The sequence below is a fragment of the Muntiacus reevesi genome, chromosome 2 (assembly GCF_963930625.1).
Source record: "Muntiacus reevesi chromosome 2, mMunRee1.1, whole genome shotgun sequence".
NCBI classification, from domain to species: Eukaryota; Metazoa; Chordata; class Mammalia; order Artiodactyla; family Cervidae; genus Muntiacus; species Muntiacus reevesi.
In genome coordinates this window covers 263722192-263860311 of record NC_089250.1, presented here as the reverse complement: position 1 = coordinate 263860311, position 138120 = coordinate 263722192, and the positions used below count along the sequence as shown (strand labels likewise).

The 138120-nt window shown below is 50.7% G+C and overlaps 7 protein-coding genes, 1 non-coding gene and 1 pseudogene across 14 annotated transcripts in view; 5 read left to right on the top strand and 4 right to left on the bottom strand.

The window, feature by feature from the left end:
- Positions 1-4163: 4163 nt before the first annotated feature.
- On the bottom strand, positions 4164-9399 carry LOC136158808 (phospholipase A2 inhibitor and Ly6/PLAUR domain-containing protein-like). Its single transcript, XM_065920625.1, has 5 exons — positions 9330-9399; positions 7888-8004; positions 5036-5188; positions 4506-4649; positions 4164-4309 (listed from the first exon to the last, which is right to left on the bottom strand). Exons 1-5 carry the CDS (start codon positions 9397-9399, stop codon positions 4164-4166), a joined length of 630 nt encoding a protein of 209 aa, XP_065776697.1.
- Positions 9400-22291: 12892 nt separating this feature from the next.
- Positions 22292-26169, bottom strand: LOC136158807 (phospholipase A2 inhibitor and Ly6/PLAUR domain-containing protein-like). 2 transcript variants are annotated; one of them, XM_065920623.1, is made up of 5 exons: positions 26094-26169; positions 24697-24813; positions 23143-23295; positions 22593-22757; positions 22292-22419 (listed from the first exon to the last, which is right to left on the bottom strand). In XM_065920623.1, the coding sequence occupies exons 1-5, from the start codon at positions 26161-26163 to the stop codon at positions 22292-22294; spliced, it is 633 nt and encodes a 210-aa protein (XP_065776695.1). In that variant the 5' UTR covers positions 26164-26169. The 2 variants fall into 2 exon arrangements, with proteins under 2 accessions (XP_065776695.1, XP_065776696.1); XM_065920624.1 differs by having other exon boundaries at positions 22292-22416.
- Positions 26170-28414: 2245 nt separating this feature from the next.
- LOC136162047 (U6 spliceosomal RNA) lies at positions 28415-28521 on the top strand. Its single transcript, XR_010661898.1, has one exon. It is a non-coding gene; the product is annotated as a U6 spliceosomal RNA (small nuclear RNA).
- Positions 28522-46092: 17571 nt separating this feature from the next.
- Positions 46093-49980, bottom strand: LOC136158806 (phospholipase A2 inhibitor and Ly6/PLAUR domain-containing protein-like; annotated as a pseudogene).
- Positions 49981-51159: 1179 nt separating this feature from the next.
- Positions 51160-71232, top strand: XRCC1 (X-ray repair cross complementing 1). Of its 3 annotated transcripts, none has more exons than XM_065920622.1 (17): positions 51160-51341; positions 52296-52388; positions 57980-58090; positions 64467-64625; positions 65416-65490; positions 65586-65691; positions 65855-65964; positions 66046-66151; positions 66360-66618; positions 66858-66974; positions 68226-68319; positions 68462-68597; positions 68873-68927; positions 69022-69161; positions 70319-70409; positions 70830-70905; positions 71021-71232. In XM_065920622.1, exons 1-17 carry the CDS (start codon positions 51291-51293, stop codon positions 71132-71134), a joined length of 1893 nt encoding a protein of 630 aa, XP_065776694.1. In that variant the 5' UTR covers positions 51160-51290; the 3' UTR covers positions 71135-71232. The 3 variants fall into 3 exon arrangements, with proteins under 3 accessions (XP_065776694.1, XP_065776693.1, XP_065776692.1); XM_065920621.1 differs by having other exon boundaries at positions 66040-66151; XM_065920620.1 differs by having other exon boundaries at positions 65855-66151.
- A 4017-nt stretch (positions 71233-75249) lies between these two features.
- ZNF575 (zinc finger protein 575) lies at positions 75250-80237 on the bottom strand. Of its 2 annotated transcripts, none has more exons than XM_065926239.1 (4): positions 79941-80237; positions 79571-79659; positions 79033-79144; positions 75250-78570 (listed from the first exon to the last, which is right to left on the bottom strand). In XM_065926239.1, the coding sequence occupies exons 3-4, from the start codon at positions 79112-79114 to the stop codon at positions 77912-77914; spliced, it is 741 nt and encodes a 246-aa protein (XP_065782311.1). In that variant the 5' UTR covers positions 79115-79144; positions 79571-79659; positions 79941-80237; the 3' UTR covers positions 75250-77911. The 2 variants fall into 2 exon arrangements, with proteins under 2 accessions (XP_065782311.1, XP_065782312.1); XM_065926240.1 differs by lacking the exon at positions 79941-80237 and adding an exon at positions 79760-79895.
- A 6376-nt stretch (positions 80238-86613) lies between these two features.
- On the top strand, positions 86614-103953 carry ETHE1 (ETHE1 persulfide dioxygenase). The gene is made up of 7 exons (XM_065926238.1): positions 86614-86765; positions 87212-87356; positions 87529-87677; positions 101623-101752; positions 102932-103021; positions 103405-103521; positions 103734-103953. The coding sequence occupies exons 1-7, from the start codon at positions 86685-86687 to the stop codon at positions 103784-103786; spliced, it is 765 nt and encodes a 254-aa protein (XP_065782310.1). The 5' UTR covers positions 86614-86684; the 3' UTR covers positions 103787-103953.
- A 1146-nt stretch (positions 103954-105099) lies between these two features.
- PHLDB3 (pleckstrin homology like domain family B member 3) lies at positions 105100-129289 on the top strand. 3 transcript variants are annotated; one of them, XM_065920618.1, is made up of 16 exons: positions 105100-105208; positions 105678-106030; positions 106676-106858; positions 107072-107209; positions 111206-111334; positions 111554-111715; positions 113008-113118; positions 113239-113322; positions 113681-113791; positions 121797-121896; positions 122051-122141; positions 122230-122311; positions 122409-122465; positions 126489-126708; positions 127312-127397; positions 128877-129289. In XM_065920618.1, the coding sequence occupies exons 2-16, from the start codon at positions 105797-105799 to the stop codon at positions 129009-129011; spliced, it is 1923 nt and encodes a 640-aa protein (XP_065776690.1). In that variant the 5' UTR covers positions 105100-105208; positions 105678-105796; the 3' UTR covers positions 129012-129289. The 3 variants fall into 3 exon arrangements, with proteins under 3 accessions (XP_065776690.1, XP_065776689.1, XP_065776691.1); XM_065920617.1 differs by having other exon boundaries at positions 122224-122311; XM_065920619.1 differs by lacking the exon at positions 113681-113791 and having other exon boundaries at positions 122224-122311.
- A 5415-nt stretch (positions 129290-134704) lies between these two features.
- LYPD3 (LY6/PLAUR domain containing 3) overlaps positions 134705-138120 on the top strand; it is a 4408-nt gene continuing 992 nt past the window's right edge. The window contains exons 1-4 of the mRNA XM_065920613.1: positions 134705-134838; positions 135581-135712; positions 136491-136661; positions 136908-137069. Coding sequence (XP_065776685.1) covers positions 134754-134838; positions 135581-135712; positions 136491-136661; positions 136908-137069 — 550 coding nt within the window. The 5' untranslated portion in view covers positions 134705-134753. The remainder of the gene's footprint in view (positions 134839-135580; positions 135713-136490; positions 136662-136907; positions 137070-138120) is intronic.

The following is a 138120-nucleotide window of genomic DNA, read 5'->3' as shown; positions in this document are numbered from 1 at the left end:
CATCAGGCCCATCTCCCCTTCATTTACCCTCAAGAGGAGCGCTCAGCTCTGCACTCCTGGAGCTCAGGGCCATCTCCTGAGAGGCCTCTCTTCCTGAGCTGGGGCCCATGCTTTCTTTCCCTTTCCCTCCGCTCCCACCACATTGTCCTTCGGTCGCTAAGTCCTGTCCGACTCTCTGAGACCCCATGGACTGCAGCACGCCAGGCTTCCCTCTTCTTCACTAAATTCCAGAGTGTGCTCAGATTCATGTCTGTTGAGTCGGTGATGCCATCCAACCGTCTTAACCTCTGTCACCCCCTTCTCCTCCTGCCCTCAGCCTTTCCCAGCATCAGGCCTTTTCCAGTGAGTCAGCTCTTCACATCCGATGACCAAAGTATTCCCACCACTTAGAGCCCTTTGAAAATCAAGCTCCGTGCCCCCTGGAATCAGTGACAAGGCAGACACCAACATCAGTGCTACCCATTGTATCAGTCTGGGTCCCACCAGGAGGCCAAAATCACACCAGTTAGTTTACCAGAGAATTAATATCAGGAATTAGTAAGGAGGTGGCTCAGTCAGTAAAGAATCTGCCTTCAATGCAGGGGACACAAGTTGGATTCCTGGTGTGGGAAGATCTCCTGGAGAAGGAAAGGGCAGCCCAGTCCAGTATTCTTGCGGGGAGACTTCCATGGACTGGGGAGCCTGGCGGGTTACATCCCATGGGGTCGCAGAGTCAGACACGACGTCGGGACTAAACCACCACCGCTGAACTAAAGAGGACAGAAGACCCAGGTAGAACACAGAAGCGAGTGCTGGGAGCAGCCAGCAGCCTTAGGCTTGGAGGAACAAAAGGAAGAGGTTGGGATCAGTCAAATGTGGGTGTTTTGAAGCTTGGAGGTGACCCTTGGGGCTGAAATTCAGATCCTGAGCAGGGGGTGATCTCCAGCTGGTTCTGGTCTTACCCTGAGAACGTGCGGTGAGGCTAGCTCTGCAGGTCCTGGGGCGCTACAAACTGGACTCACCTGGGCGACCCTGCCCCGACCCCCGCTGCCAAAGCGGCCGCAAAGCACACCTGGGGTGTGCTCACGTGCCCTGCAAGATTCCGCCTCCCTCCACCAGCCTTGCGGTCGCTTGCTCTATCTCCCTCCCCCTGCTGGCGGAGCCTGACGAGCAGCAGCTGGAGATAAGAGTCGTGCCCAGCATCCCACAGCATCCAGGGGCGCGGCGCAGGGCGTCCTGCTGCAGCCGCTGGAGGAGTTGTGTGCGGACGCCCAGGCAGGGCTGGAGAGTGCGCGGGGTCCAGACTCTAGCATGGGATGTGTGGGCCTGAGAGATCACGGGGCGAGGGGTCAGCTAGTCAGAATCCTGGGTTCTTGAAGGGAATCAGGGCTCTGACTAGGGGTTAGAGTAGGTGACATCTGGTGACTAGGATTCCTGGGTCCTGAAGGGAAACAGACTTTGGGGGATGGGATTCCTGATTTCTCTGGGGACCATCAGACTACGGAACTCCTCAAGGGAGTTGAGGGTTTGGACTCCTGGAAGGGGCCTATCTTGGTCTCTCAAGAGTAGATGTAATAGGTGTCTAGTCCCCTTGTGGAGGAGGAGGTGGATATATTGATTGCTGATGAAGGCGGTCTCCGTCCCATTGGGGATTGTGACATGAAGGAGGGGAGTCTGGCTTCCCCAGGGAGCTGGAATCCTTGGGTTTCTGAGTCACAAAGGGTATAAGCTATAGGTTTCCGAGGTTGGGGGATACGCTTGCATCCAAAATAGGCTTTGAATCTTCATTGGGGAAAGGATGGTTCTCTGGCGTCTCAGAACTCCTGGCTCCCCAGAGGGCTGTGGCCCTTGCTTCTTCATTCTGGCTGGTGGAAAGTCTCAATGTGGAGCGGGGAATTGGGATCTTTGCGAGAGAACTGGAGACCCTTTCGTCCGTCTTGGGGAATAGGAATTCCATTTTCATTGCCCTAGGGCCAGACAGCCCCTTGACAATCGGGGTGGCCTTTTGCAAGTGGCTCAGCAAATGGCATCCACATGCGGAGCATCGTGAGCATCCCACGTAGGCACGCCTGTACCCGCATTCTCTCTCTTGCACAGTAATAGACTTGCAACCCATCCTGGAAGCCCGGAACACAGGGAGCTCAAACTTCAGTCTCACCCTTTGCCTTTGCTAGGGTGCCCTCCTCTCTGACGCCATCTCTGACTTGGCCCTGTCTGACCTCCACCCTGCGCTTCCCTGTTCCAAATTTCGTCAACCCTCCTGCCTGGATCAAATCTCGAAAGGAAGACCGGCTTTGTTTCTATGTGTCAGCATCCACTGTGCTGATCTTGTTAACACGGCTGTGTGTCAGCATTCTTGGTATCACAACTCTCTTTTGGAACGGTTGCCTTTTAAATCATGAGTTTTCACAGGGTTGAATTTTAGGCTCCAGAGGCAGCAAGTTGGTAGCAAGGCATCTGTCTCTGGGAGCATCCAAATAGAAAAGATAGAAGACTCTGTTTTGCAGGGAGCACTGGCTGCCCTCAGGGTGAGTCGACGCGGCACCTGCATGCTGGCAGGCCCTTGAAGGCAGGAATTCAAGGAAACATGATGAATCTTGGTGTTGCCACTGGCAGAAGCAGAGGAGGTCCAAAAGGCTCCTCAGCTTAGCTGAAGTTCCTACTTGTCTGGATAACGATAAATTTGTTTCCATTGAGGTGAGGAACCATGAAGCCCGGAGAATCAAGTTTGGCTTTCCCTGTGGTATTTCTTGGAGGAGCGAATAAAAAAGTAGAAATTCTGTTGTGCGTCTGTTCTTTGGGTTTCAGAGGGGTGGAAGATACTTGGGATTCTGTCGGCTGGAAGCCTAGACTTCTGGGTCTGAGGGAGGAGGCATGGAGGGTGAGGACCCCAGGGTCCCTGGAGAGGAGGGATGGTGGGGTTGTGTGCAGGATAGAATTCCTGGACACCCCCAAACCTCCGCAGGGACCTTTGGTGCACTTGGGTTTTGTGCCCCTGTCATCTGCCATGAGAAGGCCGTTAACCAGGGAGTCACAGATCCCAGAAGACTCTGGAACCCCACGGAGGTGAACTAGAGTCCCCTTCCCAGACTGGAACCAAACCGACCAGAGCACAGCCAGAAACAAAGCCGCCCCAGATACCTACAAACTCATAGAAAGAAGAGTGTTTCTTTCTACAAGTCTCAATTGGGGCACGGTTTGTTAAACAACATTACTCAGCATGAACAGACTTAACAACTTTGTTGTTTTAAACCACTGAGTTTAGGGACTTGTTTGTTACTGTAGCATAACCCAGACTATCCTGATAGATGCCAAAGTCTAGTAGCTGCCACACATGGCCACTGAGGAAGTGGCAGCTATTAGGATGGTAACTCTTTGGCCAGACACATTGTCCCAGAACCCAGGCTGCCTTCAAGGCGCTAGTGCAGGGTGCTCAGCGACGCAGTGGGGTCTGACTCTGTGTGACTCCGTGGACTGTAGCCTGTCAGCCTCCTCTGTCTGTGGATTCTCCAGGCAAAGATCATGGAGTGGGTTGCCATGCCCTTCTCCAGGGGATCTTCCTGACCCAGGGATCAAACCACGTCTCCCACATTGGCAGGCAGATTCTTTCCCATCTGAGCCACCAGGGAAGCCCCTTAAATGTGCTAGGCACTGCACTAAGTCCTTTTTTCATTTTCTTTCATTTGACTCTTAAGACAGCCCTTTGAGGTTATAGCTATTTTCTCCGCATTTTACAAACATGAAGTCTGGGGCAAGAACAGGTTAACTAGGAGAGGTGATCATGGACTCTGGAGTCTGACCCTCCCAGCTGTTTGACTGAAGGCAAGTGACACCACAATCCTTGCATCAGTGTGTTCCTCTGTAAAATGGGGGCAATACTTTCAGCTTCAAGAGTTGTGATTATGAAATGAGGTACTGCATGGAAAACAGTTAGCATGGGGACCAGGCAAGAAGTAATCCCTTAAGAAAAGGTAGCATCTTCCATTTCTTTCTTCCATAGATAGTGTTCCCAAGGGTTCAGACCCCTGCTTTTCGCATCCCATCTCCCCGAAATGCATCACATCACAAAGACTCAGGATTGTTCTGCTAACTTGTTTAATTTATAGACACATGGGAACTGTAGATATTTCTAGAACTGTAGCTGAGAACGAATGGAGACCAAACACCACATGGGGCTCAGTTTTTCACTCAGCCTTGCCAGATGCCTGGGAGCTTGGATGACAGCTGGTCTTCTTGATGGTCAACAAACGAGAGCCTGAGGGCACCAGGGTCCCAGGCTTGGTGTGGCAGGCGGTCTCCGTACCACAGCCCCGGGCCGCAAATTTGATACCTGCGGAGGGGATTGTAGGCTACAGTCAGGATCTCCAATGCCTCCCTCCTCCTAGTCCAGGGTCACATGCCCCAGCCACCTTCTCCCCCAGATCTTTGGAGCCACTCTCCCCCTTACAATCTGGAAGAGTGGGGCTCCAGTTCTGGGACCTTTTGGGAACACTGTGCCCTCCTCCCAAATTCCAGGTGCCCCTTACCAAGCTGTGCGAGGCCAGACACGGAGACACAGCGGGTCTCCTCACCGACGCAGACCGCGTCCTGAGTCGCAGTGCATGTTTCCTTAAAGGCAGCGAGGCAGGAAGGACACCGAAGGCCATTCTCTGTGTGGTTTCTCACGAACGCTGAAGAGGACGGTGGAGGGCAAGGTAATCGGAGACGTGAGTCCCTTTCCCAACATCACAACCACTCAGGGGACACCAGTTGCTAACGCACACTGCATTTTCAGGAAACAATATTTGACTGCATTGGATCTTAACTGCGGCCTGAGGAATCCAGTTCCCTGACCAGGGATCAAACCCCTGCAGAGAGCGCATGGAGCCTTAGTCAGTGGACCCGCAGGGAAGTCTCTGGATACTGCAGTTCACAGGAGAAGAAACCAAGGCTCAGCGCAAGGAGGACGCTCGTCCCTGGTTACAGGGCAGGTCAGGAGCAGGTGCTCACAGCCGGCTCTGGTGGGAGGAAGGTGGGCAGGGAGGGACTCCAGCTGTGGGGCTCAGCCGGGGCTTACCAGGCAGCGGGTCCTGGTTGCACCCATCGTTCTTGCAGCAGCGCCTCGTGGAGCCCATGTAGTTCTCAGTGTTCATGGTGACGGCGAAGGATCCTGAGTCACACTCGCTGGATTTCGCACACCCCTTGTAGCTGGTCACCGCCAAGGAGCCCTCTGCAGGATGGCCGTGGGCAGAGGGCTTAGTGGCCCCGGTCTGGACCCTTGCCTGGGTTATCTCCCCCACCTTATAGTTTCCCCAGCCCACTGGTGTCTAGAGAGGTCTCTTCCAGCTCCCCACATTCAAGCCCCCTTTCTGCCTGGGTCATCATCTGAATGGATTATCAGGTATGCACCCCATCCTCGCCCTGTCCTCAGGCTGAGCTGGACTCTCCAGAGTGGCCCCTTCCACCCCAGGGCCACCCCACTGCCATCCTGCAGGGGTCGCACCTGGAGTGGTCTTTTCCAGACCACCTGTGACTACCCCCATGCCTGTGTGAATGGTCTCTTCCAGTCTTCAGCCCTCCCCTGACCCCTGGAGTTCCTTCCACCAAATGCTGGGATGGGGCCTGCATCCATGCCCGCTGTCACACCCATTTCCTTCTCCATCTAAGGTAGACTCCCAGATTTCCCAGGGTCACTCCCCAGACTTCCTACCTATGGTCTCTCTGCCCTCCTTGGCTACTCAGGTCTTGCCTGGAGTGGTCTCTTCCAGTCTCCCTGGCCTTCCCCTTCCCCACCACAGATAGGGTGTCTCCTCCAGGCCTAGGCTTTCTGCTCTTTACACCACGTGCTTGGGTGTGTGGGGCTCTGTTGTGCCGGATTCTTTGCGACCTCATGGACTGCGCCCGGGGATCCTCTGTCCTTATATGTCTCTCTCTCTATGACAAATTTGGGAATCCCAGGGTGCCAGGGTCCAGCCTCGGCAGGATCCAGGGGGTACCCTCAGGATTAACGGCGTCGGCGAGAGAGAGAGAAGACACGTGAGACCAGCCTTGATAGAGCCAAGTCTGTGAGCGAGAGCGAGAGCGAGAGCGAGAGCGAGAGAGAGCGAGAGAGACACCAGACGGGGGGTGCAGCAGAGTCTGGCAATGCTGTATTTTTTTTACCGTGGCTTTTATACCCTAAATTAGTACATTTCTAAGGGGGAAGATAGTTTAACATTACATCAGCTTGTTCTTCACGAAACCAGGGTGTTTTCTGCATACTTCTTTGTTTATGAGGGTCTTGTACATTATCTTTTGGCCTTGGGGCCTATTAATATTTTATGCAGGTCAGGTGAATGTAAACCTATTTTCTGTTTCTATGGTGACCTTAACTTAAAGGTAGCAGTCTCATAGGGCAACAGTACAGAGTAGAAGTATAACCTTGTTAACACAAAAATTAATCCTTCTGCAGAAATTGTCAGTTGCGTTTACCTAAGAAGTTTATCCCAGACTGACTCTGCGACTTTGGTGAGGCAGCTTCTGCCTAGCACTCTTGGCTGACAATTAACAACCATCTCATTGTTACCACACTAGGGCTAAGTTCTTATTTTTCTAGATCTTTAACTATATTAACAATGGTTTCTATAACACAATCTTATCACAATAAAACAAAAAGGAAAACACAGCAAGCAAATGTTAACCCAATAGCTACTTTTGGAATAATTTTTCTTGTGTTTTCTAATAGGACTCCTTCACCCCTCAAAAATGCTCTATGTCTATTAGGGCTTTTATATAATCAGGTTCTTTATGCTATTTTATGATTAGGATATTATAAGCAATCATGCATATTAGTACCAAGGGCATAAATACATTTGGCTAAGAAACTACCAGGAAAGGAGTTTAAATTAAAACACTCCTTTCACCCTGGATAATCTCATAAAATACCACCACCTGGGAAACTTATTGATTAAAGTTCTAAATTTATTCTTATTTGGGAAGAGATCGGGAAGGCCTTCTGCCTGTGTCACAGAAATTAGGGAGTAGTCCATAGAGGCAGGCATCAGAAAGACAGATATCATCTTTAAGGTGAGCGCCGAGGGCAGCTTTTCGAAATCCCTGAAAACCTGATATGCCTTGCCTGTCAGGCTTTCTCCTCGTGACCTTGTCATGGATGGGATCTCGTGAGCTGGCCTTTTCGAAACCCCTGAAAACCTGATCCGTCTTGCGTGTCAGGTTTTCTCCCTCATGACCTTATCATGGGTAGGATCTCGTGTGCCGGCTCCCAGCACCAGGGGGTGGAGTGGTAAAGAACCCCCCTGCCAATTTAGGAGATGCAAGAGACGCAGGTTCCATCCCTGGGTGGGAAAGATCCCCTGGAGGAGGAAATGGCAAACCTCTCCAATACTCTTGCCTGGAAAATCCCATGGACAGAGGAGCCTGGTGGGTTACACTCCAAGGGGTCACAAAGAGTCAGACACAACTGAGCTTGCACCCAACTCAAACCAGCCCCCATATCTCCCTCTTTCTCATCAGGAACAATAGCTTAACGTCCCACATCTCTGGGAGACCCCTCGCAGCCCCAGAGAATCAACCTGATCACATTCTTTGCAATTCACCCAAGTCTGCTGTACGCCCACCCCTCACCTTTTACATATTAGATTTCCCCCTTCTCTGGATTTCTCTCTTCCCCCATGTCCTTTGCTTTCCTAATTCCTTCTTTGGTAACAAAGTCTGTATCTGCCCCTCCTCCTCCTCTCTTTGGAGTCTCATCTTCAGAAATGTTTGACCATAGTGGTTTCTGTCATTCCACAAGATTCTCTGTTCAACACCCACCTCGAGATTGCCTTTACCTCTTTCCTGACATACTCATCACTCAAAGGTTCCTCCCCACCCATGGTGGTATCTGCCGTCCACCTCCCCAGCATCTGATACCAGCCCCTGCCCACTTACTTGTGTTGCTCTCAGTCACAACAACCAGGCAGGAGTCTTCATCCCGGGCACAAGTCTTCAGTTTCCCACTGCAGTTGGGACCGTCACTGGTACACACCTCACAGCTTAGCGGGTACCCTGCAGTTAGAGAACAGGGCTCTAGTGAAAGGTGCTGTAGTCTGTGGGCCATGACTCCCAAATCCAGACGGGGATGGCGTTGCGGGCTCTGAAGGAAAAGTTCTGGTGTCTCCCTGGTTATTCAAGGGCAGGACAGTGGCCGCTGAATAGGGATCTGTCGGAAGCTCGGCAGGGATGCCATGGCCCTGAGAGCAAAGCTGCTTTCTGGGGCCGGGCAGAAACCAAGTCGATCAGGGAGCAAGTTTATGTAACTACAAGGCTGGGGACGTGGGATGCTAGACCACCTGATAAATCTAAGGGACCTTGAGGGGTCCTGCTGAAGTTTTCCATGGACTTAAAAAATTTTTTTTATATTTTTAATTTTCTTTTTTATCTTGTTGCCTGTGCTGGGTTCCTGCTTCCTGTTGGTTTTTCTCTAGTTGCAGTTCTGGGTTTCTCATTTGTGTTGGTTTCTCTGGTTGCAAAGCACTCCCTAGTTGCAGTTCTGGGTTTCTCATTTGTGTTGGTTTCTCTGGTTGCAAAGCACAGGCTTAGAGCATGAGCTCAGTAGTTGTGGTGAAGGGTCTTAGTCGTCCCAATGCATGGGGAAGCTTCCTGGACCAGGGATTGCACCCATGTCCCCCGCTTTGGCAGACAGATTCTGCACTGAAGCACTGGGGAGGTCCTTCATGGACTTGTGTGAACCTTCCCGTCCACCTGGTTCTCGGGAGTGGGATCACCTTCCATGTGGGTACCAGGCTGTCTAAGTCTGGGAGGCAGTGGGTGCTCAGGCAAGGATACCAGAGAGGGGATCTGCATCCCAGGTCAAGAAGAAAGATTGAGGACTAAGAGGATAAGGGCCTATACTCCTTGGTCTTGAGAGAGCAGGCAGCGAGGGTCCAGACACAAGGTAACTTGGTCCTGGGGAAAGTGGAGCTGCCTGAACTCCTATATCTGAGGGAGGAGGACACTGGGGACCTGAACTCCTTAGAGTCCTGGGAGAAAGGAAAGTTCTCACCCTCGCCTCATGTTTTTTCATACTAATGACAAATACTAATCATACTCTCTGATTTTCCAGAATTTAGGTGTCTTATTTGGAGACACTGCCTGTGATACAGGGAGCAGAGCCCATCCAAACCCATCCTTTCACAGAGATTTAAACCCACATTTTTTTAGCTCTTCCTCCCTTGGGGACCCAGGCTTTCTGCTTTTTACCCTCTGCCTTCTCCATGAATTTCAGTTCCCAGGACACCTCCTCTTTCCCTTCTCCCTTGAGGACATGGCAGAATGTTCTCTCATACTCCTTGTTTTGAGGGTCCCAGGAATCCAGAGCCCTAGTCACTTACCCAGACCCAGGAGGGTGCAGAGCAGGGTGGCGGCCAGCAGGAAGGTCTCAGGTTTCATGGAAGGCTTCATGATGGATGGATGCCTGACCCTGCATTCCCAGGTCCCCAGCTGTTCTTATAGGGAGCCTAGAAGGGGCGGGTCTGGACCTACCTTACCCCTAGGCTATGAAATGATGATGTAACCCCTGGGGGTAGGTCTCTGCAGCTCTGAGTGGGGGAGACTGAACCAGAATCCAAAAGGAGCAGTGGCATCTTGTCCCAGGCCCCATCTCTATGCAGCCCCAGGCATCTCAGGCTTCCGATCCTCTCTTGCATCAGGTCCCACTGCCCCGCCCTCACCCTCTTTTTTCTCCCCTGAAGCCCAAGATCAGAATCAGGTCATTTTGTTTCCTTTAGGGTAGAGCAGGTGCTAGGACTCACGTACCCATCCCCATCCCGTTCTCTCCTTTTCCAAGGAGATGCCCAGTGTGGGTGAGGCCCTACCTGGGAGCGCCAAGCAAGTCCAGGCTTGCTCTGCCAGGGCATGCTTGGCTCATACTTGCTTTTCTGTGTTTGGTTTGTCTCCATCTCCGACCCCAACCCAGGATGCACTTGGGTCTCTCGGAGACTGAACAGAGGGGTGCTTGTTCAGGGCATGGGGATGGTAGGAGACAGATGGCCAGAGTTCACATTGGAAAAGTGAGGCATGGTTGGAAGCAATCAAGACTGTGTGTGTGTCTGGCTCGGGCACATACTTTGTGTTTTATTGAGGTCCTTTAAACACTCTATCTACCTCAGGCCTGATCTTCAGAGATCAGAGATTTTCTCATGTGTGTGTGTGTGTGTGTGTGTGTGTGTGTGTGTGTGTGTGTGTCTGGCTCGGGCACACACTTTGTGTTTTATTGAGGTCCTTTAAACACTCTATCTACCTCAGGCCTGATCTTCAGAGATCAGAGATTTTCTCGTGTGTGTGTGTGTGTGTGTGTGTGTGTGTGTGTGTGTGTGTTTCTGTTTGTGTTGGGCGTGGGGAGGTTAGCCAGCCAGCCAGCCATGGAGGGGGATCTTGTTGCGGTAGGCTCCCGGCTTCCTGAAAGAATCCACTCAAGTTTGCTGGCCTCTTGCTTTCTAGGCTTCGCTGGGGCGTTGAGGATGGTGAATTTCTGCTGGGGAACAATCCTGCAGGCCAAGCAGGTTGCTAGAAATCCCGGTGTGAAAGTGACCGGGAGGAAGGGCTAGAGAGACGTTTGGCCCGAGCAAGGCCGGAAAAGCTCCTTGCTAGGAAACTCGGCCCCTCGGGCCGCTCTCCGGACAAACGCACTAGGCATGCGCGGTGGTGACGTAACCGCCGGCGCACCCCGGTTTGAAAGGCCCGAGCCTCGTGCGCTTGCGAGGCTCCCCTGTGAGCCCGGCAGATTCAGCCCTTTTGCATCCTTTGGGTCAGGCGAAGCCCATACGACGTTGACATGCCGGAGATTCGCCTCCGCCATGTGGCGTCCTGCAGTAGCCAGGACTCGGTGAGGGCCTGGCGTGGGGGAGGGTGGAAGAAGTAAAGAAATTCGTCAGGGGCTCTGGGAGAACTTTTGGAGTCTGAAAGTGTGGAAAAATAATCCGTCTGCGGGGTGCCAAGAAAGAGCTTGATTGGGGTTCTTAAGAACTGCAGTTTGGGAGACAGATTCCGATAAACGGAGTGTTGGCAGAGATTCAGGGGCTTTTGAGGACAGAGGTCAGCAGGTTGTTAAAGTCGTGTGGAGAGAATGATAATTGACTGTGATACACGTAAAAAAATATTTGACTTTAAAGAAGAAGCTATCCTGAGTTACTGGAGGGTAAGGGTCTGATAAGTACCTGGAGTTTCTGGCGCATATTTTGGATGCCTGTGTGAATACAATAAGTGGTCAAAAGGCCAGATTCCACTGTAGCTGCAACCGGCTTGGTCAGAATTCCAAAGTGGCGCCCCCCCCTCCCCCCCCCCACCCCCACCGTCTTAGAGAACACTTCCAGCAATGCGGACTTCGTTTTGGTTTTCCTCTCACAGAGGGGACTTTGTGGAATTCTAAGGAGTGTCATGGGAGAATTTCTGGGAGGCCATAGGGAATTTCGGAGAGATGTGGGATAGAGGAATTTGCTGAGAGAAAAGGAGGGGTTTTGGTTCCTGGGAAGGAGCAGAGGTGAATTTCCAGGGGAAAATGTTGGAGGGGACTCCAGGTAGAGTGTGGGGGGGTTTATTATTTTAACACTGAAAGGTTTTGTATTGAGGTATAGCCAGATATCAATGTTGTGAGAGTTTCAGGTGAAGCAAAGGGACTCAGACATATATATATATATATATATATATATATATTTATATGCATGTATCCACTCTTCCCCAAAGCCCAGAGTGTGCGGGGATTAATAAGGAAACGTAAAGGTTGGTGATGTCAGAGGGCTTGAGAGAACTCTCAGAGTCATCTGAGAGCTGGAGTCATAGCTCTTCATCGCTGAACCCTAACATTCCCTTTTCTACTCTTCTCTCGAGACCTACTGTGCAGAAAACTTTCTCAAGGCAGACACTTACTCGGGCAGCCAAGGCGGGTGAGAAGACCATCTCTGTGGTGCTCCAGGTGATTGTGCCAGCCCCCTCCTTCTCTTTTTTTTTTCTTTTTTTTCCCTCTGTGCTGGGTGGCATGAGGGATCTTAGGTCTGTGACCGGGAATGGAACTGGAGCCCCCTGCCCTGGAAGCTCAGAGTCTTAACCACTGGACCCCCAGAGAAGTCTCCTTCCCTCCATCTCCTTAATAGAAATCTGTAGGTCCAGGCTCCAGACCCTTCTTGTGGTTAACTGGCAATGAGCTGAGGCACTTTCTGTTCGGTCCTCACCACCTCACCTGGACAATGAGCCTTGTGGTCCCTGTGCCCTTAGCAGGAGAGATAGGTGACCCAAGGACTAGGCCAGGAATAAATCCGTGTGTGGTCCAGGTCGGTTGCTGCTCTTTTATCATCCTTATCATCCTCATTTGGAACAGAGTAAACCATTGCCACACATTCTGCCTTCTAAAGGGCTTTGGACTGGAGGATGTCTCATATCATCTAAGCCAATCAGCCTCATTTTAAAGATGGGGAAACTGAGGCCTGGGAAGGGCCAAAGCACAGTGGTCAGTCTTAGTGACCATTGTGAATGGCTCAGTGCTTTGGTACGTGCTTGGTGAGGTTGGAGGGAGCCAAGGGAGAGGGGAGTGTGACCCAGAATGGTGAAAGAATTCCCAACAGGTGATTCCCTGTGGGAGAGGTGCTGCCTGGGTGTTCCCCTGCGGGATCTGGCTCTCCAGGGAGTCGGATGACGTTGGAGCTGTTATCACCCCTCACACACGGCGGTGCTGAGACCTGACCCCAGTGTGGGTGCTCTCGCCACCTTTTTCTTGCTTCCTTGTGTCCATATGTTGACTTCCTTTCTTTTTTATATTTATTCCTATTTGGCTGCGTTGAGTCTTAGTTACAGCATGTGGGATCTGGTTAGCTGGCCAGAGTTGGGAACCTGGGCCGCCTGCATTGGGAGCATGAAGTCATAGCTATTGGACCTCCTGGGATGTCTCTGTGTTTAAAATAAAAAAATTTTTGTTTTTAAATTTTTGGCCACTCCACATGACATTTTGGGGCTTTAGTTCCTCAGTCAGGGATTGAACCTGCCGCCCAGCCCTCTGCTCCATTGGAGGCATGGATTCTTAACCACTGGACCACCACAGAAGTCCTCAACTGCTTGATTTTGGCCACATTCATCCCTCCGATGTAAGGCTGTTTGGGAAAGGATGGTCAGAACAAGGCCTACTGGATTGTGTTAAATATATTATTGTCTGTCTTACCCAGTGGCTCTGAAAATGCTTTGGTTCATAGACCTTTTTGCAACTTAGAGAAAAGCTGAGAATTCTCCTCCCAGGAATTGTACACAAACCACAGATTTTGTGAGTTATTTTTGGACTTTAAATATATCATATTTTCCTAACATAGTACATCATACTAATGAGAGCTAACAGTTTATTCACAATTAGAACTGTTTGGGAATACCTTGGTGGGCCAATGATTAGGATTCCACTCCATGCCACGAGGCCCAGGTTGAAGGCCCAACTTGGGATAATGCCCCCCACCCCCCAAAAAAAACAAAACTGTCCGTCACCATTCTAAATGCCTCATATGGGTTAGTTCACTGAATCCTCATAAACATCCCATGACCTCAAATCTATTATTATCCCCTTGTTTGATGAAGAAACTAGGCCCAGAGAGATTATGAAATTTGCCTAGAGCCAGTATTTTAAGCAGAGAGAGATGCGGGTGGCTGACAAGTTAATCTCAGGTGGAATTCAAGTCCCTATCTCTCCCTCTTACTCTCCCTGTGACCTCAGGCAAATGGTTTCATTTCTCAGAAGCTGTTTTCTCATCTGTCCATGGAAGATCATATGATCCGAGCCCTGGGTTATCGTGAAAATCCGATGACATAATGTTTGCAAAAGTGCACTATCACCACGCAGGTGTTTGTGTAAAGGTGGGATGCACGTGTGTATTAGTGCCTGATCCTGCTGGGCTCTTTTATGATCAGGAGCGTCCTCTTTCATTCCGCACCGCTGTCGGAGTGGGAGGAAGGAGAGACAGGAAGTGGGAGTGAGAGAGCCAGAGGAACCAGACAAGGCTGCGGCATCTCTGCCTGGGAGACCGAGGGGGCCGTGGCCTCTGTCACCACAGTGCGGGCCCTAGAGCAGGGGGACAGCCTGAGACGGTCATCTGCTGGTTGGGATGTCCAGGTTTGTGTGACTTTGGGACACACAAGGAAGTATCCAAGGGATAGCTCGGGATGGGCCTGGAGCTGGGGCAGAGCTGTAGGAGTTTCAGCACAGAGACGAGCCCTGAGACTTGAGAGCGGATGGATTCATCTGTTCTTCACTCATAGCAGCGCCTTCTGTAGGCCCCGCACTGTTGTAGGCACACAGTGCCGCAGACATCAGAAGACAAACAAATCAGACCTGTGGAGATTTTATATTGGCAACAAAAGACTGACAGATCAGTAAGTCAAATGTACGTCAGATGCCGCGTGCTGGGGAGGAAATTACGCTGTCAGGAGGAATGAGGAATGCCTCCAGTGGGAGAGGAGGCAGTGGAATGGGGTTTTTGACTTTAAAAAATTTTATTTATTTATTTGGCTGAGTTGGGTCTTAGTGGTGGCATGCAGTATCCTTTAGTTCTGGGATATAGGATCTAGATCCCTGACCAGGGATGGAACTTGGGACCCTGCATTGGGAGTGTGGAGTCTCAGACCCTGAACCACCAGGGAAGTCCCAAGATGTTGAAGTTTTACCACAGGAATTGAAATTGTGGAATTAGAAAGCAGTGTTGGCTTGTAGTCAGTGAGTTGGGTCTGAATTTCTCTGCCTGTCATTCACTGTGTGTGACCTGTGAGCCGTTGATTTCCCTGTCTGCATCTCAGTTTCCCCATCTGTAAAGCTGGGGGAGTTAACTGATCCTACCTCCCCGTGTGGTCGGGAGGCTTCAGTGATACCCAGCCCAGGAGGAGCTTTGCTCAGCGTGGTAGACAAAGTAACGGCCCCCTAAAGGTGTCACTGTCTTTGCTGGTGATTCTGTGGTAATGAATCTGCCTGCTGATGCAGGAAACGCAGGTTCAATCCCTGGGTTGGGAACATCCCCTGGAGAAGGAAAGGGCAACCCACTATGGTATTCTTGCCCGGGACATCCCATGGACAGAGGAGCCCAATGGGCTACAGTCTGTGGGGTCACAAAGAGTTGGACATGACTTGCCAACTGAGTGTACACACACACACACACACACACACACACACACACACACACACACACACACACGTTGTCTGCATCCTAATCCCAGAACCTGTACATGTGTCCTTTACATGGAGAAAGGGACTTTGTGAGGATTTTTTAAAAATATTTATTTATTTGGCCGCATTGAGTGTCAGTTGGGGCATGCGGGATCTTCTATATTTGTTGCGGTATGCGGAATCTTTTAGCTGTAGCATGTGAACTCTTAGCTGCAGCTTGTGGGATCTAGTTCCCTGACCAGGGTTCAAACCCAAACACTCTGTATTGGGAGGGCAGAGTTTTAGGCACTGGACCAGCAGGAAGTCCCTGTAAGGATCTCGAGGTGGGCAGATGGGCCTGGGTGATTTGGGGGGAGGCAGTGTCATCACAGGAGTCCTTATCAGCGGAGGAGGGCGACTGGAGAACCAGTCAGAGGAGCTGTGGGGATGGAAGCAGAGGCTGGAGTGATGCCACTGCTGGCTCTGGAGACGGAGGAAGGGGCCAGCGCCGAGGAGGGCAGGGACTCCAGAAGCTGGAGATAAGACAAGGAAACGATTCTCCCCCAGAACGTCCAGAAGGAACGCAGCCCAGCTGACGCTGGCTGTAGCCCGGCCTCGTGACCTCTGGGAATTTACACAGCAGCTTCCCGTCTCAGTGGCTCCCTGTGAAATGGAGATCAAAATAGCTCCTTGCTCCCAGAGGTGTTGACGCGTCTTACTGGGATCATGGGTCTGCCACACCGTTTACACCTAGGTGCCTCCACAGTGGCTGTGCGTTGCGATGGTTAGCATTCTGCGTCCAGTCAACTTTCAGAAGTGGGGAGATGCCCTTAACTCATGAGGAAATTGTGGTTCAGAGTGGCTTTATGTCACCTAGGGCTGCATAGCTGGAGAAGGCAATGGCACCCCACCCCAGTACTCTCCCCTGGAAAATCCCATGGACGGAGGAGCCTGGTAGGCTGCAGTCCATGTGGTCGCGAAGAATTGGACATGATTGAGTGGCTTCACTTTCACTTTTCACTCTTATGCATTGGAGAAGGAAATGGCAACCCACTCCAGTGTTCTTGCCTGGAGAATCCCAGGGATGGGGGAGCCTGGTGGGCTGCCGTCTATGGGGTCACACAGAGTCAGACACGACTGAAGTGACTTAGCAGCAGCTGTTCACATCCGATGGCCAAAGTATTCCCACCACCTAGAGCCCTTTGAAAATCAAGCTCCGTGCCACCTGGAATCAGTGACAAGGCAGACATCAACATCAATGCTACCCATTGTATCAGTCTGGGTCCCACCAGGAGACTGAAACCACACCAGTTAGTTTACCAAAGAATTAAATAAGGGATTAGTAAGGAGGTGGCTCAGTCGGTTTAGAATCTGCCTTCAATGCATGGGACACAAGTTGGATTCCTGGTGTGGGAAGATCTCCTGGAGGAGGAACGGGCAGCCCAGTCCAGTATCCTTGGGGGGAGAATTCCATACACTGAGGAGCCTGGCGGGTTACATCCCGTGGGGTCGCAGAGTCCGACACGGCTTCGGGACTAAACCACCACCATTAAACTAAAGAGGACAGAAGACCCAGGTAGAACACAGAAGGGAGTGCTGGGAGCAGCCAGCAGCCTTAGGGTTGGAGGAACAGAAGAAAGGGGTTGGAATTATTGAAATGTGGCTGTTTTGAAGCCTGGAGCTGAACCCTTGGGGCTGAAATTCAGATCCTGAGGAGGGGTTGATCCCCAGCTGGTTCTGGTCTTACCCTGAGAACGTGCGGTGAGGCTAGTTCTGCAGGTCCTGGGGCGCTACAAACTGGATTCACCTGGGCGACCCCACCCCGACCCCCGCTGCCAAAGCGGCCGCAAAGCACACCTGGGGTGCTGCTCACGTGCCCTGCAAGACCCCGCCTCCCTCCACCAGCCTTGGGGTCGCTCGCTCGCTCTCTTTCCCTCCCCCTGCTGGCGGAGCCTAACGAGCAGCAGCTGGAGATAGAGTCGTGCCCAGCATCCCACAGCATCCAGGGGCGCGGCGCAGGGCGTCCTGCTGCAGGCGCTGGAGGAGTTGTGCGCGGACGCCGAGGCAGGGCTGGAGAGGGCGCGGGGTCCAGACTCTAGCATGGGATGTGTGGGCCTGAGAGATCATGGGGCGAGGGGTCAGCTAGTCAGAATCCTGGGTTCTTGAAGGAAATGAGGGCTCTGACTAGGGGTTGGAGTGGGTGACGTCTGGTCACCAGGATTCCTGGGTCCTGAAGGGAAACAGACTTTGGGGGACGGGATTCCTGATTTCTCTGGGGACCATCAGACTACGGAACTCCTCAAGGGAGTTGAGGGTTTGGACTCCTCGAAGAGGCCTATCTTGCTCTCTCAAGAGTAGATGTAATAGGTGTCTAGTCCCCCTGCGGAGGAGGAGGTGGATGCCCTGTTTGCTGATGAAGGCGGTCTCCGTCCCATTGGGGATTGTGACATGAAGGAAGGGAGTCTGGTTTCCCCAGGGAGCTGGAATCCTTGGGCTTCTGAGCCACAAAGAGTATAAGCTGTAGGTTTCCGGGGTTGGGGGATAGACCTGAATCCCAAATGGACTTTGAATCTTCATTGGGGAAAGGATGGTTCTCTGGAGGCTCAGAACTCCTAGCTCCCCAAAGGGCTGTGGTCCTTGCTTCTAAATTCATGGCTGGTGGAAGGTCTCCATGTGGAGCAGGGATTTGGGGTCTGTGTGAGAGAACTGGAGATGCTTTGGTCCCCCTTGGAGCATCTGCCACCCTGAAGGCACTGCCGCCTACCTCCCCAGTATCAGATACCAGCCCCTGCGCAATTACTTCTGTTGCTCTCATTCACGGCAACCATGCAGGAGTTTTCATCCGGGGCACAAGTCTGCAGTTTTCCATTGCAATTGGGACCGTCACACCTCACAGCTTATGGGTACCCTGCAGTTAGAGAACGGGGCTCTAGTGAAAGGTGCCATGGTCTGTGGGCCATGACTCCCGAATCCAGATGGGGATGGCGTTGTGGGGTCTGAAGGAAGAAGGTCTGGTGTCTCCCTGGTTATTCATGGGCAGGACACTGGTCACTGAACAGGGATCTGTGGGAAGCTCAGCAGGGATACCATGGTGCTGAGAGCAAAGCTGCTTTCTGGGGCGGGGCAGAAAGCAAGTCTGATCAGGGAGCAAGTTTATGTAATTACAAGACTGGGGACTTGGGATGCTAGACCCGCTCATAAAGCTAGGGGACCTTGACGGGTCCTGCTGAAGGGTTCCATGGGCTTTAAAAATATTTTTACTTTTCTTTTTTCTCTTGTTGGCTGTGCTGGGTTCCTGCTTCCTGTTGGTTTCTCTCTAGTTGTGGTGAGTAGGGGCGACTCCCAAGTTGCAGTTTTGGGCTTCTCATTTGTGCTGGTTTCTCCGGTTGCAGAGCACAGGCTTAGAGCATGAGCTCAGTAGTTGTGGTGAAGGGTCTTAGTCGCCCCAATGCATGGGGAAGCTTCCTGGACCAGGGATTGCACCTGTGTCCCCGCTCTGGCAGGCAGATTCTGCACTGAAGCACTGGGGAAGTCCTTCATGGACTTGTGTGAACCTTCCCGTCCACCTGGTTCTCGGGAGTGGGATCACCTTCCGTGTGGGTACCAGGCTGTCTAAGTCTGGGAGGCAGTGGGTGCTCAGGCAGGGGTACCTGAGAGGGGATCTGCATCCCAGGTCAAGAAGAAAGATCGAGGACTAAGAGGAAAAGGGCCTGGACTCCTTGGTCCTGAGAGAGCAGGCAGGTGGGTTATCCAGACACAAGGTATCTCGGTCCTGGGGAAAGTGGAGCTGCCTGAACTCCTATATCTGAGGGAGGAGGACACTGGGAACTGAACTCCTTAGAGTCCTGGGAGAAAGGAAATCTCTCACCCTTGCCTCATTTTTTTCCATACTAATGACAAATACTAATCATACTCTCTGATTTTCCAGAATTCAGGTGTCTTATTTTGAGACACTGCCTGGGATAAGGGAGCAGAGCCCATCCAAACCCATCGTTTCTCTTAGATTTAAACCCACATGTTTTTTAGCTCTTCCTCTCTTGGTGACCCAGGCTTTCTCCCATTTACCCTCTGCCTTCTCCGTGAATTTCAGTTCCCAGGACAGCTCTTCCCTTCTCCCTTGAGCACCTGGCAGAATGTTCTCTCATACTTCTTGTTTTGATGGTCCCAGGAGTCCCGAGCCCTAATCACTTACCCAGACCCAGAGGGCTGCAGAGCAGCAAGGAGGCCAGCAGGAAGGTCTCAGCAGGAAGGACTCCAGACCCGGTGAGAGGGCCGGGCGCAGGGTCCAGACTCTAGCTTGGGATGTCTGGGTCTGAGAGATCACGGGGTGAGGGCTCCGCCAGTCAGAATCCGGTGTGCTTGAAGGGAATGAGGGCTCTGACTAGGGGTTGGAGTGGGTGGCGTCTGGTCACCAGGATTCCTGGGTCCTGAGGAAAACAGACTTTTTGGGGATGGGATTCCTGATTTGTCTGGGGATCATCAGACTACGGAACTCCTCAAGGGTGTTGAGGGTTTGGCCTCCTCGAAGGGGGCTATTTTGGTCTCTCAAGAGTAGAACTAGATCTAATAGGTGTCTAGGTCCCCTGTGGAGGAGGTGGTGGATGCGCTGATTGCTGATAAAGGCGGTCTCCTTCACACTGGGGATTCTGACATGAAGGAGGAGAGTTTGAGTTCCTCAGGGAACTGGAATCCTTGGGCTTCTGAGCCACAAAGGGTATAAGAGGTAGGAGTCCAGGGTTGGGGGATAGGCCTACATCCAAAATGGGCTTTGGGGGAAGGACTGTTCTCTGGAGTCTCAGAACTCCTGGGCTCCCCAGAGGACTGTGGTCCTTGCTTCTTCATTCATGGCTGGTGGAAGGTCTCCATGGAGAGGAGAGAATTGGGGTCTGTGTAAGAGAACTGGAGTCCCTTTGGTCCCTCTTGGGGAATAGGAATTCCATCTGCGTTGCCCTCAGGCCAGACAGTCCTTTGACAATTGGGGAGACCTTTTACAAGTGACTCAGCAAATGGCACCTACATGCAGAGTTATCGTGAGCATCTCATGTAGGCACGCCTGTACCTGCATTCTCTCTCTTGCACAATAAGAGACTTGCAACCCCTCCTGGAAGCCCGGAACACGGGGAGCTCAAACTTCAGTCTCACCCTTTGTCTTTGCTCAGGGTGCCCTCCTCTCTGACGCCATCTCTGACTTGACCTTGTCTGACTTCTCCCCCCTGCGCTTCCCTCTTCCAAATTCCGTCTACCCTCCTGCCAAGGGGCCTCCTGCCTGGATCAAATCTCAGAAAGCAAGACCCGCTTTGTTTTCATGTGTCAGCGCCCACTGTGCTGATCTCGTTCACACGGCTGTGTGTCAGCACCCTTGGGTGTCATGGCTCTCTTTTGGAACCGTTGCCTTTTAAATCATGACTTTTCAAAGGGTTGAATTTTAGGCTCTGGAGGCTGCAAGTAGGTAGCAAGGCATCTGTCTCTGGGAGCATCCAAATAGAAAAGATGGAAGACTCCTTTGTGGAGAAGTCACTGGCTGCCCTCAGGGTGAGTCGACGCGGCACCTGCATGCTGGCAGGCCCTTGAAGGCAGGAATTCAAGGAAACATGATGAATCTTGGCGTTGCCACTGGCAGAAGCAGAGGAGGTCCAAAAGCCTCCTCAGCTTAGCTGAAGTTCCTACTTGTCTGGATAACGATAAATTTGTTTCCATTGAGGTGAGGAACCATGAAGCCCGGAGAATCAACAGTGGCTTTCCCTGTGGTGTTTTTTGGAGGTGCAAATACAAAAGTAGAAATTCTGTTGTGCGTCTGTTCTTTGGGGTTTCATGGAGGTGGGAGATGCTTGGGATTCTGTCGGCTGGAAGCCTAGACTTCTGGGTCTGAGGGAGGAGGCATGGAGGGTGAGGACCCCAGGGTCCCTGGAGAGGAGGGATGGTGGGGTTGTGTGCAGGATAGAATTCCTGGACACCCCCAAACCTCCGCAGGGACCTTTGGTGCACTTGGGTTTTGTGCCCCTGTCATCTGCCATGAGAAGGCCGTTAACCAGGGAGTCACAGATCCCAGAAGACTCTGGAACCCCACGGAGGTGAACTAGAGTCCCCTTCCCAGACTGGAACCAAACCGACCAGAGCACAGCCAGAAACAAAGCCGCCCCAGATACCTACAAACTCATAGAAAGAAGAGTGTTTCTTTCTACAATTCTCAATTGGGGCATGGTTTGTTAAACAACATTACTCAGCATGAACAGACTTAACAACTTTGTTGTTTTAAACCACTGAGTTTAGGGACTTGTTTGTTACTGTAGCATAACCCAGACTATCCTGATAGATGCCAAAGTCTAGTAGCTGCCACACATGGCCACTGAGGAAGTGGCAGCTATTAGGATGGTAACTCTTTGGCCAGACACGTCCCAGAACCCAGGCTGCCTTCAAGATGCTAGTGCAGCGTGCTCAGCCACGCAGTGGGGTCTGACTCTGTGTGACTCTGTGGACTGTAGCCTGTCAGCCTCCTCTGTCTGTGGATTCTCCAGGCAAAGATCATGGAGTGGGTTGCCATGCCCTTCTCCAGGGGATCTTCCTGACCCAGGGATCAAACTGCATCTCCCACATTGGCAGGCAGATTCTTTCCCATCTGAGCCACCAGGGAAGCCCCTTAAATGTGCTAGGCACTGCACTAAGTCCTTTTTTCATTTTCTTTCATTGGACTCGTAAGACAGCCCTTTGAGGTTATAGCTATTATCTCCGCATTTTACAAACATGAAGTCTGGGGCAAGAACAGGTTAACTAGGAGAGGTGATCATAGACTCTGGAGTCTGACCCTCCCAGCTGTTTGACTGAAGGCAAGTGATACCACAATCCTTGCCTAAGTGTGTTCCTCTGTAAAATGGGGGCAATACTTTCAGCTTCACAGAGTTGTGATTATGAAATGAGGTACTGCATAGAAAACAGTTAGCATGGGGACCAGGCAAGAAGTAATCCCTTAAGAAAAGGTAGCATCTTCTCTTTGTTTCTTCCAAAGATAGGGTTCCAAAGGGTTCAGACCCCTGGTTTTTGCATCCCATCTCCCCAAAATGCATCACATCACAAATCCTCAGGATTGTTCTGTTAACTTGTTTATTTTATAGACACATGGGAAGTTGTAGCTGAGGACAAATTGAGACCAAACACCACATGGGCCTCAGTTCTTCACTCAAACTTGCCAGAAGCCTAGGAGCTTGGATGACAGCTGGTCTTCTTGATGGTCAACAAATGAGAGCCTGAGGGCACCAGGGTCCCAGGCTTGCTGTGGCAGGTGTTCTCCGTACCACAGCCCCGGGCCGCAAATTTGACATCTGCTGGAGGGGATTTTAGACTACAGTCAGGATCTCCAATGCCTCCCCTCTCCTAGTCCAGGGTCACGTGCCCCAGCCACCTTCTGCCCCAGATCTTTGGAGCCACTCTCCCCCTTAGAATCTGGAAGAGTGAGGCTCCAGTTCTGGGAGTGTCTGGAAACCCTGTGCCCTCCTACCGAATTTCAGGAGCCCCTCCCGACTCCGTGCAAGGCCAGTCACGGTGACACAGTGGGTTTCCTCGCCAACACAGAGCGCGTCCTGAGTCGAAGTGCATGTTTCCGTAAAGGTATCGAAGCAGGAAGGACACCGAAGGCCATTCTCTGTGTGGTTTTTCACGAACGCTGAAGAGGAGGGTGGAGGGTAAGGTAAGCGGAGACATTAGCCCATTTCCCAACATCACAACCACTCAGGGGACACCAGTTGCTAACGCACACTGCATTTTCAGAAAACAGTATTTGACTGCATTGGATCTTAACTGTGGCCTGAGGAATCCAGTTCCCTGACCAGGGATCAAATCCCTGCAGAGACCGCATGAAGCCTTAGTCAGTGGACCAGCAGGGAAGTCTCTGGACACTGCAGTTTACAGGCGAAGAAACCAAGGCTCAGTGCAAGGAGGACGCTCGTCCCCGGTTACAGGGCAGGTCAGGAACAGGTGCTCACAGCTGGCTGGGGCAGGGGAAGGTGGGCAGGGAGGGACTCCAGCTGTGGGGCTCAGCCGGGGCTTACCGGGCAGCGGGTCTTGGTTGCACCCATCATCCTGGCAGCAGCGCCTTGTGGAGCCCATGTAGTTCTCAGGGTTCATGGTCATGGCCAGGAATCCTGAGTCACACTCGCTGGATTTCGCACACCCCTTGTAGCTGGTCACCACCAAGGAGCCCTCTGCAGATGGCCGTGGGCAGAGGGCTCAGTGGCCCCCGGTCTGGCCCCTTGCCCTGGGTTGTCCTCCCCACCTATAGTTTCCCCAGCCCACTGCTGTCTAGAGAGGTCTCTTCCAGCTCCCCACGTTCAAGCCCCCTTCTCCCTGGGGCATCATCTGAATGGATTATCAGGTATGCACCCCATCCTCCCCCTGTCCTCAGGCTGAGCTGGACTCTCCAGAGTGGCCCCTTCCACCCCAGGGCCACCCCACTGCCATCCTGCAGGGGTCGCACCTGGAGTGGTCTTTTCCAGACCACCTGTGACTACCCCCATGCCTGTGTGAATGGTCTCTTCCAGTCTTCAGCCCTCCCCTGACCCCTGGAGTTCCTTCCACCAAATGCTGGGATGGGGCCTGCATCCATGCCTGCTGTCACACCCATTTCCTTCTCCATCTAAGGTAGACTCCCAGATTTCCCAGGGTCACTCCCCAGACTTCCTACCTATGGTCTCTCTGCCCTCCTTGGCTACTCAGGTCTTGCCTGGAGTGGTCTCTTCCAGTCTCCCTGGCCTTCCCCTTCCCCACCACAGATAGGGTGTCTCCTCCAGGCCTAGGCTTTCTGCTCTTTACACCACGTGCTTGGGTGTGTGGGGCTCAGTTCTGCCTGATGCTTTGCAACCTCATGGACTGGGCCCAGGGATCCTCTGTCCTTATACGTCTCTCTCTCTATGACAATATTGGGAATCCCAGATGGTGCAGGGGTAAAGAATCCCCCTGCCAATGTAGGAGATGTAAGAGACGCGGGTAGCATCCCTGGGTGGGGAAGATTCCTGGAGGAGGAAATGGCAAGCCTCTCCAGTATTCTTGCCTGGAAAATCCCATGGACAGAGGAGCCTGGCGGGTTACACTCCATGGGGTCGCAAAGAGTCAGACACAACTGAGCTTGCACCCAACTCAAACAGCCCCAGTATCTCCCTCTTTCTCTAGTCAGGAACAGTCTCTTGCAGCCCGCATCTCTGGGAGACCCCTTGCAGCCCCAGAGAATCAACCTGATCACATTCTTTGCAACTCACCCAAGTCTGCTGTATACCCACCCCTTCACCTTTTACATATTAGATTTCCCCCTTCTCTGGATTTCTCTCTTCCCCATGTCCTTTGCGTTCCTAATTCCTTCTTTCATAAGAAAGTCTGTGTCTGCCCCTCTTTATCCTCTCTTTGGAGTCTCATCTTCAGAAATCCTTGGCAATAGTGGTATCTGTCATTCCACCGGATTCTCCCTTCACCACCCACCTCGAGATTGCCTTTCCCTCTTTCTTGACACAATCATCACTCAACGGTTCCTCCCACTGCATGGTGGTATCTGCCACCCTGAAGGCACTGCCGCCCACCTCCCCAGCATCTGATACCAGCCCCTGACCACTTACCTTTTTTGGCTTCAGTTAGGATAGTTATGCAGGTGTCTTCATCATGAGTACAAGTCTGCAGTTTTCCACTGCAATTGGAACCGTCACTGCTACACACCTCACAGCTTAGCGGATTCCCTGCAGTTAGAGAATGGGGCTCTAGTGAAAGGTGCCGTAGTCTTTGGGCCATGACTCCCGAATCCAGACAGGGATAGGGTGGGGGGGTCTGAACAAAAAGGTCTGGTGTCTCCCTGGTTATTCAAGGGTGGGGCAGTGGCCGCTGAACAGGAATCTTCTGAAGCTCGGCAGGGATGCCATGGTGCTGAGAGCAAAGCTGCTTTTTGGGGCGGGGCAGAAAGCAAGTCCGATCAGGGAGCAAGTTTATGTAATTACAAAGCTGGGACTTGGGATGCTACACCCCCTGAAAAAGCTTGGGGACCTTGAGGGGACCTGCTGAACATTTCCATGGGCTTTAAAACTTCTTAAAATAGTTTTAATTTTCTTTTTTCTTTTGTTGCCTGTGCTGGGTTCCTGTTTTCTGTTGGTTTCTCTCTAGTTGTGGTCAGTAGGGGAAACTCCCTAGTTGCGGTTTTGGGTTTCTCCTTTGTGCTGGTTTCTCCGGTTGCAGAGCACAGGTTCTAGGGCATGAGATCACTAGTTGTGAAGTCTTAGTCACCCCAATGCATGTGGAAGGTTCCTGGGCCAGGGACTGCACCCATGTCCCCCGCTTTGGCAGGCAGATTCTGCCCTGAACCGCTGGGGAAGTCCTTCATGGACTTGTCTGAACCTTCAGGTTCAGCTCGTTCTCAGAAGGGGGATCACCTTCCGTGTGGGTACCAGGCTGTCTAAGTCTGGTAGGCAGTGGGAGCTCAGGCAGGGGTACCTGAGAGGGGATCTGCATCTCTGGTCAAGAAGAAAGATCGAGGACTAAGAGGATAAGGGCCTGGACTCCTTGGTCCTGAAATAGGAGGCTACTGCAGGTCTCGGTCCTGGGGAAAGTGGAGCTGCCTGAACTCCTATATCTGAGGGAGGAGGACACCAGAGACCTGAACTCCTTAGAGTCCTGGGAGAAGGGAATCTCTCACCCTCGCCTCATTTTTTTTTCACACTAATGACAAACACTAATCGTACTCTCATCTGATATTCTAGAATTCAGGTGTCTTGTTTTGAGACACTGCCTGGGATACAGGGAGCAGAGCCCATCCAAACCCCTCCTTTCTCAGAGATTTAAACCCACATGTTTTTTAGCTCTTCCTCCCCTGGGGACCCAGGCTTTCTCCCCTTTACCCTCTGCCTTCTCCATGAAGTTCAGTTCCCAGGACACCACCTCTTTCCCTTCTCCCTTCAGGACCTGGCAGAATGTTCTCTCATATTCACTGTTTTCAGGGTTCCAGGAGTCCAGAGCCCTAGTCACTTACCCCGACCCAGGAGGGTGCAGAGCAGCCCGGAGGCCAGCAGGAAGGTCGCAGCTTTCATGGAAGGCTTCATGATGGTTGGGTGTGTGACCCTGCAGGCCCAGGTCCCCAGCTGTTCTTATAGTAAGCTGAGGGGGCGGGTCTGGACCTACCTCACCGCTAGGCTAAGAAATGATGATGTAAGCCCTGGGCTAGGTCTCTGCAGGTCTGAGTGGGGGAGTCAGGACAAGAATCCAAAAGGAGCAGTGGTATCTTGTGCCCAGCCCCCTCCGCCATGCAGCCCCAGGAGTCTGGTTTCCAACCCTCTCTTCCATCAGGTCCCACTGCCCCGCCCGAACCCCCATTTTTTCTAATGTGAATCCCAAGATCAGAAACAGGTCATTTTGTTTCCTGTAGGGTAGAGCAGCTGCTAGGACTCACGTACCCTCTCCTTCTCTCCTTCCCCAAGGAGGTGCCCAGTGTAGGTGAGGCCCTACCTGGGACCGCCAAGTAAATCCAGACTTGTTCTGCCAAGGGATGCTTGGCTCATACTTGCTTTTCTGTGTTTGGTTTGTCTCCATCTCCGACCCCAACCCAGGATGCACTTGGGTCTCTCGGAGACTGAACAGAGGGGTGCTTGTTCAGGTCATAGGGATGGTAGGAGACAGATACCCAGAGTTCACATTGGAAAAGTGAGGCGTGGTCGGAAGCAGTCAAGGCTGGGTGTGTTTCTGGTTCGGGCACATACTTTGTGTTTTATTGAGGTCCTTTAACACTCTGTCTACCTCAGGCCTGCTCTTCAGGGATCAGACATTTTCTCATGTGTGTGTGTGTCTGTCTGTGTGTCTGTTTGTGTTAGGCGTGGGGAGGTTAGCCTGTCAGCTAGCCATGGAGGGGGATCTTGCTCCGCTAGGCTCCCGACTTTCTGAAAGAATCCACTCAAGTTTGCTGGCCTCTTGCTTTCCAAGCTTCAGTTGGGGCGCTGAGGATCGCAAATTTCTGCTGGGGAACAATCCTGCAGGCCAAGCAGGTTGCTAGAAATCCCGGTGTGAAAGTGACCGGGAGGAGGGGCTAGAGAGACCCGTGGCCCGAGCGAGGCCGGAAAAGCTCGTTGCTAGGGAACTTGGCGCTTCGGGCCGCTCTCCGAACAGACGCACTAGGCATGCGCAATGGTGACGTAACGGCCGGCGCGCCGCCGTTTGAAAGGCCCGAGCCTCGTGCGCTTGCGCAGTGAAGGCCGCATGGGGCGCACTCACTGTGAGCCCCCCAAGCTGAGACCTTCGTGCATCTTTTGGGTCAGGCGAAGCCCACACGACGTTGACATGCCGGAGATCCGCCTCCGCCAGGACTCGGTAGCCAGGACTCGGTGAGGGACTGGCGTGGGGGAGGGTGGAAGAAGTAAAGGAATTCGTCAGGGGCCCTGGGAGAACTTTTGGAGTCTGAAAGGTGTGGAGAAATAATCCGTCTGCGGGGTGCCAAGAAAGAGCTTGATTGGGGTTCTTAAGAACTGCAGTTTGGGAGACCCAGATTCCGATAAACGGAGTGTTGCCAGAGATTCAGGGGCTTATGAGGACAGAGGTCAGCAGATTGTTAAAGTCGTGTGGAGAGAATTCCAATTGACTGTGATACACGTAAATATTGGCTTTAAAGAAGAAGCTGTCCTGAGTTACTGGAGGGTAAGGGTCTGATAAGTACCTGGAGTTTCTGGCGCATATTCTGGATGCTTGTGTGAATACAATAAGTGGCCAAAAGGTCAGATTCCATGGTAGCTGCGATCCGCTTGGTCAGAATTCCTCAGTGGCCCCCCGGTCAATCTTAGGGAACACTTTTAGCAATACTGACTTCATTTTGGTTTTCCTTTCACAGAGGGGACTTTGTGGAATTCTAAGGAGTGTCATGGGAGAATTTCTGGGAGGCCATAGGGAATTCTGGAGAGATGTGGGATAGAGGAATTTGCTGAGAGAAAAGGAGGGGTTTTGGTTCCTGGGAAGGAGCAGAGGTGAATTTCCAGGGGAAAATGTTGGAGGGGACTCCAGGTAGAGTGTGGGGGGGTTATTATTTTAACACTGGAAGGTTTTGTATTGGGGTATAGCCAGATATCAATGTTGTGAGAGTTTCAGGTGAACAGCAAAGGGACTCAGCCAGTCATACACATGTATCCACTCTTCCCCAGAGCCCAGAGTGTGGGGGGATTAATAAGGAAACCTCAAGCTGGGTGAGGTCAGAGGGCTTGAGAGAACTCTCAGAGTCATCTGAGAGCTGGGGTCATAGCTGTCATCTCTGAACTCTAACATTCCCTTTTCTACTCTTCTCCTCAGACTTACTGTGAAGAAAACCTTCTCAAGGTGCTCGCTTCGGCAGCACATATACTAAAATTGGAATGAAACAGAGAAGATTAGCATGGCCCCTGGGCAAAGATGACACACAAATTCGTGAAGTGTTCCATATTTTTTTTAGAACCATAAGGTTACAATTAGAACATGGCATCAATCTTTGGGAATTGACTCTTGAAATTGATTTGCCATGCTATCTTGAGCCTTATGTATAGGTGAGCTCATTTGGTTTCAGTAAAGAAATAAATATAATTAAAAAAAAAAAGAAAACCTTCTCAAGACAGACACTTACCACAAATGGTGGGCAGCCAAGGTGGGTGAGAAGACCATCTCTGTGGTGCTCCAGGTGATTCTGCCATCCGTCTCCCCCATCTTTTTTTTTTTTTTTTTTTTTTTGCCCTCTCTGCTGGGTGGCATGAGGTATCTTAGTTCTCTGACCAGGAATGGAACTGGAGCCCCCTGCCCTGGAACCTCAGAGTCTTAACCATTGGACCCCCAGAGAAGTCTCCCTCCCATCTCCTTAATAGAAACCTGTAGGTCCAGGCTCCAGACCCCAGTTGGGGTTAACTGGCAGTGAACTGCAGCAATTTCTCTTCAGTCTCACCGCCTCACCTGGACAATGAGCCTTGTCCCTGTGCCCTTAGCAGGGGAGATAGGTGATCCAAGGACTTGGCCAGGAATGAATCCGTGTGTGGTCCAGGTCGGTTGCTGCTCTTTTCAGAGCCTTATTATCCTCATTTGGAACAGAGTAAACCATTGCCATGCATTCTGCCTTCTAAAAGGCTTTGGACTGGAAGGTCTCATATCATCTAAGCCAATCAAGCTCATTTTAAAGATGGGGAAACAGGCATAGGAAGGGCCAAAGTGCAGTGGTCAGTCTTGGCGACCATTGTGGACTGCTCAGTGCTTTGGTACATGCTTGGTGAGGTTGGAGGGAGCCAAGGGAGAGGGGAGTGTGACCCAGGATGGTGACAGAATTCCCCACAGGCAGTTCTCATCATGCGGTTCCTGTTAGGCGTAAGGAACTGGTGGGAGAAGCGCGTTAGAGTGTTCCCAGGTGCTGCCTGGGTGTTGCCCTGCGTGATCTGGCTCTCCATGGAGTCAGATGACTTTGGAGCTCTTATCACCCCTCATATATGGCGATGCTGAGACCTGACCCCAGTGTGGGTGCTCTCCTGAAGGAGTCTTTGGGGCCTGGAAAAGAAAACAACAGTCTCAAAGGCCCTTGCTGAATCATCTAACTTCAGAGAAAACAAAAGAGTACTCTAGGTCCCGCCCTGATGCTCCAGGCCGGTTGTATCTATCTGGGACTTATCAGAAACCTGTCCAGAAACCTTCCACCCCCTACACCTGCCCAGAAGACTTGTTACCCCCTGCCCAACTACAAATGCCATCGCAACTAAAGAATACCCAAAACATCCCGCCTGATTAACGTTTCCCTTATCGCTTGCATAAACCTCCCTGTAAATATGGAGCCTCCCTGATCCCTTTGGGCGCTCAGCCTGGTCGTTAGGCTGACTGTCGCCCCTCCTTGCCTGAATAAAGGTAACCTACTTCTGTTGAGGTTGTCTTTCCTTTTCTGCCTCGGCTCAAATATACCTTACCTTCTTGGTGCAGAAACCCAGGAGGGGGCAAGGCACTCATCTCACTTTCTCTCACTCGCTCACTCTCCCTCCCTCTCATTGTTTTCCCTTTTGTGGGAGTCTGGAAGCAGGAATGTCCGCCAGAGCTCACTTTTCTGCCAGGGCTCTTAAGTTCCCCTCGGGACGCCTAGTTCCTTCGTGAGTGGTGCAAGCCTTGTGCTAAGGCTTTATTGGTGCTCTGCGTACCCCCAGGCCTCGGCTCTACCCCCTTTCCCTCTCTGTCTCTCTGACGACCTCCGGAATAGGGACCTCTTGCCATTCAACACTCCACTCAAGCCGCCCCGAGATTAAGGTGAGATCCGATCCCGACGGAGTTCTAGAGGCGCCCTAGGGCTCGGTCCTCTCCGGGTCCCGGGACCCCTGGCCCAGGGCCACTCTGTAGGCGACGGTGGGGGACGCTCCACCTCGACACAGAACTCTCTTCTCATAACTCTTATTGAGACTATGGGTGACGACTCGAGCTCCCAATGGGAGCCTCTGCTTGCCTTTCAATTATGGGATCTGGCCAATCTGTCCCAAAAGATTCCCCTCTGACCTGTGTTCTCAAAAATCTCAAACCACTCTCACTCACTGAACTCAAAGCTGATCGCTGAAAGCAACCTTGTACACAGATTTGTCCTCAATACCAATTAGACAATCAAGACGGCTGGCCTGAAGTCAGCACGTTTGACTTTAACATTCTTCAAAAATCTCACCGACTTCCTCAAACGGAATGGCAAGTGGTCGGAGGTCCCATATGCCCAAGCCTTTTGGGCCCTTCGGAGCAGGCCCTCCCTATGCCAGGCCTGCTCCACCCACGAGGTCCTTCTATGCACCTTGCCTCCCAAGCAAAAGGGCTCTTCTTCCTCAACTAACCGCAGACCATGACCTTCCACACCCCCGGAGTTCGACCCCACGGACGAGCCCCCTCCCTACCCGCCACCCTGACAACCTTCTCCTTCCCCTTCATCCAACTCACCTACTAGCCCCAAAACCTCTCCTGGTTCCCCCTCGACCCCGCTACCCCATCTCCCCTCCTCCCCCTCCTCCCCTTCCTTCCCCCCCACCACACGGTCACGTACCCAGCATATGTTCCCCTAAGAGAGTTGGCAGGACCAGAGGGCCCCACCCAAGTCCATGTGCCATTTTCATTGTAAGATATGAGCCAGATAGAAGAAAAGTTAGGGTCATTTTCTGAAAATCCTACCAGATACAGAGAAGAATTCCTGCGACTCTCCCAGGCCTATAACCTCATCCTAAATGCGACTGTCACTCCAGATGGAAAAGACCACATCGGGCACGCGGCGAAAGCCCATGCTGATCATCTACATAACCAAGACCGGGACAGCCCAGCTGGTGGTGAGGCGGTGCCTCAGTTAGATCCCCACTGGACTTACCAGCCCAGTGACCCAGGTATTAGGAGACTCAGTCATATGATCATCTTCATTCTAGAAGAAATGCAGAAAAATACTCATATCCATGTCAATTATGATAAAGTCAGAGAAATCACCCAAGGGGCAGACGAAAATCCAGCCTTATTCTTGGCACGCCTCACAGAGGTATACCAACCTAGATATCACCACCCCTGCTGGGTTACTTTACCTTCACATTCAATTCATCAGCTAGTCTGCCCCTGACATCAGATGCAAGCTTCGACAACTAAAAAAGAGCCCTGAGACTTCCCCCAAAGAGAACTTCTAGAAGTAGCCTTCAAGGTGTTCAGTAATAGAGAGGAGGAGGTTAAGAGAAAAAGAACGTGAGAGAAAAGCTAAATATGCCTTTCTGGCAGCACCATTTAAGGGAAGAGATCAGCCTGGCCCAAATTATCCCAGAACGCAACTTAAGACCCCCCTGGACCCTGCTTCCGATGCAACCAGTCAGGACACTGGGCAAAGGCATGCCCAAACCCGCTGCCTCCCACAATAGCATATCCAACCTGTGGCCAGTGAGGACACTGGAAGATGGACTGTCCCCAGGGACGCCCTGGAACCCCTGGGGAGGTCCCCACCTCCCAGACCTGGAGAGTGGAATGTCCACAGGGACTCCCTGGCGCATCTGAGGAGATCCCCACTTCTCCCCAGAACCCCAGCCCAACTCTATGAGAGTTGTTCCAATGATGGTTCCCAGTTTCCAGCCCCCCAGCCCATGTCCTGACACAAGCTCGGAACTTAGGGTAGACGGGGTAGTGACCGGAAAAGAGACCTGTTTTATAGTAGACACTGGAGCCACTTTCTCTCTCTTAACTTCCTACTCTGGCCCAACTCAGGACTCAGAAATCACGATCAAGGGGGTCTCTGGAGTTCCCCTAAGGCCAAAAATCAGCCCTCCATTACTCTGTCAATTTGGAAAATTGACTCTTATACACTCATTCCTCGTAATGCCTCAATGCCCAATGGCACTCCTAGGGAGAGATCTGTTATCCAAATTGGGGGTCTTTGTTACCATACCCCCCTCGATACAGTCTCTATATTCTGCATGCAGATGGCACCTGGATGGTCCCTATCCCTCACCCCTGACCGTCCCTTGGATCTACCCGCCTTAGACCCCCAAGTCTGGGACGCTGATCACCCATCAATAGCCAAGCATCATCCCCCAGTCCACATTACCCTAAAAGGCCCCTCGACTATAATCACCCAGCAACAGTACTCCTCACCCCGGAGGCCCACAAGGGACTTCAGCCTATCATAGACCGTCTTCTTCAAGCCTCTATCCTACTTCCTACCGATTCACCACACAACACCCCTATTCTGGCAGTAAGGAAGGGCCCAAACTCTTGGAGACTGGTCCAGGATCTGCAAAAAGTCAACAAGGCCATCACGCCAACATTTCCAGGAGTCTCTAACCCTTACACCCTGCTATCCACCATACCCCCGACTGCAACCCACTTCATGGTATTAGATCTCAAAGACGCCTTTTCAGCATCCCCCTCCACCCCCTCTCCCAACCCCTTTTCGCCTTCACCTGGCAAGACCCTGAGACTTACGTTTCCCAACAACTAACATGGACAGTTCTCCCCCACGGATTCAGAGACAGCCCTCGCTTTTTTGGACAGGCTTTACAAAAGGACCTACAGACATTCGACCTAGCCCCAAGACGTCTCCTCCAATATGTAGATGACCTCCTCCTTTGTAGCCCAACCCAAAAACTCTGCCTCCCACATACTGCCAAACTCCTTGGAGCCCTGGGATCCTAGGGTTATCAGGTATCCGAATCTAAGGCCGAAATAGCCCAGACAAATGTCACCTACCTGGGGCTCTCCATATCCCATCAACCAAGAACTACCCCCCCAGATAGAATCCAGGCCTTAATTAACTGTCCATTTCCAAAAACAAAAAGGGAACTCCTGTCTATCCTCGGCCTCCTAAATGTTTTCCGTATCTGGATCCCTAACTTCTCCCTCATTGCAAAGCCGCTCTATGAGGCAACTAAAGAGTGTCTGGGCGGCCCCTCTTAATCCCTCCTCGCTGGTCAGTCATCTTCGCCAGCTCACCCAGAGCCTCCTCCAAGTGCCAACTCTCCAACTGCCAGATCACACCAGACCATCCTTTCTCTTTGCACGTTCCAACCAAGGACAGGCCCTGGGGCTTCTATGTCAGCGGGCTGGAGACACCTGGGCTCCCATAGCCTATCTATCACCAGTTAGACATGGTGACCAAGGGGTGGCCTCCCTGCATACAGGCCACGGCTGCTATCGCAGCCCTCGTACCTGAAGCAAATAAACTCTCTAGACATGCCCCTTTAACAGTCTGTTCTCCACACACCTTCCCAGACTTGCTGTCACATCGGGCTTTCCTCTCCCTTCCCCCTTCCAGGGTACAAGTCCTACATGCCTTTCTCCTCGACCCTCAGCTCTCATTCTCCCCCTGCTCTCCCCTTAACCCCGCCAGCTTCTTACCCATGTCCTCTACAACAGACTCTGTCCTACATAGCGGCAGTCTAACAGTAAATCTTACTCAAAACCCCTTCCAACTTTTAAGAGATCAGCACTTCCTAGACTCAGACTCCCCACACTGGTTCGTTGATGGCAGCTCTCAAAAATCCCCACCCTTCGCAGCAGGATATGCTGTCATCCAGGGGGACCTTCGTCATGATCACGGGACGCAGACAATTGAAGCTTCACCTCTGCCACCTCACACCACCTCCCAACAGGCAGAACTGATAGCTCTCACCAGAGCTTTAACTCGGGCTGAAAATCGAAGGGTTAACATCCACACAGACTCCACATATGCCTATAACATACTTCACTCAAACATCCTAATATGGAGAGAAAGAGGCTTCCTAACCCCAAAGGGGCCCCCTCATTATTAATTCAGACCTGATCCACAAACGTCTAGAGGCAGCACTCTTCCCAAACAAAGCCGCCATCCTCCACTGTAAGGGACATCAAAAGGGAAGTCTCATATCAGCCTACACCAATGCTGCCGACCAGAAGGCAAAGGAGATAGCCCTGTCCCATCCTTCCCTCCAGTCCCATCATCTTCGCTCTGACTCCACCCGACCCTCCCATCGCCAAAGAAACCCTCTCTTATCTACACTCACTTTTTCTTTTTTTTTTACACTCACTTTTTCATCCCTCCTCTAAGACACTCCAACAGTTCTCCATAACCACTTCCCCATATCCATTGCTGACCAACAACATTTAGATAACCTTACCCACTCCTGTCAAACATGTCAACGTACTAACCCCAATTCCAACCTTAAACCGACATCCTTTCCAACCCATCAAGTGCGAGGCAGCCTCCCAGAACAGGATTGGCAGATAGATTTTACCCATATGCCCCGAGTCCGGAGAGTCAGATACCTCCTGGTCTTTGTGGACACCTTTTCAGAGTGGGTAGAAGCATTTCCCACTACAAACACAAGAGCCCACACCATGACCCAAATCCTCCTCACAGAAATTATCCCCAGGTTTGGCCTGCCTTCATCCCTACAGTCTGATAATGGCCCGGAATTTACGCCCAAGGTCACCCAACAACTTGTCCAATTCTTACAGATACCCTGGAAATTTCACATTCCATACCTTCCCCAGTCCTCAGGAAAGGTAGAAAGGATGAATAGAATAATCAAAGAAATGCTTACCAAACTCACCCTCGAGGTACATCTGGATTGGACTAAACTTTTGCCGATTGTTCTCCTCAGAATGCGGGCTTTGCCCAGAAAGCCCCTGGGACTGAGCCCCTTTGAGGTGATGTAGGGAAGGCCCATGCTCCCTCCTAGACTCCCCCCTGAACCTCCTCCCACACCAAGCTTCCTACACTCCCCTCTGCTGGCGGAACTCCGCAATGCCCTCTGGAAATACGTCAACCACAACCTGCCTGCCCAGGACCCCCAAGCCCAGGGATGGAACTTGGGTCCCTGCATTGGGAGTTCCAGTTCCCTGGAGTTCCCTGGAGTTCCTCCATTTCCCTGGAGTTCAGCCCCAGGACCACCAGGAAAATCCCAAGAGGTTGTTTTACCTAAACAGGGAGTCATGGGACGCCTCCTGAGAAGCTGACATTCAAGGAGAGCGAGCTTAGTGAATGTCTGGGATGGAAACAGACTCCCAGGCAGGCTGGTGCCTGGCGGGCTGGCGTCTTGCCTGGTGGGTGGGTGCCTGCTGGGCTGGAGGGACCGCACGGAGGCCGGTGTGGGCGCGCGGAGGTGACGGAGGAGGGGGCAGGAGCCGACGCAGTGGGGTAGAGGGCCCTGAAAGCCACCGTGAGGATTTAAGCTTTTGCTCTGCATGAGGTGGGAGCTGGGGCAGGCTTCGGAGCAGAGGAGCACAGACTCTGAGTAAGGTTCTGGCGTAATCCTCTGCAGGGTTCCCGGCTGAGAATAAACCGCAGGGGGAAGCGTGGAGAAGCAGCACTGCAACCTCGGTTGTCAGTTTATTTCACATTTGAGATCCTTCCGAGAAGCCGAGGGCATTTGGCAGCTGCCAGTATACTGGGTGGGGTTTCCCAGGTGGCGCCTGGCAAATAAGCCGCCTGCCACTGCAGGAGACAGAGGAGACACTGGTTCAATCCCCGGGTCAGGAAGATCCCCTGGAGGAGTCCATGGCAGTCCTCTCCAGTATACTTGCCTGGAAAATCCCGTGGATCGAGAATCCTGGTGGCTACACACTATAGGGTCGCAAAGAGTGGGACTTGACTGAAGGGTCTTAGCAGCATCAGCAGCTGTGGTATACAGGGGAGGCTTCAAACTCAGGGAATCTCATCTTGGTTCTTTTCAAGCAAGTGCTTAGTGGAAACTTCAGGACATGTAGACTGATGTGTAGGTTTTCCTTCTCCTCTGTACTTTTTCCCTCAAATAATATCTCCCAGCATCTGTCTAGTACCATCTGAGGTTCAGATCGTGACACCCCCACCCGCCTTTATTGGGTGCAGTGACCAAAGATGCTCTGTCGCCAACGCATCACCTGCTCCCAGGCTCCCAGTTCCAGCCTCTTGGCCAACTGCTCCTGGGCCACAGGCGCGGCTCCAATCTCCTGCTGGAGGGACATTCTTGGAAGAAATGTTCAGTAGCAAAGTGAACATGTTCCATTTCTGTACTTCAGTATTTTCTCATCACCCATTTTTGCCATCGTGGTGTTTTATATTTTTACCTTCTTTTGACATGACACGTGTGTACACCAAAACACACAGTCGGGTGAATCAGCATAAGCAGAGCCCACACCCTCTGCATCAGATGAAGGAAGAGAACACGCCTCCCCCACCCGCGTCTCCTTGTGCTCCTTCCTGTCACTGCCCCCCGCACAAGGGTAACCGTGCCCCCGGTTTCTGAGAGCTCTGACTACGTGCCTGTTTGAATTGTACGTGAATGGGATCCTGTGGTGTACACAGCACGTTTGGGACTCTCGCCTGTGGCTGGTCTGTTCTTTGCCAGTGTGGTGAGCTAGTTTCCTGTGTTAGTCATCCTTCTTGCTGGGTGTGGCTCTAGAGGGTTCCTTCTCCTTTCTGCACAGGCTTCCACTGCTGGAGATAAGCAGTGCGGCTTTATTAACTTTCCTTTTCAGATGGGTGTAATTTGCACGTGGTCCATAACTCTGCAAAGAACCAAAGGGAGGGTATACACTGAAAAGGAAGTCCTCATCACAGGCCACGTGCTTCAGTCCCTCCTACCCCACCCCCCCATCCCTGCTCCCCAGGTCTTCCTTCCTGTGGCAGTCACTCTGAGCAGCTTCTCATGTGGCTCCCCAGGTCACTCTGTCCACAGACAAGCATACATATTCACCCGAACCCCTCTTTTAAAGTACTTAATAGGTACATGGTCATCACCGTTGCTTTTTCCAAGAAACCATATCTTAGAGGTCCATTGTCATGGCATCAGGTTCTACCTTATTCTTTTGAATGGTGCATAACCTTGCGTTTCATGGATGTGGAACCTTTTAAAAAAATTTTAATTTAATTTTTTAATTTTTTGGCCATCATGGGCAGCATGCGGGATCTTAGTTCCCCAACCAGGGATCAAACCTGTGCCTCTGGCAGTGGAAGCGCAGAGTCTTATCCACTGGATCACCAAGGGAGTCCCTTTCATTTTTATTTTATGTTGAAGTGAGTTAGAGTTGATTAACAATGTTGTGTGAATTTCACATGTACAGCGAAGTCAGTCAGCTATAAATATTCATGTATCTGTGCTTTTTCACAATTCTTCCCCACTCAGGTTCTTAGAGTCCTGAGTAGATTTCCCCATGTTGTACAGTAGGTTCTTGTTGGTTATCTGTTTTAAATATAGCTGTGTGTACGTGTCAATCCTGACCGCCACTTCTACATTCGCCCTGATAACCGTAAATTCCTTAAGTCCGTGTGTCTGTGTCTGTTTTGTAGATAAGGTTTTTTGTATAATTTTTTGTTTTAGAGATCGCATAGAAGCAATATCATACGATATTTATCTTGGCACAGCTTTTTTAACAAGATGTCTCAGTGTTTGTAGACCTTCGTGTCTCATTTATCCCACTGTCCTGAATCCCACTTCCTGAGACAGGGGCACAGAACTGGGCCTCAGGTAAGTCACCCTGTGCTGAAGCCTTTCTCTGACAGCTGAGACTTACCAAACAGTCTCTTCTTTCTTCTTGAGATAAAATTCATGTAAGGTAAGTTCATTATTTTAACCATTGAAAGTGTGTGATTCAGGGGATTTGGTATATTCACAGTGTGCAGCACTCATTACAGCGTCTAATCCAGAGCATTTTCATCACTCCCCCCCCCCAAAAAAACCCCAGAACCATTAAGTGGACATTCCCTATTACCCTCTTCCCACAGTTGCCCTTAGCAACTGCTGATGTTCATTTTTAAAAAGGCAAAACTCATGAAATTCAGTTGTTGTTTTTTTAATTTTTCACTCAGGTGAATTTATTGAATTAATCTGCATTTAACATTGCTGCTGTATATTTAAATCAACACTTGATATTAACCTGTTTAATATTTAAGTCTTAATACTTACTTACATCTATATTTTAAAAACTATAGGATTATTTTAGTTTAAACTTCTTTTTCTGATTTTTTTAAAAACGTGAAGTAGAGTTGATTTACAGCGTCGTGGTGCTTTCAGGTGTATAGCACAGTGATGGGTTTGTTTATACATGTGTGTGTATATCTATTGTTTTTCAGATCTCTTCCCTTATACGTTACTACAAAATATTGAGTGTCATTCTCTGCGCTATGCAGTAGGTGCTATGGGTTATCTGCTTTATACTAGTGTGTATATGTACCACTGATGTGCTTTCTGTCTCTCCGAATGTGTCTGTCCTGCATGTTTCATATAAATAAGATCATGCATTGTGCCACCTTTTGTACCCAGCTCCTTTCACATGGGGTTTGGGTTTCCTCCGTGTTGTAACTTGCATCAGACCTTCATTCCTGTTTATAGCAGACTACTGTTCCATTAGCTCAGATGGTGAAGAATCTCCCTGCAATGCAGGAGACTAGGGTTCATTCCCTGGGTCGGGAAGATCCCCTGGGCAAGGGAATAGCAACCCATTCCAGTATTCTTGCCTGGAGAATCCCATGAATGGAGGAGCCTGGTGGGCTACAGTCCCTGGGGGTCACAAAGAGTGGGACCTGACTGAGTGACTAATACTTGCATTTTCACTGTTCCATTGTAGGGAATCATACAATATATATCCATTCCTATGGACATTTGGGTTGTTTCTATATTTTTTTAATCAGAAAATTTTTGTTTGTCATAAGAAAGACAGACCAAGGAGCATCTGTGTGTGTTTAAAGTAGAAGTAGTCATTTGTGAAATAAGAATTAGTCATTAAAACACAAAGGTATATGTCCTACCAGATGGAGGGCCCCATGCTTTTAATGTGGGCGAGGCAGAGGTGTTGAGTCTTATGTTTTTTATTTTTGTTTTTTTGGACATGCCATGTGTCAGTGGGATCTTAGTTCCCTGACCAGGGATTGAACCGAGGCCCTCTGCAGTGGAAGCTGGGAGTCCTAACCCCTAGACCGCCAGGGAAGTCCCAAGATGTTGAGGTTTTACGACAAGGGTTTAAATTGTGGAGTTGGAAAGCACCGTTGGCTTGTAGTTAGGCAGTTGGGTCTGAATTTCTCTGTCAGTCATTACCTGTGTGTGACATGTGAGCCATTGGTTTTCCTGTCTGCACCTCAGCTTCCTCATCTGTAAGCTGGGGAAGTTAACTGACCCTTCCTCCCAATGTGGTCATGAGGATTCAGTGATGCCCAGGAAGAGCTTTGCTCAGTGTGGAAGACAAAGTAACGGCCCCCTAAAGGTGTCACAGTCTTCGCTGGTGACTCAGTGGTAAAGAATCTGCCTGCTGATGCAGAAAACGCAGATTCAATCCCTGGGTTGGGAAGATCCCCTGGAGAAGGAAAGGGCAACCCACTACGGTATTCTTGCCCGGGACATCCCATGGACAGAAGAGCCCAGTGCGCTACAGTCCATGGGGTCGCAGAGAGTTGGACATGACTGGCCAACTGAGCATGCACGCGCGTGCGCACAGACACACACACACACACACACACACACACGTTCTCTGCATCCTAATCCCCAGAACCTGTACATGTGTCCTTTACATGGAGAAAGGGACTTTGTGAGGATTTTTAAAATTATTTATTTGGCAGCATTGAGTCTTAGTTTGGGCATGCGGGATCTTCTATATTTGTTGCGGTGTGTGGAATCTTTTAGCTGTAGCATGTGAACTCTTAGCTGCAGCTTCTGGGATCTAGTTCCCTGACCAGGGTTCAAACCCAAACCCTCTGCATTGAGAGAGCAGAGTCTTAGCCACTGGACCAGCAGGAAGTCCCTGTAAGGATCTCGAGGTGGGCAGATGGGCCTGGATGATTAGGGGGGAGTCAGTGTCATCACAGAATTCCAAAGAATAGCAAGGAGAGATAAGAAAGCCTTCCTCAGCAATCAGTTCAAAAAATAGAGGAAAACAATGGAATGGGACAGACTAGAGCTCTCTTCAAGAAAATCAGAGATACCAAGGGGACATTTTATGCAAGACAGGCTCAATAAAGGACAGAAATGGTAGGGATCTAACAGAAGCAGAAGATGTTAAGAAGAGGTGGCAAGCATACACAGAAGAACTGTACAAAAAAGATCTTCACGACCCAGATAATCACGATGGGGTGATCACTCACCTAGAGCCAGGCATCCTGGAATGTGAAGTCAAGTGGGCCTTAGGAAGCATCATTACGAACAAAGCTAGTGGAGGTGATGGAATTCCAGTTGAGCTATTTCAAATCCTGAAAGATGATTCCGTGAAAGTACTGCATTGAATATGCAGCAAATTTGGAAAACTCAGCAGTGGCCACAGGACTGGAAAAGGTCAGTTTTCATTCCAATCCCAAAGAAAGGCAATGCCAAAGAATGCTCAAACTACCACACAGTTGCACTCATCTCACACGCTAGTAAAGTGAAGATTAAAATTCTCCAAGCCAGGCTTCAACAACACGTGAACTTCCAGATGTTCAAGTTGGTTTTAGAAAAGGCAGAGGAACCAGAGATCAAATTGCCAATGATCCGCTGGATGATTGTAAAAGGAAGATAGTTCCAGAAAAACATCTATTTCTGCTTTATTGACTGTATGGATCACAAAGTCAAACCCTTTGACTATGTGGATCACAGTAAACTGGAAAATTCTGAAAGAGATAGGAATACCAGATGACCTGAGAAATCTGTCTCTTGAGAAATCTGTATGCAGATCTGTACATGACTGCTGGAAAAATCATAGCTTTCACTACATGGACATTCGTCAGCAAAGTGATATCTCTGCTTTTGAATATGATGTGTAGGTTTGTCATAGCTTTTCTTCCAAGGAGCAAGCGTCTTTTAATTTCATGGCTGCAGCCACCGTCTGCAGAGATTTTGGAGCCCAGGAAAATACAGTCTATCACTCTTTCCAGTTTTCACTCATCAATATACGCAATCTGTGTGTGTCTGAGTCTGCAGTTTGTGGTTTCTACCGACCCTTAATCATGGAAGTGTATTTCCTGATGCTTAATGGTGTGTGTGTGTGTGTGTGTGTGTGTGTGTGTGTGTGTGTGTGTGTGAATTCCACTCCTGGGTAATGTATCGGTGGAGATTATTTGAGGGGCTGGTTTGAAGTACATTCCTCCAAAGAGGATTTGCCCTCTCACCAGGTGATACTACATACATGGGACCACTTAGAGTTTTCAACTTGGGTCTTTCCACATTGATAACTAGTTAGGAATTTTGCTCCAAATCATTGGTAGTAGAGATCATAGATGAGAATACTGGAGTGGCTTGCCATTCCCTTCTCCAGGGGGTCTTCCCGACCTAGGGATCGAATCCAGGTCTCCTGCATTGCAGGCAGATTCTTTACCATCAGAGCCCTGAGGGAAGCCAGTATTGGCTAGGAGTCTGCTGAGAGAAGTTTCCCTGTTATCCCTCCTGTCCCCCCAGAGCTCAGGCCTCCCACTGACTTCCCCACCAGGCCCATCTCCCCTTCATTTACCCTCAGGAGGAGCATTCAGCTCTGCACTCCTGGAGCTCAGGGCCGTCTCCTGAGAGGCCTCTCTTCCTGAGCTGGGGCCCATGCTTTCTTTCCCTTTCCCTCCGCTCCCACCACATTGTCCTTCGGTCGCTAAGTCCTGTCCGACTCTCTGAGACCCCATGGACTGCAGCACGCCAGGCTTCCCTCTTCTTCACTAAATTCCAGAGTGTGCTCAGATTCGTCTGTTGAGTCAGTGATGCCATCCAAACATCTCAACCTCTGTCACCCCCTTCTCCTCCTGTCTTCAGCCTTTCCCAGCATCAGGGCCTTTTCCAGTGAGTCAGCTCTTCACATCTGATGACAAAGTATTCCCACCACCTACAGCCCTGTGAAAATCAAGCTCCGTGCCCCCTGGAATCAGTGACAAGGCAGACACCAATATCAGTGCTACCCATTGTATCAGTCTGGGTCCCACCAGGAGACTGAAATCACACCGGTTAGTTTACCAGAGAATTAATATCAGGAATTAGTAAGGAGGTGGCTCAGTCAGTAAAGAATCTGCCTTCAATGCAGGGGACACAAGTTGGATTCCTGGTGTGGGAAAATCTTCTGGAGAAGGAAAGGGCAGCCAAGTCCAGTATTCTTGCGGGGAGAATTCCATGGACTGAGGATCCTGGCGGGTTACATCCCACGGGGTCGCAGAGTCAGACACGACGTCGGGACTAAACCACCACCGCTGAACTAAAGAGGACAGAAGACCCAGGTAGAACACAGAAGCGAGTGCTGGGAGCAGCCAGCAGCCTTAGGCTTGGAGGAACAAAAGGAAGAGGTTGGGATCAGTCAAATGTGGGTGTTTTGAAGCTTGGAGGTGACCCTTGGGGCTGAAATTCAGATCCTGAGCAGGGGGTGATCCCCGGCTGGTTCTGGTCTTACCCTGAGAACGTGCGGTGAGGCTAGTTCTGCAGGTCCTGGGGCGCTACAAACTGGACTCACCTGGGCGACCCTGCCCCGACCCCCGCTGCCAAAGCGGCCGCAAAGCACACCTGGGGTGTGCTCACGTGCCCTGCAAGACCCCGCCTCCCTCCACCAGCCTTGCGGTCGCGCGCTCTATCTCCCTCCCCCTGCTGGCGGAGCCTGACGAGCAGCAGCTGGAGATAGAGTCGTGCCCAGCATCCCACAGCATCCAGGGGCGCGGCGCAGGGCGTCCTGCTGCAGGCGCTGGAGGAGTTGTGTGCGGACGCCCAGGCAGGGCTGGAGAGGGCGCGGGGTCCAGACTCTAGCATGGGATGTGTGGGCCTGAGAGATCATGGGGCGAGGGGTCGGCTAGTCAGAATCCTGGGTTCTTGAAGGAAATGAGGGCTCTGACTAGGGGTTGGAGTGGGTGACGTCTGGTCACCAGGATTCCTGGGTCCTGTAGGGAAACAGAGTTTGGGGGACGGGATTCCTGATTTCTCTGGGGACCATCAGACTACGGAACTCCTCAAGGGAGTTGAGGCTTTGGACTCCTGGAAGGGGCCTATCTTGCTCTCTCAAGAGTCGATGTAATAGGTTTCTAGTCCCCCTGCGGAGGAGGTGGATGCCGTGATTGCTGATGAAGGCGGTCTCCTTCCCATTGGGGATTGTGACATGAAGGGGGGGAGTCTGGGTTCCCCAGGGAGCTGGAATCCTTGGGCTTCTGAGCCACAAAGGGTATAAGCTGTAGGTTTCCGGGGTTGGGGGATAGGCCTGCATCCAAAATAGGCTTTGAAACTTCATTGGGGAAAGGATGGTTCTCTGGAGGCTCAGACCTCCTGGGCTCCCCAGACGGCTGTGATCCTTGTTTCTTAATTCATGGCTGGTGGAAGGTCTCAATGTGGAGCAGGGAATTGGGATCTTTGCGAGAGAACTGGAGACCCTTTGGTCCCTCTTGAGGAATAGGAATTCCATCTTCATTGCCCTACGGCCAGACAGCCCCTTGACAATCGGGGTGGCCTTTTGCAAGTGGCTCAGCAAAAGGCATCTACATGCAGAGTTATCATGAGCATCCAACGTAGGCAAGCCTGTACCCGCATTCTCTCTCTTGCACAGTAATAGACTTGCAACCCATCCTGGAAGCCCAGAACATGGGGAGCTCAAACTTCAGTCTCACCCTTTGCTCAGGATGCCCTCCTTTCTGACGCCATCTCTGACTTGACCTTGTCTGACTTCTCCCCCCTGCGCTTCCCTCTTCCAAATTCCGTCTACCCTCCTGCCAAGGGGCCTCCTGCCTGGATCAACTCTCAGAAAGCAAGACCCACTTTTGTTTTCATGTGTCAGCGCCCACTGTGCTGATCTCATTCACACAGCTGTGTGCCGGCACCCTTGGGTGTCACGGCTCTCTTTTGGAATGGTTGCCTTTTAAATCATGACTTCTCAAAGGGTTGAATTTTAGGCTCTGGAGGCAGCAAGTTGGTAGCGAGGCATCTGTCTCTGGGAGTATCTAAACAGAAAAGACAGAACTCCACTGTGCAGGGATCACTTGCTGCCCTCAGGGTGAGTCTACGGGGCCCCTGCATGCTGGCAGGCCTTGAAGGCAGAAATTTGGGGAAACGAGATGAATCTTGGTGTTGCCACTGGCAGAAGCAGAGGAGGTCCAAAAGCCTCCTCAGCGTAGCTGAATTTCCTACTTGTCTGGATAACGATATATTTGTTTCCATTAAGGTGAGGAACCATGAAGCCCGGAGAATCAAGGGTGGCTTTGCTTGTGGTGTTTTTTGGAGGAGCGACTAAAGAAGTAGGAATTCTATTGTGTGTCTGTTCTTTGGGGGTTCGGGGGGTGAAAGATGCTTGGGATTCTGTCAGCTGGAAGCCTAGACTTCTGGGTCTGAGGGAGGAGGGATGGAGGGTGAGGACCCCAGGGTCCCTGGAGAGGAGGGATGGGGGGTTGTGTGCAGGATAGAATTCCTGGACACCCCCAAACCTCCGCAGGGACCTTTGGTGCACTTGGGTTTTGTGCCCCTGTCATCTGCCATGAGAAGGACGTTAACCAGGGGGTCACATACCCAGAAGACTCTGGAACCCCACGGAGGAGAACTAGAGACCCCCTCCCAGACTGGAACCAAACCGACCAGAGCACAGCCAGAAACAAAGCCGCCCCAGATACCTACAAACTCATAGAAAGAAGAGTGTTTCATTTTACAATTCTCAATTGGGGCATGGTTTGTTATACAACATTACTACAGCATGAACAGACTAATACAACTTTGTTGTTTTAAACCACTGAGTTTAGGGACTTGTTTGTTACTGTAGCATAACCCAGACTATCCTGATAGATGCCAAAGTCTAGTATCTGCCACACATGGCCACTGAGGAAGTGGCAGCTATTAGGATGGTAACTCTTTGGCCAGATACATTGTTCCAGAACCCAGGCTGCCTTCAAGATGCTAGTGCAGGGTGCTCAGCCACGCAGTGGGGTCTGACTCTTTGTGACTCCGTGGACTGTAGCCTGTCAGCCTCCTCTGTCTGTGGATTCTCCAAGCAAAGATCATGGAGTGGGTTGCCATGCCCTTCTCCAGGGGATCTTCCTGACCCAGGGATCAAACCACGTCTCCCACATTGGCAGGCAGATTCTTTCCCATCTGAGCCATCAGGGAAGCCCCTTAAATGTGCTAGGCACTGCACTAAGTCCTTTTTTCATTTTCTTTCATTTGACTCTTAAGACAGCCCTTTGAGGTTATAGCTATTTTCTCCGCATTTTACAAACATGAAGTCTGGGGCAAGAACAGGTTAACTAGGAGAGGTGATCATGGACTCTGGAGTCTGACCCTCGCAGCTGTTTGACCGAAGGCAAGTGACACCACAATCCTTGCCTCAGTGTGTTCCTCTGTAAAATGGGGGCAATACTTTCAGCTTCACAGAGTTGTGATTATGAAATGAGGTACTGCATGGAAAACAGTTAGCATGGAGACCAGGCAAGAAATAATCCCTTAAGAAAAGGTAGCATCTTCCATTTCTTTCTTCCATAGAGAGTGTTCCCAAGGGTTCAGACCCTTTTTGCATCCCATCTCCCCAAAATGCATTACATCACAAAGACTCAGGATTGTTCTGTTAACTTGTTTAATTTATAGACACATGAGAACTGTAGAAATTTCTAGAACCGTAGCTGAGAACCAATGGAGACCAAACACCACGTGGGCCTCAGTTTTTCACTCAGCCTTGCCAGAAGCCTGGGAGCTTGGATGACAGCTGGTCTTCTTGATGGTCAACAAACAGGAGCCTGAGGGCACCAGGGTCCCAGGCTTGGTGTGGCAGGCGGTCTCCGTACCACAGCCCCGGGCCGCAAATTTGATACCTGCGGAGGGGATTGTAGGCTACAGTCAGGATCTCCAATGCCTCCCCTCTCCTAGTCCAGGGTCACGTGCCCCAGCCACCTTCTCCCCCAGACCTTTGGAGCCACTCTCCCCCTTAGAATCTGGAAGAGTGAGGCTCCAGTTCTGGGACCTTTTGGGAACACTGTGCCCTCCTCCCAAATTCCAGGTGCCCCTTACCAGGCTGTGCGAGGCCAGACACGGCGACACAGCGGGTCTCCTCACCGACGCAGACCGCGTCCTGAGTCGCAGTGCATGTTTCCTTAAAGGCAGCGAGGCAGGAAGGACACCGAAGGCCATTCTCTGTGTGGTTTCTCACGAACGCTGAAGAGGAGGGTGGAGGGCAAGGTAATCGGAGACGTGAGTCCCTTTCCCAACATCACAACCACTCAGGGGACACCAGTTGCTAACGCACACTGCATTTTCAGGAAACAATATTTGACTGCATTGGATCTTAACTGCGGCCTGAGGAATCCAGTTCCCTGACCAGGGATCAAACCCCTGCAGAGAGCGCATGGAGCCTTAGTCAGTGGACCCGCAGGGAAGTCTCTGGATACTGCAGTTCACAGGAGAAGAAACCAAGGCTCAGCGCAAGGAGGATGCTCGTCCCTGGTTACAGGGCAGGTCAGGAGCAGGTGCTCACAGGTGGCCGTGGCGGGGGAAGGTGGGCAGGGAGGGACTCCAGCTGTGGGGCTCAGCCGGGGCTTAGCGGGCAGCGGGTCCTGGTTGCACCCATCGTTCTTGCAGCAGCACCTCTTGTAGCCCAATTGGTTCTCATGTGTTCACGGTGAGGGCGAAGGATCCTGAGTCACACTCGCTGGATTTCGCACACCCCTTGTAGCTGGTCACCGCCAAGGAGCCCTCTGCAGGATGGCTGTGGGCAAAGGGCTCAGTGGCCCCCGGCCTGGACCCTTGCCCTGGGTTGTCTTCCCCACCTTATAGTTTCCCCAGCCCACTGGTGTCTAGAGAGGTCTCCTCCAGCTCCCCACGTTCAAGTCCCTTCTGCCTGGGTCATCATCTGAATGGATTATCAGGTATGCACCCCAACCTCCCCCTGTCCCCAGGCTGTGCTGGACTCTCCAGAGTGGCCCCTTCCACCCCAGGGCCACCCCACTGCCATCCTGCAGGGGTCGCACCTGGAGTGGTCTTTTCCAGACCACCTGTGACTACCCCCATGCCTGTGTGAACGGTCTCTTCCAGTCTTCAGCCCTCCCCTGACCCCTGGAGTTCCTTCCACCAAATGCTGGGATGGGGCCGCCATCCCTACCTGCTGTCACACCCATTTCCTTCTCCATCTAAGGTAGACTCTTCCAGATTTCCCAGCGTAACTCCCAAGATTTCCTACCTATGGTCTCTTGCTGCCCTCCTTGGCTACTCAGGTCTTGCCTGGAGTGGTCTCTTCCAGTCTCCCTGGCCTTCCTCTTCCCCACCACAGATAGGGTGTCTCCTCCAGGCCTAGGGTTTCTGGTCTTTACACCACGTGCTTGGGTGTGTAGGGCTCACTTCTGCCTGATTCTTGCAACCTCATGGACTGCGCCCAGGGATCATGTGTCCTTATGTCTCTCTCTTTATGACAATATTGGGAATCCCAGGTGGTGCAGGGATAAAGAATCCCCCTGCCAATGTAGGAGATGTAAGAGACGCGGGTTCCATCCCTGGGTGGGGAAGATCCGTGGAGGAGGAACTGGTAAGCCTCTCCAGTATTCTTGCCTGGAAAATCCCATGGACAGAGGAGCCTGGCGGGTTACACTCCATGGGGTGGCAAAGAGTCAGACACAACTGAGCCTGCGCCCAACTCAAACCAGCCCCCGTATCTCCCTCTTTCTCTTTCAGGAACAGTAGCTTGCAGCCCACATCTCTGGGAGACCCCTCGCAGCCCCAGAGAATCAACTTGATCACATTCTTTGCAACTCACCCAAGTCTGCTGTACGCCCACCCCTCACCTTTTACATATTAGATTTCCCCCTTCTCTGGATTTCTCTCTTCCCCCATGTCCTTTGCTTTCCTAATTCCCTCTTTGGTTAGAAAGTCTGTATCTGTCCCTACTCCTCCTCTCTTTGGAGTCTCATCTTCAGAAATGCTTGGCCATAGTGGTTTCTGTCATTCCACCAGATTCTCTGTTCAACACCCACCTCGAGATTGCCTTTCCCTCTTTCCTGACATACTCATCACTCAAAGGTTCCTCCCCGCGCATGGTGGTATCTGCCACCCACCTCCCCAGCATCTGATACCAGCCCCTGCCCACTTACTCCTGTTGCTCTCAGTCACGGCAGCCATGCAGGAGTCTTCATCCGGGGCACAAGTCTGCAGTTTCCCACTGCAGTTGGGACCGTCACTGGTACACACCTCACAGCTTAGCGGGTACCCTGCAGTTAGAGAACGGGGCTCTAGTGAAAGGTGCCGTAGTCTGTGGGCCATGACTCCCAAATTCAGACGGGGATGGGGTGGGGGGTGGGGTCTGAACGAAAAGGTCTGGTGTCTCCCTGGTTATTCATGGGCAGGATAGTGGCCGCTGAACAGGGATCTGTCAGAAGCTCGGCCATGGTCCTGAGAGCAAAGCTGCTTTCTGGGGCGGGGCAGAAAGCAAGTCCGATCAGGGAGCAAGTTTATGTAATTACAAGGCTGGGGACTTGGGATGCTAGACCCGCTGATAAAGCGAGGGGACCTTGACGGGTCCTGCTGAAGGTTTCCATGGACTTAAAAATTTTTTTTATATTTTTAATTTTCTTTTTTCTCTTGTTGGCTGTGCTGGGTTTCTGCTTCCTGTTGGTTTTTCTCTAGTTGTGGTGAGTAGGGGCGACTCCCGAGTTGCAGCTTTGGGCTTCTCATTTGTGCTGGTTTCTCGGGTGCAGAGCACAGGCTTAGAGCATGAGCTCAGTAGTTGTGGTGAAGGGTCTTAGTCGCCCCAATGCATGGGGAAGCTTCCTGGACCAGGGTTTGCACCTGTGTCCCCCGCTCTGGCAGGCAGATTCTGCACTGAAGCACAGGGGAGGTCCTTCATGGACTTGTGTGAACCTTCCCGTCCACCTGGTTCTCGGGAGTGGGATCACCTTCCGTGTGGGTACCAGGCTGTCTAAGTCTGGGAGGCAGTGGGTGCTCAGGCAGGGGTACCTGAGAGGGGATCTGCATCCCAGGTCAAGAAGAAAGATCGAGGACTAAGAGGAAAAGGGCCTGGACTCCTTGGTCCTGAGAGAGCAGCCACTGGGGGTCCAGACACAAGGTATCTCGGTCCCGGGGAAAGTGGAGCTGCCTGAACTCCTATATCTGAGGGAGGAGGACACTGGGGACCTGAACTTCTGAGTCCTGTGAGAAAGGAAAGTTCTCCCCCTAGCCTCATTTTTTTTTTCATACTAATGACAAATACTAATCATACTCTCTGATATTCCAGAATTCAGGTGTCTCATTTTGAGATACTGCCTGGGATACAGGGAGCAGATCCCATCCAAACCCCTCCTTTCTCTTAGATTTAAACCCACATGTTTTTAGCTCTTCCTCCCTTGGGGACCCAGGCTTTCTGCCCTTTACCCTCTGCCTTCTCCATGAATTTCAGTTCCCAGGACACCTCCTCTTTCCCTTCTCCCTTGAGGACATGGCAGAATGTTTTCTCATACTCCTTGTTTTGAGGGTCCCAGGAATCCAGAGCGCTAGTCACTTACCCAGACCCAGGAGGGTGCAGAGCAGGGTGGAGGCCAGCAGGAAGGTCTCAGGTTTCATGGAAGGCTTCATGATGGATGGATGACTGACCCTGCATTCCCAGGTCCCCAGCTGTTCTTATAGGGAGCCGAGAAGGGGCAGGTCTGGACCTACCTTACCCCTAGGCTATGAAATGATGATGTAACCCCTGGGGGTAGGTCTCTGCAGCTCTGAGTGGGGGAGACTGAACCAGAATCCAAAAGGAGCAGTGGCATCTTCTCCCAGGCCCCATCTCCATGCAGCCCCAGGCATCTCAGGCTTCCAATCCTCTCTTGCATCAGGTCCCACTGCCCCGCCCTCACCCTCTTTTTTCTCCCCTGAAGCCCAAGATCAGAATCAGGTCATTTTGTTTCCTTTAGGGTAGAGCAGGTGCTAGGACTCACGTACCCATCCCCATCCCGTTCTCTCCTTTTCCAAGGAGATGCCCAGTGTGGGTGAGGCCCTACCTGGGAGCGCCAAGCAAGTCCAGGCTTGCTCTGCCGGGGCATGCTTGGCTCATACTCGCTTTTCTGTGTTTGGTTTGTCTCCATCTCAGACCCCAACCCAGGATGCACTTGGGTCTCTCGGAGACTGAACAGAGGGGTGCTTGTTCAGGGCATGGGGGTGGTAGGAGACAGATGCCGAGTTCACACTGGAAAAGTGAGGCATGGTTGGAAGCAGTCAAGACTGAGTGTGTGTCTGGCTCGGGCACATACTTTGTGTTTTATTGAGGTCCTTTAACACTCTGTCTACCTCAGGCCTGATCTTCAGGAATCTGAGATTTTCTCATGTGTGTGTATGTGTGTGTGTGTGTGTGTGAGGAATCAGAGATTTTCTCATGTGTGTGTGTGTGTGTGTGTCTGTGTGTGTGTGTGTGTGTGTGTGTGTGTGTCTGTGTTGGCCGTGGGGAGGTTAGCCAGCCAGCCAGCCATGGAGGGGGATCTTGTTCCGGTAGGCTCCCGGCTTCCTGAAAGAATCCACTAAAGTTTGCTGGCCTCTTGCTTTTCAGGCTTCAGCTGGGGCGCTGAGGATGGCGAATTTCTGCTGGGGAACAATCCTGCTGGCCAAGTCGGTTGCTAGAAATCCTGGTGTGAAAGTGACCAGGAGGAGGGGCTAGAGAGACGTTTGGCCCGAGCTAGGCGGGAAAAGCTCGTTGCTAGGGAACTCGGCGCCTCGGGCCGCTCTCCGGACAGACGCACTAGGCATGCGCAGTGGTGACGTAACGGCCGGCGCGCCGCGGTTTGAAAGGCCCGAGCCTCGTGCGCTTGCGCAGTGAAGGCCGCACGGGGCGCACCCCCTGTGAGCCCCCCAGACTCAGCCCTTCGTGCATCTTTTGGGCTTGGCGAAGCCCACACGACGTTGACATGCCGGAGATCCGCCTCCGCCATGTGGTGTCCTGCAGTAGCCAGGACTCGGTGAGGGCCTGGCGTGGGGGAGGGTGGAAGAAGTAAGGAAATTCGTCAGGGGCTCTGGGAGAACTTTTGGAGTCTGAAAGGTGTGGAAAAATAATCCGTCTGCGGGGTGCCAAGAAAGAGCTTGATTGGGGTTCTTAAGAATTGCAGTTTGGGAGACAGATTCCGATAAACGGAGTGTTGGCAGAGATTCAGGGGCTTATGAGGACAGAGGTCAGCAGGTTGTTAAAGTCGTGTGGAGAGAATTCTAATTGACTGTGATACACGTAAAGAAATATTTGACTTTAAAGAAGAAGCTGCCCTGAGTTACTGGAGGGTAAGGGTCTGATAAGTACCTGGAGTTTCTGGCGCATATTTTGGATGCCTGTGTGAATACAATAAGTGGTCAGAAGGCCAGACTCCACTGTAGCTGCGACCGGCTTGGTCAGAATTCCAATGTGACCCCCCGGGTCAATCTTAGAGAACACTTCTAGCAGTGCGGACTTCGTTTTGGATTTCCTTTCACGGAGGGGACTTTGTGGAATTCTAAGGAGTGTCACGGGAGAATTTCTGGGAGTCCATAGGGAATTTTGGAGAGCTGTGGGATAGAGGAATTTGCTGAGAGAAAAGGAGGGTGTTTTGCTTTCCTGGGAAGGAGCAGAGGTGAATTTCCAGGGGAAAATGTTGGAGGGGACTCCAGGTAGAGTGTGTGGGGGTTTATTATTTTAACACTGAAAGGTTTTGTATTGAGGTATAGCCAGATATCAATGTTGTGAGAGTTTCAGGTGAAGCAAGGGGACTCAGACATATATACACATGTATCCACTCTTCCCCAAAGCCCAGAGTGTGCGGGGATTAATAAGGAAACCTAAACCTGAGTGATGTCAGAGGGCTTGAGAGAACTCTCACAGTCATCCGAGAACTGGGGTCATAGCTGTCATCTCTGAACGCTAACATTCGCTTTTCTACTCTCCTCAGACCTACTGTGCAGAAAACCTTCTCAAGGCAGACACTTACCGTAAATGGCGGGCAGCCAAGGCGGGTGAGAAGACCATCTCTGTGGTGCTCCAGGTGATTGTGCCAGCCCTCCCCATCTCTCTTTTTTTGTTGTTGTTGCCTTCTCTGCTGGGTGGCATGAGGGATCTTAGGTCTCTGACCGGGAATGGAACTGGAACCCCCTGCCCTGGAAGCTCAGAGTCTTAACCACTGGACCCCCAGAGAAGTCTCCCTCCCTCCATCTCCTTAATAGAAATCTGTAGGTCCAGGCTCCAGACCCTACTCTGGGGTTAACTGGCAATGAGCTGAGGCACTTTCTGATCAGTCCTCACCACCTCACCTGGACAATGAGCCTTGTCCCTGTGCCCTTAAGCAGGGGAGATAGGTGATCCAAGGACTTGGCCAGGAATGAATCTGTGTGTGGTCCAGGTCAGTTGCTGCTCTTTTCAGAGCCTTATCATCCTCATTTGGAACAGAGTAAACCATTGCCACACATTCTGCCTTCTAAAGGGCTTTGGACTGGAGGATGTCTCATATCATCTAAGCCAATCAGCCTCATTTTATAGATGGGGAAACTGAGGCCTATGAAGGGCCAAAGCGCAGTGGTCAGTCTTAGCGACCGTTGTGGACGGCTCAGTGCTTTGGTAGATGCTTGGTGAGGTTGGAGGGAACCAGGGGAAAAGGAGAGTGTGACCCAGGATGGGGACAGAATTCCCAGCAGGCGGTTTCCTGTGCGAGAAGCGCATTAGAGTGTTCCCAGGTGCTGCCTGGGTGTTCCCCTGCTTGGTCTCGCTCTCCAGGGAGTCGGATGACGTTGGAGCTTTTATCACCCCTCACACACGGCGGTGCTGAGAACTGACCCCAGTGTGGGTGCTCTTGCCACCTTTTTCTTGCTTCTTTGTGTCCATATGTTGACTTCCTTTCTTTTTTATATTTATTCCTCTTTGGCTGCGTTGGGTCTTACTTACAGCATGTGGGATCTGGTTAGCTGGCCAGAGTTGGGAACCTGGGCCACCTGCATTAGGAGCATGAAGCCGTAGCTATTGGACCTCCTGGGGTGTCTCAGTCTATTAAAAAAAAATTTTTTTTTTCTTTATTTTTGGCCACTCCACATGACATTTTGGGGCCTTAGTTCCTCAGTCAGGGATTGAACCTGCCACCCAGCCCTCTGCTCCGTTGGAGGCATGGATTCTTAATCACTGGACCACCATGAAAGTCCTCAACTGCTTAATTTTGGCCACATTCACCCCTCCAATGTAAGGGTGTTTGGGGAAAGATGGTGGGGACTAGGCCTACCGGATTGTGTTAAATATATTATTGTCTGTCATACCCAGTGGCTCTGAAAATGTTTTGGTTCATAGACCTTTTTGCAACTTAGAAGCTGAGAATTCTCCTCCCAGGAATTATACACAAACCACAGATTTTGTGAGTTATTTTTGGACTTTAAATATCTCATAGTTCCCTAACATAGTACATCATACTAATGAGAGCTAACAGTTTATTGACAGTTACAGCTGTTTGGGAATACCCTGGTGGGACAGTGGTTAGGTTTCCACTCCATGCCACGAGGCCCAGGTTGAAGGCCCAACTTGGGAAAATGCTCCCCACCCCCCAAAAAAAAACAAAACTACCAGTCACCATTCTAAATGTCTCATATGGGTTAGTTCACTGAATCCTCATAAAAATCCCATGACCTCAAATCTATTATTATCCCCTTGTTTGATGAAGAAACTAGGCCCAGAGAGATTATGAAATTTGCCTAGAGCCAGTATTTTAAGCAGAGAGAGATGCAGGTGGCTGACAAGTTAATCTCAGGTGGAATTCAAGTCCCCATCTCTCCCTCTTACTCTCCCTGTGACCTCAGGCAAATGGTTTCATTTCTCAGAAGCTGTTTTCTCATCTGTCCATGGAAGATCATGTGATCTGAGCCCTGGGTTTACCTTGAAAATCTGGTGACATAATGTTTGCCAAAGTGCGCTGTCACCACGCAGGTGTTTGTGTAAAGGTGGGATGCACGTGTGTATTAGTGCCTGATCCTGCTGGGCTTTTTTGTGATCAGGAGCGTCCTCTTTCATTCCGCACCGCTGTCGGAGTGGGAGGAAGGAGAGACAGGAAGTGGGAGTGAGAGAGCCAGAGGAACCACACGAGGCTGCGGCGTCTCTGCCTGGGAGACCGAGGGGGCCGTGGCCTCTGTCACCACAGTGCGGGCCCTAGAGCAGGGGGACAGCCTGAGACGGTCATCTGCTGGTTGGGATGTCCAGGTTTGTGTGACTTTGGGACACACAAGGAAGTATCCAAGGGACAGCCGGGATGGGCCTGGAGCCGGGGCAGAGCTGTAGGAGTTTCAGCACAGAGACGGGCCCTGAGACTTGAGAGCGGATGGATTCATCTGTTCTTCATTCATAGCAGCGCCTTCTGTAGGCCCCACACTGTTGTAGGCACACAGTGCCGCAGACATCAGAAGACAAACAAATCAGACCTGTGGAGATTTTATATTGGCAACAAAAGACTGACAGATCAGTAAGTCTAATGTACGTCAGATGCCGCGTGCTGGGGAGGAAATTACACGGTCGGGAGGAATGAGGAATGCCTCCAGTGGGAGAGGAGGCAGTGGAATGGGGTTTTTGACTTTAAAAAATTTTATTTATTTATTTGGCTGAGTTGGGTCTTAGTGGTGGCATGCTGTATCCTTAATTGTTGGACGTGGGATCTAGTTCCCTGACCAGGGATGGAACTTCGGTCCCTGCATTGGGAGTATGGAGTCTCAGAACCTGGACCTCCAGGGAAGTGCCAAAATGTTGAGGTTTTACTACAAGGATTGAAATTGTGGAGTTGGAAGGCCCTGTTGGCTTGTAGTCAGTGAGTTGGGTCTGAATTTCTCTGCCAGTCATTCACTGTGTGTGACCTGTGAGCCATTGATTTCCCTGTCTGCACCTCAGTTTCCCCATCTGTAAAGATGGGGGAGTTAACTGACCCTACCTCCCCGTGTGGTCAGGAGGTTTCAGTGATGCCTGGCCCAGGAGGAGCTTTGCTCAGTGTGGTAGACAAAGTAACGGCCCCCTAAAGGTGTCACAGTCTTTGCTGGTGACTCTGTGGTAATGAATCTGCCTGCTGATGCAGGAAACGCAGGTTCAATCCCTGGGTTGGGAACATCCCCTGGAGAAGGAAAGGGCAACCCACTACGGTATTCTTGCCCGGGACATCCCATGGACAGAGGAGCCCAATGGGATACAGTCTGTGGGGTCACAAAGAGTTGGACATGACTTGCCAACTGAGTGCGCGCGCGCGCGCCACACACACGCACGCGCGCACGCACGCACGCACGCACACACGCACGCACACACACACACACGTTGTCTGCATCCTAATCCCAGAACCTGTACATGTGTCCTTTACATGGAGAAAGGGACTTTGTGAGGATTTTTTAAAAAATATTTATTTATTTGGCCACATTCAGTCTCAGTTGGGGCATGCGGGATCTTCTATATTTGTTGCGGTGTGCGGAATCTTTTAGCTGTAGCATGTGAACTCTTAGCTGCAGCTTGTGAGATCTAGTTCCCTGACCAGGGTTCAAACCCAAACACTCTGTATTGGGAAGGCAGAGTTTTAGCCACTGGACCAGCAGGAAGTCCCTGTAAGGATGTCGAGGTGGGCAGATGGGCCTGGGTGATATGGGCGGTGGCAGTGTCATCACAGGAGTCCTTATCAGGGGAGGAGGGCGACAGGAGAACCAGTCAGAGGAGCTGTGGGGATGGAAGCAGAGGCTGGAGCAATGCCACTGCTGGCTCTGGAGACGGAGGAAGGGGCCACCGCCAAGGAGGGCAGGGACTCCAGGAGCTGGAGATAAGACGAGGAAACGATTCTCCCCCAGAACGTCCAGAAGGAACGCAGCCCAGCTGACGCTGTCTGTAGCCTGGCCTCGTGACCTCTGGGAAGTTACACAGCAGCTTCCTGTCTCAGTGGCTCCCTGTGAAATGGAGATCAAAATAACTCCTGGCTCCCAGAGGTGTTGACGCGTCTTACTGGGATTACAGGTCTGCCACACCGTTTACACCTCAGTGCCGCCACAGTGGCTGTGCGTTGCGATGGTTAGCATTCTGTGTCCCGTCAACTCCTTTCAGAAGTGGGGAGACGCCCTTCACTCATGAGGAAACTGCAGCTCAGTAGGTTTTATGTCACCTAGGGCTGCACAGCTTGGCAGTGCCAGGGCTAGATTTGAGCTCAGGCTGGCCTCCGCACAAGCCCAGGCTCCTCCCTCCGCTGTAGGGACGCTCCTGTCTGTAGCGGTGTGCCGGCACTGTCTCCAGGCCACCGCCCGGCGGCGGGGGGTGGCATTGCAGATCGGGTCATCGGATGTTCCTGGCTGTGTGGGGTGGCGGACTAGGAACCTTTGGGGGTCATAGTCACTTGTCATCCTGTGAGCCAAATAAAACAGCCCCAGAAACTTTCCAGGTGGTCCGGTGGTTAAGAATCCTTCCTGCAATGCAGGGGATACAGGTTTGATCTCTGGTCAGGGAACTAAGATCCCAGTTGCCTTGGAGCAACTGAGCTCTGTCACTCAAATGAAGGATCCTGCAACGAAGATCTGGAGTGTCGCAACTGAGATCCGAGGTAGCCACATAAATAATTAATAAAAGCCCCAGGAGATTGCTTCAGCCTCTGTAGCTGCCTTCCACCTGCACGTGACTTTCTATGCGTTTAAGTCAGATGGGACTGGCAGAAACTTTGGGGGAAGACTTCCTACAGTCAGCTCATATTTTTGACTGTGCCAGGTCTTCATTGCTTTTGCGTGACCTTCCTCTAGTTGCGTTGAGCAGGAGCTACTTTTTAATTGCAGTGTATGGGCTTCTCATTGCAGTGGCTTCTCTTGTTTTGGAGCACGGGACACAGGCTTCAGTAGTAGTTGCAGCTCAAGGGCTCTAGAGCACAGGCTCAGTAGTTTTGACTCATGGGCCTAGTTGCTCCGTGGCATGTGGAATCTTCCCGAACCAGGGGTCAAACCCCTGTCTCCTGCACTGGCAGGCGGACTCTTATCCCCCGAGCCGCCATCTCTTTCCTTCTTTCAACAAATAATCATCAAGCAGTGACTAATAACACTTCTTGCCTGGTAGCCACAGGGTGCCTGCTGCATGCCATGCCCTGTGAACGTGGTATTTATGTGCATAATCCTACAGAGGGTGATCATCCCCACTTTACAGATGAGGAAACTGAGGCTCCAGGAGCTGAGCTGACCAGGCCCTATAGCTAGGGTGTGGCGGAGATGGGACTCAAACCTGGAGTCCGTGGGGAGCAAAACCAGACCAGGCCCCTACCCTCAGGGAGCATACATGGGATCCTGTGTGCCCTTTGCCTGCATAGCGCCGCCAAGGAGAACTCCGGGGTGCCGGGTTAGAAGCTGATCAGGCAGAGTCTGGTAGACCCGGGAACGTGGGTTCTAGGGTGTAGGCAATCGGTCAGTGTCTGTTTTCCAACTCTGAGTCCACATCCTGTGCTGTGTGCAGGGGACACGGTGGCAGCCTGCAACCCCGCCCCCTCTGTCACCGAGTTGACTTGGCAAGGAGACGAGGTGGCCTGGATGGGGGTTGTCCGTCTTCCGAGGTCCCACAGGGAAGCCGGGAGGGGGGCAGGGCAGAACGGCACTGACCTGGGCCTTGCCTCCCCTGCAGTTGGAGAAGGAGGAACAGATCCACAGCGTGGACATCGGCAATGACGGCTCGGCCTTCGTGGAGGTGCTGGTGGGCAGCTCGGCCGGAGGCACTGGGGACCAGGACTATGAGGTGAGCTGGGCCTTGAGGTGGCCCCCTGCTGACCTGTGCCCCAGATACCCCCGTTGCCACCCCAGGGTTTCCCAGCTCCTGGGCCACCTCAGCCCTTCAGAGGGGCCCAGGGCTCAGAGATGAAGAGCTGACCCAGGTGATAAGCTGTGTGTGGTTCAGCTGGTAAAGAATCTGCCTGCAATGTGGGAGGCCCAGGTTCAATCCCTGGGTCGAGAAGATTCCCTGGAGGAGGGCATGGCAACCCACTCCAGTATTTTTGGGCTTCCCAGGGGACTCAGTAGTAAAGAATCTGCCTGCAATGCAGGAGACCCAGGTTCAGTCCCTGGGTCAGGAAGATCCCCTGGAGAAGGGAATGGCAACCCACTCCACTATTCTTGCCTGGAGAATCCCATGGACAGAGGAGCCTGGCGGGTTACAGTCCACGGGGTCGAAGAGTCGGATGGGACCGAGCGACTCACACTTTCACTTTGCCTTTCCCTACTCGAGAGCAAAACTGCTTTTATCTGATCCCAGAACTTTTCCAAGGTGTCCCAGCAAATTGACATTCTGAATCGCTTGGGGCACCTCTGTGAGCTACTTGATTCATGACAAATGTGTACGAGCCTTTTGCTCTATTATGAGTATTTTAAATGTCTTTTTTTTAAACCAGTAAAATTAATTTGTGTAAGACTGGGGAGATCATAGTGAGCCCCTGGTGAGTCAGCCAAATGTTTTGGGGAAAAATAAACATATTGTGAAAAAGAGAGTTTATAGTTTTAAGTGAACGAATCTGTTTTCTCCAAGGAATGTTTTTTTCCTCACAGTGAGAAATTGTTTTTGATTGAGGTATATTTTGCGTATAATAAAATGCGCAGGTCATCATTCTGACAGATGTACACACCTGGGTAACCATCCCCCAGATCAAGACAGAGAACACTGGACTTCCCTGGTGTTCCAGTGGTTCAGACTCTGCCTTCCAATGCAGAAGTCCTGGGTTCGATGCCTGGTTGGGGAACTAAGGCCCCACATACTTTGGAGTGTGCCCCCCCCCCCCCCCAAAAAAAGACATAGAGCATCGCTGGCCTGCCTGGAAGCTGCCTCGTGGCACTTTGGGCTCACTTCTCCCACCCTCGGCCTAGGACACTGCCTCTTTTCAGTCACTACAGACCAGTTTTGCCTTTCCTAGGATTTCATACAAATGGTGTGACAGTATGCAGTTTTCAGGTATTTGTGAGTGTGTGGCTGGCTTCTTTTACTCTAAACTGTTTTTTGAGGTTCTAACATATTGTGTGTACGTCAGCAATCTGTTCCACCTTATTGCTGAGAAGTTTCACTGCAAGCGTAGATCTCAACTTGTTCATCTATGGTCTTGTTGACGGGCATCTGGACTGTTGCCACTTTTTGGTGGTGGTTTTTGTCCACACCTCTCGGCTTTCAGGATCTTAGTTCTCCAAGCAGGGATTGAACCCACACCCCATGAGTGCAGAGTGCAAAGTGCAAAGGAGTGAAAGTGCAAAGTCCTCTCAACACTAGACCACCAGGGAACTCCCCGTCACTTTTTGACTATTATGAACACAACTGCTGTGGACCTTCTTGTTCAAGCCTCTGTATAGAGATCTCTTTGGGGTAAATACCTAAAAGAGTTGAATTGCAGGGTCTTCAGGTAGATCTCTGTTTTAACCTTATTAGAAATGGATCGTTTTCCGGAGTGGTTTATTCCATTTTACATTCCCTTCAGCAGTATATGAGCTCCACACCCTTATTTATATTTGATATTGCCAGTCTTTATTTATTTCGCTGGGCCAGGTCTTAGTTGTGGTTATATGCAGCATGCAGGATCTAGTTCCTTGACCAGGGATCAAACCCGGGCTGCTTGCATTGAAGTGCAGAGTCCTAGCCACTGGACCACCAGTGAGGTCCTGCCAGTCTTTTAAATGAATATATGTGCTGAATTTTATCAAGTACTTTTTCCATCATACAAGGTACATTCTAACCAATGAGGTTGTCCTTGAACACACATTCTTATTCTAAAGGTTCTAGGGGATTTCCTGGCGGTCCAGTGGTTAGGGTAGGAGGACTTGGCAACCCACTCCAGTATTCTTGCCTGGAGATTCCCATGGACAGAGGAGCCTGGAGGGCTACGGTCCATGGGATCGCAAAGAGTCGGACATGACTGAAGTGACTTAGCTAGCACACACACATGGCAGTCCAGTGTTTACAACGCCACTGTCATTGCCAGGGGCCCAGATTCAATCAGTCTCTGGTTGGGGAACTAAAATCCCACAGGCTGTGCAGTGTGGCCAAAAATAATAGAAATAAAATAAAGGTTTTATAAGTTGCAAAAAGGCAAATTGATGGCACGTTATGTTTTAAAGAGTTTATTTAAGCAGACAACTTGAATCAGGTAGCCACAACTAAAAAATGATCAGAGGTGCTTTGTGGGGGGGCTGGGACAGAGGTTTTTAGAGAGAAGACAGGAGAGCAGGGCAGAGCAGTTGTTTAATGGACTAGAGTTTGAACTTTTTTTTAACTAATTGTTTTTGGAGTACAGCTGCTTTACAGTGTTGTGTTAGTTTCCGCTGGGCAGCAACGTGAACCAGCCGTCCGTACACACACCCCGCACTCTGGGGTTTCCTTCCCGTTGAGTTCAGCACAGCGCTGAGTCAGCGCCCTGTCTCTGCAGGAGGCTCTCGGCAGCATCTCTGCCATACACGGTGTCAGGAGCATATGTACGTCAGTCCAGTGTCCCAGCCACCCCACCTCCCCGGAGCTCAAACGATTGCCTTACTTGGGAAAATTGAGGGACTTGGCTGTTGATTTCGTTTTCTTAGATTGGAGTTCATCAACTCTTGCTTAAATTTTGATTGGTTTACTGAAGCTACCTAAGGCTTTAGAGTCACCCAGTCTAATGGTCTCCTTGTTTAAAATTTTATGTAAAATCAACCATCTTTGGGACAATAAAAAAAAAGTTCTCTCTTCTTTTTGGCAAGCAGATTCAGATCAAAATTCCACTTTTTAATTATGAGAAGAGTCAGTGCATTTTTGGCTAAAATTGTATCTAATCTGGCATGTGGATCTTTGTTGTAAACCTCTTATCTACCTGGAAAAGTGGAATGGTCAGCTCAGGGCTTTATGTTTGCAGAGTCTGGAAACCCTTATGTCAGTAGTCTCCCATTCCCTTGAGGGTTTTTTTTTTTTTAATTTTACAATTTATTTATCAGTTTTGACTGCAGCATGCCTTCATCTCTGTGTGCTGGCTTTCTCTAGTTGCACCGAGTAGGGTTTACTCTACTTGTGGTGCACGGGCTCAGTAATTGCGCTTCTGGGGCTCGGTTGCCCCGAGATGTGTGAATCTTCCCAGACCTGGGATCGAAACCATGACCCCTGCACTGGTAGGTAGATTCTTAACCACTGGACCACCACGGAAGTTGCACGCTTACTTTCATGTTGTGTGTTTGATAGTATCAATTTTTTGTTGTTCAGTCGCTAAGTCCTGTCTGACTCCTTGCGACCCCATGGACTGCAGCACACCAGGCTTCCCTGTCCTTCACTGTCTCCCAGAGTTTGCTCAAACTCATGTCCATTGAGTAGGTGATGCCCTCCGACCATCTCATCCTCTGTCGCCTCCTTCTCCTCCTGCCCTCAATCGTTTCCCAGCACCAGGGTCTCTTCCAATGAGTCGGCTCTTCCCATCAGGTGGCCAAAGTATTGGAGCTTCAGCTTCAGCCTCAGTCCTTCCAGTGAGTAGTCAGGGTTGGTTTCCTGTAGGATTGACTGGTTTGATTTCCTTGCTGTCCAAGGGACTCTCAAGAGTCTTCCCCAGCACCACAGTTTGAAAGCATCAGTTCTGTGGCTGAGCGCCTTCTTTTTGGTCCAGCGCTCACATCCATACACGACTACTGGAAAAACCATAGCTTTGACTATATGGACCTTTGTCAGCAAAGCGATGTCTCTGTTTTTTGAATATGATGTGTAGGTTTGTCATAGGTTTTCTTCCAAGGAGCAAGTGTCTTTTAATTTCATGGCTTCAGTCACCATCCACAGTGATTTTGGAGCCAAAGAAAATAAAGTCTGTCACTCTTTCTAGTTTTTCCCCATCAATATATGCAATCTTTGTGTGTCTGAGTTTGTAGTTTGTGGTTTTTGCTGACCTTAAATCATGGCAGCCTATTTCCTCATGCCTAATGGTGTGTGTGTGTGTGTGTGTTAATTCCACTCTTGGGTAATATATAGGTGAAAGTTCTATAAGGGCCTCATTTGAAGTACATTCCTCCAAAGAGGATTTGCCCCAGCCAGCACCAGGTGATACTACATACATGGGACCACTTACATTTTCAACTTGGGTTTTCCCACTCTGATAACTAGTGTGGACTTTTGCTCCAAATCCTTGAGAGTAGAGCTCTCAGGCAAGAATACCGTGGTGGGTTGCCATTCTGTTCTCCAGGGCATCTTCCCGACCTGGGGATCGAACGCAGGCCTCCTACATTGCAGGCAGATTCTTTACTGTCAGAGCTACCAGGGAAACCCATCTGGGGATAGGAGTCTGCAGAGAGAATTTTTCATCTTTTCTCTGCTGGGAGAGAGCTCTGGCCAAAGCTAAGGGCTCCCACTGACTCTCCCCACAAGACATGTTTCTCCCTGATTTTCTCATGGAAGGAAGGTCCAGCTCTCTGCACAGGGGTGTCTCCTCAGATGCCTTTCTTCCTGAGTTGGAGCTCACGCTTTGAACTCCCCATTCTCGCTGCTCACATCACGTTGTTGTTCAGTCACTAAATCCCATCTGACTCTTTACACCCCTGTGGACTGCAGCACGCCAGGCTTCCCTGTTCTTCACTGTCTCCCAGAGATTGCTCAAACTCATGTCCATTGAGTCGGTGATGCCATCCAACCATCTCATCCTCTGTCACCCACTTCTCCACTTGCTCTCAGTCTTTCCCAGCATCAAGGTCTTTTCCACTGAATTGGCTCTTCCTATCAGGTGGCCAAAGTATTCCTACCACGTAGAACCCTTTGATTCAGTCAGGCTCCGTGCCACATGAAGTCGGTAACAAGGCAGACACCAACATCAGTGCCACCCACTGTCAGTCAGGGTCCCACCAGGAGGCTGAAATCACACCAGTTAGTTTAACAGAATTAATATAAAGAATTAGTAACGAAGTATTGAGCTAAAGAGGCCAGCAGATGCAGATAGGACACAGAAGCAACTGCTGGGGGCAGCCACCACCCTTAGGGCTGGAGGAACAAGAGGAAGAGGTTGGAATTGTTGAAATGTGGGTGTGTTGAAGCTTGGAGGTGACCATTGGGGCTGAAACTCAGATCCTGGGGAGAGGGTGATCCCCAGCTGGTTCTGGACTACCCTGAGAACGTGTGGTGAGGCTAGTGCTGCAGGTCCTGGGATGCGGCAAACTGGACTCACCTGGGCGACTCCCCTCGGGCCCCAACCTCCCGGGAAGAACTGCTGCACAAGCAGCAGCGAGGTACACCTGAGATGCCGCTCACCTGAGCTGCAAGAATCCACCTCCCTCCTCCAGCCTTGCACTCTCTCTCTAGCTCCCCTTGCTGGCGGAGCCTGACAGGGAGCAGCTGGCGATCAGAAATGTCCCCAGCATCCCAGAGCTGAGCCACCAGTGTGGAATTTTTTTTTTCCTTAAAAAAAAAAAAAAAAAGACTTTTTAAATTGTTTTCTTTTTTATTCTTTCCATTATATCCCTTTATTATTTTACTTACTTGCTTTTTTATTTTTCAAAGATGGGTCTGAACTGAGAAACAGTCAAAAAATTTTTTTAATTAATTAATTTATTTATTCAGCTGTGCCAGGTCTTAGTCATGACACAGTAAGATCTTCAGTCTTCATTACGCTATGTGGGATCCAGTTCCCTGACCAGGGATCGAACCCAGGCCCCCTGCATTGGGAATGCAGTCTTAACTGCTGGGCCACAAGGGAAGTCCAGAGACAGTCAATTAATAGTGGGTGTATCTCCCCTATCTCTTTGGTTTCTAGGCTGTTCCTTCAGGCCCTAACACTTCCCTTCTGCTCCCTCAGCCATGTGTTTCTGAAAGGTAATTGTGAATATCCTCTGCTGGGAGCCCACCAATCTGGGAGGGTTTCCAAGAGTATGCAGCCCTCTGCATGTCCAGATATGGAAGACTCTGGAAGAATTTAGAGAAGGGTGGTTCAGATCTGGAAGTAGAAGGATCCCTCTGGGGCCTGTGTCAGGGAAGGACTGACAAGACACCCAGGAAGAAGAGAAGCTTCTAGAAGCCTCGAGGAGCACTGAGGTAGAGCTGGATCTGGAGACCCCCTAGTCTCTGCCCAGGCCCCTGAGCTCTTCCAGTTCCTAGGAGGTGTCATTGCTGTCAGCCAGGCCTGGTCCTTAGCCACTCTGCCTTTTCCCAGGTCCTCCTGGTCACCTCGTCTTTCATGTCCCCTGCCGAGAGTCGCAGTGGCTCGAACTCCAACCGTGTTCGTATCTTTGGGCCTGACAAGCTGGTCCGGGCAGCAGCAGAGAAGCGCTGGGACCGAGTCAAAATTGTCTGCAGCCAGCCCTACAGCAAGGTACCCAGGGTGGGAGCGGGGTCCTTGGTCCCACGCCACGGGAAAGGCAAGGGGCTGGTATTGAGTCCCCGAGGGCTGGGAGGGCCGGATAGTCCACCTCCCCGGGGAATTACAAGGAGGCTGGGCCCCTCTGTTCTCTGAAATTGGTTTGTGGTCCTCCCCATATAGGAATCTTGGTTTCCTGGAGGGAGATTGGGAAGGGTGACCTGCAAGATCTCACGGGAATTGGGAGGGGGAGCTGCTGACTTGTGGGAGACAAGGCCTCTTAGAACAGGGTCTCAGAGTTAGCATCACGAGATCTGGAGTCAGAATGCTGGTTTAAAACCTGGCTGCTGCACTCCTTAGCTCTGTGATCTCCGGCTAGTGACTTAACCTTTCTGGCCATCCTGGGACCCAGGTTCCTTCCATCTCATGGCTCCACATCCACCCAGCAGAGGAGGAAAGAGCCGGGAGCATTTCTGAGTCACGGAAGTGGCACACGGCCCTCCTTCCCATTCCAAGGGCAGAAAATTGGTAGGCAGAGTGGATTTGCCTAGACGCGCTACAGCCTCTGCCAGTTGCTCTGAGGCTCAAGGGCTGAGCACGTAAAGGGCTTTGTGCCGAGCCTGACCCCAAGTTAGGGCTCAGTGACCGCTTGCGACTATTATCCTTGTCATGATCAACCGGGCAGCTCCCCAGATGTGTGTCCGTTGGAGGGAAGGAGTCAGGAAGGGGTTTCTCTAAACAAAAGGGATGGGGGCCAAGCCTTTGTCCTTGGCCAGACTCCCTGACTCCCACCCTCCTCTCCCAGGATGCCCCCTATGGCCTGAGTTTTGTACGGTTTCACAGCCCCCCAGACAAAGATGAGGCTGAGGCCTCATCCCAGGTAAGCTCTGCCTGCCCCTGCCCACAGCCTTCTCCCCACCTCTTCACCCGCACCTGCCAACAGCCCTCCCGCTGCCCTGACCTTTGGGACCTTAGAAGGTGACCAAGCTCGGCCAGTTCCGCGTGAAGGAGGAGGATGAGAGTGCCAGCTCCCTGAAACCCGGGGCTCTCTTCTTCAGTCGTATCAACAAGACACCCCCAGGTGAGGACGGAAAGCCTGGGTCCTGAGCAAGTAAAGGCTGGGGGCCTGGATCCTGGGTCACTGCTGGGTCTTGGGAACAGCACTTTGTGACCCAGGGATAGGAAGGAGCCAGAAGGCCTGAGAGTCCAGCCCCTCAGCTTGGACCCACTTTCCCCCTCTGCAGTGGCAGCCAGTGACCCGGCAGGACCCAGCTATGCAGCGGCTACGCTGCAGGCCTCCAGTGCCGCCGCCTCAGCCTCCCCGGTCTCCAGGGCGGTAGGCAGCACCTTCAAGGTGAGATCATTAGACCCTGGGGGTGCGGAAAAGGAGGAGAAGAGCTGGAGGCCTCAGCACAACCCACCCCGTCAGCCTCAGGAGTCCCCCAAAGGCAAGAGGAAGCTGGATTTGAACCAAGAAGAAAAGAAGACCCCCAGCAAACCATCAGCTCAGCCCTCACTACCTGCCCTCAAGAGACCCAAATGTGAGCAAACTGGATTCCTTGTTCCCACAGAGGGTCTGGGTCCGAGGGTGGAGGGGCGGGGATCCTGGGTCTGAGGGAGGAGGGCCTGGGGGTCTGAACTCCTGAGTCTGAGAGAGGAGGGGCTGGGAACCTGGACTCCTGGGTGTGAGAGAGGAGAGGTGGTGTAGCTCTACATTTTCTAACTGAGTCCACTCTCTGACTTCCCCAGTGCCAGCTCCCGCCCGTACCCCAGCCCCTCCCCCGATCCCTGCCCCGGCACGAGGGCCGGCACCCGGGAAGCCCCGAGGAGACGGTGCTGAGCCTAGGGCCCCCCGCGCAGGCCCACAGGAGCTGGGCAAGATCCTCCAGGGTGTGGTGGTGGTGCTGAGTGGCTTCCAGAACCCCTTCCGCTCGGAGCTCCGGGACAAGGCCCTTGAGCTGGGGGCCAAGTATCGACCGGACTGGACTCCAGACAGCACGCACCTCATGTAGGCCTGCGTCCCCTCCCCTCACCCCTTGCTGTCCTTTCTCCGTCTTCCTCCATCTCCTCTGTCTTGCTTTCTCTCTGTCACTTCACCTCTCTGTATCCTCTGCCTCTTGTCCTCTTTCTTTTCTTCCCTGCACCCCTCTGTCTTGCTCCCCATGTCCCTTGTCTCTCTGCCTTTGCCGGTCAGACCACCCTCCATTCTGCTCCCCGGCTGACACCCTCCATTCTGCTCCCCACCAGCTGCGCCTTTGCTAACACCCCCAAGTACAGCCAGGTCCTCAGCCTTGGAGGCCGAATCGTGCGCAAAGAGTGGGTGCTGGATTGTCACCGCATGCGGCGGCGGCTGCCCTCACGGAGGTAAGGCTCTCTGCACATCTGTGGTTTACACACACGCACACGCACACCCCGACCCTGCCCCTCATCCCCGTGCCCGGCAGCACCAGGGATCTGGGGAGAAAGCGGTCTATGGCTGCTAGCCCGGAGTCAGCCGACTTCCCAGAGGAGGAGGGGCAGGGCTGGGAGACGGGGCTGAGAGGGAGGGCGTCCCCGGAGGTCCCAGGAGGGCTCTGGGAGGTCTGCTTAGCAAAGGAAAAGGCTGCAGGCTGGAGAAACAGTGTTCACAAAGGCTCAGAGCAGAGAACGAAGTGTTGGGACCTGTGGGCATTCATTCATCTGAAACCCCTGCTTGGTGTCAGGCTGGGCTGCCCACCGCTGGACCCCACACATCAGCCCCTCCTTTCAAGAGCCTCTGACTTTGATGAAGGGCCAGACTTATTGTGAAATACTTTGGAGGAGGGCCCCCAGGGAGAACTGCAGTGAGCCAGGGTTCTTCAAGGAGGAGAAGAGGTTTGCCAGGCTGAGCAGAGGTGGAGGAACTGAGGCTGGGTCAGCCTGGTGTCTGTCAGGAGGAGGGGCTCCTTTAGCAGTCTGAGCCCCTGGACCACCGGGGAAGGCCCTGCCACTTTTGAAGTCTTCTGAGTTTTCCCACGGGCCATGGTTCTACAGTGAGGGTGACTTACCCGGAAAGGGCATCACCAGGTTGGAAACAACCATATCACGTGCAGAAGGGTCTTAACGTTGGGACCAGGGCAGCATCGCCAACAAGTTCATTTGCTTCTGCTGCGTAGGCACTCTGCCCTGTGATTTGGGGCCACTTGATTCATCTCTCTGGGCCTCCATTTCCTCATCTGTAAAATGGGGCTAAAAATAGCACCCGCCTCCGGATTCAGCAACTCTGAACCTGTCAGGTGTTCGGAACAGCGCCTGGCAGGAAGTTTGCTTTTGAGATTTTTCCCTTAACTGACTTTGATGCTTGAAGGAGAGAATTATTTCTGATTTTTTTTTTCTTTTCATTTCTGAAATGAGACATTTCTTCCCTCAGAGGGAGGGGAAGCCAGGGATTGCTGTGGTCTATGGTGTGGGTCGCTGAAGTTCCACGGGGCCCTTCTGGAGCTGGGCGGAGGGGCGGACCAGGAGGGAGACCATGATTGCACCCTGAGGGTTTATTTATTGATAGTAAATGCCAGCGCCTGCTGCTTCTTAAGCCCCCTCTCCACCTCCCCCGGAGGACACGTCTGCTGTTGGTCTGAGGCCCGATCCCTCCCTCAGGTACCTCATGGCTGGGTCAGGCTCAAGCAGCGAGGACGAGGGGGGCTCTCACAGCGGCGACAGTGGGGATGAAGCCCCCAAGGCTCCCCGAAAGGTCCATGCCCCCTGCCCGGCACGGGGGAGGGTGGAGTCGGGGAGGACATGGTACCCCAAACTCTCTGCTCCTGTTTCCTGCGGGCACACACTCACACCCTCTTTGCCCCTTCCCTCCTCCCTGGCCCACCTTCCCTCCTCAGCGCCCCCAGACCAAAGCCAAGCCCCCTCAGGCAGCCGGACCCAGCTCACCCCAGAGACCCCCAACCCCAGAAGAGACCAAACCAGCCTCACCAGGGGCCCAGGAAGATAATGATGACACTGAGGCGGAGCAGGCAGGTCCGAGGCTGGGGGCCTGGACTCCTGGGTCTGAGGGAGGAGGGGCTGAAGACCCAGGCTCTTATCTAAAAGGGGAAGGAGTTCCAAGGTTGAGCTCCTGGTCCAGCAAGATGGGGCTGGATCCCAGACAGTGGATCTGGTGGGGTGGGGAGGCTACCCCCTCACCCCCAACTGGATCTGGGGAGCAATTGAGTTGGGGGTTGGGACACCCCATCTGTGCTCAGGTGTGAGACTAGGAGGTAGGGGCCTTGAGTTGACTAAGCGTCTACTCACAGAAGGACAGGACAACGGGGCAGAAGACTCTGGGGACACCGAGGACGAGCTGAGAAGGTAGGGTGGGGCTGGGTGGTCAGGGTGGCCGCGACCTCGGGTGGAGGGGGATCCGGTCTGCACACTCCTTCCCCACCCTTCTTGGCCTCCCCAGGGTGGCCGAGCAGAAGGAACAAAGGCAGCCCCCTGGTCAGGAGGAGAATGGCGAGGACCCATACGCGGGATCCACAGATGAGAACACGGACCACGAGGGCCCGCCGGAGTCTCCCGATCTGCCAATTCCTGAGCTCCCAGGTGGGAACCCTCCCTCCCGATGTGGCGTTTGGCCCTGTCACTACTCTAAGGTGACTTGCCCCAGGCACCCCCTGGGATGGCCACTGCCCACTCTGACTTGTCTCCCAGGCTCCTCACCCTCCTCCCTGACCTTTGCCACCTCCGTATCTTCTTGGGCCCATTCCTTTCCGGTCAGCATCCTTTCCTGTCTTTCTCATCCTGACTTCCACTGTGACCACCTCCCTCACAGTCCAACCCCCCGCCAGACCCTCTTTAGCTTCTCACCCCCCTCACCACAGGGGCCTCCCACTCTCTCGGCTTCAAGACCAACCTGGGGGCTTTAAGAATCTGCAGGTACCCTGGCTACACCCCCGGGTTCAGCTTTGTCGGTGGGGGTGGGTCTCAGGGAACACAGATGCACGGATCCCTGTTGGGACCTGCCTCGCTATTCATCATCCCAGACATGGGGGCAGGCGTCGGAGCCTCTTCTGGTCAAGAGTGAAAGGAGAGGGACTCCCCGGGTTGTCCCGTGGTTAAGACTCCAGGCTACCCCTGCAGGGGTCTTGGGTTTGATCCCTGGTCAAGGAACTGAGATCCCGCGTGTGGGGCAGCCAAGAGAGAGTGAAAGGAGAGCCGGGCACTCAGAGGCTCTGAGTGGAGGTCAGGGTCAGTGGCCACTGGAAAAAGCCATTTCCACCTGGTTCCTCATAAGTGATGGGCAGGAACATACCTTGATCCTCCTCCAAAGCCCCAAACGTGACCTTGGCAACTTAACACAAAATCATGTTAAACTGGAAGGAAGAGCCACCCCGAAGGTCAGGGCCAGAGAAGGCACTGGTTAAAAGGAGTGAGCCACCCAATCGAGGAAGTGGCAGGATGTGAAATTTCCAACCCCGACCAAGTTAAGGAACTGATTGACCTGGTGTAAGAAGCATGTTGCCACTGATAGTAATTGTATCTTTTGCCATTAGTATGAAACAAAACCCCATTAGGCCTGCCTGGAACCATTGCTTGTCAGGGATGGCTTCTGATCCAGGGTGTCCACGGACACCCCTCACCCCGTCCAGCCGCTGCACCGGTCTTCTTGTCCTGTCTGCGAGTGTCTCGTGGCTCCTGGCTGGCACCCCGGGACTCCAGGGGTTCACGTTGGCTCTCCCCGCCCCATATCTCCCCTGCAGACTTCTTCCAGGGCAAACGTTTCTTCCTTTACGGGGAGTTCCCAGGGGACGAGCGGCGGAGGCTCAGCCGCTACGTCACAGCCTTCAACGGGTCAGTCTCCGGGGGCGGGGGTGGGGTGGGGGTGGATGGTCGTGGGGAGGGTGGAGAAGGGGTGTACCCTGAGGGTCGACACAGGCTGCGGACCTCCGTGCCAGCCCTGCTCGCTGTGCTGGGACCCTGGACGCATAGCTTCCCAAACCACACCCGCAAACTCCCCATCCCCGACCCCTTCACCCCCACTTCCTCTGCTCTAAAGTGAGGCTCCTCACCGCCCTTCTGAAAGGACTGGTGCTGGCCGGAGCTGGTGCTTTCATGGATACGGCGAGCCTGGCACGTGGAGAATGGGGGACCCACGGGTGGCCCATGGGGACGTGGGTGGGGATGGAGAGAGGACGGCCCCTGAGGATGGTTGGGGAGGAGGGCGTCAAGAGAGGGGACAATGATTCTCCGCCTCTTCGCTTCCCCCGCCAGGGAGCTTGAGGACTACATGAGTGAGCGGGTCCAGTTTGTGATCACCGCACAGGAGTGGGACCCCAGCTTTGAGGAGGTGAGTCCTGGAGGGGCAGGGAGAGGGAGCCCAGCCTGCCCTAGCACGTCGCCCCAGCCCCTCCCGGCTCACGTGTTCCTGCCTGTACCCTTCCCACTGCCCCCGCCCCTTGCAGGCCCTGACGGACAACCCTTCCCTGGTGTTCGTCCGCCCCCGCTGGATCTACAGCTGCAGCGAGAAGCAGAAGCTACTTCCCCACCAGCTCTACGGGGTGGTGCCCCGGGCGTGACATGTGTGCGCACACATGGGCACGCATACAGGCACGCATACACACACACCCACACGAGTTTAATAAAGGAGACTTGGCTTGGAGCAGCTGCCCCTACCACTCGCATCTCTGAGAACCCCCAGCAGACGCCCTGCTTTCTGTCTCCTGTTTGGTTCCACTCGCCTCTGAAGGCCGGGTCTTTGGGCCACCTGATGACTCCTGTCCTGGGGTCTCCGTAAGAACGACAGGCTCTCTATCCGGGGCCTGGTTGGGAAGGAGCTCCTTGTTACTTCTCCCTGGTGCCTCCCTGCTTTGGCAGCGGGTGGCAGGGGATTGGGGATCTGACACTCAGCGCCATCCCTCAGCCGGTTCGGATCCCCGGAGCCCATTCCCGTGTCTCAGTTGTCCCTCTGGGGGTCCTGGGCTGCAGGCTGGGATGCTCATGAGGTGGCCTCCCTCGAAGTCTCAGCTCTCCTGGGCCAAGGACATTTATCCAGGGCTCTCAGAAGTAGCTGTGAAACCATCCCCAGCCTGGTTTGATGTCACCTCATTTGGGAGGGAGAACTAAGGAAGGAGCATTTAAATCACCCTCCACAAATCCCAGATCCCCTTTAAGGCTTCACCATATTTAAGGTGGGAACTGACCTGGGTGTTAAGAGAATCAGGGTGGAAGGTGGAGGTGGGATGGGGGACTTCTCCAGTGGTCCAGTGTTTAAAAGACTCCATGCTCCCAATGCAGGGGCATGGGTTCAATCCCTGGTTGGGGGAGATCTGCGTGCCATGTAGCACAGCCAAAAAAATACTAAACACAACCACCTTTAGGACTTACCTGGTGATCCAGTGGTTCAGTTCAGTTCAGCCGCTCAGTCGTGTCCGGCTCTTTGCGACCCCATGAATCGCAGCATGCCAGACCTCCCTGTCTATCACAAACTCCTGGAATTTACTCAAACTCATGCCCATTGACTCAGTGATGCCATCCAGCTATCTCATCCTCTGTCGTCCCCTTCTCCTGCCCCCAATCCCTCCCAGCATCAGGGTCTTTTCCAGTAAATCAACTCTTCGCATGAGGTGGCCAAAGTATTGGAGTTTCAGCTTCCAGTGGTTAGGACTATGCAGTTCCACTGCAGGGAAGATGGGTTCGATCCCTGGTCAGGGAACTAAGGTCCTGCATGCCATTCTGCCATTTGGTGTGGCAAAAAACAAAAACTTCGCAGTAGTGAAGTGGAAGGAACAATTCCCTTCCTCAGTCACACTGGCCACTGTTCCAGTGCCCACTGGCTGCTGGTCTGGACAGTGCCGACGGAGAGCCTTCCCTCACTGTAGAAGGCAGGACAGGGCAGCCCTGCAGTGCAGTGGACGAGAGCCCAGAAGCTTGGACTTCATCCTGGGGAGGTTGGGAAAGGGTCGAAGGGCAAAGGGCAGGATCAGAGCTGGGGAGCAAATGACCACAAACTTCGTATCTTAAAGGAAAGGTTATAACCTCCTAGATTTGGGGTCTGAAATGGGTCTCACTGGGCTAACCATCAAGGTGCAGGCAGGGCTCCACTCCTCCTGGGCCTCTGGGAGAGAATCTGTGTCCTTACCTTTCCCAACTTTCATCCCACAACCCATGCCCCTTCCATCTCCAAAGCCAGCAACAGCCGGTGGAGTCTTTCTCACGCTGCATCACTCTGACGCTGACTTCTTGGGATTACGCTGAGCCCACCTGGATAACCTGGGATAATCTACTGGTTTTAAAGTCTGCCCGTTAGCAACCTTCATTCCTTATGTTGTCTTAAAAATTTTTTATTTATTTCTGACTGTGCTAGGTCTTCATTGCTATGTGGGCTTTTCTCTTGTTGCACAAGCAGGGACTACTCTGGTTGAGTTGCCCGGGCTTCTCATCACGGTGGCTTCTCATTGCTGAGCACAGGCTCTAGAGTGAGTGGGCTTCAATAGTTGGGGCACATGGCCTCAATAGTTGTGGTGCCCAGGCTTAGTTGCTCTGAGGCCTGTGGGATGTTCCCAGGTCAGGGGTCGAACCTGTGTCTCCTGCGTTGGCAGGTGGATTCTTTACCACTGAACCACCAGGGAAGCCCCCTTCTGCTCTTTTAATTCACCTCCACCTATCCATAGGTTCCAGGGATCAGGCTGTGGGCGTCTTTGGGGGGGTCATTACTCTGCCAACCACACCCACCATGTGTAAGACACTGGGGCTCTGGTGTGCCAAACAAGACATGAATCCCTGCTCTCATGGGGCTGACATTCTGGTGGGGGTCAGAGACGGCAAGTGTCTTGCAGCGTGGCGATAAACCTTGTGTGAGCAGAAAAGGCTGGGTGGGGTTATCCAGCGATGAGAGTGACAGAGTCACAGGGAAGGCATCTCAGAGCACTCACCCATTGGCAGGGACTCAGGAGAAGCAAGGGAGGGTCTGGGGGAACCATTCCAGGCAGAGGAAAAGCAAGGCAGGACACATGCAAGGAGCAGCAGGGCATCGGGATGTCAGGAAAACGGGACCCACCCAGACTCAACACTGTCCCCTTGTTTGTATGCGTGCTCAGTCCTGTCTGACAGAGTTAGGAGAGGCCTTGAGGAGCTATTGTTTGAGCTCAGATCTGAAAGGTGGGGAGGATGGAATGCGAGGTGGTTTGTGGAATCTCCAGCATCAGGTGCATGATGCATGTGCGTGCTGAATCCTGTCCAACTCTGTGATCCCATGGACTATAGCCCGCCAGGCTCCTCTGTCTATAGGATTTCACAGTCAAGAATACTGGAGTGGGTTGCCATTTCCTTCTCCAGGGGATCTTCCCTACCCAGGGATCACACCCGCTTATCGTGCGTCTCCTGAATTGGCAGGCCAGGGTCTTCACCAATAGTGCCACCTGGGAAGCCCTGTCCCCTTGTTTGGGTATGGCCAAATCCCATCTCTAGGAGTCAGCTTTCTGGTCTAGACAAGCTAAGGTTGGACCAGATGAACACCTTCCAAATGAGTTTGTGTCCTTGAGACTTGAATGGCAGTATGGTTGCTTCTTAGAAGATCTGCCAGGACAAGCTCCGTGGTAAACATGGACACAGGCCGTACTGCCGGCTTCAGAGGAGAGATCCTGCCCCTTGGCTGTCCCTCCCCTAGGGCCTTGCTGAGCAGCCGCCATCCTGCGGCCCCTGATTTTCATTTGTCTGGAGCCTGATGCTGGTGATTCCACAAACCACCTTGCATTCCATCCTCCCCACCTTTCAGATCCAAGCTCAAACAATAGCTCCTCAGGAAGACCTTTCCTAACTCTCTGTATTTAACAGTATATGCCAGATATACACTCATAATGGGCTTCCCTGGTAGCTCAGCTGGTAAAGAATCCACCTGCCATGTGGGAGACCTGGGTTTGATCCCTGGGTTGGGAAGATCCCTGGAGAAGGGAAAGGCTACCTGCTCCAGTATTCTGTCAGAGAATTCCATGGACTGTATAGTCCATGGGGTTGCAAAGTCAGACACGACTAAGCGACTTTCACTTCACTTTGATACACTCAATAGGGCTTCCCAGGTGGCGCTAGTGGTAAAGAACCTGCCTGCAATGCAGGAGACATAAGAGACACCGGTTGGATCCCTGGGTTCCGAAGATCCCCTGGAGGAGGACATGGCAACCCACTCCAGTATTCTTGCCTGGAGAATCCTACAGACAGTGGAGCCAGGCAGGCAACAGTCCATAGGGTTGCAAAGAGTCAGACACGACTGAAGTGACTTAGCATGCATACTCATAATACTGTATCTTTGGACTTCCCTCTTGGTCCAGTGGTTATGACTGCAGTCCCAAAGCAGGGGGCACAGGTTTGATCCCTGGACAGGGAACTAAAATCCCACATGGCGTCTGGTGGGGCCAAAAAGAAAAAAAAAAAAAAAAAACCCCAGCCCTTATGTATCTCTATCATAGTTGTAACTTGGTTTGCTCATGATCAGATTCAGCAGTCTTTTCCTCTACAATTTATACTTTTTGTGTCTGAATTGCTAAGATATTCTCTTTTATTCCCATCTAAATGCTCCAGAGTCTTGAGTCTCAAACTTAGATCTTCAATCACTAGCAACTTAATTTTTGTGTATGCTGTAAGATAGAGAGCTGTATTCATTTCTACACTGCTGTAACAAATTACCAAGATCACAGGATTTAAACAATACAACTTTATTTTCTTACAGTTCTGGAGGTCAGTAAACCAAAATCAGTCTGAGTTGGGGTAAAAACATGGTGATGTCTGGGCTGTGTTCCTCCTGTCTTTTAAATTTTATTTTTAATTTTATTTATGTATTTAAAAATTTATTTTGCTGTGTTTCTTCTGGAAGTTCTAGGGGAGAACCCATTTCCTCACCTTTTCTAGTCTCGAGAAGCTGCCTGCATTCCTTGACTCGTGGCCCCCCATCACGCCAGTGTTTGCTTCCATTGTCACATCTCTGGCTTCTCTGCCTCCCTCTTTCCCATGTAAGGACCCTTGTGATTTCATTGGACCCACTGGAATAATCAGGATAATCTCCCATCTCAAGATGAGCTCCTTCGTCATGTATGCAAAGTCCCCTCTGCTGTGTGGAAGCCAACACAAACTCGGGTTCCGGGGATTAGGACATGGACATCTTTGAGGGACCATTATTCTGCCAACCACAGGGTCTCATTTAATTTTCTTCTCTTATCTCTCAGCTTATTTGCCGATTAGCTGTCCTTCCCCGCCTCGTCTATGGTAGGGACTGGCAAACTACAGTCCACGGGCAGAATCCCGCCCACCAGCTCTTTGTAAATAAAGTTTGGTCGGAACAGGGGTACGCTCATCCTTATATCCTAATGTGTTTGTCCGCCTTGGCAGCACAGCAGTAGAGCTGGGTAGTGGTGGCAGACCCTGTATGGCCTGCAAAACCTAAGAAGATATACTGCCCGGCCCTTTACAGAGGAAATTTGCCAACCTCTGAGTATACAGGTGGGGAGCATCTCCTGACGGGGCCTTGTAAGCACAGGTCTGTTTCCAAGCGCTCCGTGCCCTCCGCCCAGCCTGTTCCCAAGCCAACGTCACCAGCCTCGTTATGACGGCTGTGTAATCATTCTTCCGATGTGGACTTGGCTTCTTTACCTTTTTTTTTTTAACCTATATGTTGTACAGTACTATTTCTAGACAATATTTATTTGGCTACACAAGGAGATAGTGAAGGACAGGGAAGCCTAGTGTGCTGCAGTCCTTGGGGTCACAAAGAATAGGATATGACTTAGCGACTGAATGACAACCAGGTCTTAGCCCATGGGATCTTTGATCTTCATTGCAGCTTGTGGGATCTAGTTCTCTGACCAGGGATCGAACCTGGGCACTCTGCATTGGACACATGGAGTTCTTAGCCACTGAACCACCAGAGAAGTTCCTTGGCTTCTTTCTCTTGTTTTTGCAACTCTTTGGCTGGTGTCCACCCCCCCCCCCTCACTAGACCAGTTCTGTCTTGTTCACTGCCCCGTTCCTAACACCCTGTGCAGGGCTCAGCTCACAGTACCTGCCTAACACATGTCTGCAGAATGAAGAGCAGCCCACTGTTAGCCCAGTCATCCTTGCTTTACAGCAGGAGAAACGGGCTCCAACAGGGGAACCATCTTTGCCCAAAAAGGTGCTTGTAAAGGCCTTATAATACTCCCATTTGGGAATCCTGGCAGCCCAGTGGTGAGGACTCAGCACTTTTACTCCAGCAGTCTGGATTCAGTCCCTGGTTGGGTAACTAACATTGTGAAAGTTGTGCAGTGTGGCCAAAATTAAAAAACAAAAACAACTTCCCATTTTATAGATAAGGCATCTGAGTCCAGAGAAATCACAAAACTTGTCTGAGGCCCCGAGACTCTTAAGCAGTGGGTCAAGGATGGCTCCAAAGCTTGGGCTTTTTAAAAATGTTTATACTACTGGTAGTACACCCTTTGTGCTTGCTTTTATGATTTAGTATGCCTTGGGAATTCTTCCATGTCAGTATATGTAGAGCTGACTTTCCTCTCTGCAGCTACATCTTCCATTCTGTGGCTGTACTATAATTCCTTAGCTGGTCCCCTATCAATGGGCACTCAGGTTATTTCTCATCTTTGGCACTACCATTGTACTGCAGTGAACATCCTTAATCTTATACCCTTCTCCCCCCCCCCCCCCCCAAGTGCTAGGATAAATTAGAAGTGCAATAGCTGACATGAACATAGACGCATTCAAAGTTCTTTATACCTATATTTGGGGGTTCCCTGGTGGCTCAGACAGTAAAGAATCTGCCCACAGTGCAGGAGATCCGGGTTCAATCCGTGAGTCAGGAAGTTCCCCTAGAGAAAGGAATGGTTACCCACTCCAGTATTGCCTGGAGAATTACATAAACAGACGAGCTTGGTGGGCTACAGGGATCCATGGGGTCGAAAAGAGTCGACATGACTGAGCGACTAACACACACACACACGCAGTCAATGGCCAAAGTGGAGGCGCTAATTTAAACTCACAACAATAAGGAGAGCTTGTCTTCACACACTCCTCAGCAGCACACAATGCTAGCAGAACTTTAACCTTTGCCATATGAATCGGTGTGGGGGGGAAACCAGAGCCAAGAGCTTTCTAACCACACCTCCAGGTCCATGGTTTGGGACTCTGCAAACTCTTATGGATGACACTTTCCTTTCGTCCAAACAAGGGATTCCTCTGCCTCTAAGTTCGAGTCCAATGCGGGGGCAACTTCCCTTCTTCTACCTGGAAGAGGCAAGTCCATACAGCCTGGCTTAGAGATGCCACCTCTTTATTACTGGGGCTGGCAGCAGAGGGAGCCAGTGAGCCAAGAGGAGCGCTCACTCCCGCTCCCCGGGGCTCTCAGCCTGGTGGTGGCTGCGCTGGTGAACGAGTAGGAGGCGTCTCTGGCCAAACGCCTGGCCGCAGCTGGAGCAGCGGTGCCGCGCGGTGGCCTGGCTGCCCGGCGCAGTCGGGGGATCATGGCACAGGCGATGGGCCGCCAGTTTGGAGGGGAATGAAAAAGCCTTGGGGCAGTGAGGGCAAGGATAGGGGCGGGCGTCGGTAGCATGGTGCGTGTGGCGGTGGGCCGCCAGCTTGGAGGGGTAGCAGAAGGACTTGGGGCAGTCGGGGCACGGGTAGGGGCGGGCGGGAGCGTGGGTCCAGAGGTGGGCTGCCAGCTTGGAGCGGTGGCCGAAGGCCTTTGGGCAGTGCGGGCATGGGTGCGGGCGGGCGCCACTGTGCGTGAGGCGGTGGGCGGCCAGCTTGGAGGGGTAGGAGAAAGCTTTGGGGCAGTCGGGGCACGGGTGAGGGCGGGCGCCGCCGTGTGCCAACCGGTGCGTGGCCAGCTTGGACGGGTACGAGAAGGCCTTGTCACAGTCGGGGCAGCGGTGCGGGCGCTGGGGCGGGGGTCTCCGGCGGGGTCGGGAAGACGCCCCCGTGGAGGCAGCGGGCCCTGGAACAGACTGGCTGGGCTTCTGCGGCGGGCCCTGGTCGGGAGCTAGGGGACAGGAGGATTGGTGGGCTCCAGAAAGCAGCCAACACCCTGAATCTCGACCAGACTCCCCCTCGACCTTGACATTCTAGTGTATCTGGACAACTCCAGGGTCATATTGAGGTTCCCCAAATGGCTTGATCCTGCTCCTCACCCACTGCCATGCATCCTCCTAAGGCAGGCTCCAAAAAGTTACGTTGCTGGAACCTCAGACCTAAGCTTTCCCAAAACCAGTAAAGTGTCCGTTTCCAATATCCTCCCAAGTGATAACCCTGAAATCCTTACAGAGGATCACTGAGGTCCCCCAAAGACAACCTGGATGATTCCCCCAGAACGTTGAGTTTTGGGGATCCGAAATGGCTATCGCCCTGGGCCCTCAAACTATCACCCTAAGGTTCCCACAATATGTGACTCTCTTGGCTCCAATTCCTGGAGAACGACCCCCACCCCAGGTGGAGACGCCCTCACCTTCTCCTTTGGTCACAGGCTCCTTGTCAGCGGGACTAGGCTCGGCGCCCCCGGCCGCAGACTCCGCCTCTCGCTCCAGCATCCTGCTGGCCCAGAAACCTAGAGGGAGGGCCTAGGGCGGGAGAGGGGGCGACGCCGGGGGTTATCAGGCTGTTGGGGATAGGACTGAGAGCCCATATTCAGGGGTTAGTTTGTTCAGGAGCAAGGGCTATCACGTCGGGTCCTAGAAGGCGAGGGTGGGTGGAGCCTAAGGGCACAGTGGGCGGGGTTACGCAAACCCGACCCAGAAGCAGTCTTGTTTGGAACCTAGTCCCTGCGATTGAGCCTTCCAGCGGAGTGGGCGGGGCCTCCACAATTTTAACTCCCAGCCGCCCCGGGTGCGGAGCAGGCGGGGTCTAAACCCAGGGTGGGCGGGACCGGCCGCGGATGGGTGGAGCTATACAATTAAGACTTGAAGTCGGTTGCTCAGCAACTCTGTCCCAGGGGAGGGGCCTACGCGCTCAGTGTGCGGGAATTCACACCCAGTAGGTAGCTTTACCCGGCTCTTGGCTCAGTCTCAGTTCATTGACGCCGCGTGCACTGCCTTTTCAACCCCGGAGCTGGAGACGTGGAGAGGAGAGGGGAGACCTGGAGGAAGACACAGAAAGGGCGTGAATCGTGTGTTGCGATCCAGAGACCCATAATGGACTTCTCCCTCGAGGTCACAAGCGTCCGAGCCTTCACTCACCCCTTGGGATCATGGCATTCGGGCATCAATGCACCCTCTCAAGGCTCAGGCGCCAGTGCAGCCCCCTCCGGAACCTATGCATCAGGACCCCAATGGGTCCTTCTCCGGGAACTGTGGCGTCCAGGCCCCACTCCACTTCCCAAAGACCCAGGTGTCTGGGTTCGAACCCCTACCCCCTCACCTGCGGACGGCCCCTCCCTGGGGGCGGGGCTCCGGGCCCCTCCCTTGGCGACCGTGGCCACTGCAGAGCTGCCTTCGGATGCTGGGGAGCTGCACCACCCGGCGCGCGCCCAGCGACGGGAGGGAAAAGGAGGGAGCGCGCGCGAGCTGCTGGGCCCAGCCTCATTTCCATCCCCTCCTCCCACGCCGGGCCGGTGGGGGCGTCAGTTCGCATGCGCAGTCGCGGCCCGCGGGGGCGGCTGCGGAGGAGATGGAGTGGGTGGGTGCGCCAGGCCCCGCGAGTCGGCGAGCAGGCGCAGAGCTAACAGGCCAAAGGACCGGAGCAAAGTGTCCTGCGGCTTGCGGGGCCTACGGTGGCTGACTGGAGTCAAGCGCGTGCAGGAGTTAACGCGGGGAAACCTAACTCGGAGATCACTGAGACAGCTTCCTCTTTTTACGTTCCCCTTCTTTTCGAGATTCCGCTGGGAGCTTGAGTTCCGTCTCTTGAATCAGTTTCAAGAACCCGCTTCCTATTCTCTCCTTTAGGGCATTGGCAAGGAAAGGGTAGCCATTTCCTCGAGAGAGGACGGAATCGATACTCCGAGCTCAGAAGGAGCTGATGCTCAGTGAAAGTCACATTATTTGCACAGCGCCCGGCACTTTTCGCCGTTGGGTGATTCAGGATTCTCAGCCCTTCGCCCCCCAATGCTAAGGGCGGCAGTGTCCACGTTTCTTGGGCCCCCGCGTTCCTATCTGGAGCTCTTGATGCTAGGCCCAGGGTGGCTTGCTTGGCACCATTACGTGACGGTGCACCTTCCCGCCCCGCACAGGAATGATCGTGAAGTGCCCATAAACTACGCCCGCATGGGTGGGTCTTCAGTTTGATAATCCACAAGATCTGGCAAACCCAGGCAGTCATGGGAGTTATAAGGAAGGATTATATGGGCTCAATTCCCCACCCACTCCTCCCAGGTGATTTTTGAAGCTATATACCAGGCCTCCTATTCCATAAAAATCTTTTTATTATGCTTGGTTTGTTTGAATCAGTAGTTAAACAAGATCCACACGTTGGATTTGTTTGCTGTGAGTTTTCAGTCTCTTCTTTAACAGGTTAAAGAAGAGGTTCATTTTGAGGTTCATTTAAAAGGTTTAAAAGGTTACTGCATGGAAATGGACCATCAGGAGGCAGTGGAAGACAAGTCAGTGAGGCGGCTGTTATATATTAATTGTATTATTAACTGTTAAAAATAATATAATTTTGTAATAATTATCATTACAGCATCTGATCTTTTATATCAGAAATTGTCCTGAGTGCTTTATGGATGTTCATTCATTTAATCCTGACAGCAGTTTTCTCAAGAGGAGGTGCTACTATTATAAAAATGATGCACAGTGGGACTTCTCTGGTCTAGTGATCTAGTGGTTAAAAAACTGCCTGCTAATCCAGAGGACATGGTTTCCATCCCTGGTCCAAGAAGAGCTCACATCTTTCAGAGTTGCTGTGAGACAGCTAAGGCCACGTGCCACAACCAGTGAGCCGGTCCTCTAGAGCCTGTGCACTGGCAACTAGAGAGTAGCCTCCACTGGCTGCAACTACACAAAGCCCGTGCATAGGACCGAGGACCTCGTGCGCCCCAAGGAAGATCCAGCACAGCCAAAAATAAGAATAAATAAATTCCTTTAAAAACACGAGGCACTGGGACTTCCCTGGTGATCCTGTGGCTTCAACACCATGCTCCCAATGCAGAAGGCTCAGGTTCAAACCGTGGTCAGGGAACTAGATCCCATGTGCTGCAACTAAGAGTCTGCATGCCAAAACTAAAGATACTGTATACTGCAACTAAGACCCAGAACAACTAAAAAAACAAACAAACAAATAAAAAAGAGGCACTAAGACTTATTCAAGCAGAAAGAAGCAGGGCCAAGATTTGAACCCTTGCAGCCTAACCCTGGAATCCATGTAATTTATGTTCTTGCTTTGCTGCCTCTGTGACTGGGGCAGAGGGCATGATGATGGAAAAGTGATCTGATTGGAGAGGTTAATTCAACAGGGCTTAGTAATGAATGGAGAGGAAGTAGTAAAAGGAGGAAGGAGTCAAGGATGATGATGAAATAAGGAGAGCCACCTCCCTGGGAGCACACCACAACACCTAGAAATTTTTCCATGCTGCGTGATCTGCCAAACTTTTTGCAAGCGTGCACTCATTTGATTTTTTTCTAAATTAAAATATAGTTGCTGACAACAGTATATAAATTACAAGTGTATAGTCTGGTGATTCAGTTTATTGAATATAAAGGTTGTATTCCATTTATAGTTATTATGAAATATTGGCTATATTCCCCATCTGCACAACATATCCTTGTAGCTTATTTTACACCTGATAGTTTATACCTCTTAATCCTCTACCCATGTAATGCCCCTCCCCACTTCTTGCTCCCCACTGGTAACCGCTAGTTTGTACTTATCTGTGAGTCTGCTGCTGCTGCTTTTTTTTGTTGTTGTTACATTCAGTAGCTTGTATTTTTTAGATTCCACATATAAGTGATATCATGCAGTATTTGCCTTTTTCTGTCTGATTTATTTCACTTAGCAGAATGCCCTTCAAGTCCATCCATGTTGCTGCAAACAGCAAAATTTCGTTCTTTTTTATGGCTGAGTAGTATTCCATTGTATATATACACCATATCTTCCTTACCCATTCCTCTGTGGCTGTACACTTAGGCGGCTTCCATATGCTGGCAATTGTAAATAATGCTGCTGTGAACTTTGGGATGCTTGTTATCTTTTCTTAGACCTTTACAGTGAGGGAGGAACTATTTTCAGCCACAATTTACAGATGAGAAAACAGAAGCACAGAAGAGGTTAAGTTTTGAGCCTGAGGTCAGCAGCTGGGGAGAGTGATGCTAGTTTCTAACTCTTAGGACGCCTCACAGCTAACTTTATAAAACCCCCAGAGAGTGTGCGTTCCTTCAAGGGACAGGTAACAGTCTAGAGATCCTGCAAGAACAGTTAGGAATGGGCCCCAGGGCTGAGGAGGTTTTATTTGGGGGATCCTCACAGTAAAGTGCCTGAGGGTCCCTGCTTTCCTGACCTCTCTCTCCCCTGAGCGCCTGGCCATCCCTGTACCTCTTGTTGTTTTAAGCCTGCTGTCTGCTCCTCTTTCCCCACCAGCCAGACTGAGGACTCACCTCTGCATCTCCAACTTCACCCATCTTGAGCCAAACCTTCAGGACACCTCAATGTGAGGCTAACTGAACCAAGTTCTCTCTTTGAGTCTGAGCCTGCCTTTCTGCCTGTTTCTCCCTTCTCTGGGTGTTTCCCTGTTTGGACAGACTCTCCTTCCTGTACATTTCTCCCTGCTCTAATGTTCCCTGCTCCCCACATCTCTTCCCATCTCCACAATCTTCTAGAATCTCCAAGTATGTCTTTTTTTGTTTTGTTTTGGCTGTACCATGCATGATCTTATTCCCTGAGAGAAAGTGAAAGTGAAAGTTGCTCAGTCGTGTCTGACTCTTTGCAACCTCAGGGACTGTACAGTCCATGGACTCCTCCAGGCCAGAATACTGGAGTGGGTTGCCTTTTCCTTCTACAGGGAATCTTCCCAACTCAGGAATCAAACCCAGGTCTCCCGCATTGCAGGCGGATTCTTTACGAACTGAGCCTGACCAGGGATCAAACCTGTGCCCCCTGCAGTAGAAGCAGAGTCTTAACCCTGGACAGCCAGTAAAGTCCCTCCAGGTATATCTTTGTGACCATATTCCTTTTGACCCACAGCCCATTTCAACTCTATGCCTCTCCATGTATCTCTGAAACCCTCCAGATCTCTCTCTCTCTCTCAATATCACTGAGTCTTGGCATCTTCCTCGTCTGAGTCTCTCCCCTCATAAAATCCATCAGAAACACACTAGGAGTCTGGCAAAGTTGGTTAAGGGGAGAGGACCAAAGAGGGAGCACTGGCTGTCTCCCCAAACACAGGAAGAATTGCAGTCATCCCTCAGCATCCGCAGGATTCCCCAGTGGCTCAGCAGTAATGAACCCGCCTGCAATCCTGGAGACACAGAAGATGCTGGTTCGATCCCCGGGTTGGAAAGTTCCCCTGGAGGAGGGCTTGGCCACCACTCCAGTATTCTTGCCTGGAGAATCCCACTGATAGAGGAACCTGGTGGGCTACAGTCCATGGGGTCATGAAGAGTCGAACAGGATTGAAACGGCTGAGCATGAACGTGAATTCAGTATCCATGGGGTGGGGTGGGAGTGGTTAGTTCCAGGAGCCCTCTTGGCTACCAGAATGGGGAATGCTAATGTTCCTCATATAAAATGATGTTGTGCAGTTGACCTCTGAATCTGTGACCAAGTGATTTAGACCCTCTAGGTGAGGGTGCGGTGCCCTGTTCTCGCTATTGATATGATAAGCTTTCAGACTGCCCAAAGAGCAAACTTTGAGACTGCCCATGACTAGACATGTTTCAACTCTAGGTCCTTGGTGTAAATGAACAAAAGCCAGTTTTAGAGGTTCACATTCCAAAAGAAGCCAAATGATTCCCAACCCAATTTTGCAAAGCATCATGGAAAATTATTTATTTATTTGGAGCTTTCTAGGTGGCACTAGTGGTAAAGAACCTGCCTGCCAATGCAGGAGACTAAGAGATGAAGATTTGATCCCTGGGTGGGGAAGATCCCCTGGAGAAGGAAATGGCAACCCACTCCAATATTCTTGCCTGGAGAATCCCATGGACATAGGAGCCAGTCCATAGGGTTACAAAGAGTCAGGCATGACTGAAGAAACTTAGCAAGCATTTATTTATTTATTTAGCTGCACCTAATGGCTTGTGGGAGAAGGCAATGGCACCCCACTCCAGTACGCTTGCCTGGAAAATCCCATGGATGGAGGAGCCTGGTAGGCTTTAGTCCATGGGGTTGTTAAGAGTCCATACGACTGAGCGACTTCACTTTCACTTTTCACTTTCATGCATTGGAGAAGGAAATGGCAACCCACTCCAATATTCTTTCCTGGAGAATCCCAGGGACGGGGGAGCCTGGTGGGCTGCTGTCTGTGGGGTCGCACAGAGTCGGACACGACTGAGGCGGCTTAGCAACAGCAATGGCTTGTGGGATCTTAGACCTGTCAGTAATGCAAGTGCCAAGTCTTAACCACTGAACGGCCAGGGAATTCTGGAAAATTATTTTTAAAATGATTTTTTCCTGGGAAGAGGTAAACATTCCTGATAAAATACTTAAGCAAATTTTAAATAAACTTTAATTGGATAATATGTTGTTCTCGAACCAGGCACCCACCCAACAGTCCCTCAGGACACTAATGACCTTGAACCAAACTTTTTTTTTCTAAAAATGAGTGTCCAACCGCCTGGTTTTCCTATAAAATGACCCCAGAGCTATGAGTGTATTGGGGTCTCTTATTGGATTTCTACTTCTCCAGAGAAGGAAGTCTGTGCTTCTCCCAGTGTACGTCCCTTGACCTTTGAGTATCTCCCGGTGTTTTGTTTTTCTGATTTTTAAAAAATTTAATTTTTACTTTATATTGGAGTATAGTTGATTTACAATGTTGTGTTAGTTTCAGGCGCACAGTAAAGTGATTCATTCACACATATACACACATCCATTCTTTTCAGATTCTTCTCTTACACAGATTATCACAGAATATTGAGTAGAGTTCCCTGTGCTATACAGTAGGACTTTGTTTATCTATTTTATATGTAGTAGTGTGTGTATGTTAATCCCTAAGTTATCCCTCCCCTCAACCTTTCCCCTTTGGTAAGCAAACATTTGTTTTCAAAGTCTGTGACTCTGTTTCTGTTTTGTAAATAAGTTCATTTGTATCATTTTCTAAGATTCCACATATAAGTGATAGCACATGATATTTGTCTTTCTCTCTGACTTACTTCACTTAGTATGATAATCTCTAGGTCTATTCATGTTGCTGCAAATTGCATCATTTCATTTTTTATGGTTGAGTAATTGTCCCTTTTATTTATGTACCACATTTTCTTTATCCATTCCCCCAGCTGATGGACATTTAGATTACTTCCTGTTTTGGCTGCTGTAAATGGTGCTGCAGTGTATATTGGAGTGCATGTATCTTTTCAAATTGTGGTTTTCTCTGAATATATGCCCCCAGAGGGGGAATGCTGGATCATATGGTAGTTCATTTTTATTTATTTATTTTTTTGAAGTGAAGAAGTGAAGTGAAGTGAAGTCGTTCAGTCGTGTCCCACTCTTTGTGACCCCATGGACTGTGTACCCTACCAGGCTCCTCCGTCCACGGGATTTTGCATGCAAGAGTACTGGAGTGGGTTGCCATTTCCTTCTCCAGGGGATCTTCCCGACCCAGGGATTGAATCCAGGTCTCCCGCATTTTAGGCAGATGCTTTTTTTTTTTTTTTTTTTGAGGACCCTTTATACTGTTCTCCACATAGTGGTTGTAACTCTTCCAACAGTGGAGGGCTCCCTTTTCTCCCCACCTTCTCTATCATTTATTGTTCACAGACTTTCTGATGATGGCCATTCAGGCCAGTGTGAGTGTTCTTTGTCTCTCTGGGTCTTACTGTCTCCCTCTTGCGTCTTTCCAAACTCGCAAGCCTCCCTCTGCTCAGCCCCGCCCTCGGTCCGTGCAGTCGCGGCTCCTTTAAGGCGGGCCCCGCCCCGCCCCGCCCCGCCCCGCCCCGCCCCTCCGGAGGTCAGCCAGCGGAGCACCCGGCTTCCGCGGGCATTTGTCCTCCGCTCCGTCCCCACTCTGCCTCGGGCACGATGGCGGGGTCTGCATTGAGGGTCGCCGGCCGGCGGCTCAGTCAACACACAGGGTCTGGAGCCCCCGTTCTCCTACGGCAGGTTCGCTATGGCTGGACCCGGGAGCGAGATTACTGGGTCCTGAGCGGGTGCAAGGGCGGAACTCTTGGGTCCTTTAAATCCGGAGAGATACCCTGGCCCCAATCCTGGATCTTTGAGGAAAGGGTGTGGGGCTAGACTCTTGCGTCCTTTAAAGGGCGGGAGGGGGGTGCGGTTCTGGAATCCCCCGGGCTTGGGGCCGGAATCCTGCTTCTATTTCAGAATGGGTGACGGGGACCCAGATTTGGGGACGGATGGATGTTGGGATTCATTGGTTTAGACAGAATGAGGTGCAGGGGTCCCAGACTCCTGACTCCTGGAGTAAAACGGGTCTGGAGTTTCTGGGCCGGGATCTTAGGAAGACAATAGAGTTGAGGCCTGGACTCCTGGGTCCGCAATGAGTGGAAGTCCGATTCTGCGCTCTCAGCTGTACCCGCCTCCCTTCCCAGATGTTTGAGCCCAAGAGCTGCACCTATACTTATCTTCTGGGGGACCGAGAGTCCCGAGAGGCGGTTCTGATCGACCCGGTTCTGGAGACAGCGCAACGAGATGCCCAGTTGGTCAAGGAGCTGGGGCTGCGGCTGCTTTATGCGGGTCAGTGTGGAGCTCCTGGGGCCTGAGGGCGCGGGGCCGTAGCTTGGAGCTGGAAGCCGGAGACCCGGACTCCTGGGTCTCAGGGCGGGCGGGGGCGGGATAGGGGGCTGGAGGCCGGGAATCCCGGGTCCTCTCTGTGCCCTCCCGGACCTGGCCCTCCTCTCTCCCCCAGTGAACACCCACTGCCACGCGGACCACATTACCGGCTCCGGGCTCCTCCGGTCCCTACTTCCCGGCTGCCAGTCTGTCATCTCCCGCCTTAGCGGGGCCCAGGCTGACTGGCACATTGAGGATGGAGACTCCATCCAGTTCGGGCGCTTCGTGAGTTGGATGCTGGGTCTAAGAGGGTGGTGACCTGGACATCTTGGGCTAAAGGGAAGGGGGCGGGTGTGGAGACCTGGGCTTCTGAGACTTGGGGTAGGAGGGGCCGCCAGGCCTGAGTTCCTGATCCCTGAGTTTCTGTCTCTGGGAGGAGGGCGCCATAAACCCAGGTGGAAAAGTGGGCCAAGAGTCTCTGGCAGGTGTGTCTCTGACTGAGCCCCTTAAGTCAACAACACTTAATGAGTTTTCTGTAACCTTGGAGCAACTCCTTTGGCCTTCAGTTCAGTTCAGTCGCTCAGTCGTGTCCGACTCCTGGACTGTGACTCCATGGACTGCAGCACGCCAGGCCTGCCTATCCATCGCCAACTCCCGGAGTTTGGCCTTGGAGTCTCATAATGTTTGACTGGGAGCTGGAATTCCAAGGGCACCGTTGAGGGAGAGACCCAGCCCTGTCTTCCTAGAATCACTGATGGAAGAAGGTGCATACAGTAGCCCAGAGCAAGGACTAACGAGGGTGAGGCAAGAGAGGTGCCTAGGGTGCAACATTTAAGGAGGCGCTCATTCTCATGGTTGTGCAATGGCAGGCCTGGCCCCTTCGAGTGGGCGCCTCCTTAAATGTTGCGCCCCTTTAGGAGCCTGCTTGCCTCACCCTAACCCCAGACCGCTATTGCCTCACACAACAATGGTCTGGAGGTTCCTACCTCCTTTCTTTGCTACGAGCAAAATCAGCAGGGTTCCGGCCAGAATTTCAACCCAGGGCAATATGATGGGTGAGGAGGGTGTTGGGGGAGTTGCCCTCAGGGGGAAGGGGAAACAGCTGGCAGAACTCTCTTTTGATCAGAGTTGCTAAAGATTGAGGAGAGTTTGGCTGGCTTTGTAGACAGAATGTTAGGTGACAGGGTGAGGACTTTGCCTCCAGGTTTTGCTGAACGAGGTCAGTTTATCTGAGTCAGAGGATTTTGTGGAAACGCGGTCTGTGTGTGGGATCGGAAGGTTTATTGTTACTTTTTAAATTTAATTTTTATTTTATATCGGCGTTTATTGATTTACAGTGTTGTGGTAGTTTCAGTTGTACGCAAAGTGAATCAGTTAGCCATTCTTTTTCAGATTCTTTTCCTGTATCGAGTTACAACAAAATATTGAGTAGGGCTCCCTGTGCTATACAGTAGGTCTTTGTTGGTTATCTATTTTCTATATAGTAGTGTGTATATGTTAACCCCAGACTCCTAATTTGGGATCAAAGGGTTTAGCTCCACTGGTTACAGCCTCTTTATTTCAAGTCTTTTCCTGGAAGGAAGTAAAAAGAAAATGCATCAGACATTTATGGACACTGTATTTAATAGGCAGGTGCTAACAAGCATTAGAGGGGTTAGAAATAGTTGGAGCTATGTGTCAAGGTGAGTCCTTTGTTATATTGGATGAGTGATTAATTTTCAGTTAATCAGTGTGGAAGGGTTTAGCTATGGAAGATAGTTTTAGTGCTTTTCTTTTTTTGGTTGTGTGGAGCAGCTTGCAGGATCTGAGTTCCCTGATCAGGGATTAAACTGGGGCCACAGCAGTGGGCTTTCTTTGTGGCTCAGCTGGTAAAGAATCCACCTGCAATATGGGAGACCTGGGTTCCATCCCTGGGTTGGGAAGATCCCCTGGAGAAGGGAAAGGCTACCCACTCCAGTATTCTCACCTGGAGAATTCCATGGACTATATAGTCCCATGGGGTCACAAAGAATCAGACAGGACTGAGTCACTTTCACTTTCACTTTTCACAGCAGTGGAAGCATGGAGTCCAAACCACTGGGCCACCAGGGAACTCCCAGTGCTTGGTTTTTTAAAACAGCTTTATTGATATAGTTCACATACCATCCAGTTCACCCATTTAAGATACGTGTTCAGTGACTTAGTATATTTGGAGTTGCACATCCTTCACCAGAATTCATTTTAGAATATTTTCATCACTCCAGAAAGAAGATTCTGCACCCCTTAACTGTCACCCCAGTATGTTCTTCTTTCACTAATCTGCTTTCAGTCTCTATAGACTTGCTTATTCTGGATATTTCATAGAAATGGTGTCATATAATATATGGTCTTTGTGACTGTAACACCATAATTTTTCAAGGTTCATTGATGTTGTAACATGTATCCAGTGTTTCATTTCTTTTTGTTACTGAATAATATTCCGTTGTATGGATATATTGCATTTTATTTACTCAGCAGTTGATGGAGAGTTAAACTGTTTCCACGTTGAGGGTATTGTGAATGATGCTGCCCTGAATATTCATGTACAAGGTTTGTGTGGGTGTATGCTTTCATCTCTCTTGGGTGTATACATGGAATGGAATGGAATTGCTGGATCATATGCTAACTCTGTTTAACAGTTTGAGAAACTGTTATCAGAAACTATTACTCAGGGCTTCCTGGTGGTCCACTGGCTAAGACTCTGCATTCCCAGTGCAGATGGCACAGGCTCTATCCCTAGTCAGGGACCTAAATCCCACATGCTGTAACTAAGAGCTCACATGCCTCAACCAAGATCCAGTGCAGCCAAATAAATAAATTTAAAAACAAAAAAACAAAAAACTGTTACCCAAAGTGTCTACACAATTTTATTTTTTTCAAATTGATCTTTTTAAAAAATGTGTGTGTGTGTTAGTCGCTCAGTCATGTCCAACTTTTTGCAACCCCATGGACAGAGTCCATGGAATTCTTCAGGCAAGAATAGTGGAGTGGGTTGCCGTTCCCTTCTCCGGGGAATCTTCCCAACCCAGGGACTGAACCTGGGTCTCCTGCGTTGCAGGCAGATTCTTTGCCGTCTGGGCCACCAGGGAAGCCCTTAAATAAATATTTTTTAAAATATTTGTGGCCCACAGGCACAGGTGTGGCATGTGTATTCGAGCTCACAGGCTCAGTAGTGGTGGCGCATGAGCATAGCTCCCGGGAGGCATATGGGAGCTTAGTTCCCCAACCAGGGATCAAACCCACATGCTCTGTATCGGCAGGCAGATTTTTAACCACGGGACCACCGGGGAAGTCCTGACTGTACCATCTTATGTTCCCATCACCTGTGTGAAGGTTGCAGTTCCTCCACATCCTTGCCAACACTTTTTATTATCTGTCTTTATGATTATTCAGCATTTTTGTTTGGTTTTCATCTGAGTTCTTTATAAACCTTTGGAGATGGACACTTTTCTTCCCCTCTCACTTCCCTCCCCTCCACTTTAAAAATGTTAATTGTAACATGCATATTATAGTAACAAGGGCTCTTATTATACATGTGAAGCCTAGTAATTTTTTACATATGTCTAAACTGGAGTATCCACCCCCAGATCCAAATCATGCCCACCGGCCCAAAAGTCTTCCATGTCCCCCTTCCTGGCCATTGACAGTCACATGAAGGGACCATTCTGACTTATTTAATCATAGACTAGTTCTGTCTGTTCTGGACTTGATAAATAGGGATCCATGTGTACTCTTTTGTATCTGCTTCCTTAACTCTACATATGGTTCTATATAATTGTAGTTCTTTCCTTTTGTGTTGTATAGCAGTAGCTGGCACACTTTTTCTGCCCAGACCAGATAGTAAATCTTTTTGGTTTTGCAGGCCACATGATCCCTGTGGTAACTATTTAATTCTCCTACTGCTGTGAAAGCAGTCATAGACAGTGCAGGCATGAATAAGCACGGCCGGGCTCCACTGAAACCTTATTTATGGCCCCTGAAAATTTGATTTCAATAATTTCCAAGTGTCATGAAATGCCATTCTTATTTTGATTTCTTTTTTTTTCAACCATGAAAAAGAAAAACCATTCTTAGTTCCCAGGGCTTATAAAAGGAGATGGCAGGCCAAATGTGGTGCATAGTTTGCCAGCCCCTGCTATAGAGCATTTTATCATGTGAATTGTTGGCAGTTTATATCTATTGTCCTTTTGATGGTTGATTTCAGTTTTAGCCTATTATGTGTAACACTGCCTTGAAGATTCTTGAACATCACCCTCAATGGTAATGGTGGGCATTACCCTCAATTCCAGGGGGTGGTCTTTCTGGGTCTTAGAACTGGCACATATTTAATTTTAGTAGAAACCACCAGTTTTTTTTAACTGGCTGTAGATTTTATATTCACAGTGGGCCACACTTGGATGGTTTCATTGTAGAATGGACTTTCTATTTTATTAAGTAATGATGAGACTTAAACCTTCCAGCAGCTCCCATGAGGGGTGGCAGATTCTGAAAGTTAGTCTTTCCTGTTACATATATTGATGTAGCTTCCCTGATAGCTCAGTTGGTAAAGAATCCACCTGCAATGCGGGAGACCCTGCTCCGATTCCTAGGTCAGGAAGATCTGCTGGAGAAGGGATAGGCTACCCACTCCAGTATTCTTGGGCTTCCCTGGTGGCTCAGCTGGTAAAGAATCCGCCTGCAATGCGGGAGACCTGGGTTCAATCCCTGAGTTGGGAAGATTCCCTGGAGAAGGGAAAGGCTACCCACTCCAGTATTCTGGCCTGGAGAAGTCCATGGGGTTGCAAAGAGTCAGACATGACTAAGCGACTTTCACATATTGATGCAGAGAGGGTGCTCCTCAAGATACTAATCCCCAGGTCCCACTTAAGAGATTCTGATTTAATTGTTTGAGGCAGACACCAGAAATGAGTATATTTTAAAACCTCACAGGTGATTCTCATTTGGCCCACCTGAGGATTTCAGTGGTTCTTTCTATCTGGAATGAAATATTGTAGAATAAGTCTGTGGGCTGTGCTGTGCTGAGTCGCTCAGTCATGTCCGACTCTTTGCGATCTCATGGACTGTAGCCCACCAGGCTCCTCTGTCCATGGGACTCTCCAGGTAAGAATACTTCAGTGGGTTACCATGCCCTCCTCTGGGGGAGCTTCCCAACCCAGGGATCAAACCCAGGTCTCCCACATTGCAGGCAGATTCTTTACTGTCTGAGCCATCCGGGAAGCCCAAGAATACTGGAGTGGGGATTCTCCAGGGTATCTTCCCAACCCAGGAATCGAACTGGGGCCTCCTGCATTGCAGGTGGATTCTTTACCAGATGAGCTACCAGGAAGCCCCAGAACAAGTCTAACCCCTCCACCAACATTTTTATGAAAAACTTGGAGCATACATAAAAATTGGAGAAGCATTTACAGCCTACACCTCTATCTATCCATCACTTCATCTTATTTTTTTTAAATTGAAGTACAGTTGATTTACAGTGTCTTGTTAGTTTCATGTGTACAACACATCGTCCATCTTATTTTTTGATGCATTTTTAAGTACCTGGTCCCCTAAGCAGAACAAATAAATCTAATTTTTTTCGCAAAAGAAAGGAAGAAAGTTTATCTGATGAAACTTCAGAGTATTTAGCTACAATGGAAAATGACACTTTAGATCTTTAAGTTTAGCGGGTATAGAAACAGTAGTTGGTTATACCATGACCAAGTGCTTTTTAAATAACGCGGCAGAGAAATGAATTTGGGAACCAAATGAGAAAAGGCTAGCGCTTACTTGCCACCAGGGGGCAGTGCGGGCCATGGGAACTTCAGGCGAAGGCGCCTCATGCTTGCCTGCATCTCTTGAGTTTCGCTGACGGGAGCAGGTTTTGTAAGGCACCACCATCTGCAGGAAGGGCTTCCCAGGTGTAATCCTGCCTGACTTCAGAGGCTAGGTCATAACAGGCAGTTGGTGGCGCAATGGTAAAGAACCAGCCTGCCAGTGCAGGAGGCATAAGAGATGTGGGTTCGATCCCTGGGTGGAGAAGAACCCCTGGCGAGGGGCATGGCAACCCAACTCCAGTTTTCTTGCCTGGAGAATCCCATGGATAGAGGAGCCTGGCAGCTGCAGTTTACAGGGTCACAAAGAGTCAGCCATGACTGAAGCCGACTTAGCATGCACGCGTCTGCAGGAAATAGGCGAAAGGGCAGCTCTGGAGCTGTATTACACCCTTGATGCATCATGAACGGGAAGAATAAATTTTTGAAAGGAATGTGGGGTTAGGCAGGTCCCACAGAATCCCTGCAGAGGATTATTCAGGTTTCAGGAACAGGTGAGGCTGGGCTAGGTCACCATGCTAGCTGCCCCCACCCACAACTTTTTAGTTTTAGTATTTTCAAAACTGTAGTCAATCAAAAGAATAGTACAGTTAATAGTCTCATACCTTTTCCCTGATGTTTACCGGTTGCTTACATTTTTACTACGTTTGCTTTATTTCTCTCTCTTGTGTATATATTAATACTTTTCCCCTCCTTTTGTAGTCAAAAGTAAAGTTGCAGACTCCCCCCGCCCCAAAGACTTCTAAGATTGTTTTCCTATATCAGCGGTTCTCAAACTCAAACGTTTGATTTGAGGATTGCTTAACCCTCTTAAAAGTTATAAAGAGTCTCCCTGGTGGCTCAGACGGTAGAAAATCTGCCTGCATTGTGGGAGATGGGGGTTTTGATCCCTAGGTTGGGAAGACCCCCCTGGAGAAGGGAATGGCTACCCACTCCAGTATTCTTGCCTGGGAAATTCCATGGACAGAGGAGACTGGTGGGCTACTGTCCTTGGGTTTATGGAGGGCCCTAAAAAGCTCATGTTTACCTGGATTCTGTCTGTCAATATTTACTGTATTGGTTATATGTCAATCATATCTCAGTTTTAAAAAGAAAACATAAGTATTCTGATGTGCAAAAAACATTTAGTTTATCAGAAGTTGAAACTGAGACTTTTTAAAAAACACAAGAATACACAATCACCCAGCTGTCAGAGTGATGACATCATCACAAGTCATGTAGCTTCTGGAAAACTCCACTGAACTCTCATGGGAGTGAAAAAGGACAGAAGACCTCTTCACACCATTATGAAAATAGTTTAATAGTTTTGATCTTGCAGACCCTGAGGATTCTCTCTACGACACCACCTTGAGAACCATTCTTTTAAAAAAAATCTCTGTCATGTCTAACAACATAGACAATGTTTCTTAAATAGTTCTGAAATCTAGCCCATGTTCAAACTTCCCCAGTTTCTCAGGAATCATTTTTATAGCTATTCTTTTATTAAATTGGACCCAATCAAAATTCATACATGGCATTTGGCTGGTATGTGTATTTAGTCTCTTTTAGTCTGGAACTCAATGTACATGAGTTTGAGCAAACTCTACGAGATAGTGAAGGACAGGGAAGCCTGGTGTGCTGCAGTCCATGGGGTCTCAGAGAGTCGGACACAACTAAGCAACTGAACAAGTCTAGAACAGTTTAATAGCCTTTCTGCCCCATGACATTGACTTTTTTAAAAAATCAATCAGTTTTGGCTGCAATGGGTCTTCCTTGCTGGGTGTGGACTTTCTCTAGTTGCAGTGAGCAGGGGCTACTGTCTAGTTGTGAAACTTGGGCTCTAGACTGTGGGCTCAGTAATTGTGGTTCACGGGCTTAATTGGCCCTCGGCATGTGGAATCTCCCCAGAGCAGGGATCGAACCTGCATTCCCTGCATTGACAGGTGAATTCTTAACCACTGGACCACCAGGGAAGCCCCGGACATTGACTTTTGAAGCTCCCAGCCTGTTGTCTTGCAGAATGTCCCACTTTCTGGGTGTGTCTGGCTGTTTCTTCCTGGTGTCATTTAACTTGTTCTTCAACAACTTCCCTTGCTATTAACTGAAGTAAAATGCAGATTATTTCTGTATTGGATGATGTGAAGTGAAGTGAAAGTCGCTCAGTCGTGTTGGACTCTTTGCGACCACATGGACTCTACAACCCATGGAATTCTCCAGGCCAGAACACTGGAATGGGTAGCCTTTCCCTTCTCCAGGGGGTCTTCCCAACCCAGGGATCGAACCCAGGTTTCCCACATTGCAGGCGGATTCTTTACCAGCTGAGTCACCAGGGAAGTCCTATTGGATGATAATAATAATGAATAACTTAATAATAGTTAATAAAGATTGAGTGTTTGTTTCTCACTTAGCATTATGCTAAGCTCTGGAAGTACATTTTCTCAGCGTGTAGCTCACAGGAATTTGAGAATCGTATATTACTTCCTGGAAGCAGGGAGAGGTGGGGCCCATGGCCAGTGTTGGGGGGTGTGCTCTGTTTATGGAAATACCCACTACATAATCAAGTTGAGTATTCATGCTTCAGGCTGTAGTCTGTCTGCTGTCAAGCCTTCTTTTTTAGAAAGTTGATTTAGTTTTGGCTGTGCGGGGTCTTCGTCGCTGCATGGGCCGCCCTCTAGTTTCAGTGCTCCGGCTTCCCATCGCAGTGGCCTCTCGTTTGCAGAGCACAGGCTCTAGACGAGAGGGTGTCAGTAGTTGCTGCACATGGATGGGCTCCATAGTTGCGACTCACTGGCTCAGTAGTTGTGGCTCCACAGGCTCATATCGACTCCATGGCATGTGGGATCTTCCTGGATGAGGAATCGAACTCATGTCTCCTGCGCTGGCAGGAGGATTCTTCACCACTGAGCCACCAGGGAAGCCCTTCTCTCAGTCTTTTTTTAAAATTAGAAACTACAAATACACATTTTTGAGAAATCTTCCAAACGATAAGGGTCAACAGCAAATTCAGACTTTTAATAACTACTGAGCAGTCCAGACAAAGCATGACTATGGCTGAACCTGGTTCTTGACCCTCCACTGTGTCTTTTCTGACAGATAAATCTCATTAAACCTTCCTAACCATGTAGTAGGGATTCCCTGATGACTCAGGGGTAAAGAAGCTGCCTGAAATGCAGGAGAAGCAAGTTAGATCCCTGGGTCAGGAAGATCCCCTTGGAGAAGGAAATGGCCACCCATTTCAGTATTCTTGCCTGGGAAATCCCATGGACAGAGGAGCCTGGTGGGCTACAATCCATGGGATCACAAAGAGATGGACACGACTTTGTGACTAAACAACAACATCCATGTAGTGAGATCAGAAGTATTTTCCCACTTTACAGAGAAGGGAGTGCAGAGGAAAAGTGACTTGCCCAAAAGTTATACTGAGAAAGTTGGCAGAGCCAGGATTTGAACCCAGGAGGCTTGGTGGTTCCACTAGATCAGTATTTTAGAATTTTAAAACATTATTATTATTATTTATAAAATAGAAATTATTGTATGTCGGGCATTTTTAGTTTTTGATTGTGCCACTTGGCTTGTAGGATCTTAGTTCCCTGACCAGGGACCAAACCCCGGCCCTCGGCAGTGAGGGTGCGGAGTCCTAACCACGGGACTGTCGGGGAATTTCCTGAGTATTTTTAAAATGCTTTACGTACGTGAAATAATTTAATCTTTATAATAGCCCTATGAAGTGGGGACAGTTATGACCCCTATTTTATAAATGAGCAGAGAAGCCCAGAGAGGTGAAATAGCTTGCCCAAGGTCACACAGCTGGTAGTAGCAGAGCCAAATTTAGAGCCCATGTCATCTGGCTCCAGGGACTGCTCTTAACCACTAATCCATGCGCTTTCACTGTGAGAGAAATATTTTACACCTGGGGTCAGCACTGAAACCTCAGCTTCATGAAATACTGCTTACCTTCCCGGGTACCAGGCACTCCGAGATTCCCCCCTTTATCCTACCCCTCTCCACTTCACTCTTTACGTCTGCCCCGACTTTTTTGTTTTTGCTGATGGTTCTGTCTGTGAGATTCATCCATATCGTCATGTGTAGTTTGCTCATTCTCATGCCGTGCCTCAGTGTCCTCATCTGTAGAGTGGGGACAGGAATGATACTTACCTCGTAAGGATGTGTGAGGTCTGAGAGAATTCAGTCACGTCAAGCCCTTAGAAGAGAGCCTTGGAAGGAAGAGGAGTCAGTCAGGCTGTAAAGAGTAGGCAGACCAGACTGATGGGAGAGAGGGAATGGAGGGGCAAGAGTGTGGAGAAGCCTGGTGTTTTCTGGAAATGGCCCTGGGATTCAGAGCAGCTGGGGAAAGGAGGATGTCATAGGACATGGGGCTGGAAGCGTGAGCAGGCACCCGGGCAGGGGCTGAAGAGCTGCAACTCTGTCCTGGGGCCACTGGGAACCTGGGAAGGCTTTTTTAATTGTTGGATTGAAAAACAATTATTTATTTTTAATTGGAGGATAGTTGCTTTAAAATATGGTATTTGTTTCTGCCATATATCAACATGAATCAGCCATAGGAATATATGTGTCCTCTCCCTCTTGAACCCCCCCTTCCCCCAGGAAGGGTTTTGAGCAGAGAGGGGCAAAATTGGATCTGGGTGGTAGAAAAACCCCCTCAGGTCATGTAGGAGGTAGATTGGAGGCTGGTAGGCCAGGGAGGAGGCTGGTGGTTGGCCCAAGCAGGCGAGGCCTGGGATGGACAGGATTATGGGGGTTGATAGAGATGGTAAGTTCTAGATATTCCAGAGAAGGAAAAGATAAATAGGGAGGCTGACCGTTAGCAAAGCCACCTGTGACACAGACTTGGTCATTAAGGGCCTAGGAGATTTTGATCCTTGTGGCAAGCAGGATTGTGTTCAATTTATATTAAAATTTTGTTTAATTTATACACATCACATAATTAATATGCCATATACTGTTGACTCTTGAACAACTCAGGGAGTTAGGGGCACTGACCCTCCCCACATTCAAAAATCAGGGTATATCTTAATACAGTCGGTCCTTCTATCTGTGTTTTCTCCACATCCATGGATTCACTAAGCCAGATTGGGTAGTACCGTAGTATTTACTACTGAAAAAAAAAATCCTCCTATATATGGACATGCACAGTTCAAATCTGAGTTATTCAAGGGTCAACCGTATTTGCTCTAACTGTTGTTTAGTCACTCCGATTCTTTTGCAACCCTGTGGACCCAGCCAGGCTCCTCTGTCCATGGGGTTTCCCAGGCAAGAATACTGGAGTGGGTTGCCATTTCCTTCTCCAGGGAATCTTCCCAACCCAGGGACTGAACCCAGGTCTCCTGCATTGCAGGCAGATTCTTTACAGCTGAGCCACCAGGGAAGCCCCTATATACTCTAATTACTGGTTGTTTACAACTGACGCCCTTCTGATTGGCCAATACCCATGTTATTTGTTGGTGTTGTTGTTCAGTTGCCAAGTCATGTCCAACTCTTTGTGGCCCCAAGGATTGCAGCACGCCAGGCTTCCCTGTCCCTCACCACCTCCCAGAGTTTACTCAAGTCCATGTCCATTGAATTGGTTATACCATCCAGCTATCTCATCCTCTGTCACCCTCATCTCCTTCAGCCTTCAATCTTTCCCAGCATCAGGGTCTTTTCTAATGAGTCAGCTGTTTGCATCAGGTGGACAAAGTATTGAAGCTTCAGCTTCAGCATCAGACCTTCCAAAGAGTATTCAGGGTTGATTTCCTTTAAGATTGACTAGTTTGATCTCCTTGCTTTCCAAGGGACTCTCAAGAGCCTTCTCCAACGTCACAGTTCAAAAGCATCAATTCTTCCGTGCTCTTCCTTCTTTATTGTTCAGCTCTCACATCTGTACATGACTAATGGAAACACCACAGCCTTGACCATATGGACCTTTCTCAGCAAAGCAATGTCTTTGCTTTTTAACACACTGTCTAGGTTTGTCATAGCTTTGTTATAACCAAAGTTAAATATTTTGAACATTTCTCCTAAATATCTATCCCCTTTTTTAGTTCAAAAGATTTCTATGCTTTTTGTTTAAAAAATTCAGAGAGTATGGAAACATACAAGATAAAAAGTGAAAGATTATCCCTCCACTAACAAAAGGCAATATTAATTTGAGGGGCCAGGGGGTGTGATTTTTCCCACAAGATTTTGCAAGATTTGTAATTTCCCTTTGCACTTGTTTTGCATTGCCCATATACCCTAGTGCAGATGAGCTAAGAAGGTGATTGGCAGCTAGAAACTGAAAAAAACCATACAGTGGCTGGTACAGTTTCACTTTTTCCTATAACAGGAAATTTGGAAGAAGGTAGTTATTCTCTGATTTGGCAGCACCATCATTTGTGGGATTGATTAGCTTGGCTTTTTTCCTTTGTGGTTGCAAGATAGCTGCTGCAACTCCAGCCATCACATCTTGTGTTCAGAGCCAGATGAAGTGGAAAGGGCAAGTGCCAGTCCCTTTTTATCAGGAAGGGAAAAGCTTTCCCAGGATTGCTCAGGATACTTGCTGAGATTTTATTGGCCAGAGAACTGTGCCAGAGGTCACCCAAGCTGTCAGGGAGACTGAGAAAGTGCTTCTGCTGGGCACACTGATGCCCCAAACCAAACTGGAGATCTGTGAGCGGGGAAGGTTAAAACAGACATCGGGTGTGGATATGGGGTCTGCACATAGTGTCCTTTGATAATTAGCAGATGAGTGTCCTGGACAAGGATGCTCACTGGTGGCAGGAGCCTCTATTAAGAAAGGAGGAATGATATGTGAGTGGAAACTAATCTTATAAGTGATTGTTAGATCACTGGGGTAATGATTTTTTTTCCTGACAGTTGCTTCACTGAACTGAGTGTGGGAATTTAGATAATCAGGGTTCCCTGGCTGATGTTTTTGTGCTCATGTGTCGGTTGTTCTTAACAGTAGAGCCTTAGTAGTGGCCTTGAGAGGTCAGAAAATATGTGCTTTTGAGATGTTGCTAGACGCTGCTTAGCTGCCTTCTAAAATGGCTATTCTGAGTTGTTCTCACATCCCAGAGGATAAAGGGTTTGTCTCAAACACCCTGAGCAACTCTGACAGTTGCCAATCTGATAAATGAAAAATAAAGGTTTTACAATTTAGATTTCTCTCTCCCTGTCCTTTTTTAAAGGGAGATCAAACATCTTTTCAGATTTTTTTGACTGTTTATTTCCTCTTCCCTGAACTGCCTGTTCTTTTATTTAGCCATTTTTCTTTGGGGGTTCTTATTGACGTTTAGGAGCTGTTCAGATATTCTGGTTTTATAACACTTTCTTATACATGCTGCTAATATTGTCTTTGAGTTTTTTTGTTTTGTCACTCTGATTTTGTCCTTTTCTATAATGAAGTTAAACTATATGGTCCCTGTTTTTGCTTGCGGCCTCAGGATTTCCTACTGTGCTTAGAAAAACCTTTTCTACCTCAAGATTTTATATATATACATATATAATATATATAATATATTATATATATATAATGCATAATGTTATATAAACATTAATATAATATGTATCTATAACTATAGATCTATTCTTTTATATTTCCTTCTAGAATTTTTGTTTTTTTTAGTGTTTATTTAGTTTATCCTGAATTTTGTGTTTTATTTTTGATTACAAAATGACATGTTCACTGTAAAACAGAAAGATAGGAAGAGTCTAAAGAAAAAAATATTTTGAGTTAATTAATAAATTTTTAAAAATAGACATTGTATAAGTTGCTTTGTAACCTGTTTTTTTGCACTTACTGGCTAGTAAACATCTTTTCATGCCATTAAATATTTGTGTATAGCATCATTAAATTTTATTTCAGTGACATAATTTTAAATGACTGTTTAGTATTTCATATTTATTAGTGTGCTTATCTTTTTCTTACTGATATGCAAGATCCGTTTGTACATAAAGTATCCTGACTACTCTCTGGTATGTATGTGCTACAAAAATATTTTGCCAGCGTGTTGATTTCCTTTAAATTTTGTTTATGATGTTGTTGCCATTCTGAAACCTCAAATTTATTAAAATTCAAACCACTGATCTTTCCCTTAATGATTTATGCTTTTTAAGATGAATATTCTCCCACCAGAGATCATATATCGGGTCAGCTAAAAACTTCATGAATGAACTTCTTGGCCAACCTACTATTTCTTTGTATGTTTGTTGTTGTCCTAGTTTTATGATTTTATTTCCTTGTTTTAAGTTTGTAATTCATCACGGGTTTACTCTGGAGTAACGTTTGAGTCTAGGATCTAACTTATATATATTTTTTTAAATCAAAAAAAGGTTATTTAAATGTGACCCTGGGATGAGATGGGAGCATCTGTGGCCAGTTTTACCATGAGAGTAAAACCATAGGCTTATTGGTAACTCTTTGTACTTTCCTTCTCTGCCAGGCCTTGGAGACCCGGGCCAGCCCTGGCCACACCCCTGGCTGTGTCACCTTTGTCTTGAATGACCACAGCATGGCCTTCACTGGAGACGCCCTGCTTATCCGAGGGTGTGGGCGGACAGACTTCCAGCAAGGTCACAGGCCCTTTTCCTTGACCCAAGATTTTAGTATGGTTTTATGAATGCCAGGATTTTAAGTGTCCACTGTAAGAATGAATGAACGAATGTTAGACTTTCAGGGGATCAGGATTAGACTCAAGGAGTTTAGCTGCTAGGAGGTGGTTAGATTCAGTGGTTTAATTGCTAGGGGGTGATGTTACATTGGGCTTCCCTGGTAGCTCAGCAGTAAAGAATCTTCCTGTCAATTCAGGAGACTCAGGAGGTGCAGGTTTGATCCCTGGGTCGGGAAGATCCCCTGGAGGAGGAAACTGCAATACACTCCAGTATTCTTGCCTGAAAAATCCCACAGGCGGAGGAACTTGACAGGTTACAGTCCATGGGGTTGCAAAGAGTTGGACACCATTGACATTGTAACATGCATGATGTTACACTTGGGGTTTAGCTGCTGGAGGCAATTACATTAAGGAGTTTCCCTGTGGGAAGGGTGTTTAGTTTCATAGTGTCAGGGTTAAGCTGCCCTTTGAGTACGTGTGTGAATGGGATGGACACTAGATTGGGAGGATTCAGCCACCTTGCAGGGCGAGGCTGGAAGAGAGAAAAGAGACAGCATTAGCGAGCTGGCTGTGGGTAGCCATGTCCCCAGGCTGCTTCTTGCTTCCTCTTTCCTTATCTTTCCATCTCTGTCTCTGTCTTTTTCTCTTTGAAGTTCGTAATCTTCCATTTATTCATCCCCAACACAGTCATGAGATCAAAGGCTGAAAGAAAAGATGGCAGAACATTATGAGAGGTTTGCCCCTGTCCCAACTTAGGACTCAGAGCTTCTTGTCAAAACCATGGCTCTATCCTCCCCCTTGACCTCATGTCTTCAATTTCTTACCTTCTAGTCCACTTTCCCTGCCCAGAATCCTTTCTTAGCATCCTCAGAGTGAGGGGACTTGGTGCTTCAGGGTCCTATCCCAACCTTCCTTACCATCATGCTGAATTCTTACCATTCCCCAAGTCTTTGCATGTGCTGTTCTACTTGCCTAGAATTCCCTTACCTCTCCTTCTCTCCCCAAACGGCTACTGGCAGAAAATGAGGGAGAAGGTTTAGCTACAGTGATTTTTATCCTCCTGTCTTTTTCCTGAAGGGAAGGGGTTTGGGAGCTTATCTCCATCTGTTGCTCCACTGACCTCTGACTTTTCCTTCTCCAGGCTGCGCTAAGACCTTGTACCACTCAGTTCATGAAAAGATCTTCACTCTTCCAGGAAACTGTCTGATCTACCCTGCTCATGATTACCACGGTGAGGGCTTCCTGGAGGAGGTGTGGGATTTACACATCTTAGCATTTGAGAGGGAGCCCTGAAATGCTGTAATCCTCTTGTGGCTTGTGGACTACAATTCCCAGGAATTTCTCTGGCCAAAAAGATCAAGTGCTGAGGTGTACTGAGGGTAGATGTAGAAAATATAACACTTAGAATTCCGAAGGCGTAGGCTTTCCTGGGACTTCCTTATAGAACTTAAGGAACTGGGAAACTACATTTCCCATAGTGCCCATTGGTTAGGGGGAAAGCAATCTGCTAGTCCTGGGCCAGAAAGGTACCCTGAGGCCTCCTGGGAAATGTAGTTCTGGGAGGCCAGAGGCACTGGACAGTTTGACATTCCTCCCCACTCCCTTGGCCATTAGGGCTCACAGTGTCCACTGTGGAGGAGGAGCGGACTCTGAACCCTCGGCTCACCCTCAGCTGTGAGGAGTTTGTCAAGGTCATGAACAAACTGAACCTGCCTAAACCTCAGCAGATAGGTGAGTGGCTGGGGATCTGGACTCCTGGATCTGAGGGAGGAGGGAGCTGGGGGTCTGGACACCTGGGTCTGAGGGAGGAGGTGCTGAGGGTCTTGACTCTTAGTTTCTCAAAGAAGAAGAGCTATTAGGATGCCTGGGTCCCCAGTGGGGCAGAGGGGAAGCGGATGGTCTGCTCGGGCCCCTTTGTTTCACTCTTGGCCTCTTCATTTCAGACTTTGCTGTTCCAGCTAACATGCGCTGTGGGATCCAGACGCCCCCTTCCTGACGGACCCTGACTCTCAGGGGCTCACAGTTCACATCCGTTAAAAATGCACTAGGTGGGGTGAGGGGAGCCTTGCCATCACTGGGGCCTCTCTCCTCTTCTCCTCCCTTACTAGCCCCCTCAAGCTTCTTAAATAAAAATCTTTTTTTTCTCCTCTGAATCTGACTTCTGTTTTCTGGGGGAACCAGTGGGTTTCTGGGCTGAGGTATCTGTATTTAGTCCTGGTCCCTGGAGAGGTCAGGGAGCAAGGCAGGATAAAGGTCCCAGGAGCCTGGAAGGAGGAGATTTTTGTAACTTGTAAGAGAGAGGCAAACAGATATGTGGGGTAGGGTTTCTCAGCTCCATGGATTCGAACAGTTTTCAGTTTAAACCACTTGCCCCGTGAGACCCAGAATAAAGTACTTCAATTCTCCCAGCCTCAGTTTCCTCGTCTGTAAAATGGGAATAATAGAAATAATAATAGGGTGTTGTGATGATCCAATGAGTTCATATACATGAAGTGCTTGGCACACTGCCTACAACAGCAGATTTCCTATCAGTGTTAACTATTATTGCTAGTATCTTTCGGAATGATCTCTCAGGGACTTCCTGGCTTGAGTGACAGTAAGCCTAATGGTAAAGACTGGATTTTTCCAGAGAATTGATACGGTGCTCACATTAACAACATGTGTAGACTCTGGGTACACTTGCCCCCCTCAGCCTCAGTTTCCTGACTATAAAATGCAGATAGTAATTTCTCTGTAAGCTGCTGTAAAGATGAAATAAATTGATGTGTATAAAATGTTTATACTTTATATAGGCAGCTCCTGACATCCAAAAATCCTTTCGCACATAGCAGTTATTTTCCTGTTTTTGCCCAGAGAGGAAAGGGTCTGACTGAGGCCTTTAACCTCTGCCCTCCACCCAAAGCAAGGTGGGGGGGCCACACTTCCCGCTGTCTCTGGGCGGGCCTCTGACTCAGCTCAGGGCACCCCCTCCTCTTGTCCAGCTCCCCAAACCGGTTGGGGCCCTTCTAAAGTGCTCATTAGAGGGGAGAGGCCCCTACCTCCACTCCCCTCTTCCTCTGAGGATTCTCAGGGTCTGGGCATTAGGGAGGCGCTTTTACACAGGTGACCAAGGGGCCTGGCCCCCGGGGGCAGGACTGGGGGCGCTGGAGGCAGAGCTGGGGGGTCGTCATGCTGGGTTTTCCTAAGGTGGGGCCGGTGGGGCCCGGATGGCCCGATCCCGCGGCTGCGGGCGGGGCAAGCTGGTCGCTCCCTCCTCCCACGAGAGCTGTTGGACCTGCTGTCCCCCGGTCCTCCACTTCCGGGCTGCTGGGGAGGGGGACCGAGCAGCCTGTCTCTCCTCCCTCTTCCCCAGCCACCTGTCCAGTGGCAGAAACTGCTGTGCCGGAGCGCAGAACGGAGCGCGCCGAAGCCTGAGCTGGTGAGGGGGCCGGGGCTGTGGGGGTCGCGGGGGCTGGAGCTCTGGAATCTCGGTCCCGAGGAGCCGAGGACTCAAGGCTCCTGGTTTCTCCAGAGAGAGGGCGACCAGGAGACCCGACTCACCGATCCTTGGGTGAGGCGGCAGGGGCACGGCTCCCTTACACAGCGGGGTCAGAGCTGAGACTACGGGGCTCCAGAGAGGACAGGGCGGAACCCAACTCCTGAGTCCGCGAAGCAGATGGTGATGGGGTCGCTCTAAAGTGGTCCAAGGGGATAGTCCGGGGCGGGTGGGAAAGTACAAGGCTCGACACCTGGATAGCAGGGAGACGCCGGTAGGGGGCGTACTAGGACCCGGACTCAAATTCCGGTCCCGCCTCTTGGGGCGTGACGCCCTAGGAGCCACGAACCCCGCCCCTAGAAGCTCCAGGCCCCGCCTCTGGAATGTTCAGTCCCATCCTTTGAACTCTCAGGCCCCGCCTCTGGAGCGCTCTCCGCAGCTTTCGGGCGGGACGCGCCGGCCCCCTGGGCCACACCCCCAACGCCTCCGGAACCCTAGGCCCCGCCCACCCGACGCGAGTTCTCAGCGGCCATGGGGACGCGGAGCAGCCCGGACCTGGGGGCCCCGCCGGCGGCGGCCCCGGAGTGCGACACAGAGATCCAATCTCAGGGGGCCCCCAAACCCCGGGGGCACCCCAAAGACTCCCGCGAGCGGGAGGCGCCCGAGGCCCCGGCAGAGCTTCCGAGCGGCCAAGGAGCTGAGCAGCAGGCGAAAGAAGAGGAAGAAGTGGGAGAAGGCAGCAGCACCGAGAGCAGCCACGATGCGGTGAGGGACCCGGGGGGCGAGAGTCACGGGGCGGGGGGGACCCCGAGGAGCAGACCCGAGCGGGTGACAGAGACACAGAGAGCCAGGTATAAGGGAGACCAGATAGAGACCCAGAGACAGGGAAACGGGGAGACAAAGATCCAAAGGAGTCAAGGGACCCTCGAGACCAGAGACAAGAGACTCAGAGAGCTGAGGATAGACACAGACAGAAACCCAGAAACAAAGATGCTCAGAGAAACAGAGACAGAGAAACCTTGAAACGGGGGATACTCCGAGGGAGAAAGAAAAATAGCGATTCGGAGACAGAAGACATACTGAATCAGGAAGATGAAGCCCAGAGAAAAGGGGGAAAGACTCAGAGATCCCGGGAGAGCGAAAGAGATGCATGATCTTCGAAGACGTGAGGCCAAGAGAATGGGAAACAGCGTCCTTGAGTCGGCTCTGTGCCCCCTCCCCGGACTGCGGGCCCCTGGGCCACCTCCTGGGGCCGAACGGTCATCGGACCTGCACCCTCCCCGCCTCGGATAAAAGAGCTTGGTGGCTGAGGGTCGCTAACTCAGATCCCCCACTGCCCCCACCCCAGGGACCTATTTAGTGATGCAGGGGGCGAGTCCTCCCCAGCTGACTGGCTCTCTCCAACCTCAGGCGGAGGCTCAGTCTTCAGTTCAGACCCCGGCCACGCCCCCCGCACCCGCTCGGTCTGGAGACGCGGTGCGAGGGGCGGCGCGGCGGCTTCGCGCGCAGCAGCTGGAGGCACTGACTCGCGTGGCTTTGATGGAGCAGCGAGTGAAGGAGTTACAGCGTCAGAGGAAGGAACTGAGGATCGAGGTGAGGCTGCAGGCCCCAACCCCGTCAGGCCAGGCTTCCAGTCCTTTACAACCGTGGGAGCAGAGTCTCAGGCCTCCAGCTCCTTACTCTCTCCGAATCCAGGAGTTCGGATTCCCAGGTCCTTCGCTCAGACCCAGGCGTCCGCGCGCCACCGCCCCTTCCTTACTCTCAGACCCAGGCCTCTGGGCCCCAGCTCTTGCCTTCTCTCTGCAGATGGAGGTGGAGGTGGCCCTCCTGCGGGGTGAGCTGGCTGGGGAGCGAGTGGCCGCTCGGCGGGAGGAGGAGCAGCTTCGCGAGCTGCTAGGGCAGCAGGTGGACTCAGAGAAGGGCGGCCAGGAGCAGCGGGAACAGGTGTGTTTGCCCGGCTGGATCTTCACCGTCGGTTCTCTTCCTTGTTGGACAGACACTCCTGTGGTGCTCCTGGGACCTGGGGCCGGGGTTACACCCCTGTTCTCCAAGCCATGATACTGGGGCTGGGGGTGGGCAGTGGCAGGGACCTATGCCTCTCTCTGTTTCCCTCCTCCCTCCCTCCTCTATGACTTTGGGGCCTGACTCACTGGGGCGTGTTCTTTGCCCCATCTCTCTTTGCTCTTTAAATGTCGTTTTGTGAAAAATCTCAAACCAACAAAAAATAGCCAGTCGCCATGTGGTGCGCTCCCCAGTTCAGCCGGGATTAATCCTCTTTTCCTGTTTCACGTCCTCCCGTTGGCTTCCCTGTCCCTAGATTTGAAATCCAGTACCAGACATCATGTTGACAGTAAATACTTTAGTTCTTTAAGAACTCTTTTAAGAAAACATCACCCTATTGTCATTATCACATCTGAAGAATTACTATCTCATCTCCAGTCCGTTTCCATGGGTCCCAAACTGTCTCAAAAACAATGGTTAACAGTTGGCTGTTTGAATTAGGTTCCCCAAAGGCCAGTATATTGTAATTGGTTGAAACGCCTTGTGTATGCTGTTTCTCCTCTAATGGTCCTTGCCTACTGTTTTTTTCCCCCATACTCTTTGTTGAAGAAACCGAGTCCTCTGTCCCATGGTCAGTATGTGACCAGTTGCATGCCGGGGGTGTCCTTTATCTTGTTTCGCTTCCTGGAAGCAGGTGGTTGATTAAATGTAGAAGATGGATCAGATTCAGATGTGCTGTGGTGCTTCTTGGGCACTGGGCCAGGGGGCTGTTGTCTCTGATTCTCCAGATCCCAGTGAGGTCACTCTGATTCCTTCCTAGTAGTTATTTACCTAAAGGCTTTAACATCTATTGGTGATCATTGCTTGACCGGAGAGTGCTGTAGGTTGGAAAATGGTAACTTTGTAATTCTATCAGTCTCTCTCTTTGCCCTTATCTTACATGTTGGAATTTCCTGGGGTTGGATCCTGAGTCTTCAGTCACCTCAAAGAGCCTGTATTTCTCCCAGCTCCGATTTCTCTTTCAAAATCTAGACCTATGTGTCCTGATTTCTAGGATGTTGGTTCCTAGATGCTCCTTCTTCCCCTAGGACCTGGGTTTCCAAACCCCAGCCCCTCCTCCCTCAGACCCAGGGGTCCAGGTCCCCACCCCTCCTGCCTTAGATCCAGGAGTCTGGCCCCTTCTCATTCACCATACCCAGTGCTGACCTCAGCACCTCCCTTTTCCACACTGTCCCGTCTCACCGTCCCTTTGGTCCCCAGGCCAGAGTCCTGGGCCTCGCTCTGCACGCCTCCTTATCTCTCACCCCAAGCTGTCAGTAACCACATCCTGTTCTTTGTGCTCCCTGAATCTCTCTTGCTAGTCTGTCTCCTTTGTATCTGCCCTGCTTAGACCTCGGGCGAGGTCACATTCTTTTTTTTTTTTTTTAATTTTTATTATTTATTAATTTTTGGCTGGACTGGTTCTTCGTTGCTGCGTGCAGGCTTTCTCTAATTGCGATGAGCGGAGGCTACTCTCTGGTTGTAGTGCTGGGGCTTCTTGTTGCTGTAGCTTCTCTTGTTGCGGCACTTGGGCTCTAGAGTAGTTGACCTGCAGCATGTGGGATCTTCCCAGACCAGGGATTGAACCCGTGTCCCCTGCATTGGCAAGCAGATTCTTAACCACTGGACCACCAGGGAAGCCTAAGATCTCATTCTTATTGCCCAGAGGACTCAGGAGCTGGTCTCAACCCCTCAAACCTATTGCCCAGGAAGGAGCTGGTCTCAACCCCTCAAACCTATCTCCCAGAAGGATGATTCCATACCCAGATCCTACTCCAGCCTTTCAATCTTTCCATGACTCCTCACAGACCCTGGATAAGGGTTCCTCAGCCTGGCAGTCCAAACCACACCTGAGCTCCATCTTGTCTGCTTTTCCACTGTCATCTCTCACCTGTATTCCCCATCTCTTCCCTCCATCCCACCTTCTTTCTTCTTGACCACAGTCTGCCCCCTACACTTCCTTTACTTTTCTCTTCTCTTTTATTAAGTATTTATTGATATTTATTTATTTGGCTCTGCTGAGTTTTAGTTGGGGCACATGGGATTTTCGATCTTCATTGTGGCATGCAGAACCTTTTAGTTGTGATATGCAAACTCTTGGGTTTCCCTGGTGGCTCAAGTGGTAGAGAATCCGCCTGCAATGCAGGAGCCCCAGGAGACACTGGTTTGATCCCTGGGTCAGGAAGATCTCCTGGAGGAGGAAATGGCAACCTACTCCAGTATTCTTGCCTGGGAAATTCCATGGACAGAGGAGCCTGGTGGGCTACAGTCCATGGGGCTGCAAAGAGTCGGACCCAACTGAAGCAGTTTAGCACGCAGCACGCCTGCAAATTCTTCCTTGTGGCATGTGGGATCTAGTTCCCTGAGCAGGGATTGAACCCAGGTCCCCTATATTGGGAGCTCAGAGTTTTAGCCAGTGGACCACCAGGGAAGTCCTTCCTGTACTGTTCAACTTCCATTCATTTGCACCATGCTGTTCCCTCAGCACCGAAAGCCCTTCCAGCCCTCTCTAGTTCCCCAGGTCTCAATGCTCCCTGGTTTTTGTGGCTCATCTTAAAATCTTCACATTCAGGAAGCCTAGGTTTACCCTGGTAGAAACTGTTCTCCCCATCCTGGGTTCCCACAGAATCTGTGTTTCACTGCTCTGATTGTCCCAGGCTATAACTGGCTGTGTCCTCTGCTGGAGTGTAAGGCCCAGGTCCGACCCTCTTCTGGGTTCCCCAGTATCAATCACCAAGTCTGGATATGTTTAGCATTCATTCCCTCATTCATTTCTTTTTTAAAAATTTATTGAAGAATAGTTGATTTACAATGTTGTGTTAACTTCTACTGTATAGCAAAGTGATTCATATATATATATATATATATATATATATATATATATATATATATATTCTTTTTTTTTGCCATGTTGCTCAGCATGTGGGATCTTAGTTCCCTGACCAGGGATCTAACCCATGCCCCCTGCAGTGGAAGTATACTGTCTTAACTACTGGACCGAGGGGAAGACCCCTCATATCCTTTTCTATTACATTTTATCACAGGATATTGAATACAGTTCCTTGTGCTATACAGTAGGACCTTGTTTGTTTATTTGTTCTCTGTATAATAGTTTGCATCTGCTAATCTCAAACTCCGAATCTATCCCTCCCCCACCCTACCCCAGGCAACCACAAGTCTGTTCTCTATGACTGTTTGTTTGTTATGTAGATTAGTTAATTTGTGTCAAATTTTAGATGCTACATATGATTATTATTCTATGGCATTTATCTTTCTCCTTCTGACTTACTTCACTTGGTATGCTCATCTCTAATTCCATCCATGTTGCTGCAAATGGCATTATTTCCTTCTTTTTCATGGCTGAGTAATATTCCATTGTGTGTGTACCACATCTTTATCCATTCAGTAATATTCCATTGTACATGTGTACCACATCTTTATCCATTCAGTAATATTCCATTGTACATGTGTACCACATCTTTATCCATTCAGTAATATTCCATTGTATGTGTGTACCACATCTTTATCCATTCAGTAATATTCCATTGTACATGTGTACCACATCTTTATCCATTCAGTAATATTCCATTGTACATGTGTACCACATCTTTATCCATTCAGTAATATTCCATTGTATATGTGTACCACATCTTTATCCACTTATCTGTCCCCTCCTTCATTCCTTAAAAACCTGTTTCCTTGGTCTGCGCTGGGCGGGCCTGTACAACATGAACCAGAGAGACAGGGTCCCTGCCCTCATGGAGCCAACACCCCAGACTTGGAGCGGGGGACACCCCAGGCCAGGAGGAGCTTGAGATCTGGCTGGCCTGGCCCCGGATGGTCTCTGTTTCCCTCCCTGTGTTCAGGCCGAGGCTAAAAGCCTGGTTGCTGTTGATGCAGGAACAGAGGCGGCTGAGCCAGGAGCGGGATCGTGTGGAGGGTCTTCGCCAAAGACTCCAGGAGGCCCAGGAGCAGCTCGACTCGCAGCCCGAAGACCAGCATGAGCGGCTTCTGCAGGGAATGCAGGAGGTAAGGGTTCCCTGGGCCTGCTCAGGCCACTCAAGACCCAGCCATCCGGGCCCTCAGTCCCCTCCTCTCCCACCCACTAGGAGCTCAGGCCCCATCCCCCTCACCCGAAGGACTCCGGAGTCTGGATCCTCAGTCCCTCCTCCCTCCTTGCCCAGGAGTCATGGCTCCAGGCCAGGACTAAGGGTCCAGGCCTCCAGTCCTTTTGTGTTCGCTCCACAGATGAGGGAACAGCTGGATGTGGCCCAGCGTGCCTACGAGGACCTGGAGTTCCAGCAGCTGGAGCGTGAGAGCCGGCGGGAGGAAGAAGATCGGGATAGCCCCGGGGCCGGCACGCTAGACCCCAAGGTCCAGGAGCTCCAGGCCAGCGTGGCGCAGCACAGAGTGAGTCGGGCTGGGCTCGCCCTGCTCCCCTCGCCATCACCCTCTGGCTCCTCCATGCGCTCATCTCGTCCCTACTCTGTCCTCGTGTCCCCACTGTGTCATGTTCTTCAAAACAGCCATGGTGGTCGCTGATGTTTATCGAGCATTGACCATGTGCCGGGCACGATCCTAAACATTTCATGAATATTAAGTCATCGAATCCTTACAACAGTCCTAGGAGACAGGTCTTCATATCTTTCCCCCCCATTTTCTAAATGAAGAAACTCAGGGTCAAGGTGCTCAAGTCATCTTTTCCAAGGTCACTTAGTTCCCAAAGGATCGAACTGGGATCTGAACCTGCTAGGTCTTCGCCACTACACTCCCCGTGTCTCAGCCCTCATCTCAAATGATGCTCCCACCAGTCCTTTCTGGGACCTTCACTTCCAAGGGTCTGACAAGTCCTGCTGGAAAAAGCCACAAGTTTGACTGTGTTTTGGAGAAGGAAATTGTAACCCACTCCACTACTCCAGCCTGGAGAATTCCATGGACAGAGGGCCTGGCTACAGTCCATGGTATCGCAAAGAGTCGGACACGACTGTGAGACTAACTTTCAACTGTTGACTGTATTTAATACAGAGGTTCCCAGAGTTTCGGATTAGACAGTTCCGATGTGGGTCTCCTTTCCCCACCTCTATTTCTGGACGTTTTTCCTGTCACTCTTTCCCCATTCCTGTCTCACGGGCTCTGTCTGTTTCTGTCTCTGTCTCTCTTCTATTCTGTATCTTTTCCGGTTTGTCTGTTTGTCTTTCCCTTTCTCTCTCTTTTTTTAATATTTACTTTAGTTGGCTGTGCTGGTTCTTAGTGGAGGCATGCAGGATCTTCAATCTTCATTGCAACATGTAAGATCTTTTTAGCTCTGGCATGTGGGATCTAGTTCCCTGACCAGGGATCAATCACGGGCCCCCTGCATTGCAAACTGAGCATCTTAGCCATTCTACCACCAGGAAAGTCCCTTTCTCTCTCTGTTTTTGGCAATGTCGACTTCCTCCAGGTCTCTGTCTTCCTCAGCCTCTGGATATGGGAACCTCCACCCCTCCAGCTCACCCCAGGTCTCTTCTGGGCCCTCAAAGGGGAGAAGGGCACGAGCGAAGGTTAACTCTGAGTCCCCCGTGCCCTCCCAGGCATCCAGATGCCATGGTCTCTGTTATGGGGTGGAGCAAACCCCAGGCTCTCAAGGAGGGCCTGGTTCTGTGGGTACCAGCCCGGGACCCGGGGGCAGCTGAGTAACCCAGGCCCTGGTGGGTGCCCCGCAGCGCCGGATCCAGGTCTTGGAGGAGCAGCTCAAGTCACTGGGGGAGCAGATGGCTGCTGAGAGCCGGGGGCTGAGCCGGAAGAAGGAGGAGGCCCTTCAGGCCCTGACACAGGTCAGTTCACTGCAGATACCTGTCTTACATCTTCACTTCCTGCTGGGGCATACCCTTGCCTCGCCTGCACCCCGTATGTCCCCTGAGGTGTAGGAATTGCTCATGTCTTGCCCTCCCCAGGAACGGAGCCGACTGCTCGAGCTTAACTGCCTTCAGGGAACCCCTGGTGGGGACTTCTCCGAGCCCAACCAGGCCCTCACCAAGGTATGGAGATTTCATGTGCCTTTCAGCCCTCTCCTCCCCAGACTCAGGAATCTAGGCCCCCCACCTCCATTTTCCCTTGGGATCCACCATTCTTAACCCCTAATCCCTTTTACCCCTGGGCCTCAGGAGTGCAGACCTCCAGAACCTCCTCCTCAGAGAACTAGCAGTCTCTGCCCACAGGTCCTCCCTCCCTGAGACCACATTCCCACTCTCTTGGGACCTTGAGCCTTTCCTTTTCCATCCAAGAAATGGGCTGGCTCTGGAGGCCTGGGCCAAAGCATCCTTGCAGCGGGCGTCCATGCTCTGGAGGCCAGGGCATCCTTGCAGCGGCCCTCCACCTCCACCCCTTCTCCTGCAGCTCCTCTTCACCCAGAAGACAGACCGCCAGGTGCTGGTTCTCCAGGATCCCACTGCCCACACGGCCGCCGCCACCTCTTCCTGCCTCTTCTCTGTTCACAGCTCCCTCCAGGTGCCCCACCCACCCCCACAAATATCTCATCACCCGGGGGTCTCGCTGGTCACTGTGGCTTTCTCTGCTGTGGGCATGGGGGAGAGAGGGAGGGAGAGGGGAGGCTGATCAACCCGTATTTTTAACTTTCACCAAGCTCCAGCTTTATTATTTCTTTTTCTTTCTTCTGCCTAACATCCTACCTCTCCTCCCCTGGAGAAACAGGACTGGGCTCACCCAGGTGTAAATTTTATTTAGTTAGTTTTTTAAAAAATTTATTTGTTTATTAATTTTTGGCTGTGCTGAGCCTTCGTGGCAGCGCTCAGGCTTTTCTCTAGTTGCGGCGAGCGGGGCTACCTTTCATTGCAGTGCCTGGGCTGCTCATCGCGGTGGCTTCTCTTGTTGCGGACCACGGGCTCTAGGGTGCATGGGCTTCGGTAGTTGTGGCACATGGGCTTAGCTGCTCCTCGGCATGTGGGATCTTTCCGGACCAGGAAACGAACCTGTGTCTCCTGCATTGGCGGGTGGATTCTTAACCACTAGATCACCAGGGAGGCACAGAGCACATTGATAAGCAGTCCTCCTCTCCCCAGCCCAATGAGCCCTGGCCCTCCTCCTCAGAACCGGGCAGCTATTTGTTTCTTTTTCTTTTTTAGTATTTGTATTTATTTATTTGGCTAAACCTGGTCTTAGTTGCAGCATGTGGGATCTAGTTCCCTGACCAGGGATCAAACCCAGGGCCCCCTGCATCGGGAGTGCGGAGTCTTAGCCAGTGGGCTACCAGGGAGGTCCTGCTAGCTATTTGTTCCTTTCTTCCAGATTTTCTGAAAAATGGGGATTCCAACTTATGAATGGGTTAAAACATTTATTGAATATGTTGCTACCAACTTTAAATGAAATAGAGTAGACAGTGGCAGTGCTGTGCCCGGACGTAGGGCTGAATATTTTGATGAAAACTGTTTTGTTTCGATTGTATGGATGTGGGGTCAGCGCTTAGAAAGGGTGAGCGCTTGTTCTATCATGTAAATGTTTTTTTCAAAAACGTGTGTATTAGCTACTAGTTGGCTTTTTTTTTTTCTAACTTGAGATTGTGGTGGACATTTTTTCTTTTGATATATTTAGAGGTGCCTCTTCCTTTTCAATGGCCCTGTAATAATGATATAAACAGTAACAATCATAAAGATGGCCAAAATTTGTGAAGCCTTTTTTTTTTTTGTAGAGTCTTTATAGTGTGCCAGGCACTGTTTTATTTTATTTTATGAATTAAAAAAAATATATATTTTTTTCTTTTGGCTGTGCTGGATCTTCCGTGTGGCCCACAGGCTCAGTAGTTGCTGGGTGCGGGCTTAATTGCACCTAAGAGGGTGCAACTCACTAAGAGGGTTAAAGTTGCTCATTTGTGTCCAACTCTTTGCAACCCCATGGATGAAAAGCCAGTTCCTTCTGACCAAAAAATAAAATTTTATATTAGGTGCATATACAATTTCATACATATATAACATATATTATTGAATTATGTATTCATGAAACATATAATTTCTGGCTCCTTTGTCCATGGAATTCTCCAGGCAAGAATACTGGAGTGGGTTACCCTTCCCCTCTTCAGGGGATCGTCCTGATCCAGGGATCAAACCCCAGTCTCCCACACTTCAGGCTTCTTTACCAGGGAAGCCCATTTGAAGGTGAGAAACAGTCAAATACTGACCGTTTGACATGCTTCAACTTAATATATTTTATATTAAAATTATATGTTTCATGAATATATAATTCAATAATATATGTTATGTATGTATGAAATTGCCTATGCACCTAATATAAAATTTTAGTTTTTGGTCAGAAGGAACTGTAGCAGTGGGTCCTATTATTGTCCAGGTAAAGGGTTAGCAGAGCTTTTGTAACTTTCTAGCTGGAAGCCTGATAAAGGTGGATTGTCAGTTCTGTTGCCAGGCAACGTGCCTTCGGGTAAATATGACCCTTATAATTAAATTGCATATCTATAAAGACTTGGTGGGAAGCCCGGTCCATTCCTATGGAGTCCTTACCTGCGTTAGTGGCTTCCGTGGACACGGATACAGGTGGACCCTGTATCCACCGGCGTGGCTCCCACACCCACCTTGCACGTGGGTGTCACCAAGTGTCTGCCCTTGGACACTGGTGGCCGTGCCAGGCACTCTTCTGTGTGTTTTGTGTGAGGTCAGTGTAAGAATCTTTGCATCAGCTGTGGCAGGGCGGCGGGACCTTGCTCACTTTACAGAGGGGTAGTTGCCCTGAGAAGAGGCGTGACTTGCCAAAGTCACACACCCAACTAAGCTGCAGAGCTCGGTGTGAACTGAAGCTGCCTGATTGCTCAGCCTGTGCCTTTCAGGGTTTCTCAAGGAAACTTCAGAACCCAGGTGGGCACCTGGTTAACACAAGCTCATAGGCAGTGATGAGAGACCCCAGGGATGATGAAGAACTTGTATGTGCGTGCTTGCTAAGGTCGCTTCAGCTGTGTCCGACTTTGTTCAATCCTACGAACTGTAGCCCGCCAGGCTCCTCAGTCCATGGGATTCTTCAGGCAGAAATACCGGAGTGGGTTGCCATGGCCTCCTCCAGGGGATCGAACCTGCATTTCCTGAGCCTCCTGCATTGCAAGCAGATTCTTTAACCCCTGAGCCACAGGGGGAAGCCCCACAAAGAGCACAGGGAGTGTTTGTTTACGCAGCCAGAGAAACAATAGGCAAGCAGATAAACTTCAGGGATTAACAAATCACTCCTCCTTGCCCCTGCCCCTCTCTCCCTCCAAGTCCTATTAAATCCTTCTCAAATTCAACCTCTTCTTTCCAGGATCATGTGATGCCTAAGAGTACTGACTCTGCTCGGATTCCAGTACCTATTGTGCCACTTCCTAGCTGGTTGACCTGAGATATGGCTCTGTGCCTCGGTTTACTTAGCTGTGAAATGGGAATAATAACAGCATTAATTGGTTAATGCATTAAAGTACTTAGCGTGATGCCTGGCACATAGCAGGTACTTAGTATATGTGGGCACCTGTTACTCTGGTTATATAATGATTGATATTATTCTATTTTTTAATGAGGGAAGACCAGCCTTTTTTAAAAAAATTCATTTTCGGGCTAGTTAGTTGCAGTACTCAGGCTTCTCTCTAGTAGCAGCTTAAGGGCTTCGTTGCCCCGCAGCATGTGGGATCTTAGCTCTCTGACCAGGGATCGAATCCATGTCCCCTGTATTGGAAGGTGGATTTTTAACCGCTGGACCACCAGGGCGGTCCTCGGTTGATATTGTTATAATTATTACAATTCTTATTCCACTCACTGCCACCCTCATTTCTGGTTTTTGTGGCCTTCTACCAGCCTCCTCACTGATTTTCTCCATCTTAGTTTTTGGCTCCCAAACAACAGCCAGAGTGATGTTCATCCCTCCTACTTCAGCCCTTCCCCCCAAAAGCCTTCCATGGTTCCCCCAGGCTCCTTGGTGTGGCCCACAAGTCCTTGTGTGGTCTGACCCCTGCCCGCCTCTCACCATCCCCCTCCCTTACTGACTGTTCAGCTGCAGGGGCACTGACCCCCCAGCACGCCATGCTTGTTCCTGCCTCAGGGCCTTTGCACTTGCCGCCCTGCCACCTGGAACACCCTTCACCTCGGTCAACCCTGGCCAACTCTTATCCTTCGGGCCTCAGGGTCAGTGTTCAGAAGGCTGTTCCTGGTCTTTCAGTTGCAGGTGATCCTTTTTTATATTACCCTTTTATAACCCTCTTTTGTAACACTCTTCACTCACAGCATTGTCAGATAATATGCATCTTGTATGATGACTCATTCAGTTCCTTGGGGCTTCCCAAGGTGGTGCAGTGGTGAAGAATCTGCCTGCCAGTGCAGGAGATGCAAGAGACTTGGGTTCAACCCCTGGGTTGGGAAGATCCCCTGGAGTTAGGAAATGGCAACCCACTCCAGTATTCTTGCCTGGAAAATTCCACAGACAGAGGAGCCTGACAGGCTATAGTCCACGGAGTTGCAAAGAGTCGGACAGGACTGAACACACACACATATATGTACACATTACTCAGTTCCACGCAGACAAGACTTGGATCTCTTTTGCCAGTGTGTGTTAGTAGCCTGCCAGGCTCCTCTGTCCGTGGAATTCTCCCAGGCAAGAATATTGGAGTGGGTTGCCATTCCCTTCCCCAGGGAACCTTCCCAACCCAGGGATGGAACTCTGGTCTCCTGCATTGGCAGGCAGATTCTTTATAGTCCGAGCCACCAGGGAAGACCGAGTCTCTTTTACCTAGTGCTTCCTCAGTGCCAACAATCTGAGTTCTCTCAGCTGGGAAGTGCTGGCAACATCAGTTGAGGGAAGGGAAGAGTGAAGAGCCACAGGAACTTGGGGCTCCCTTTCATCTTTTTGAAGTGGTTTGAACCTTTCCTGACTCCCAAGGGCTTCTAGAAGCTTAAATGGGCCTGTGGTGTGCCACAGACACTCTTAGGCAAAGACTGAGCACTTGATAAATACTGGTTATTATTTTTATTTTTCATTTTTTATCTTTTGAACGAAGCTGCGTGGCATGTAGAATCTTATTCTCAAACCAGGGGTTAACCCTGCACCCGCTGTAGTGCAAGTGCCGAGTCTTAACCACTAGGCCTCCAGGGCAGTCCCATGGTTTTGTGTTTGTGTGTGTCTGTGTGTCTGTGTGCTCAGCTGTGCCCGACTCTTTGCGACCCCATGGAATGCAGCCCGCCACGCTCCTCTGTTCATAGAAGTTTCCAGGTAAGAATACTGGAGTAGGTTGCCATTTCCTACTCCAGGCGGTCTTCCGGACTCAGGGATCAAACCCACGTCTCCTGCATTGACAGGCAGGTTCTTAGCCACTGAGCCACCTGGGAAGCCCAGTAGTCCCATGGTTACTATTTTAAAAAACGTTTTAAAATAATACAGACATAGAGAATCACATCGAGCACACGCACAGCTTAATGATTATTAATTGGAACACTTGGGTGACCGCCCCAAGTGTCAGGTCACGACATACCCCCGCTCAATGGTGACCCCTATCGGTCTCCCGGAGAATAGCCACTAGCCTGACGTTTATCCTAGTCTTCTTACATTGAAAGTTCCACCAGTTCAGTGTCTATCGCTAAACGCTATATTTCAGTTTTAACTTTTTGTGTGTGTGACTGTGGGCTTCCCTGGTTGTTCAGACGATTAAGAATCCGCCTGCAATACGGGAGACCTGGGTCCGATCCCTGGGTTGGGAAAATCCCCTGGAGGAGGGCATGGCAACCCACTCCAGTATTCTTGCCTGGAGAATCCCCGTGGACAGAGGAGCTGCAGTCCATGGGGGTCTCAAAGAGTCGAAAAGACTGAGCGACTAAGCACAGCGCATCTCTTTTAAATCTCCTAGAATCCACAGACTCCCATTTCTTTTATTGTCCCTCTTGAAATTTGTTTGGTGAATAAACCAGGCATTTACTCTGTAGAGTTTCGCAGGCAGGGCTTGCTGATTGCATCTGTGGGGGTCAACACCACCTTGCTCTGCCTCTTTATTTCCTGTAAAGTTGGATGTGGGGGGCTGAGCAGTTGCATGATTGGCATTTTGGCAAGTCATCCTGGGAGCATGTGTCTCTTTTTTTGTGGCATCCTGGAGGTCATGGAAAATCTCATCTGTCATTACTTCTTCATTTATTTTTATTTTATTTTTAAAAAAATTTAGTTAAAGAAATCTAAAAAACAAAACAAAACAAAAAACCAGTTATTATTTTTTGGCTGCCCGCTCAGCATGTGGGATCTTTGTTCCCTGACCAGAGATGGAACCTGCACCCCCTGCATTGGAAGTGCAGAGTCTTAACCACTGGATTGCCACGGAAGTCCTCCTTCTTCGTTTATTAATTGAAAATTTTTTCTAAAGAGGGACTTGCCTTTATTGATTATTTGGTTACCCAGGGATATGATTTTTGTAGGAAAAGAAAATGCTTGACGATTTCACTTTATTCACCTACCTTCAAAATAAAGAGTTGGTTCTTTTGGTGACTAATTCAATTTTTCTTTTAGTATTAACTCATTAATTACATATATTTGATGAGTTAAGATCTTTAGCAGTGAGCATACATATTGGTGGGCTTCCCTGGTTGCTCCTTGGTAAAGAATCTGCTGGAAATGCTAGAGATGCAGGAGACTTGGGTTTGATCCCTGGGCCAGGAGGAGGGCCTGGCAACTCACTCTAGTATTCTTGCCTGGAGAATTCCATGGGCAGAGGAGCTGGCAGCCACAGACCATGAGGTTGCAAAAGAGTCTTATTCAACTGAAGCAACTTGGCATGCACGATGTGTGTTGGTGCTCAAATTATACAACTTATTTATTATTATTATTTTTGTTATCCAAGCAGAGTTTTTGCTGTTTTTTTAAAGAAATGATTTCAGTTTGCTTGCTTTGTTACTCTCAAATAAGTTTATTTTCATTTGGTAGTTTTTTTATTATTTTATTTTGAAATGATTTAAGACTTACAGGAGAATTGCAGGAGTAGAAAGAATTCCTGTGTACCTGTCACCCAGATTCTGTGACTAACAGTTTACCACATTTGGCATTTGCTTCATCATTCTCTGTCTGTACACACACACCCACACACACAGTTTATTCTTTTCTGAAGCATGATTCCCCTTTATCCCTAAATGCTTCTACTTTTTATCTTCTGAGGTCAAGGCCATTCCCATATGCAACCACAGTACACCGATCACATTCAGGAAGCTAATGTTGAGACAGTACTATTCAAGTCCACAAATGTTATTCATATATATGTTTTTTATTATTTAATTTTGGCTGTGCTGGGTCTTCATTGCTGCTCTAGGTTTTCTCCAGTTGTGGTGAGGGGGTTGCTCTGGAGTTGCCGTCTTCTCGTTGCAGTGGCTTCTGTTGTGGCAGAGCACGGGCTCCAGGGCGCATGGGCTTCAGTAGTTGTGGCAGGAGGGCTCAGTAGTTGCAGCTCCCGGGCTCTAGATCTCAATAATTGTGGCACACAGGCTTAGTTGCTCCCTGGCATGTGGGGTCTTCCTGGACCAGGGCTGGAACACATGTCTCCTGCATTATTAGCAGGCGGATTCTTTGCCACTGAGCCACCAGGGAAGTATTTTGATTTTATTTCCTTTCTTTTTTAAAATTCATTTTATTCTTCTCTTTTCCCATTTTTATTTTTTAAAAAGAGCCAAACGGACCTCCATAAAGTTTTTTCCAATAAAACAGCCCTCAGCCTTGTGGGTGAACATCTGGGTTTCCCACATCTCCACCAATACAGTGGGCTTTAAAAAAAAAAAAAGAAAAACAGTTTTATGTAGATCTATGATTCACCTACCCTACAATTCACCCATTAAAAGTGGTTTTCAGTGTAGTCATAGTGTTATGCAAACGTTACCATCAGCAATTTTAGAGAATATTCAGGAGAGAATGACCACCCACTCCAGTGTTCTTGCCTGGAGAATCCCCATGGACAGAGGAGCCTGGTGGGCTACAGTCCATGGGGTTGCACAGAGTCGGACACGACTGAAGTGACTTAGCACGCACGCACAAAGAAGCCCTGTATCCTTTAGCCATCACCCCTCAATTCCCCTCTGCTCCCAGCCCCCGGCAACCACTGTCTCTGTGGGTTTGCCCATTCTGATCAGTGCACTGTGTGGTCCTTTGTGACTACTGCATTCACTCAGAATTGTGTTTACATTGGCTTTCTGATCCGTGCCAATGAGATGGTGGTTTCTTTTTTTACAAAAAGTATTTATTTATTTGGCGGCGCCGGGTCGCTCGGGGATCTTCGGTCTTCACTGGGGCATGCAGGATCTTTAGTTGCCACCTGCAAACTTCTAGTTGCAGCATGTGGAATCTAGTTCCCTGACCAGGGATTGAACCTGGGCCCCTTGCATGGGGAGCTCGAAGTCTTCGCCCTTGGACCACCTGGGATGTCTCAAGATGGTGGTTTTCCTTGGTGGTTCTCCGATCTGATGGTGGAGACTGAGCATCTTTTCCTGTGTGCCTGGGCTTTGTGTGTCTTCAGGGCTCCATTGGCCTCCAGAGGACTGGAAGCCTGTCCCGGAAGAGGGGAGAGAGAGCCAGTCAGAGAGGCTGCCCCCGGCCTCTGTCCCTCCACTGTACTGGTGAGTACCAACTTCCCCCCACGTACCCTCTTCTCCCATCACCACCCTGCCTGCGCACAGGATGGAGAAACCTGGATGCCCCTGTTGGGGGAGAGAGGGAGAGGCTTAGACCAGGAAGCATCCCAGCCCCTAGCCCCAGCCCTTCTCCCCCCAGGACCCCTGGAGGCCTCGGCCCTCCCGCCTGAAGCCGGAGACTCCGGGAGACACCCTCTCTATCAGCTGCTGAACTGCAGCCCCAGGAATAGGTGAGACGTCAGAGAGAAGGTGGGGAGATGGGGGGAGGAGACTGGGCTCCTCTCACCTCCCGTCTCTGCTCCCTGCTCCCAGCTGCAGGGCCCTCTACCCAGACATCGCCCGAATGGAGCAGCTCCTGCAGCAGGCCGTGGCGGAGAGGGAGCGGCTGCTCCAGGCCAGGGTGAGGCCCAGCCCCTCCTCCCTCTGACCAGGAACGCAGTACATCCCCCCCACTTCTCACTGGTTTGCAGTCTCGGTGACTCTTTCTGCACCCACAGGAAGGGACGAGAAGAAGCAAGGAAGGCTCCCCGGGCCCCCCTGTACCTGCCCTCATGGTGAGTCTCACCCCTGCCCCCACTTCCCCTGACCTCTGCCCTCTGACATCTCACCCTCTCCTGTCCTCCAAACAGTGTCCTGGGCTTGGCAAGGGAAGGGGAACTCTACAGACCTAGTTTCTCTTCCCATCAGGGTCATCTGAATCCATGGTATGTGGCATGCTCAATTCTCTGTGCCTCGGTTTCCTCTTCTGTAAGTGGGTGGTGGTATGAGGGCGACCACAAACTGGAACTTTTAAATAGTATTTAAAATTTTGTTTTATTTGTTTGATTCTTTAGAAAAAACCTTTTTACTTAAGAAATATTCAAACATATTGTTCAAAGGTTGACTAGATTAATAACCTCCCGTGTACCCACCATGCAGCTCATGACCGTTGTTTAGTCGGTCAGTTGCGTCCAGCTCTTTCGTGACCCCATGGACTATAGCTTGCCAGGCTCCTCTGTCCATGGGATTCTCCAGGCAAGAATACTGGAGTGGGTTGCTACTCCAGGGGATCTTCCATTTCCTACTCCAGGGGATCTTCCCGACAGTCACAGGGATTGAACCTGTGACTCCAGCATTTGCAGGCAGATTCTTTACCACTGCGCCTCCAGGGAAGCCCTCCATGTTGCTCCAGTGATTATCAATATTGAATCTTATTTTACTTACTGACTTTGCTGTATTGGACCCACACCTACTTCCCATGCTGCAGTAGAATATTTTAAAGCCAATTCCATATATTTTATCATTCCCTCCATACATCATTATGTACCTACAATATATACATATGTGTGTGTATATATATATATATTTAATGTAAGTTCCACTGTCATAGCTTATGAAATTATTACTAATCCTGTAGCATTCTAATACATGGTCCATATTAACATTTGGTGAGCACTTCCTCTCTAGAAGCCTCAGTTTCCTCCTCTGTGAAATGGGGACAATAATGGGTTGTTTTGGAGAGGCAGTGAGGTGACCATGATCACTTGGCACAGTGCTGGCTACAGAGCAGAACTTCAGTACATGGTGATCACTTAGTGTTACTGTGTGGAGTTGGCAGGATGGCCCAGGGGGTGCGCTTTTAACCACCCCTTCCCGTCCTGTGTGTTCCCCAGCCCCTCCCCCCACCCCCTCCTCACTCTCCTTTGTCTCCATGCATTTTGTCTCACCTCTATTTCTCATCCTTTTTTGCTTTGGCCTTCAATGTTTTCAGCCGTCAATACTCATAGCGTGGTCCATGGACCAGCAGTATCGGCATCCCTGAACTTCATTCCTCTCCAGACCCCCACCCTGGAATGACTGAATCCCAGTCTGCACTTTAACAAAATCCCTAATTGTCTCCAAATTGTCTCCAAAATATATTTTGATAGTTGGTTATTCAAATCTGGGTCCAAACAAAGCACACACAGTGCCTTTAGTAAAGATGTCTTAAATCTCTGAGATTGAGTCCTCCCTCCCTGCTTTAAAGAAAAAAAAGTTCCATTTATTGGGGGGAAAAGTCATTTATCTTGTGGAATTTCTCACACTCTGAATTTAGCTGACAGCTCCTCATTAAGCTTTTATTTCTACCTATACTAAGAATATGAATACTTTTTTGTTACAAAATGCACTTTATTTATTTATTTTTTTGGCCTCCCCGGGTGGCATGTGGGATTTTAGTTCCCCATCCAGGACTGAACCCGTGCCCCCTGCGGAGGGAGTGCAGAGTGCCAGCCACTGGACCACCAGGGAAGCCCCTCCAGCAAACACTTCAGAATTCGGGGAAGTGAAGTTCTCCTCACCTGGAGGCGCAAGTGTTTTCTGTCATGGAGGAGACTTCGAATCTGTGTTTAGACTTTCCCACATACACTGATCAAACTGCATTTGGTGGATTTATGTTCCTCACAAACAAGTACATTATTCCCAACCCGTTTCTGGTTCTCTCAAACATTAGGCCTTTCCTTATTCATTTCAACCCAATATTTATGGAGTGCCTATTTATGGTGGCCTTTCCAAGTGGCTCAGTGGTAAAGAATCCGCCTGTCAATGCAGAAGATGCAGGAGATTCAGGTTCCATCACTGGGTGGGGAGGATCTCCTGGAGGAGGGCATGGGGACCCACTGCAGCATTCTTGCCTGGAGAATCCCAGGGACAGAGGAGCCTGGTGGGCTACAGTCCATGGGGTCGCAGAGTCGGACGTGACTTAGTGACTGAGCACGCACTGTGTGGTAGACCCTGGTGACAGCAGAGTGACAATCCCTGCCTTTTGGAAGCTGGCATTTAGCAGGAGAGAGAGACAGAAAGAAAGCAGCATCAATAAGTAAAATTAAGTAAAATAAGTAGCATGTCAGGTGCTGATAAGAGCCGGGAATAAAATAAAGCAGGAAGGCTGGTGGAGCCTTCGGGTTGTCAGGTATATAAGCTCTGCCTCATTAAAAATGAAACGCTCCTGCTGTGTAGCTATCATTTATTAATCAGCCCCCTGCTGACTGCATTGTCCCTCATCCCCACCTCCTCACACCTCCAGCTGCCTTCCTCCGCTGTCCCTGGGGTTTGCGCCTGGGGGTGGAATCACCAGATGACAACAGCCAGCTCTTCCATGAAACAGCCCCATGAGGAGGGTGCTGGGATGAGGAAAGCCAAGACTTGGAGAGGGGCAGGCGTTCCCTGGAGGTGACACGGGTGGACAAAGGGGGAGTCGCCAGTCCCAAGCCCATCCCTGCTCTCCTTGCCTGGGGCCCGGCTCCACCCATGTCCTACCTGGGTGACCTTGGTGAGTCACTTCCTCTTTAAGAGCCTCAGTTTCCTCCTCTGTGAAATGGGGACAATAATGGGTTGTTTTGGAGAGGCAGTGAGGTGACCATGATCACTTGGCACAGTGCTGACCACAGAGCAGACCTTCAGTACATGGTGATCACTTGGTGTTACTGTGTGGAGTTGGCAGGATGACCCAGGGGGTGCCCTTTTAACCAACCACCCCTTCCCCTCCTGTGTGTTCCCCAGCTCCCGCCTCCCCCCTTTTCTCCCTTGTCTCCATGCAATTCGTCTCCCCTCTATTTCTCATCCTTTCTTGCTTTGGCCTTACTTCAGTGTTTTCAGCCCTCAATACTCATAGAGTGGTCCACAAACCAGCAGCATCAGCATCCCTGAACTGAATCCCAGTCTGCATTTTAACAAAATCCCTTAGGGGTCTGCTTGCATGCTGGAGTCTGAGGCCTCAGTGTGACCATGGGGATCATACACCATTCTTTGCAGGAAGTATTTGGGAAGGATAGGTTTGATCAGGCTAGACCTTGTAACAGTAGACACTTTGATTTCCTTCATTCTGCTCCACATTATGGCCACCTGAGATGAACACTCTGCCTGGGGAGTCCTGGCTTGTCAGCTCTGGCTGTGACTTGGGCCTAGTGACTTAACCTGTCTGAATCTTGGTTTCCACATCTGTAAAATGAGGACAATGATGTACCTACCTCCTGAGGAGAAGGGGGGCAAAGAGATTATAAAGTTGTTTTTTTTTAAACACAGATAATAATCACCAATTTCATCACAGCAAGAATGCTCTCTAACATACAACAATAATAATGGAATCAGCACTCTCATTATTAATCACTCACTGTTTTACAGATACAATAGATGAGGGCTTACTGGGGTTTATCACTTCCCTAACACACCTCTGGTGTTTCAAGGTGAGCGCTAAGGTCAGGAAGACCTGGCTTCGCATCCCTGCTCTGCCACTTAGAAGCTCTATGTGACCTCAGGTGGATTATTTCTCTCTGTACTTCAGTGTGCTCATGTGCGGAATGGGACTCATAGTAGCCTTGACCCAAGAGTGGCCATGGGGAGTTGAGGAATGGATACTGGTAAAGCCCTGGGCAGTGCATCAGTCAACCGGAGTAGCTGTCAGAAATACCATCTTAATCGTCATTGCCAAAGTTAAAGGCTGTGCTGGTCCTTACACTTGAGCTAATCCTACGGGCTCCCCTCGCGGGTCCAGGCTTCAGACTTCCCCCTCCCAGCTCCTGACCCTATGACATCACAGCCCCCTTCTCTTCCCTCCCCAGGCCCCGCCCACACCCCCATCCAGCCCTGCTAGCCCTCGGGTATTGGATCTCCGGCAGCACCTGGAGCGCTGGGGCCACAATCCGGAAAACTGCCCGCACTTACGGGTGTCCGGGGGCTGCTGCCGCGGACCCCTGGTGAAGATGGGTGGCCGAATCAAGACCTGGAGGAAGCGATGGTTCTGCTTTGACCGCCAGGCCCGCCGCCTGGCCTACTACGCGGGTAAGCCCAGCCCCACTGCCTTAGGTGTCTGGGCCCCCACGCCTGTGGAAGAGACCACTCCAGACCCTCGCCCCAGACACCTAGTCGCCCCACCCCCAGGTCTCTTCTCTCTTAGGTCCATGTATGTGTCTGGACCCCCCCAATCACTTCCTCCTTTAGCGACCCCGTCCTCACTGGGTATCACTTGTGTACCATTCTAGCTCTCCAGCCCCCAGTTTCCCCATACCCAGGAGAAGCATTATCAGTGCCCAGCCCCCAGATCTATTCCAAGCCTCTCCTTCTTCTCTTGGGTAATCGATGATTCTGACACTCTCCTTGAGTCTCCACCCTTCTCAGGGGCCAAGAGACTTGGGAACCTAGGATTCCAGCTCCCCAGGCCCCACCTCCCAGCCTTATCCAGTCATCACACCAGTTTCCCGTTGACATTCACTCACCTACTAATCACAGCGCTTTAGGGACCTTCAAACTCTATCAGCATGCTCCTCACTCCAACCCCAGTCTCTGGACTTGGGCTCAGAGACTCCTCTCCCCCTTAGTACCCTCCTCCCCACCCCACAACCCATCTCTCACTGGCTCTGTTTCTCCCTCACCCCGCTCCATCAGACAAGGAAGAGACCAAGCTCAAAGGTGTCATCTACTTTCAGGCCATCGAGGAAGTCTACTACGACCACTTACGCTGTGCCTTCAAGGTGAAGCCCCTCTTTGGTGCTGCCCTGCCCTCATGGTTAGAGCCCCACCAGTCAAATCTTAGCTTATCCCCTGGGGAAGGGCCACCCACAGCCCCTATTGTCAGGGTCCTAAATCCAGCACAGGAAACCAAGCAGGTCATTTCACTGCAGGGACCAAAAATTAAGAGCTCAGTCTCTGGCTCTCAGCCACAGTTATTTTTCTTGGAACAAAAGTTTGAGAGCAGAAATTTGGCAGACGCAGATGCCAAGTCAAGAATGAATGACTGAACTGGGCAAAGTGAGGACTGAGGCTGCCTGGGAGCATTGAAAGGAGAGGATCATTTCTTAGCATATTCTCACAGTTGCCAAATGGGAATGGGTCCCTTGGTGTCATATCAGATTAATTTTTCCCCAGAGAATTCTGGAATTGGGATGTTTATAAAAGCACAGTGCCAGAAACTGATACAAAGTATAGAAAGCTCTAGAGAGTAACTGTGGCTTTTTAGAGCTTAGGTTGGAATCCCAGTTGTGGGACATCAGAAATGTGATTTCCATTCTCCAGCCTCATTGTTTTCACCTGCAGAATGGGCACTCTTCAACCTATGTCTCCAGAGTTGAGGTTAAAGACAGATAATGGACATAAAGGGTTTACTTAATTCAGGGTTGGTAAGTAGATACTCAGTAAATAGGTTGTAGACTAAATTTTTCCCAGTTACAAACCAGGGAGACCTAGATTTGGAAGAGAGGAAATTTGAATGCTTGTATTTCTAATATATGGACTTCCTAGGGGTCTCAGTAGGGCTTCCCTGGTGGCTCAGATGGTAAAGAATCTGCCTGCAATGCAGGAGACCTGAGTTTGATCTGTGGGTTGGGAAGATCCCCTGGAAGAGGGCATGGGTGGCCCACTCCAGCATTCTTGCCTGGAGAATCCCCACAGACAGAGAAGCCTGGCAGGCCACAGTCCACGGGTCACAAAGAGTTGGACATGACTCAGACTAAGCGCAGCACAGGGGCCTCAGTGGTAAAGGATCTGCCTGCAGTGCTGGAGACCCAGGGTCTCCTGCAGATTCCTGGGTCGGGAAGACCCCCTGGAGGAGGAAATGGCAACCCACTCCAATATTCTTGCCTGGGAAATCCCTGGACAGAGGAGCCGAGCCTGACAGGCTACAGTCCTTGGGATCACAAAAGAGTCGGACACGACTTAGAGACTGAATAACAATTTCTAATACAGGAGAAGGTAGAACTGGGAGAGTTGGGACATGGGTCCTTTAAATTCCTCTTGCTCCCATAATTCTCAGCGCCTTCCTGTGTTAATTCATTTAACTCTCATAACCCAACGAAGTAGGTAGCATCATTTAGGAGGACAGATCCGCATACATTCAGGGAATTTAAATTACTTGCCCAACCCTACACAGCCTGTAAATAGCAAGGCTGGAATTTGAACTAGGGTGGAGTCATATCTGTTCTGTTAAACCACCTCCACTCCGCTACTTATTCCAGAGCCCGAACCCTCGCCTAACGTTCTGTGTCAAAACCTACGAACGCCTTTTCTACATGGTGGCTCCCAGCCCAGAGGCCGTGCGCATTTGGATGGACGTCATCGTTACAGCGGCTGATGAGAACCACGCCCCCTGACTGACCACACCCTTTGGGGGGAGTCTCAGTGAAGCCCCGCCCCCGCGCACTGCTTCGAGGCCACGCCCACTGCCGGGAAGCCTGGGCCCGCCCATTCGTAACTCTCCAGGGAGTTTTGTGGGTTTGATGGCTTGACTGGTCTGAGCCGCGACTTTCCGGGCTGCAGGTGCCTTCTCCGGACGGGAAGCCAGCCCCTCAGGCTCTGCCCCGGGCTCGAGGAAGATTGTGGGGGTGGGAAGGAACTATTTATTGTTGCTCCTGTGATACCGAATTAAACATGGAAGAAAACAGTTTTTCTGAGGTTCCCAGCACAGACGTACGGAACACCTAGACCGCTAGGCAAGGCATCTGAGTTACAGGTACCCAAGACAACCAACCATCCCTCAGCTGGTTCTACACTTAAGGAATGGAGGGCTTCTTCAACCCCATGGTCTTGGATGGTAACAGGGGGTGGGTGTAGAGAGAAGTGTGGCAATTTTGTTTTTTCAGTTTGTGGGTCCACCTGCTTCCACCCTTTTGGACCTGGCTGGGCTATTGGAAATTTCTAGGAACTCCTAGGCTTCTGCCTTCCAGGCCTTGGCACATGTTATTCCCTCTGCCCTTCCCTTAACCAGCTGTCTCCTTGTTCTTAGTGTCTTGGTTGGATTGTCACCTCCTACAAGAAACCCTTCCTGACTCCCCCACCTGAATCAAACACACCCTCTTCTTTGAGCTCCCCTGGGCTACCGTCCATTGGGTCACAAAAAGTTGGATACAACTGAAGCAACTTAGCTGGCACGCACTTACGGTCCATTCCTGAACATCCTGGGTCATCACTGGTGATGGATCTATGTCCCGACAGACTGGGAGCTCCAAGAAGGCAGAGCCAGGGTTGTCCTGGTCATAGCTGTATTCCCAGCACCACAGGGCACATTTCATTCCATGAAAGGGGGAAGAAAAACTTATCCTTTCATCTGTCAATCTTGGTAAATAATATACCCAATACTCCCTTTGCTAAGTCACCTTTCCCCACTCCACCCTACTCATCATTTAGGTCATAACTCAGATGGCTCCTTCTCCAGGAAGCCTTCCCTGATTCTCCTGAGTCAGATGTTTCCTCAGGGCTTCCTGTCCCAGCCCTGATCATTCTGCCTGCACCTTCCCCCTGGAGCCTTGACTACTCTGGGTCATCCATGCTGATGAGTGTGTTATGTGCTGGGCGGGGACTCCAGGAGGCAGGGGTTGGACTGTTTCCATCACTACTGAGTCCTTGACACACAACAAAGGGCCCGTATGCAAAGCAGGTGTTGAGGGAATGTCTGATAGTTGAATAAATTGATGAGAGAGATCCTGAGGATGGGGCGGTGGTCAACAGGACAGACAGAACTTTTCACCTGTTAGGTCTCACCCAAGGTGTCCCCTTGGAAAAGACCCTGATGCTGGGAAAGATTGAGGGCGGGAGGAGGAGGGAGCGACAGGATGAAATGGTTAGATGGCATCACAGAGTCAATAGACATGAGTCTGAGCAAACTCCAGGAGGTAGTGAAGGTCAGGGAAGCCTGGTGTGCTGTAGTCCATGGTACGCAAAGAGTCGGACACGACTGAGTGACTAAACAACTACAACAACAGCAACAAGGTGTCCCCTCCTTCAGGAAGCTCTCCTTGATCCCTGATGGGTTTCCACAGTCCCTTGGGCTCCCCAGGTATAACCTTGGTCCGTTTAGGCTGTCCCTGTGTGGAATAGGCCTTTTCCTCCCTTAAACGTCTCTGGAACTAGGCATTCAATTCCTCTGGTTCCCATCGCCTCTGGTCCTGGGTGTCCTGTCCCAGGATTCCTTAAGGATCCAGTTGTCCTCCTGAAGCCCCAGAATACAAACAACCCAAACCCCAGGACTTTGGGGACCCCAGCTGTTCCTTGGCCTCTACCTCCAGGTATGAGATATCTGGATTTTTGGATTATTTCATCCCTCAGCCTGTCTGCAAACTGGGTCTCCTTACAGGGGCTAGTTTCCCAGGCAAGTGACTCATGGGGTTGACAGTTCCCTGCGTTCAGAAGAGCTCTCTTGGATTTAATCATCTGCGATTGCCATCTGGAAATTCTTAATTTTGCATTTGAATTTGCATTTTGGAAGTGAAGTCTGAAAGGACGTGAAGCTTGACCTGGGGGTATTGGGGCCTCAGCTCAAACAAAGTCCCACACCTGTCATCTCCTGGCTCCCTGGGATAGGGTCTGTCTGCCTTCCCCTCCTTGCTGTGACCTCTGCCATCTAGCAGCCCCGGCAGGGGCCTGGGAGCCCACAGGAGAGTCAGACACTTGTGCATCCTGGCATCTCAGGTGTGGCACAGCAGCGGGCAACTGGTGGAAGGGGAACCCAGCAACCAGAATGCTTTAGTTGTGGGGCAGGGTCTCTAGACACCTGTGAGGGTCTGTGCTTGTCCCATGAGTATGCCGTGCACAAGGGAACATGACATTAGACATTAGACCAAAGGAACATGACATATGGGGTTGGGAGAGATGGAGAAAGAAAGGAAAGTAGCATTTATTTAAATTTTTTTTCTTTGGCCATGCGATGCGACATGTGGGATCTTTTCCCAGATCAAGGATGGAACCCATGATACCTCCTGCAGTAGAAGCTCAGGGTCTGGACTGGACTGCCAGGGAAATCCCAGCATTTCTACTTTAATACCTTTCATTACACTCTTTCCTGCCCTTTGAACCAGGTCCCCATATTTTCATTTTGCACTGAGCCCTGCAAATTATGTAGCCAGCCCTGGCTCTGACCCCACCCTGGCTCTGACCCCACCCCTACTCTGATACATCCCAGAGGGAGTGGGTCTGAGGGAGGCTGGGAACATCACAGGGCCCAGAGCCCATCCTTTCCCAGGGGACAGGAAACCCAGAGTGCAGATGGCCCCAGGCTTGTCTGACGCCCTGGCATGACCTCCGGAGCTGGGAACCTGGTGCCTCCATACTCACCCCTCTGTTCATCTCTCGGGAACAGATTCTAATGTTTGCATTGACCCCTGTGGAGGAGAGTTGGGGAGAGTCATAGAGTAGTTATAAGTATAGACCCTGCATTTAAACCTCCCCCTGTTCTCTGGTCACAGGCCACGTTGCAGGGGGTGGGAGGGGGCAGGCTGTCAGCACCCAGGATGCGGGCAGGCCTGAGCAAGAGGAGACTCCCCACCCTGGGTCCCACTCCCTCCCAAGACGCCAGCTCTTCTGGTCTGGCCAGTTGGGGTTCCTCCCTGAAACTCTCCCACGCAGCTGGGGCCTGCAGGGCCTCCTGCTCTGGAGCATACAATAATAATTGTATTGTCACCCTGCCTCACTCCATCCCTCAGGAGATAGGGGGTTTCAGACCCACTTGGCAAAGGAGGCAGCTGAAATTCAGAGAGGGAGATGGTGTGGGGGGAGGTCACAGAGCGAGAGGATGGCAGAGGCAGGGGTAAAATTTTAGTCTGTCCAACTCCAGACTTGAAATTTTGTCCACAGCCTCGATCCACAACGAAAGACTCTCCTCTCGTTATTATAAGACACCTCAGAGGCTCAGAGAGGTGAAGACGCTTAGGTAGGATCACACAGCGAACCATAAGTGGGGCTGAGATTCCAAGGCTGGGAGACAGGGAGGTAGGGGGCAGTGCTGAATGACTTCACAGTCACTCACTTTCTCTCTCTGAGCTGTGGCATGATGCCAAGTGACCCAGCCTAGGTGACTGAGGTGCTAGTCATTGCTGGCGGTGTGTGTGTGTGTGGGGAAGTACCCCATGGGGTCCAGGGAACGGATAAAATTTTTATGAACACAGTCGCTATTTTCCTGCCTCAGGTAAATCTCATCATCTATTAGGAGAAACAAAGTAAGATTAAAGCTGTAGCTTTAAATAATAATAGAATATAAATGATATATAATACACATAGTCACTTACATTAGTTTATATATGGGGATGTTTAGTCACTTTGCGGTTTGCCCAGAGTTCTTATTTGTTTCTGTGTTCAGACGTGGGAGGCAGTGGTCCTGACTGTGTCTCACTCCATCACACTTGCAGTGCGGGCCTCATCTGTGTTGGGGCAGGAGTGGAATGGTGCACACAGGCCTCCAACTCCCAGTCGTCAGGGTTGTTGCTGTCTTTCTCACACAGAGACTGCCCTGCTCCCTCCCGTGTCTCCAGCCCTCCTTTTCTCACCCCTATTATAGTCTTTTTTACAGAGGCCACAGTGGCATTCCACTCCGCCTTTATCCCTTTTTTAACACAGTTTTTTTTTTTTTTTTTTAAGATTTTTTTGGATGTGGACCATTTAAAAGTCTTTACTAAATTTGTTACAATATTGTTTCTGTTTTCTGTTTTGGTGTTTTGGCCATGAGAAGTGTGAGATCTTAGCTCCTCAATCAGGAATCGAACCCACACTCCTTGCATAGGAAGGCAGAGTCTTAACCACTGGACTGTCAAGGAAGACCCTCCCCTTTCTTTCTGTAAGAATAGTGTACACACAGTAAAGTGCATAAATATACAACATATGGTTTGTTGATTCTTTATATAAATGTTGTTACATGTGTAACTGCCATCCAGATGAAGACAGTAGGGGCTTCTTACTATTAATCTTTTGGGCAATACCTTTCTAACATAACCCTGATTTCTATCACCACTGATTAGCTTTGCCTGTTCTAGGACTTCCATAGAAATGGAGTCACATGGTATCTTTTATTTGTTTAAGACTTCTTGAGCTCAACATAAAGTTTTTGAGATTCATGTTGCTGCCCAGGCCAGTAGTTGACCTAGTTTCATTGCTGGGTAATTCCTTGGATTTAGTGAATTCATTTCTTGAGAAGTTTTTGCATCTTATGCCAGACTGACAGATCGAAAAGCAAATCTGATTGTGGCCTACAGATGTAGACCCCTAGAAACATTCTCCAGCTTTCTCAAAGTTAATTCAGATCTCTCTGCAGGGCTTGGCATGCCTGGAAGAGTCTGACACCTGCCTGGCTCTTGTGCCTCAGTTTCCCTCTCCCTCCCCTCACCTCCTGAACTCCAGGGGCATTGCTCTCCTCTGTTTGAATGGTCCATGTTGCTTCCCACCGAGGGCTTTGCACTTGCTGCTGTCTTTGCTTTGCCACCTGCTCTGCCCCCATCCCGACCTGCTTCACTGTTTGAACCTCCAAGTCTTTAAGATTATCAGGCAACTCAGTGATTTACATCTCCAGGGATGCTTCACTGGTCAGCCCCCTAATTGTAGACGCCACACCTCCTTTTAGCTCCCTCCACTTCATTGCCTTGGCCTTGGCTTCATTGCCTCCACTTCATTGCCTTGGCTGGAAATAACAATTTGGATGATTATTTAATTCATATCTTTCTCCCCCATCAGAAAGTGACCTCTGGGAGGACCAGCACTGGTTCTGTTTAGCCTCCAGCATCACCCAATCCCAAACCTGCACTCATTCACTATTTACTGGATGCTGAGTGTTGAGTAGACCCCTTCTGTGAGCTTCAGTCCTCTCCTCTCTCCCCCGCCTCAGATCCCAAACACACAGACTTTCTCCTGGGAATTGCCAGGGAACCATGACTCCTTCCCGCTCCCTCCTTGGCAGCTGTGGGTGACGACGCGCCCAGGGGCGGGAGTCACGCCCCACAGCGGACGCTGATTTGGCCCGGTTGGGCAAGGCCAGGGTTGCCTGGGGGGAGGTTACTCATCCAGGGCTCAGGTAAGAGGACCTGGGTTGGGAGGCGGCACACCTAGGGGGGAAGCCGAGAGAGCAGGACGGAACCATGGACCCCGCCAGGAGAGCAGGTTCCTGGGCAGTGATCTGGACTCCTGGCTGGCTGCTCCTGCTGTCGCTGCTGCTTCCAGAAGGTGAGTCTGTTGCCAGAAGGGGGCGGAGGGGGCACAGTGGGAGCTCTAAGGAAGAGTCTCCCCTCCACCGCACCCCTCAATGGAGAGGGCTGCGGGAAGAATCTCCTGAGCAGAGGGAGCTGTGGGGGAAATTCTTCCACCTGAAACAGGGGGATTGTGGGAAAGATCACTTGCCTCGGTGGGGGAGGGGGTGCTCTAGGAAGGATTTGCTACCCTGGACAGAAGGGACTGTGGAAACTTTCTTCCATCCTGAGTAGACGTCGGGGGTTGGATGGAGAGGGATGTCTCACCGAATGACTTGACTGTGGGTAAAATTTTCCAGTCCTAAGTGGAGAACTGAAGGAAGGAGTCCCCCCATTTAAGTCAGGGATCCCCCACCTTGGGCATAAGGGGCTGAGAAAAAGATACTCCCACTGTAGGCATGAAAGGACACAGTGTATCTCCTGGTCTCAGATTTCCGGCTAGGTTTTCCTTATCCCCAAGGAGGGCATGAAATCCACTCCAGTATTCTTGCTTGGAGAATCCCTTGGACAGAGGAGCCTGGCGGGCTACAGTCCAAAGGGTAGCAAAGAGCTGGACACGACTGAAGCGACTTAGCACGCACGCATTTCCTTATCCCTGCCCTGGAAAATGATGTGCGGTACAGTTGCACAGGGGCGGAGGGAGTGGGAAGGACTATTTCTTCTCTGGGGAGGCGACTTCAGTTGGGGAGGCTCAGTTCTATTTGCCTCTGCACCCCCAGGAGCGAAGGCCCTGGAGTGTTACAGCTGCGTGCAGAACGCAGATGACGGGTGCTCGCCGCAGAAGATGAAGACGGTGAAGTGTGCACCAGGCGTGGAAGTCTGCACAGAGGCTGTGGGGGCCGTGGAGACCAGTGAGTGGGACCTCCTCGTCCTTGCGTACCCGCTACCAGCGCCTCCATCCGGGCCCCGCCTCCTTATTATAGTCCCGCCCCTCCTTCTAACTTTGGCCACACCCACTCGAACGCATCCCCATTCTTCCCTTTCAGTCTGCAAGGGCCTGGGCCTTTCAACACACCCACGCCTTTAGGGCTTAGAGAGGTGAGGACTGAGCGTTGCGCAGGGGTGAGGTGACCTGGGAGAATCCAGATATGGGACCTCATCTCCTTCAAGGGCACAGTCTGGCTTATTGAGATCTCGCTATCGCCTTCTGGCCCTTCCAAAATCCTCTCCACCCCGACCAAGCCTCCCCCATCCAATGGGGCCCTTGTGATGGAGACCTACCCTGGAGATACTCTCCTAGGGTCCCAAGGCTGAGGTTCCGGATCCCTCTGACCCTCCCTTGTCTGAGGTCGCAGCTCCTAGGAGGCTCCATCTGTCTCTGATCCTGTGCCTTTTTCGTCAGTTTCAGGTTCTTTCTGATGTTGCTTTCCGGGTGAGACTCCCTGTGGTCGTGCCCCTTCTTATCCCCACTCTTACCCCATCCCAGCTTTTGTGTACAGCATCTGTCAGCTTCTCTGTCCCCTCATACTCAGAGCTCTCAAGTCCGTTGTTCTTTCCCCTCGGATCTGCTCTTTCTGAATCCCCACTCCCCTGCGCTCCCGCCCTGGCCTGCCTATCTTCTGGGGCGGATCTATTTCAGGCTCCGCCCACAGGCCCCGCCCCTGACCCCGCCCCCTCCCCTCTTCGCAGTCCACGGGCAATTCTCGGTGGCAGTGCGGGGCTGCGGTTCGGGACTCCCGGGCAAGAATGACCGCGGACTGGACCTTTACGGGATTCTGGCCTTCATCCAGCTGCAGCAGTGTCCCCAGGACCGCTGTAACGCGAAACTCAACCTCACCTCCAGAGCTCTCAACCCCGCAGGTCGGTGGGGGTGGAGCCGCAGGCCCGGGGGCGGAGCCATACCTGGGCCGAACGGCTGGGGGCGGCCGCAAGCAGGAGGCGGGGAAACTCCGCAAGGACTGGGGGCGGGGTCACGCCCTGGGGGCGGGGTTAGAGGCCGAGCTGCGTGTCCGTCGAAGGGCAGAGACGTGGAGTTGAGTGACCTCGAGCAGGTCAGTGTTTCCTGAACCCCCTGGGCCGCTTCCTTCCTCCTCGCCCCCTTCGCAGGCAATGAGAGTGCCTACCAGCCCAACGGCGTCGAGTGCTACAGCTGCGTGGGGTTGAGCCGCAAGGAGTGCCAGGGCAGGGCGCCGCCCGTCGTGAGCTGCTACAACGCCAGCGACCATTTCTACAAGGGCTGTTTCGACGGCAATGTCACCTTGACAGCAGGTGAGCGGAGCTCCAAAGCACCTGGCCTGCACAGGTCGTGGTAGCCTTTTCTGAGGCCTCATGGGTGGTAGGTAATAGCACCCCTTTACCCAAAGGGTTCCTCCACCCTCAAGTGCCTTCTGGGAACCATAGGCCTAAGTTGGTGGCTTGTCCTAGAGCATCATGAGAAATGCAGTCCTATTCCCAGGATATCACGGGAATAGGAATGCTTTTATCCCAGAGTTTTGGAGGAAATATGTTTTCACAGAGGCTTGCCAGGTGCAGAATGGGAGGATGTGCAATGGGAAATGTATTTAAGTCTCCAAGCTTCTGCCCAGGCATCATGGGGGATCTAGTCCTTAAAACTCAAAGGCTAGTGTCTCCTAATACTTTGTCCCACCCCGAAGTATTAGGAGAGATGTGGTTCAGCCTCCAAGTCTCTGCCTCAGGGAATCATGTGAATTCTTCAAATCCCATCCTCTGCGAGGTGTATTATGGGAGATGAAGACCCTGATGCTGGGAAAGATTGAAGGTGGGAGAAGGGGATGACAGAGGATGAGATGGTTAGGTGGCATCACCAACTCAATGGACATGGGTTTGGTTGGACTCCGGGAGCTGGTGATGGACAGGGAAGCCTGGCATGCTGTAGTCCTTGGTGTTGCAGTCAGACACTACTGAGCTACTGAACTGAACTGAGTTCTGACTCTAAGACTGAATTTTGGCAAGGGTGGAGTCAGGGGAGGAAGAGGGAGGCAATGCTCTTCTCTTTTGTCCTGTTGAGAGGTGTTGTATCCCAGTTCAAACCTTTCTTCCAAAGCATTGTGGGACTTGTAGTTCATTCTACACATTTTTCCTCTTAAGTCCTATGGGAAATGTGGTCTACCGAATACAAAAGACAATGGGACAGTGTTTCTCAAAGTGGGACCCAAATGGAGACACCGGGATTAATGGATGTAGAGCCCTTCCGTCACCTGTTTTGGATGTTCTTGATCTCGTGTTGCCCCTAAGTTTCGTTCTGGCTGTGCCTACCCCCTCGCCCCCCACCATGGACCTACCCGTGTGTCTCTCCTGC

Coding starts and splice junctions, on each gene's coding strand:
- PHLDB3 (XM_065920617.1), top strand. CDS start 105,797: ATGGGGACGCGGAGCAGCCCGGACCTGGGGGCCCCGCCGGCGGCGGCC. Junction 111,335..111,553: donor TTCTGCAGGGAATGCAGGAG/GTAAGGGTTCCC, acceptor TTCGCTCCACAG/ATGAGGGAACAGCTGGATGT. Junction 127,398..128,876: donor ACTTACGCTGTGCCTTCAAG/GTGAAGCCCCTC, acceptor TACTTATTCCAG/AGCCCGAACCCTCGCCTAAC.
- XRCC1 (XM_065920620.1), top strand. CDS start 51,291: ATGCCGGAGATCCGCCTCCGCCATGTGGTGTCCTGCAGTAGCCAGGAC. Junction 68,320..68,461: donor CCCCCAAGGCTCCCCGAAAG/GTCCATGCCCCC, acceptor TTCCCTCCTCAG/CGCCCCCAGACCAAAGCCAA. Junction 68,928..69,021: donor ACCGAGGACGAGCTGAGAAG/GTAGGGTGGGGC, acceptor TGGCCTCCCCAG/GGTGGCCGAGCAGAAGGAAC.
- ETHE1 (XM_065926238.1), top strand. CDS start 86,685: ATGGCGGGGTCTGCATTGAGGGTCGCCGGCCGGCGGCTCAGTCAACAC. Junction 86,766..87,211: donor CCCCCGTTCTCCTACGGCAG/GTTCGCTATGGC, acceptor CTCCCTTCCCAG/ATGTTTGAGCCCAAGAGCTG. Junction 103,022..103,404: donor CCCTGCTCATGATTACCACG/GTGAGGGCTTCC, acceptor CTTGGCCATTAG/GGCTCACAGTGTCCACTGTG.
- ZNF575 (XM_065926239.1), bottom strand. CDS start 79,114: ATGCTGGAGCGAGAGGCGGAGTCTGCGGCCGGGGGCGCCGAGCCTAGT. Junction 78,571..79,032: donor GCCTGTGACCAAAGGAGAAG/GTGAGGGCGTCT, acceptor CCTGTCCCCTAG/CTCCCGACCAGGGCCCGCCG.
- LOC136158807 (XM_065920623.1), bottom strand. CDS start 26,163: ATGAAGCCTTCCATGAAAGCTGCGACCTTCCTGCTGGCCTCCGGGCTG. Junction 24,814..26,093: donor CTGCACCCTCCTGGGTCGGG/GTAAGTGACTAG, acceptor CTCTAACTGCAG/GGAATCCGCTAAGCTGTGAG. Junction 22,758..23,142: donor CAACCAAGACCCGCTGCCCG/GTAAGCCCCGGC, acceptor CCTCCTCTTCAG/CGTTCGTGAAAAACCACACA.
- LOC136158808 (XM_065920625.1), bottom strand. CDS start 9,399: ATGAAGCCTTCCATGAAACCTGAGACCTTCCTGCTGGCCGCCACCCTG. Junction 8,005..9,329: donor CTGCACCCTCCTGGGTCTGG/GTAAGTGACTAG, acceptor CTCTAACTGCAG/GGTACCCGCTAAGCTGTGAG. Junction 5,189..7,887: donor TGTGACTGAGAGCAACACAA/GTAAGTGGGCAG, acceptor GCCATCCTGCAG/AGGGCTCCTTGGCGGTGACC.